The sequence below is a fragment of the Rhopalosiphum padi genome, chromosome 4 (assembly GCF_020882245.1).
Source record: "Rhopalosiphum padi isolate XX-2018 chromosome 4, ASM2088224v1, whole genome shotgun sequence".
In the NCBI taxonomy this organism is placed as follows: Eukaryota; Metazoa; Arthropoda; class Insecta; order Hemiptera; family Aphididae; genus Rhopalosiphum; species Rhopalosiphum padi.
The window spans coordinates 16,501,615-16,645,793 of record NC_083600.1 but is presented as its reverse complement, the minus strand read 5'-3'; the positions used below and the strand labels follow the sequence as shown (position 1 = coordinate 16,645,793).

The 144,179-nt window shown below is 29.4% G+C and overlaps 5 protein-coding genes across 9 annotated transcripts in view; 3 read left to right on the top strand and 2 right to left on the bottom strand.

Annotated features, from left to right (window-relative positions):
• The window catches only part of LOC132928514 (tyrosine kinase receptor Cad96Ca), a 26,531-nt gene extending 12,314 nt beyond the window's left edge, over positions 1 to 14,217 (top strand). The window contains exons 3-7 of the mRNA XM_060993236.1: positions 4,890 to 5,603; positions 6,500 to 6,749; positions 6,952 to 7,104; positions 7,691 to 7,869; positions 12,854 to 14,217. Of these exons, the coding sequence (XP_060849219.1) occupies positions 4,890 to 5,603; positions 6,500 to 6,749; positions 6,952 to 7,104; positions 7,691 to 7,869; positions 12,854 to 13,363 (1,806 nt within the window). The 3' untranslated portion in view covers positions 13,364 to 14,217. The remainder of the gene's footprint in view (positions 1 to 4,889; positions 5,604 to 6,499; positions 6,750 to 6,951; positions 7,105 to 7,690; positions 7,870 to 12,853) is intronic.
• A 13,941-nt stretch (positions 14,218 to 28,158) lies between these two features.
• On the top strand, positions 28,159 to 36,130 carry LOC132929034 (SH3 domain-containing kinase-binding protein 1). 4 transcript variants are annotated; one of them, XR_009662081.1, is made up of 12 exons: positions 28,160 to 28,985; positions 29,096 to 29,250; positions 29,329 to 29,365; positions 29,443 to 29,579; positions 31,688 to 31,802; positions 31,936 to 32,010; positions 32,619 to 32,806; positions 32,901 to 33,332; positions 33,411 to 33,678; positions 33,771 to 34,042; positions 34,110 to 34,311; positions 35,233 to 36,130. XR_009662081.1 is itself a non-coding variant. In XM_060994064.1 (12 exons), the coding sequence occupies exons 2-12, from the start codon at positions 28,982 to 28,984 to the stop codon at positions 34,248 to 34,250; spliced, it is 1,824 nt and encodes a 607-aa protein (XP_060850047.1). In that variant the 5' UTR covers positions 28,160 to 28,726; positions 28,799 to 28,981; the 3' UTR covers positions 34,251 to 36,130. The 4 variants fall into 4 exon arrangements, 3 of the variants coding, with proteins under 3 accessions (XP_060850048.1, XP_060850047.1, XP_060850046.1); XM_060994064.1 differs by having other exon boundaries at positions 28,160 to 28,726; positions 28,799 to 28,985; positions 34,110 to 36,130; XM_060994065.1 differs by having other exon boundaries at positions 28,159 to 28,985; positions 29,099 to 29,250; positions 34,110 to 36,130.
• A 13,989-nt stretch (positions 36,131 to 50,119) lies between these two features.
• LOC132931018 (uncharacterized) lies at positions 50,120 to 102,486 on the bottom strand. Of its 2 annotated transcripts, none has more exons than XM_060997198.1 (6): positions 101,777 to 102,485; positions 70,232 to 70,370; positions 65,701 to 67,104; positions 62,394 to 62,492; positions 61,486 to 62,301; positions 50,120 to 51,929 (listed from the first exon to the last, which is right to left on the bottom strand). In XM_060997198.1, exons 2-6 carry the CDS (start codon positions 70,340 to 70,342, stop codon positions 51,645 to 51,647), a joined length of 2,715 nt encoding a protein of 904 aa, XP_060853181.1. In that variant the 5' UTR covers positions 70,343 to 70,370; positions 101,777 to 102,485; the 3' UTR covers positions 50,120 to 51,644. The 2 variants fall into 2 exon arrangements, 1 of the variants encoding a protein (XP_060853181.1); XR_009662318.1 differs by having other exon boundaries at positions 51,787 to 51,929; positions 60,792 to 62,301; positions 101,777 to 102,486.
• Positions 102,487 to 115,810: 13,324 nt separating this feature from the next.
• Positions 115,811 to 120,697, bottom strand: LOC132930875 (translation initiation factor eIF-2B subunit gamma). The gene is made up of 8 exons (XM_060996973.1): positions 120,072 to 120,697; positions 119,122 to 119,276; positions 118,814 to 118,982; positions 118,192 to 118,387; positions 117,815 to 118,109; positions 117,527 to 117,753; positions 116,807 to 116,910; positions 115,811 to 115,956 (listed from the first exon to the last, which is right to left on the bottom strand). The coding sequence occupies exons 1-8, from the start codon at positions 120,229 to 120,231 to the stop codon at positions 115,904 to 115,906; spliced, it is 1,359 nt and encodes a 452-aa protein (XP_060852956.1). The 5' UTR covers positions 120,232 to 120,697; the 3' UTR covers positions 115,811 to 115,903.
• A 140-nt stretch (positions 120,698 to 120,837) lies between these two features.
• Positions 120,838 to 134,924, top strand: LOC132930874 (zinc finger SWIM domain-containing protein 8 homolog). Its single transcript, XM_060996972.1, has 22 exons — positions 120,838 to 121,612; positions 127,585 to 128,000; positions 128,146 to 128,319; positions 128,402 to 128,538; positions 128,619 to 128,814; positions 128,884 to 129,117; positions 129,182 to 129,436; positions 129,558 to 129,703; positions 129,771 to 129,919; positions 129,983 to 130,455; positions 130,539 to 130,709; positions 130,939 to 131,258; positions 131,338 to 131,540; positions 131,613 to 131,757; positions 131,822 to 132,308; positions 132,380 to 132,508; positions 132,573 to 132,896; positions 133,011 to 133,133; positions 133,208 to 133,391; positions 133,520 to 133,685; positions 133,789 to 133,938; positions 134,015 to 134,924. The coding sequence occupies exons 1-22, from the start codon at positions 121,459 to 121,461 to the stop codon at positions 134,073 to 134,075; spliced, it is 4,797 nt and encodes a 1,598-aa protein (XP_060852955.1). The 5' UTR covers positions 120,838 to 121,458; the 3' UTR covers positions 134,076 to 134,924.
• The last annotated feature ends 9,255 nt before the right edge of the window (positions 134,925 to 144,179 follow it).

Genomic DNA, 144,179 nt, shown 5'->3' with positions numbered 1-144,179 from the left:
ACCAACGTCAAAACAAACTTATCGCACCTATCTACTATTACGTGTACCCATATGACATATTGCGTGTACCCGGTACCGCAAATGTGCATATAGGAATTATAATAACGGCAAATTTATACATAATATTGTATTATAATGTACCAAACAAGCTACGTTGTTATTATACTCTGCGTATCGCGATTCGCGACTATTATTATTAACAATTCGACACGTCCAATCGCGGGTAGACAATTATATAGACGTATAACATAATATTATGTAGATAATAACTATTACTCATTTTTCGTAAGCTTATTGTGTACTAGAAAATTACGTATTTTATCATAGGAAGAAGGGGTATATCAATTTCAGATAAATAATAAAAATACAAATAATCATATGGCCGGAACACGTGCAATAATGGAAACACAACTGCGGTGATATAATAATAATAAGATCAGACGATGATAACAGTATAAAGATATACACAAATAATGAAACTAATTAAAAATCGTACGATGAAAAGACGCCGAAATAAGAAATGGAATTCAACAACAATAATAATTATACGTTAAGTTATATGCTATACATACTTAAATTTTTAGTCTGAGAGTAAAGGAAATAAAAAAACGTAAAAATTATACATTTATATAGTTATGTCTGAGCAACAAACTACAATAATCAAATTCTAATCGAAATATGTTAACGAAAACAATTTGTCTATAGTTATCGATACCTAACCAATAATAGAAAGAAAGTATATTATTATGATCGTGCTGGATGCAGTTCGAAAAATAATAATTTTGAACTACCTATGTTTTATATTAGATGAAATATGAAAATTATACAAGTATATATGGAATTTGTGGATTTCGATTTAGCCGTTTGTTCGAGAATCATATTATATTAGCAAAAAATTGATTACAATAGTATCTTTATTACAGAAAATACAAATTAAAAACTTAAAACTAAACAGTTAATAATATGATGGTGAAATATAGACTAAGCTGAGTTGAGACGACGTACAATTCTATGCAAATTGATTAAGACGATTGTGCTATAGGAGATTTGATGGTAAGACAATTTGAATATGAAATGACTATTAGTATTATACATTAAAAGTGATAAAAGGGGTATGCCAGGAGCATTCAGAGAGTAATCAAGAAGATGCATATAAATGAAAGAGAAATTGACTTAAATTCGACCAGAAGAAAAGGTACAACTTATGAGGGATTAAATTATGCTGAGGGCGTTAGATTTTTTTAATAAGAAAGTCATATCAATATCGATTATAAAAATATATTTACTCGTGTAATAGTTAATAACTAAAAATATTTTATATACTATACTTTATAATTGTAATATACAATTAGATTCCTATATTAAAATATATGATTATCAATTTCCTTATTTATGTAATTATTGTACCATTTAACCAATTTTCGAATTTATATTACCGTATGTTAATAATTATTATTTTAAGAGAAATCGACACATAATAGTAATAATATAACGTGTGTTTATAGTATTCCAATTTTCCGACGACATTTTCATCAAATTTACGATCAGAATACGCTACTTAACCAATAGGTCTTAGTTTTTGACTTACAATAATTTATGTCTAAACTAATCGAAAGGGTTCGTAATCGTCGTTTCGATACTCGACTATTACGTGTATATCAGTCTCAAACATGTACGACGTACCTATTTATAGTCCCACGTTAAATGTATTCATATTCACATAATAATGGTACCGAGTCTAACGTGCTATCATAATAGGAACCTACCTAAACATTCTTGATTTTATAACATGGATTATATTATATTATATTGATGAAACACAATGGACTATCCGCTATCAGATTGTCTTTTAGCCCGTACCGTTTCAACATAGACTGGCGAGAACGAAAAACGTTCAATATAAAAAAAACCCGTGATATAATGCAATATTTTACGGTACGCGCGATGTATACATAATAAATTATAATAACAATAGATCTGTTTTCCGGAGTACGACACTCGGTATATCGGTCTTTAGCAGTAAATATTGTAACTAAGTGATAATTTTTACTTGTCTTAGTGAAACTTTAATTTACTTATACCATAATATATAGAATATTATACATTTTTTTTTAGTTTGTGTAGTTTTCTATTTATTTAATAATATATGTAACCGATCACAAATTTCCCCTTTTCATCGTTGATGACATTTGATTCTGTTTTATTTCCACGATTTCTCGGTCCTCAAATTCAATACATGCTGCGTAAAGATGTAATAATATGTTTAATTCTACAAAGTTTGGATTTTCTTTTTAAAAAATTCAAATAATTTAATTGTTTCATCAACTTTAAAAAAAAAAAATATTTGTGATCCAAATAACTATCTTGGCCAATCTTTGTTTTTTTTATTATTATTAAAAATCAATTATAAATTACTACACATATATGTATTACAATTTTTTCTTATCGATTACCTACCTTCTTTAATCATAAGACTTGTAATTTGTAAAAATAGAGTTAATATTATTATTTAAAATAGTGATATATTATGTTATACTAAAGTTTGTGATTATAAAATACTTAAAGCCCATTTAGTAGATAGCAATGCTAATTGAAATATATAATTTAGATTATTTAGACAATATTTATTTAGATAATATTATACCTACAAAAAATATATATATAAATAAATAAAACAAAAAGTATACTGCAGATAACATTACCAGATTACCTTAACTAATGTATTATAAAGACAAATACAAACAACGAATGTATCAACGTATACCCATTTCACTAATGAATAAAGTGATGCAATATAAAAAAGCTTAATAATCTATATGTTCAAAATGTCCATCTTTTTACAATTGTTTATTTCAAGATAATAATTTTATATTTATTTAACTATAAAAGTTTAGTAAAAAATAAATGTTGATCAAAAGAGATATCTTTGTACTTCATTTTAGCGATATTTAAACAATTAATGTTCTTAATTTTTTCTGAATCATTTACTTCATAATAATTATTGATACTTACTATTACCTACATAATTTCAACTATTTTATAAACAGATTTTATGGACAATTAATTATGTAGCTTAGAGGTTTTGGTTTTTGTGGTGTATATCCTTCTAAATTACGTTTATTGAGATAAGTTCTGATAATTTTATCGTTTAGTTTATGTAAAAGTTTAATAATCTTTTAAATGGACTTAAGAGTATAAGATACTTTTGATATTGATTAATATTTTTCTTTGTTGTATTATCTCATAGTATTACAATAATGTAGACAATAATTTCATCAAATGCCATATCATCTTTATGTATATTAAAAGGCATAAAGAAAGTATTGTAAACATTTATTAGTAGTTTTCTTGAACTCATGAATCAACAAATTTTTTTTAGTTCACTTTCTGACCTGATTATTTGGATCTCGCTAAATGACATTTTGGAAAATTATCATAGTTATTTCTAAATAATAATTAAAACCTTAACCATTAAAAATTACAAACTATAACTCTAGCAATAATTTATAGTTTTTTACATGTGGTGTGCCAACGCCAACACCTCTATTAAATATGTTTATTTTAATTTATTTTACCCATTAATATAGTAATTGTTATACATATTAGTATTTGTATTGGTATTTGCTAACTCAGTTCTTAAAATATCTGTTTAGTTCTGTCGTAACTCATACTCGTACATTATATTTAAATACATATTATATAATAATTAATATATTTCTATTTAAATTTAAATTTAATTAATTAATAAATTATTATTATTATAAACATAAAATATTAGCAACTTAAATATAATTCGTCCATTATAGACTTATAATCTACATTCTACATAATAGACCTAAATCATATAATCATTTCCCGTGTCGAATCAAATAACTGTTATCGTATGTTTTCCTTCCTATCGAAGACCAATTATTAAAAAATATATCTATCGTCTCGTTCGTTTTTCAGGACACTGTGTTCCGTTGATTAAATAACGAATTTATTCGTCATAAAACGGCGTTGCGAAGTAAACTGAAGTACGTCCTAATTAGCATCCTTAATTAGTTAATTATTAACTAGGTTATTAACGCACAAGACTTGAATAATTTACTATGATTTAACATAACCCCAAAATAACTTGGTATATGTGTACGTTATAGTATAATAATAGTAGGTACCATATAATATAATATATGATAACCTATACTTATACGAAAGCCAAAAGTGGAACACAGTGTTTCTCTGCGGCGTGTATACCTATAATGTATAATATGTAACTACGCATTATTGTTACAACAAGTGTGCCTGTTATTTTCGTTATTGTATTGATGTATAAATTAGTGTTTTACTGCAACTATGGTCTTCAACTACGTGTTTTGATTTTGTGATCGAAAAGTTAAAAAATAATTTCATTATTAGCGTATTCAGGCCTTTTTGGTTGCCCCGAGTTTACGATAGCCTTATGATAGCCTAGTAATATAATAATAATAATATTTAATCAAACTACAAATAACTATCTATTCTAAACCCGTGTTGAGGACATAGCGAAAAAATTCCTTGCTAAACGGATAATCAAAATAGGTGTATAATGTTTGATTGATCGAGGTTTAAAGTTACCTATAACGATGGTATATTTAATGTGAACAACCACGTATATAATAATTAACTAAAATGCTTAAATGGTGAATTTTAAATTACACAAACAGTTATTGAAAATATAGTTTATCAAGCATAATAAATATCATATTTTAAGTAAAGACTTGTATTATAACAATTTATCTATATTATAGCTAACTATTATCATCGTAGGTTTTGATTTTGTAAATTTTAAATTTTAATGTACATATTATTTTGTTCAACTAAGATTCGTTCTTATTAATTAATAATTATATTCTTTTTTTTTTTTACAGGAAGGAAAAAATATTTACCTGTATGTGACAATCAACGATGGTCACTTGACATCCAAGACACAGGTATGGGCAAAAGTGGAAGGGCCTGGTGGTGGCGGTAGCAGGAATAAGTTAAATGGCGGAGGACTTCCACCAAACTTCTTGTCATCGCAGTTCCGACCACCACCCCCGCCATCGATCCCAATCAACGGGGCCGGCGGCAATTTTCAGGGCGTTGTGTTTACGCCCCCTAACAAACTTCCACCACCCGGACCGGCCAGGACGACGCCTCCCAGGCCACCGAACAAAGTTCCTACGGTGAAGCCAACGACAACCACAGTTATTGCCACGCAAAAGACAGTCACCGCTGATACACCCGTCGCCGAGGCCTCCACATCACCGACGACAGCCGGTAGCATAGTCAGCTCGACCGTGGTAACCGACCCAGATGTAAACCATATACCATCTATCTTCACCGCCACAGAGTCTGAGTCCAGCACCATTAATACCACGGCTGCTACTACCACCCTATCTGGCGAGACAAGAAACGTGACAGAAACAGCACTCACCCCTCCCACAGTGACCACCCAGCAACCAATTCAGAATAACTTAGTGTTGGCCTTAGTACCAATTGTGATTGCCACCGTATTCCTGACCACAGCCGGCGTTCTCGCTTGTTTGTTCCGAAAAAGGCTGTTTTCCTCCAAAGTCAAGTCTAAAAAAGTCAATTCAATCGTGAGTGTAATAATATAAGTAATGTGTACCTGCATGACGATATAATATTATTATTACGGCGCAATACTCGTTCAACATTCAGCCCAAAATAATTAAATCTAATTCTAAGTATACAATATAATATGACGCCCATATTAAGAGGACGTTATACCCGCATGTGTTGTTTCTATCTTACTAACGTACATCATAGCAAATTTATATTCAGCGGAACATATTTTGTGATGTTAGCTTTAATATTATAGTAAATTTACCTATTATCAAAGTTGAAGGTAAGAATATTATCTAGAAAATGTTACATGCTTTTATTGATATTTTCAACATGATCATTTTCTAGCTAATATTCTTACCATTAAATTTGATGATAGGTAAATTTACTCTAATATTAAAGCTAATATCATAAAATGTGTTCTGTTGAATGCAAATTTGCTATGATGTAGGTACAATAGTAAGACAAAAACAACACACGCGGGTATAACATCCTATTAAAATTACTAAATCATCGAATTTCAGTTTAATTTTCAAATTTATAAGATGCCTTTATATACCTTTATATTCATAACTGTTACCGTGCAGTAAAAAAAACTTAATTTTTTCGAATTTTGAAGGCTAAATACTATACTGCAAATTTCAAGTTGCGGCATTCTTCTCATTTAAATTTTTACAATAAGAAACTTGTGGGTATAACTCTTTTTAGATAAGACCTATTTAATTTATCCTAAAAGCTAACCAATAATAAGTCTAGTTTCAATTATTATGTAGGTATTATAAAAGGTATATATAATGTGTATATACTGTATAATATAAAGTTTGAAATAGTATCACGTTATCACTAATCATGACGTTGATATCTAATTATATAATATCATAAACTTATTTTCTTATACTTTTTCCCGCAGGGAAAAAAGAAGAGCTTTAGATCGGACGATCCGATGGTCATGCACCACTGGAGCGGACCACGGGCTTTCACCAGGTACGAGAGCTGGGGCTCGGATCCATCGACCCATGGGCAGTACACCGGTGGCAAGGAATCAGCGATCAAAGAAGTCGACCCGTGGGAGATACCCAGACACCACGTGCGGGTGTGCTCAATACTGGGCGAAGGAAGTTTTGGCCAAGTCTGGAAGTGCGAGGCGTACAACGTCATGGGTAAGAGATACGCGTTCGCCCGCGACTATTACGCGTTAAATGACAACCGTAAAATAATAATAATAATAATAATAATAATAATAGTTAATTATTATAAATATTTTTATCGACTACAACGATCATGATGATATCATCTCGACTGCGGTAAAAATGTTGAACACGACTAATATATATTACAATGCGTACGCATATATTGTTTTAGGGTTCAAGGGCAACATGGTGGTCGCCGTAAAGACGCTCAAGGACAACGCGGGCGAACGAGAACGACTCGACCTGGTACAGGAACTGCAAGTGATGAAATCGCTGGAGCCGCATCCACACGTCGTAAAACTTTTGGGATGTTGTTCAGAGAGAGGTACATATATTAAAATCTAATATGTTTTAGTAACAAAAAGCTAACAAATAAAAAAAGCTTTTCATAAAAAAAATCATATTATCATGATAATTTTCATCTTAATATTTATTGTATAAACAGTCTTTTGTAAAAATGTTTTTTAAAAATTAATAAGTTTAATAAGTTTTTTATAACATTATTTCCAAAAATTTAATGTGTAATGTATTGGAATAGGTACTGTTTCATAAATCTACAATATATTAATATTATTATTATTATATCATTGTATCGGATATCAGTAAAAAATAATCCATTCTAAAAAATAAAAGTTCAATATTACATGTGGCATGTCCTCAAACAATAAATTATTAGGTATTTGATAAAATTCGTCGATCCTCTTTCCCTTTTTCTCGTTTTTTTTTTTTTACCTACAGTCCTACACCCATATGGCCATAACGAAAAATGATGACATATTAACATATTTACATCTATATAATGTTTAATAGTAATAATAATATACGTACTCATAAAATGATGGTTCAACAATGATATTTTAAATTTAAAACGTATCTAAATTTTTAATTTTTTGGTTTTGTTTCCGCCGCAGATCCCTTGTTCGTCGTCATGGAGTACGCGAAATTGGGCAAACTCCAGAGCGTGTTGCGGAACTCTCGAGGCATAAACTACTACACGAATACTCATGGGCCGAGTTCGTTGACGTCGCACGAACTCATTATGTTCTGCTATCAGATCGCCAAAGGAATGGACTTCTTGTCGTCTAAAGGGGTACGTTGAACTTACTGCCTACATACCTATAATATTAGATATGTTATATTGTATATTATACAATGCATAGACGATTGCACACTGCAATGTTAACGAATACGTTTCGCGCTCCGTAAATTGTTATAATATTATTATGATGCTATTGTAATTGGTGCACGAAGCGTTCAGTTTGTAAGCGCGTAGGAAATCCAAAGACGATATAATTATAGTGTACTTACAGGAAATTGAAATTCCTACATAGGTCGCAAATCCGTAAATAATAATGTAGGTATTTACGTATATTTTGTATTGTTTTTAAGTATTATGAATCTTTTTAATGTTATGTCTAATACGCATATTATAAACGATCAAAAAAAAGTTGACTTTTTTTTTCAATGACAAATATTATTTTTAGGTTATTACTATTATTGAGTGTTTGTCAATGAATAAAATTCCGATAAAAATATATGACGTAGATACTGATTTTTATAGCTATTGTTTTTTTTTTATACATAGAACTGAATAATAATTTAATGCTTGATAATAATTATCCGACAAGTAAATAATTAATCATTTAAATAACAATAACGATAAACAGACAATATAAATGATTTAAAATATTTATTTTATTTTTGTATATTAATATTTAATTTTAATGAATAATAATAAATAATCATTAATAATTTTAGAACACAAGTTTTTATATTTTCGATTATTTTTTGCACAATCAAATTCATACATAGTTAAAATTTGTCTTAGTTCATTAAATATTCATCCCTAGTTAAATTAATAGTATAAAAGAATGATAATATATCTATTACCTATACTAACTTACCAAGACTAATAAAGTAATAACCATTAACTTCCGTAATTTCAATTTAATTATCATGTTGCAATGTCAATATAAACGAGTTTGGTAACTCAGGAAACGTTAAACGATTTTACATAATGTTAAAATGCTCAAAACACAAAACATATTTTACATACCTACAATCTTACAATATTAAATATGGTATTTCATACCAATATACTTACAAAAATATTAAATACCAACTTCATAAGTGTATTGTCAAGAATGCAATATTTACTATAACAACATTCTTGAGTTGCTAAACAAAATATGTGATACAGTGTGATGGAAAATAAAAAAAAATACCAAATAACCTTATAATTTGAGTACACTTTTTAAAAACTTTTTACTACAGAATAAACGACTAACAGATGTATTTTGTATTTATTATATATTTTTGTGGTATACAACTCTACCCATAGACAATTAATGATAATTGATTAATATTAATTATCATGTTATGGTTGAGTCAGCTGGTCGGTTTCACTAATTATCTGTTAAATTGTACGCGAATAATAATCTAGACTTTGGAACGGATCCTCCAATTTTTAACACATCATTTAAAAAAATATTAACTCGTTGATCGACAATTTCACATTCCAGAAAATTACATTAGAATTACATCGACAGTATAATACTCGTAAGTCATAATAAATAATAATAATAATATATTCCCAGGAACCGTGAGATAATAATTTAATAATTTGACCAAAAACTCAATTTTAGAATGAAATAAACATATGTGACCTTGAATGTAGGTACGCGTCGTATAATTATAAAAATAAAAATATATATATTTACGGTTTGCTTGTTCCATAGGAATAACGAGTAAATGCAATATTATCAAAGTGGCTCTCGACTCTGTTATAATCACTTTAATAATCTTTATATAATAATAAATGATGAATACAATTCTTAAAACAATTTTAAAATTATTCACTGAGATTCCAATATTTAACTATAATGAAAATGTATATTGTTCAACAAAAAGTTATGTTGTATTAAATTGCATTTTAATGATAATATTTTTTTTCTATTGGTATCTTCGCATACATTCGGGTAGGTAATCATTTCTTGTTTATGTTTTAGAGAAAATTATAAAGCAAAAATTAGTATTACATAATACAAAAATTCGTTCTGACTGCGATAGAAATAATGAATAAACGACAAACGTTAAATATATATGTATATTAAGTATTACTGTTATGCGGTATAGGCAGGTACATTTTAACTACAATTATTCCTATATACATCTATAATATACAGTAGGCTACAGATGGTAGATACAATACTATTACTGTAGTATGGAATGTCGATCATTGACCGTCGCTAATATTATTACTATTTTTGTGGTTTCGATTCAGATAGCGAAATATTTCTGAAAAACACGCCCGCGATTGTACAGTTTCGTTTTAGTGCGAAATCATTCGGGGGCACACGAGGGCAATAGCCGGTAAAATCGAACCATGCGGTGACGCGACTAATAACATTAAATTATTTCATTAAGGCGGATTCCCACTCGGTGGAACTCCAAAACACTGTGTATAACATTGTGTAAAAATAAAACTTCGATCCTACCCAAAATCAACGATGTATTAGTTAACCTACGACGATGATGTACGACAAAATCAATAAATCAAATAGGACTTTTTCCCGGATAAATAATAACTATAGGTTTACTAGTTGCCCTGTATACTGTCGTCCTAGACCCCACTACAACCATAACAACAACAATAATAACAAAATATTCAAAACACATTCGTACACAATTGTGTTTTGGCACGACGGGTATTGCGAGTATATTTTTTAATATTCGAATCGAGTTTAAACCAACTATCGCGATTAACGAAGTATCTGCATGAATCATGAACTGTACATCATGATATGTAATAGTATCGACACTCCACGATTCGTTGGTTTGTAAAGAAAAAAAAAATCAACCATTAATATAAGTGTACCGCAGAATCATGGAATATTGAATAACGTAAAATATGATCCCATATAAATCCAGCATTAAATCGCGATCTAAAACAATAAATCTATTATAATATATTAATATTTAACTACTGTAGTATTTTTTAAATAGTTACGCTTAAAGTTTTTTAGTTGTTTTTACGTACGTAACGTAACAGATCATAAGCACATAATAATAATATAATATTAGGTTTTGCGGTTTTGCCATTTGTATTTTTTCGATAAAAGGCTATTTTTTTTTATGAAAAACAACCACTTGTTAGTTTTTACACATCACTCGTTCGAGTAAGAATAATACGTCAACTCCATCATGCTGGGACCTATCGTAAGCGTTACACTAATTTTTCAAGCAACATAGTTACAAAAATAGTGTAGTATGTTCGTTTTAAAAAAACTAAACATGATAAATTTATATTATATAACATTTCAAATACGCAGTTTATATATTATTTAGTATAGCAACATGTACCTATTATACAAACACAATACCACACAACGAAAAACGACTCATGTGCGTGCGGTTCCGGCACAGTAGTAGGCGACAGACGAGGTGTGATAGACTGGTGTTAATGGGTGGGTAGCGGTGGATAGACGGACAAAAAAAGTTGTTGCAACGATTCGCGAAATCGTATTTTCCACGCGTTCAAAGACCCTGACGCGAATTTGTGTACGTGCACAATATATAATGCTCGACGACAACTTACATTAACGAGTGCTCGACTAACTGCAGTACTTATTATTTATTCATACAAACGATTACGCAGAATTTATAATAGCGCCTTATACAATAGTGCACTGAAATAAATTTTAAATGGTGGGGTAAAATATTTCCAAATATACGCCCACTATAAAAATAAATTATATCGTGACAAATGTCAAGTAAGAAAATTAACATACAATGTACACAATATACTTACTCATTGTAGTAATTTTAACTAGCAATGAAGTTTATAAATATAATGATTTTAATAGAAATAAAAAAATCGTTTTTTAAAATGTATAACAATTTGACTTGAATGAGTTGAAAAATATATTCCAGAATTGTATATAATATTTAGTTAGGTATAACAGCATCCCACGAAAATCGCTAGTCATATTGGTCTTCGATATATTATAATATTATATAAATACATTGTCACACGGGATATAGAGTTTAAATTTTCCCACTATTCCCAGTTTGATTTTCAAGCTTTTCGAAGACAATGGTTCCCATAAATTAAAAACATTACAACGATTTTGACTATGAGACTCATTCGTATAGTTCTCGAATGATTTATTCTAGTGTAAACCTAAAATACCTTTTATGATACACCCGAGAGTTTATTGAGTTTTCCATACAAACTTTGAAATTTATTAATATTAGTGATAGACTTTACGTTTTTTGATTCCTCCTGTAAAAACTTTTTGTCCCACAAAAAAATAATATTTTACATGGTTTTTGATTATTTCTTATAACAGGCGAACATAAAACAAGACAAACAGAATAAACACAACAGAACTAAAATTCCAGCAGTAGTGTATTTAGCTTATTTTTATACCCTTATAACATAGATGTCCACAATAAAATATAAATATAACGTGTTCCCTTTAAGGCTTTAAATTCCAGCATTCGCCAAACGCTAGATAAGTTTTGGCTACCTACACTATCAAATCATTTGCATGTTATAACGTCATATTATGAACATCTCGAATTATCCTGCGTTTTATTATAAGTAAATTTTAATAGTTTTAGACTTTACTCGGCACCGCGACCCACCTACGCCTGCACAGCTTAGAAGCGCCCGTATACCTGTTATCAGTGGTGGTTTTAATAGGGGAGATGAAGGCGCCTGTCCCCCATTTGAGATTCGATCAATGTTTTTTTTAGTAAAAATGTAGTCATTTATGGAAATCATTACCTGCAAATATTATTTAAAAGCGTTTCAAATAAATTACAACAAAAAAGAATAAAACGTGAGTAGTGTTGGATGGTATACGGAATGAGGATAATAAAAAAGTTGTAGTTTTTGCATATTTTTCGTTGCGGGGTACTAAATTCGTTTCCCGCTAATTGCATTTTTTTTCTAAACTACTGTTGCGTCACAATAATAATACATATACTCACGTATTATAAATTTATATAAGTATAGTGATAGTAGAGTACGTACGCATTAATGACACACGTATACACGTTGTTCGCAGATCATACACAGAGACCTGGCAGCCCGGAACATACTGGTGACGGAGGACCGAGCGTGCAAGATCTCCGACTTCGGATTCGCTCGGGACGTGGCCAGCAGCCGGGTGTACGAGCGCAAGTCCGAGGGCCGGCTACCCATCCGGTGGATGGCGCCCGAGTCGCTGTTCGACAACCTGTACTCGGCCAAGTCGGACGTCTGGTCGTTCGGCGTGCTAATGTGGGAGATCGTGACGCTCGGCTCGACGCCGTACCCGGGAGTGGCCGCCGCGGACGTCATGAAGCGCATCCGTGACGGTTACCGGTTGGACAAACCGCAACACTGCCGGCGCGAGGTGTACAACATCATGTTCTACTGCTGGGACAAGTGTACGGACGACCGGCCCGACTTCGCCGAGCTCATGGGACTGCTGGACAAGCTGCTGGTCGACGAGACCGACTACATACAGCTGGACAGGTTCCCGGACAACGCGTACTACAACATCACCACGTGCATAAGTGGCGAGCGCCTGTGACAAGTCTCCACCGCCGTCGCCCCCGACGCCACTTCCGCCCGGAAGACGAACCGGCAGCGACGACGATGTGATTCCGTTCGACCGTGTCGTTTCCGTTAGTTATAATATTATATTATCACTTGTCTATAAGTATTACGCATGTCACACGTCTAAAAAAAATTAATAATATTAAAAAACGTTTGCAATAGGTAGGTATACGGCACGATAGAAATATTTATTACGAATTGTCGACATCCGGCCCACTCGGTATATATTTATAATGCAACAATAAAACTGCGTGAGATCTCGCTTTATACGCGAGTGTATCAGTTGTATAATATTATTATTGTATGTTTTTTTTTATTTTTCATTGTCTATAAAAAAATATTATTAGCGCTTATTGTATATACATATATATTAAGAATTTAAAAACTTTGTCGACGTCGTTTGTTTAGTTTACGCGATGTACCGTCCCTTCTCATATTGCTCATTTTATAGCACAAAAACGATGTTTGGATAGATTGAAACGAATGCCTATTTTATCATCAAACACGAATATACAATGAATATTTGTATTTCGTGGTTTTTTTAAAAAAGAAAGAGAAAATCGCTAGTCTTTTTTTTTAATTTTCGTGCTTACTATTGCGACTATACGTAATACCTTATTATTCATATATATTTATGTCATGTTTTTCAAACAGTATTTAATATATATATAATATATGTATTATTCTACGAATGTTATACTATTCCGTGCGAATAGTACAATCATGTATGTTATTGTTATAGTATTATACTGATATAGTACCAAAAATATATTTATGCATAATATTGTATCCATAAATTATAATATAATATAGTTGCAAGTACTCGAATTTATGTTTTTTTTTTTTTTTAATGATTATTAATTATTATATTGTTATTTTTATTTTATACTGGGTTATTGACTTTGCGTTTCCGATGACTGACAATAGTATACCAATAAGATTAGTGAAATCGAATCAACTAAATTAAGTCAAGTGTTACTATATCTACAAATATTTTTACCAATCAAATGGTATATACAGTACCAAACACGAATTGTTTCTGTTATGTAATAGAAACACATATACACAAAAACGTAATATAGTGTCAACGTGTCTTTGAAAAAATTCCGTATTTCCGTTCGTTTCTTCCCGTCAATTGTATTCCTACTCTCAAATAATGAGTATACTATTTGGTCCCGTTTGATATTTTAGTATAAAAAATAAAAAACATTAACATTCTGTGCGTGACTTTTTTTCATAATAAATTAATCGTGTGTAACTTAAAACTCGTGACGCCATTTTAAATTTTAAATTTAAAGTAAAACAACAAAAAAAACACAACGTAATATTATCGTAATAGACAAGTTATGACAAGGTTGTTTTTGTATTATTGGTATAGATAATTAAACTCAGACAAATATTAAACACTAAAATGTTTATTAAATTAAAAAGACCGGACACACAAGAATACATTCTTTCAGGACATACCTCGAAAGATATTATACGTGTAACGTGTTATTATTATAGCTACACCATCATAATATATTTATAAATTACCTATTTACGTACTACCTCCTATACTTGTAGTCATGTTTACGTTCATGTTCACGAAGGGTCTAGTCGATATCATCTGCGAAAGGTAGTTGTACACTATGAAACAACACACATAGGTGTCTATCCAAAACTAGGTAATTAAAAAAAGATAACTATACATCACTATAGATTGTCTAAAATTGGTACCTACTGCTTCAGCTCACTTCACTTAGACATAGTTACATACGAGTCCGCGATAACTACAGAATAAATTGACAACCATTTTATTTGATGATGAAAATATGTTTTCTTATATAATATGATTGATTAAACATTAAACCATAGACGTGCGCACAAGCATATTATACTGCATGCTGCTGCTAAACTTTTTTCAAGGTTACCACGGCCGTTAAATATTAATTAATTGTATAAATTGTATCTCTACAAAGTTATATTTTCACAAATTATATGCATTATAATAATAAAAAAAAAAACAATATTTGATTTTAAAATCACAGTTACCTATAAAATAAAAATCCAATAATATATTTATTGGGAACTATGATTTTGAATTGATATTAATAAAATAGAAAAATCGAGAAATAAATTTGCGTTTCTGAAAATTTCATCTTATTCAATACAATTTTAATACGATTTTAACTATGATACCTAAAATAGAAAATGTAAAATTATGGGCTAAATTTCATGGTAAATCTAGAAAACGAGTCGAATTATCCTAATATACTGCCCCTAAAATCGGAGTCTATACACATGCCTATGGATTAAACTCGAAATTATTAGATCACACCAACGTAATTTATTAATATTTTGTTTTACATAACAACACTGTTGTAATTCTAGGTACCTACGTCCTACATATACTAATATTTAAGCTTAAGTCAACAAAAAATTATACGCTTTATACAACTAATTATTTATGTTGTTATTCATGAATTATAAATGATTTGTCCGCAAACATGGAGATGAAATTTTATCATAAATGAATACATATTATTATATTCTGAAATATTATGCATATTTTATATTATAGTTTTCCTCGGTTTAAACGAAGTTACTGTTAAGTTTAAGGATAACATAATATTATTAATTTATAAGTATATATGAACTGAGTAGGCACTACTGTAAAAATACTTTATACTTGATTGTCAGTTTCAACAGCAATGCATTATGTACCTATTGTACCTATATATGTATTATTTGTAAATTTGTAATATTGTTACATGTATTAGTGCTTATAATTATTATATAATCCAATATGAGCTCAAATCAAAATAATAATATCAGTAAAACGTGAGAATCAGGAATAACACCCAAATTATCTAGTTTAATTAACAGTCTTAGATTTCGCACGCTAAGGGTTGGCTCTCCCGGGATTCCTAATAATACTTTATAATTTTAAGTTAAAATGGTATACCTATAAAAATATTAAATGTGAAACCCTTCCCAATATTGTAATATAGTATACAACTATTACCTTTTAGGTAATAAGGTATTAATTTTTAACTGGATATTTTAATAGATAAACAATTAATTTAATATAATACATTAAAATATAGGGTTTTATATCTTATGTATTTTTTTTAATTAAGAAATTTTAAAAATTGAACAACTTATGAGTAGCTTTGTATTACATTTTCAAGCATTTTTAGTTTCTACCCAGTAAATAATATTTAATAAGTAATTTATAAAAAAATAAACACAAAAATAGTCGAAATATTTAAAAAAAATTATTGTAAATAAAGAACTATAGTATACACATTTTGTGAAAATGTCAAATATTTATGGTAATTCGTTGTCGAGTTATATCAAAAAAATAAAATCGATTTTGTCAAAAATTAGATTTGTGTAAAATTCACATTTTTTCTTCATTTTTTGTTTGTTTTTCCTGATTATAAAAAAAAGTACTAAGAATTTTTAAGTTTGACCTTTCCAAGTTGAAAATAGATACAATATTTTATCCAAAAACACCACCATTTTTGAAAATTAAAGTATTTTATTGAAAAATTGTCGTGTACTTATACAAAAAAACAACATCATAACAAAATAACAATAGGTAATAATAACTTATAAATCTTATTAATAAATTAGTTTCTTATACAATTAAATAAAATAAAGTTTTTCTCAATAAAAAAAAACATGCCTGTGGTGGCAAGAACTGTTTTACGTATTAAAAAAAAACACACCGCGCACATATCCTATATAAGCTTAGAACCATTAGAAACTTTGCTCCTCATGATGCCATATTACATGATTTCATAATGAATATAATATAAGTACTATTTCAAATTCTAATTATACTTCAAAAAAAATAGTCGTTCATAAATATATAAATAAAATACTGCTTCTATTGATATCTCAAACATTATTAAAAAATATATACTTTTTTCAATATATTCACTTAGCTTCACTTTTTATTTGTGTTTCCGAACGAAAATAGTAACTAGTCTAGTAAGACTAGATACCTATCAGAAATCACTCTCAAAGTTAACAATTAAAGCATTTTTTCAAATAATTATTGTATATACCGAATACACTATAATTATAGAAAAAAAAAAACACACACACACCTTATTGTAAAATCAATACATTCATCACTTTAGTTAGAATTTGAAATTGTTGAGAATATTAATTATTTTCTATAATAGGAGTGTAATGAAAAAACGTGTTTTAGCCATTTAATGTAATTTTTATTAGATAGGGAAAGAATTTCACATGAATTTAAAAACTAAATTTCAATAAATAACAAAATGGCGTGTTAAATGTTCGTAAAAAAAAATGTCGAAAAAGGTTATATTGGTATATCGAAATATGCAGGTGACACTAGTTATTAGCCATAATCATGTATTTTTCATTTTACGGTCATTTTCCGGAATAAGAATGACTGTAATTGTAATTGTGTATTTTAAAACTAAGCTGGCATTATTCTATTCTGTGCTGGCATGTTCACAGATATGATATATTATGCAATATATTCATACAATAAATATCGAAAATTTTTATTTATATGTGTTGGAAAAACATATTACTAGCAGCTTTATGTAATTTTGATTTGTCGGAGAAAGGTGTTATTTACACAATATTACATTAATAATGAAATATATATAATATAATATAATACCTACACATATATGCTCATTGTCTTCTTGAAGAATAAAAAAAAAAAATATGCACCTATATATGAATCAATGAATGTTTATTTATTAATATATAATTTTACAACCTAGGTATATCATGAAATTTATGATAACTCACATCATGCATGGACGCATGGTTAAAAACTTAAAAATATTTTACGTATTTTCCAAAAAACATAGAAAAATATTAATAATTCCTTTTCTGCTACACAACGAGTTTAAGTAGCAAATGGTACGATCGCAGCACAATTGTTTAATCGTGTGATTCTTTTTTGAACGTTTAAATAAGAAGGTGAATAATTATACAGTAAATAATGATAAACTATAATAGTCCCCCTAAATATAACACGAGTATCCAGTGTTTTTGTGTCTTGCATCTATAACCACGTACCTATTTATTAATTTTGAGAACTATTCAAGAAACGCTGAAAATCACGGCCGTCGTCATCATCATTATTCACCATCGTTTTCGACATATCCAAAATATGTACGAACATCGCGATGGCCAATGACCGTTTCCGACGTACTATGTATACTCGTTTCAGCTATTACTACTCGCACGAAACTACTGCCGGATCGATTGTACCTCACCGCCATCAGCCACCGCCGAAGGTATGTGGGAGTGTGGGAGAGCCTTTGGATCTAACTGAATATTGATAAGAACCAACTGAAACTTCATCATCGTCGATATTATTATTTGTATTGATATAGAATCGTTTATACTATAAATTATGGTACCTAAATCGAATGCGATAGGTATATATAATATACTCAATACCTTATTAATACCATTAGCCACTACGTACCTACCTACCACCGCCAGATGTTATCATTGAACAATATTGCCTCATAATATTATACTTATATACCCTTATGGTCTGATCTGGTCCAACATACCTAAATTATACTACTAAAAAAGAATAATTACTAATAGTATTGTAGTATTATAAAATGTACGTTTTAATATTTTTCCGTACAACCATCAAACAATTTAAAATTAATTATTTAATAATAATATTAGTTTGAAGTTTTAAATTATTCAAAGGGAATTAGAATAAAATTATTTATAGACCTTCTACAGTTGATCAAGGTATTCAATATTATTTATATTTAATTAACATTGCGTTTTACTATTAAAATAAAAATTTAAAACTACATTGTTAATTGGGCAACCCCACTCATATTAAATATTGAATTTTGGAATTAAAATGTATATTTAAATCACTATTTACAACTATACAATTATGTACAAATCACTCTGTAGCTTGTTATTAGTTATAATATGACTATAAACGTGTACCATATATTTATTTATCATAAAATATTTTGTCGAGAAAAGTGTCGATGACTCTTTACGCAATAGTTGCATTATTTTTCACTTCAATAAAATATACATCGTACTGCTATTAGATCTGCAGCTTAATGTTACGGTCATAATTTGTATGTAAGTACAATAATCATGTATACGTATCAAAGCGTCGAATGACTTTCATGCTTACAAGTTATAGTACAAAATATATTATACACAATATACATTCTGTTTATATTTTATAATAATATATAATACGTACACGCGTTCTTTGTATAAAACGCTACTCGGCAAATCCTAAAAAACATAATATTATACGATATGATTAATTTGTGCAGTTTACTCGGTATACTACTTCGGCTGTAAACGACTCGAGGATATATACCCCGAGCGAATGATTTCGAAAATCCTTGTTTGAATCACATCAGGACTCGCCTAAGGAATACATAATAAGTATATTATTCACTTTCTTTCTTCCATTTCTTTGTATATGATTATTTTTATGTATAAATATACTGTGTATATTTCACATTGCAGGTATGCCATGTTATCATAGTCTTAATCAAAAAAATCATCGCGATTTGCGAAGAAAATTAACTTATAGGGAAATAATGGGTATTAAGCATAGTAAAATTACAAATTACATCAGCTCGAATATTTTGTCGAATTAAAAACGTCTGTAGATACCTTTGAATTATATACTTTTAGTAGATTGTGCAAAAAAATAATTGAAACGTTTAATAATACATCAGATTGTGGTCATACATTGTATTGTTTAATGTATAAATACTAAATAATATATGTTAGACATTTAAGTGTGAAATTTGTAGCACATATACATAACCATTTGACAATTTCAAAAATTGATATACCTAGAAGTATTGATATACGTAGATGTTATGAAATAGGATTTTTATATCGTGATATTTTTTGCTGAAGTAGGTGTCTACGAAATTAAAACGCACTGCCGTATAAATATAGCTATCGATTCCGCTTAAAATTTTCGAAAAACGTGCCAACTCTCAAAACAATAAATCGGAATTCATGATTTTATTGGCGTTTATTTTTGTTTGGATTTTTTTTTTTAAGACGTCGATTATGGAAAACTTATTTCTATATGCCTATACAGTTGCTGTTGCTGCTGCTAATTCCGACCGCACGCGTGCAGTTTGCAGTATAAATAATGTACAAAGTGCAAATGTACAACGGTACCTACGATAATGATAATAATAACATGTAATTCAAATTCCGTACGTATAATAATACAATCGATCGTGGTCTCGGTTGTAAAACGAGCAAATTAATCTCGAATAGATCTTTCGACTCGACGACAAATGACTCGGCTCTCTCGCGGACCGCCACGACAACGACGACAACGACGAGACTCGTTTCGCTCGGTGCACCGTATTCGGCGTGCCACCACTGCCACCGCGTTTTTATTGCCTAGAAATCCGGTGAAAAACCACGTTTTCATATTATATCGTGTATTAATGCAACCTACGCGTAATTTATGCAAAACGGCTGAAATCCGTCACGGCGTAGTCATATAATTTGTAAAATAATATAATAATAAAAAAAACTTTCGACCGGTTGGCTGGGCGTGCGTGAACCACTATCGTAGTTTGCACTGCGCGCGCAGGTTATTCGGATGCCGGATAACCAAACCTAACGCAAATTCTTACGGATGATTCATCCGTCGTATAGGTATGCAGCGTATTTGCGTTTTCTTTATACACACATTTTATAATTATGCGATATCGATGATTATTACACATAATATACCTAATATACGCGCAAATCACTGCAGCAAGGCTTGGCTTGGCACGCCAGACAAATAATTTCTGCAGTTCGTAATCGACTGTCGAGTTAAAAAAAATGGAATAGATAAATTTGTTAATAATTGAATTATTTTATAGAGTATAATACAGAATGGTCATTCCATCCCAAAACACCGATATGCATTAACCTATAACAACTTAACTCATTTAACAGTTAATAAAGAATTAAACTTATATTATGAAATATAAACTATATAGTAATAATAGGTATACGAATATAATTATAATATAATGACGTATTGGTCGTGCGTACTATCAAAATGTCCTTTTCTATACTAATTCTCTAAAATTAAATGTACCAATCACGTATAGTATTGTATATACATGCCAGATTTCTTAATCAAATATTTATTTTAGCCTAATTAGATTTAAAAAAAAAATGTAATTAGTAAAATAATTATTAAAACCTTAGTTATGTTCAATTGGAAATAATAGATTTTAAAAGTATTACCCTTCCTTTAGAAATATTAAAATATATTGTACTAAAGTTAAAGTCAACTCAACTTTCAAATTTATTGCAAATCGTTAAAATAAATTATATATTTATTATGGCTAACAGTCTAGACTCTAGAGTCTAGAGTGTACATAATATAGGACTTGGGAGGAAAATATGAGTTATTCAATGTTGAATGTGATCGACAATCGATACATAAATAATAATAAATGAATAATAATATAATATATAATATTATATACTTATTACAGTTCACCGATTTCGTGTAGGTACATGACATAATACATACAATCAGCTTTGTGTTTACATCTGTATGATAATCATAATAATAAAGATTATCGAGATCGACGCAGCCAGTTGATTTAAATCGCGACAGACAAACATCAGGACGCAATATAGGAAGCAGCGGCAGCTGTAAATCAAACCGCACGACTTATAAATCGTGAACTGTAATTCTCGCGAAAATATATATTGGATATTAATTATGTAATCATTTTACACGGCGTGGCTATTAAACTTATAACTTATAAGTATTGCAACGTAAAACATTATAGCTCCACTATGTATTACGGATAGTAATAATACCCGTGTATGTATATTATAGACTACCTACATAAATTGGTTTATATACAAAATAAATATTATAATTTATAATTATTACTAATTTATTATAATTGTGTTTATTATTTTTTGACCTGCATTTTAACTATCATAATAATATACACTACACATTGGTGTTTATAAACTCATCGTAAATGTGACGATCTTTCATAAAAAAAAATAAATAATAATAATTAAGTATACAAAAGCTCGGTTTTTATTTTATAGAATAGCGAGCTAAATTAATTTTATTATTATAAATTACATCATAATCGTATATACATGACCATTACTATAGAGTTTGGATATTTATGACTTGACATGTTTTTTTAATAAAATCAAAATTCGATTCCTGAAGTTTAGATTTTAGATCTGCATATATTTATTTTGCATAGATTTACATATTTGACATTATTGAACGTATATATTGTTATATATATATATACATAAATTGTTATAATTATAGTTTCTAGATTTAGAATAGCATATTTCTAATTTTCTATATTTTAAATATTTATGAGAACGCGATTAAGATAATATTAATATTATTATCGTTATTTTTGTTTACAGGTATGATATTATACAACGCGTAAAATCATTTTTGCGAATATATATTTAAAACCCAGCAGATCTTAGCCACGAGTATATAGGTACTATGATTAAATGTTTTTTAGTTACGCAATACATTTTTCACATTTTAATATATTGTATATCTCCTTTATTAAGAAAATTTAATATATCCAATTACAATGCATTATTTTGAATTTGAAATAATATTTACATTTTTTTTACATAGATTTGTTGAAAAATAATCAATAATCATTAATATATTAATAGTATTTAATAATATTATAGTATTCATTAATAGTATTTAATAAATTTAAAAATAAAAATTGGATTAATATAATTAATATTTTAAAATGCATATTTTAATGAAGTATTATAGTCATAAAATCTGAATTCTGTAATTGTTACAATTACATTTTGGTTAACTTGAAAAATATTTATAAGTAGGTATACCTATGTAATATACATTTTTTTCAGATGAAATTATTAGAAGATAAACATGAAAAACAGTGAGTTGCTTTTTGTGTAATATATGATTTGTATAAAATAAATGAAAAAACAAGAAACTTATAATAATACGTTTTGGGTACAGCGTTACTAAATTTAAGAAGACTCATCGTTGAAGGGCTATTGCAAATTTATATTACAACAACTTGAGTATGATGTCAATAATAAGGTTTCTTTCTTCGATAAGATTGATAGTTTTATTTTCTCAGCACATATATTTATTGTTATATTTTTGTATAGACACATTTTTCTTGCAACCAGCATTTTTTTTTTTTTAAAAAAGGCTTATAACGGTTTAAAATTTGTTGGTTATATAATACGAAACGGATATAGTTCCTCGAGTTTCAAATTTGCACAAATAAAGGTTGTGAATAAAATTCTAAACTTATAAAGCTGATGTTAACCTACATTCTACACCTACACATTTAGTATACATTCAAGTTTTTTTAATAATAGAAGACAATTTTTAATATTTTCACTTTTTTAATAGTAGGTACAATAGTACATAAATTTCCGAAAAATTTATTTTTATACGTAAGTACACTTTATATTTATTATTTAATAGTTACTAGCAATATTTGTATATTCATGGCTCATAAAAGTATTTATTTTATAAAATGTTGAAGACAACAAGAAAAAAAAAGTCTAGTATTTTTAAGTAGCTCTACAATTTCTGGAGAATCCAAATATGCTAAATAATATTTCTTATTTAGATTCGCTAGGTATGTGCTGATTCTGATTTCTGGTAAATATAGCAATTTAATTAGCAACCATTCAAACTTTCGAACATTACATAAATATTTAATTATTTTTTCAATATTCTATTATATGTATAGATCCAAGACATAGATTAACACATTTATAACTCATAAGATTTTTATATACTCGTAAATCATTAATCTAATATTTAAAAAAAAAATATTTTGATAATATAAATCAAAAACAATATGTTTAACATGTTATAAATTCGTTAAATTTTAATTTTAAAAAATAAAATCTTACCGGTTTCATAGTCTGATAATAGCTAGGTTAACATTATAAAAAGTCGCACTAAATATACAACAGCACCTAACTTAACCTAAATATATTATTTGTGTATAGAAGTAAAATATAAAATTTATTTTAAACCATCACGTATTGTGACGTACATGCAGTATGAGTTATATTATTTAGTAATTACTAATTAGTATGAAAGGATTTTCTTTCGACATTTTTTTCCGCTATTGTTAACAAACGGTCAAGGTTAATTCAATTGACCTAATGTGCACACAGATAGGCAAAGTGACAATAGAACGTTTACAAACAACATAATTATAATAAATTCAAAATATTAATAAATCACCGAAATAGTCAACACAATTATTTGAATGATCAATATTATACGGTAAGGTGACATACATAAAATAACATAAATTTAACACATGGCGTATAGATATTATTAAAGTAGATTATTTACATTATAAGCATTCCATAAATTTTGCATTTATAGATTAAAGTTATAAGTATATGATAAATTGTATATTTAAATAAAAACAGTTTCATAAATTTGCCAAAACCTTTTTCTTATAAATTTAAAAATACACCACGGGAAAAAGATATTTACTATTTAATATATATTATTATTTATACGAACGCCTCCAAATGTGAATAAAGGTTGGAATTTCAATAATTAAAAAAAAAATAAGTATAATTGATAAACTCACAAATCAAAAACAAAAGCCGCTGCCATCACAACCCTAGACCAAGTCGAAATTATGCTTAAAATACTGCAATGTATTTACCAACTTTCGAAGTACCATTCGCAGCATACAAAATAATTAAAATTTCAACGAATCCATAACAATAATAATTAACAAAATACAAAAATTAAAATCCATGAATATTAATAATAATACCCTAGTTTAGATAATAAACACTGTTATATCAGAAAAATTCAAAGAAACTGGCCGACAAACAACAAGTCAACAACCCTACATAACCCGTAATTTCAATTTCAAATATCAACAAAAATATAATTTTAAACGTAAAAAATAATATTGAAAATCACTTAACAAATCCAATATCAAAACTAAATATAGTATACCATGGTACATTGGTACCTTATACCGAAACATCTGGAAAAATAAGAACGATAATCAATAGATTGGGAATCGAATATATACTCGTACATTTACTTAATGACAAACAAAGAGCCGACAACTTGCTCTTCGTGTTGAGTAACAATAACAGTCAAACACATTTTCACAAGCTGCCAAGTTATCATCATATAAAGAACCAATACTAAAATGCAACATTCACTTAAACCTATATATGAAGATATCTCGAACGACCTCATTCCCTTCCTCAAAGATACCGGACTGGATAAAAAAAAATGTAATAATTACAATGAAACAATCTACTTAAAAACTCTATTATATTATTTATTTAAACATATATAGTATATAAAATTTAATTGAGTATATTTATGTCCTTAATTGCTGAAGTTGTAGATGATCAATAAAAAAAAAGTAATATGTGTATGACTGTATGAGTATTGAGTATGTAATATTATGTATTGTGTAATGTATACCACGATATAAATACCACATCACGCAAGTAGACACACACTTAATATTATATAGTCATCATAATATATTAAAATAGGCATTCATATATTATGATAATATTATATTATAGGTAGGACAGGTAAGTACATATTTTATATGTTTATTTTAATTTTTTACAATGGACGAGCCATTTCTGCAATGAACAAGGTAATATTATAATAGTATTACTTATATTGCTATTTCTTTTGCTGCTGCTGCTGATGATGATAATGATGATAATGTAGTCATATTTGAAAGCCGGAAAAAAAACCGTGAAAATCCTCTAGTTTATTAACACTATATATTCATTTTATGATATTAAAAATAATTTATATATAATAATATCTTATTGTTTGTAAGTGACTATATTTTTATTATTTAGTAAGTCTTGCAAGTGTTTTCCACGAATACAATATAAATTATTGTATTCTCCCAAACATAATTATTTTGGTTTTATATATTTTAAAATTTATATTATATCTAAAAAATATTAATATATAAGAAGTATTAGGCGATAATTTTAGGTTTACGATTTTTCTTCTCTAAATTACATTAAAAAACAAAAAAAAATTGATTTGATCGAATAAAACTGGTATTCCATAAATACTTCATTTTGTTCGCTTATCCATCGATAATTTATTCCAATTACTTAAAATTTTATATTTTCCTATTAATTTCTTAATGATGGTGAGATTACTTCTTAGTTCCAATATATTATGTGTACATTGTACAACGTACGTATCAATTAATACATTCTTAAAGAGAGTAGATGTACATATACAAAATATTACAGAATGCAGTATACCTAGCTATGAAAAATAATTGAACTATATTGATAAAAAGTACAAGTAGTACAACGTTTCATAGAGTTGGACTGTTTAGAATGATGATAATAATATATTATAACTCACGTTACGTTTCTATATACCCAACACTGTAGCAGGACTCTATAATATATAGGTATACGCACGATTTACTGCATAGGTATACCTATATTATATAGGTATTATACATAATATAGACAACATAGTACGTCCTATGAAGCAGTTCTCGTATTCCAAGAAACGTGCAGCAGTAACCTATATAAAAATACACCGGGCCGTCAACGGCACGCAAGAGACGGAACGTTCAAATTTTTTTCTCCCCTGTCGGGCCTGCGCAGTCATTCGAACGAATTACACATTTACACCACATATTTATAATGTATATATATACATTACACAATGATGCGCATGTAATTGTTATAATAGGTATACCTTCACACACACCCATTATAATTTATAATAGTATTTACGTAGAAAAAAGGGGTTGTCATATGACATAATAACAAATGCGCATATTATATTGCGCTTAAATAATAAAAAAGAATGGAAGAAGCTCTTATATAACTCGATTTGAGAGCCTAACCTATATAGGTAAATATACCTATATCATAAGGAAATATAAAATAATAATAATATATATAATATGTACTCATATATAAGGAGGTACAATATATCGACAAACGTCTTAAACATCACCCGGAATAGTGTAAATAAATTATGATATTGGAGTTGTTGATAAGTATAATAACAGGTAAGTACGTCCTAAACGTACTTCGATGGACACAAAATATAATAATAATACGAAACCGTACGGACGTGTCGATACTCAATAGTCTTGCACTTGTGGTGAAAAACGTAAGTAGGTGCGTTTCAATTTTATCAATTTATATTCATTTAGGTTAATAATATACATTTTGTAAATATGTACAAACATGTCAATTGTGTAGCGCAATATTGGGCCATTATGTAGTATTCCGTCTTTACGAACTTGAGTGATAAAAATCTAAGCAATAGGTAACGCATTTTAACTTTTTTGCGGTATCTAATGTGAACGAACGGAATACTGGAAAAAACAGCTGAAATATAAACCGAATATTATACACTATATACGTATACGGGGATCACCTGTTCGGCAGGAGACGCGTGAGCAGCAGGTTGGAGCCGATACACGACGTTTATTTATATATAGTATAATATTATTATATTATTTTTTTAGTCAAGACACGCGGCGGCGGCTTTACCGTTATCACGGAGAAAACGCGTTGCCATCGGTGTTGGTGGGGGTGAGGGGGCGGGGAAAATTTGCGTCCTTGATGTGGCTACACGTCGCCGCCGCCGCCGCAACAACAGCAGCTCCAGCGAGCGCAGAAGACGGGTGGATGGTCGGTGGGCGGGTGGTCCGCGTAAAATGGGAGTCGCGCGCGCCAGTCATTCGGTCGTCGTCGTCGGTCGTCAACGACTCTAAACAGAAAAAAGAAAGAAGTCAAGTCTTTATCATTATTCATTAATAATATTATCGTGGTTACGTCTTCAACGTGGACACGTCACTTCGTCACTCGTTCCTCGCTCGGTGCGCGAACATTATATTTTATTTATTATTACTAAATAACAATAATAATATTAACTAATTGCGCTTGGCCGTTCGACGGAAACGAGTGAAACGATTTTTAAAACCCTAATTACTGACCGCGACGATAAAGAGCGATTTGTCGATAAATTAAAAAACCCCGTGCGCAGTTTTGCATCGTGAATTCGATCGGCCAATGCCGTCGAGTGTCGATCGCCGTCGTCGTCGACTTCGCGGGAAAGTCGTATCGCCGGCGATTGCGCGTGGCGGTGCCGATAACGGGCGGTGATATAAACGCGCACGCACCTTGTACGATTGCAACGACGGTGGCGGTTGTCGGTCGGTCGGACTGCGGCGACGACGGAAAGGCGAAAATCTCAGAGTTATCACTACGATAACAATATAATATATATATATAAGTAATAAAATAAACAAACGTAATAATAATAATAATATTTACGGATTATATTATTATGATCTCATCGCCGTAGCAAGACGTACCCATCGAATTGTAAAAACACCGCACCGCAAGCACCTTCCAAGAACGCACGTAGGTAGTCTTTCGCGTGCTCGTTCGTTCGGTCGACGTCATGACGTGCCATCGTCACCGCCACCGATGCGATAGATGAAAAACGCCATCGGCCGTTGCGTTTTACAGCAGCCGACGATCAAACATGGGTGAGTGATGTTGACATTTTATTTGCTTGTTTCTATGTTGCGTCAGTTGTTTATTTTTCGTCTGACGATTATTACTGCGTTATGTTTACCCGTTTGTTTCGTGTGCATAGAAGCCGTGGTCCAATTCGATTACGCTGCACGTGAACCCGATGAATTGACGTTGAAGAAGGGAGACGTCATCACCGATGTCAAACCCATGCCCGATGGTTGGATGGAAGGACACAAGGATGGAAAAAAAGGAATGTTCCCCGACAACTACGTTAAGGTGGGTACTATAAAACTATTCATTGATTATAACCCAGAACCTTGCTCAAACTAACTGTGCTGTTACTGTACATTACAGATCGTTCATACTTCAGCCGGCGTTGTTTTGAGAAAAAGTGAGTGATTTCATTTACCTATAAAAGTTATTGATTTTATTATATGATTTTTTTTATAATACATATCTTACTTTTAGAAAATGCAAGAAAGTGTAAGGTGTTGTTTAGTTACAAACCAGCAAACAGAGATGAACTGGAGTTGAACATAGACGATGTAATTGAAGTTCTTGGCGAAGTAGAGGAAGGTTGGTGGAAAGGAGAGCTTAGGAATGAAGTGAGTACTGATTTAATTACATCATTATATTCTTACACTCAAGTATTTTATCTTTATTCAAACTTGGAATACTTGTTGACCTCATTATCTCATTTTATTTTTCTTAAAAATCTGCTAAAAACCATTATCTAACTCAGCGGTTCCTAAACTGTGCTCTGCAGAGCTCTTGGTGCTCAGCAATGGCTTATTAAGGGCTCTGTTTGTAATACCACAATAAATGTACACAGAACCCAGATAGATAACAATTAATGTTAAATATTTCTTAGGGGATTCCACAGCAAATTTCTACTTATAAATGTAAAAGGCTCCAAGGCTAAGAAAGTTTGGGAACCGCTAATCTAGCTTAAAAAAATAGCATTTTTTAAGTTGATATTAAAATTTAATGAGTGATATTATGTTTTTGGTGTTGTTAAAAATTGGTCATCAGCAACATATTTAATTTGTCAATCATTATACCTATAATTTGATATTAATTGTATTAGATGTAATTGTGTAAATAAATAATGTACATCGTACTATTGAAGTTTGAATACTATAAGGTTTAACAAGTGTTAATTGTTTTTAAACTAATAATTTACTGTATCAAACTATCAAATATTATGTAATCTTTTATCTTTAAAAAATTATACAGATATTAAATTTCCAATTTGTCTTTTTAATGATATTAAATTATTAAATATTAAAATTTTCAATTTACGCCCAATATAATATTTACTATTATAAGGATTCAAATTTCATAACAATTACAGCTGCTAGATATTATTTGATAAATAACTTATTTAACTTTTTGAATTTGTTAGTGACTAAATAACATGTATTCTATACATAGTTCTATACACCAAATTAATTTAATTCACATTAATTACATGTGAATAAATGAATAAATTGTTTCTTATTGTCTTGATAAATTAGTTTGGCAGAGTAATGGTACATTCTTTTCATTTAAAATTATTGATTAAGTTAGTCAATTTTTATTGAATTGTTTTAATTACTAATTATTACTTTCTTCCTAAAATATTAATATTGCTAGAATACTTTTTGATTACTAATAATATTATCAAAGTTTTTAGTAAATAAAAATTTATCTAGTACAATAAATAAAATGGTTTTATTTTTATTGCATAAATACATCTGTGTTTGTCAAGAATTAATAAATAAGTGACAAATACCGAATGATTAATATTTAGATAAATGATTATTTAGAAGGTGACACTGACATTTATATTCTTACTTTATTATGCTTTAATGGCTGTAGATAATAAGTATTATCTTTTTATATTTACCACAATTATTAAAATATATTCCCTAATAAACTAGTGTGAATAGTGAATATTATCTCTAAAAAGGATTCTTAAACATAGATTATCAAGAAAACAACTATATACCTTAATATTAAATTTGTTAAACATTAATTATATTAAACTTGCCAGCTTATTAAATACTAGAAAAGAAAAATTAATTATTACATTTATGTAACAGCTTTAATTTATAAATACCCAAAATATTTTAATATTATTTGATTGTAATTTAAATTTGAAAATTGAAAAATAATTTTTTTTATCTATCCACATTTTGGCCATTTTGGTTTTACTTTTTAATATATAATATATAAAAATATTTAAGTTCCAATCTATGAGCAATGTTTTGTGTGCAGTAAATAAATATACATATATATATTTTAAATATGTATTATCATAATTTTTAATAGTTTCTCTTATGTTACTTATTTGTTTAAAAGAAACATAAATAAACAATTCAAATGTTTATGTGTGCATATTTTAGTTAAAGCATCTTTTTATGTTTGTGAAACTAAACATTTTTACTAGATTAAAATATTATTATGCCCATATAAAGTGCCTGACCCAATTAAAGAATCTAGTTGTTATTTATAATTATTTGTGTGTGAAAGTCTAGGAAAGATATTCTTCAGACATAATTTAAACAGTTTTGTATTTTGAAATCTTTAATAATTTCTTTTAGACTTAAGAAAAATAATTGTATTATTATCTAACTCTTATTCAAATATATATAATTATATATTATTCATTATTCTAATATATCATAAATATTAAATGGATGTATAAAATTATAAATTATTTTAAATTTAGATTGGTGTATTTCCATCTAACTATGTTACTGAAATATCAGACACTAAAAGTATCAGTAGAAGTGACTCCAAAACTTCTACTGGATCCCTTAAGAAAGAAGAAAACGTTAAGAAAGGTAATTTTCATTATTTTTAATTATATAACCTATAAAAATATTAACAACTTAAATTTAAACTTTAAATTATTATTCAATCATAAAAAAATTATGGAAACAAAATTTACATTTTAATATAATTATTTTTATTTAGAAAAATCTGTTGTGGAACCAATCAAAATTGCTGATAATATAGAATCCAATGCTCCAGTTCTACCTCCAAAACCAGGTATGCTAATTCTACAATGCTAAATATAATAATTAAATATAACAATTTTATTTTAATATATGTAACATATCAGTTAAATACACATATAGTTATATACTCTATAACATATTGAATTTAATAAATCATTATTTTACACCCACACAAATTGATAAAAAGACATTAATGCAATACTGATTATTAATCACTTGAAAGATAAAGCATATTTCAATAAGTCAAGTTTTAATTACATTATTTTAGTGATGTATCAAACTTCAGTTATTCTTGTCATTAACAACTTTATTGATTTAAGTCCATTATTTATTAAATTGTGCATTTAATATTACTCGAGAATGTCCATAAATTATGAAATCTATCAAACAGAGATTGTCTCACTTATTTCATTGTAAGTGTTTTAAATATTTTAAATCCTATATGCCCATTTGTTGACATTATATTTTCAGTATTGAAAATATATTTAATCTAATCACGAATCAATTAATTTTAAAACACCAATTTTGTTAAGGTTAATACTCTCAATTCAATGTAAACATACTGCTAATTGCCATTCTTAATTAACGACAATTACCCATTCTTATATTAATATTTTATCATTGGTTGAATTTATACAGCTAAAGAAGTTTGTGTTGCACTTTTCCCCTATGAAGCTGTCAATAGTGATGAACTATCACTAGCTGAAGGCGATATAGTTACTATTTTATCACGTGAAGTAGAAGACAAAGGCTGGTGGAAAGGAGAGCTCAAAGGGAAAATTGGTGTATTCCCTGATAATTTTGTTCAAATAATGAATCCAGATGAGGTATATATTATTTTTACTAATGTTATTAATTTACCTATAGCTTACTTACCATAATCACATGTTTTTTTTTTTTTTTTTACTTTTGTTGATTCAGTTGGCAACTAAATCGGAAAAAACTGCCAGTAGTCCACGTAGCGGTACAACGGCTTCACTGCGCAAAGTTTTTCAGAGTCAAATGGAAAATAAATCTTTGGGACCAGTGGTGAGCAAAAAACCAGCTCTGCCACCACCACCACCTACGACCAAAAAACCACCCACTGCCAAAAGCTCTTCCACGTCTTCCTTGTCAAAAACTATTAGTGGTATTAAATCCATGTTGAATTCTGAACAAAATTCTACGGATAAAATGAAACATATAACATCTGAAATTGGTGATTCTAAACAATACGGTTCTATAGCTGTAAAACGTTCAGAGTCTGTGGGTTCTATGAAGAAATCGTCTGATTCACCAGATGGATCAAGTATGAGTAGATCAATATACCATGTTACACCAGAATCGTCCCCTACATCATTAGTATTTACAAATGTATGTATATATTTAAAATATACTAAGTTTCCATATTATTCACTGATCTATTGTATAATAAATATTTTTTTTTCTTAGCATGATAATAGTTCTCCTGAGCCCAAGAGTCCTGATTTTGATCAAATAGAAAGAACTGCCATGCTTAGTCACCCAACAGCATCTCGAGCTAAAGCACCTAGAAGGAGACCACCATCTGCAGCATTTAATGTATCCAGTGAGGATGATCCTTCATTGGATTCTCCACCTATAAACGGAATACCGGGAGTAGATAAAGAAAAAGCCCCATGGGTTCAAGAGTTGAAGATGAATCAAGCAAAGAAATCATCAATTGCTAATTCTGTGATAGGTATGTTTTTTTATAAGTAATTATTATACATTGAACATTTAAATATTGATTGAAAAAAAAAACTAATTTTTTATTCAATGTTTGTAAATTAGGTGGTGGTAGAACACGAGTGATGATCAATCCGTCTACAACTACTATAACATCAGAGAGTTCAGAAACCACAACAGTTACATCCAGATCAGGATTGACTTCAGTAGGCTTGGGCGGTGTTGTTTTTAAACCTCCTGGTTACGTGCCACCTCTTACCACACCCGAACCGGTAACAGTTAGCACACCAACCAGTCCTGTTGCGTCTTTATCAACTGATTTTAATCTGTCAACGCCATCAGTAGAAGGAAATCTAATAGCAGTGTTAAATGAAAAAGTAATTATTGAATTGGCAAATAATTTTTTTTTATTTTATAATAAATTGTTTAACATTTGGTAATTAGGTCAAACAATTGGAGTCCACTGTTCAACTGCAGAACAGTTTACTCGATAAGTTGTCAACAAAGTTGGAAGTGGAGATAGAAAAGCGTACGGAGATGGAGAAGGAAATGAAAAAAATCATGGAACTCGTAACAAGAGTATGATTTGGACAACAGTATTTCCATATAAATTAATAGTTATAATAATGAAAAAATAATCAAACAAGTACTTAAGACCATTACCAATTTGTTATTTATAATTTATTTATTTTACGTATAGCCATGCATTGAATATCATGATTATGTTAACTGTATGTACATTTTTAATCAATTAGTATTGATAATTGAAATTTATTCCAAGAGTCAATGCCAGAACTAATCTTGATACCTGTGTTCTGTCTTATCGTAAAAAATTAGTATTAGTTATTAATTATTATCTTATGTGTATACCTATACACATTAAACACATGTCCCTTGCACACAATTTATTTATTTTTTATTCTTCTAGTCTTTAGAGTCAAATTGTTCATCATCTTCATTAGTTTTTTAATTAAGTATTATTATTGTATTTTAATCATTCCTTGAATTTTAGTTCATTTTGAACACTAAATGTGATAAATAGTTGCATTTCTGACAGTTAATAGTTAATTCAGTTTTCACACTATATTTCTTATACTACTAAATAAAAAAAAAAACTTTAAAACAAAATTCTAAATCATTGGATAATCAATTTATTTTGTGTTCTATTATAATATCTTAAAATAAGCACATAAAGATAAGTTAAATTTTCAACTGTACTAGTGGCATCCAAGTTTATTTCCTAAATCAGAGGTTCCTAACCTTTTTTGACTGACGGCATCCTTAATCATTTTCTAAAAATCCTGAGGCACCCTATGCCCTATGGCCTATAGATTAAAAATATATTTCAAATAATTTTGCGGCACTCTATGGTGCTACAACACCCTGGTTGGGAATCTCTGTACTAAATCAATTGAAGTGATTTTTATACCTACTTTTTTAACATTCCTTAGGATTACACGTTATTATTCATTATAACAAAATAAAAAAATGTACTTACCCAGAATTGTTCTTATTAATAGTATTCAATTAGTGTATTCTGTTAAGTTTCGTTATGTATATTTTTTAGACTGCCAGGAATGTGGTATCTATGGTGTTTGAAAATCAATGTATGGAAAAATTAATGTTGTTAATCGGATATTCAGTTGTAATTTTATAAAGAGGCTTACAAACCAATATTCATATATACACATTCTATTATAATATAAATTATATTTTTATATATTTATTAATTTATTCCCTAGTCCAATTTTTATACTGCTAAATGTTTAATGTTCTAAAAAATTGATTTTTTTATTTTACACGTAAATTATTCAGTCGTGGCTAAACCATTTTCTACCATTATTATTTTAGACTATAATTTTATATTTTATATAAATTGTATTAATTTTAATAGTTTTTATTTTATACTAATTTATTTTTAGAAAATATTTAGTTTAATTCTTGTTCAACGAATCGTGTACATAAAATGTATTTGATTGTATGTTTTTAAGAAAAATTATGTGCTTAAAAAATAGGCAAATGACTGATTTTGCACACAATATGCTCTACACAACATAACGTCATGTTCTACGAAATTAAACATATTATCCCCCCCCCGCCGCCCAATGATTAACGCTCCAACGACCAGTAATATTTATTTAGTTAATTTTTTAATGTATACCTATATTTTCATAAATAAAATCTTATAATAGTGATTATTCAAATAAATAAAATCTATGAATATTTTGTTAACATTATTTTTCCAAAATGTGGAAAATATGTAGTATCTGTTTAAGCTAATAACAATGTTATATAATTGTATACCATTGATTATTATAAATATTTTTATCATAAAAAAATGTTTAATTATCATTATTCAAATATTATTATTATTATTATTACTAATTATTGTAAGTTGTCCAACGGTGTCATATATATTTTATAAATTGTTAATTTTTATTTCCAATAAAAGTATTAAAAATATATTTGTATGTAATTATATTATGGCTATTATAATATAAACACCATATTATGGATTCTTTTTTTTATCTATAATCACTAAACGTATTATGGTTAACAAGCAAAAATAAGATTAAAAAAAAAAAAAAATGTTTTTACTTATAGCCTTATAGGCTACTTATTTTATATTTAGTGAATTATAATGGATTAGAAAAAGTGGTGCTAATTATAAATTATGTTTTTAATTATCGCAAATAGTAAAGGCCATCAGGTATTCTATCTACACAATATATTCTAAAAAAGTATACTAAGCATCTTAAAAACAAGTTAGGTTATTATAATTATATTTAAAAGAGCTTAAGAACCAATCTCAATGTATTGATAATTAAAATTAAAGTAGCATAAATGAGAATCATCAAATTTGTTAACTCAAATTCTAAAATGATTGTATCTTTTACTAAATTTATGATGATTTACCAAAAAAAATGCCATTTAACTAGAAAATAAGTTTAATTTAAAAATATAAATCCTTCTGCAACTTCAACCCATGTGTTTTGATACTAATATAAGTTTTAATAATAATAATGTAAATTTTTTAATGATCGGGCATTTTTTGAAGTGAAATGTGAATGCCCTACATATTTCGTAAAAATAAATAATAAATAATTGAATATTATAACTACCTATTTTATTGTACTAGCTAATATAGATAGATCTTTAATCGTGATAATAAGTAACCATATTATATTGTCTACATTACTACATTGTATATCTTGTGTACACTCTTTTTATATCACCTATGCGTCCTACCACTCGTGCCTGCAAGCTACAATAATAATATGTTGGGTACATGATAATAATACGAGTTACCTCTTACCTATTCTAACGTACGATATTGTACAGGCACCTACACTTAGAAAACTTTAAAGTGGGTATGTATATAATGTAAATAATAAATTTTTTTTCTTTAATGTCATATTATAGTTATCGCGCATCTATACACAATTTTTATTCCGTCCATCGATTTAACGGGATTTCGGTGATAATAAATTGGTAAACGTCAATAAACCATATAAACCGGTTCGTATAATCGTATATATAATAGGTATGAAATGTATACACGTATACAATGAGTAATATAAATATTATATTGTAATGTGCTAAATATACCTATTTAACAGAAATTGTGATGATATCATTTAACATTATATTTTGCTGGTCTTTCTGCGAGTAATGGGTATCGGGTATTTGGACGGGTAGGTAGTACCTAATTTTAAAAGAATTAAACGCGTGGGTCTATATACCCGTATGGAGTATTGCGTAGGTACATATTATAGACTCATATGTAGAATCAACATTGTAGATATCCATTACCCGGCGTTTGATTATGGTAAGCGGAGGGAGGACGCTGGTGGACTGAGTATCTGGACCAAATGTTCAGATATGAGCTTATATACCGTAGGTAACTCCTAATTTTTTCTTCAAATTAAGCCGCATTGCACGGTATAGGTACCTACTTTATTTAGAATTTTTTTACGAAATGTACCTATATATTATTATTATCAAAATAAACATTTAAAATAGAATATTATAATCACCAGTTGAATTGAAATATTTAAAGCTATGCAGGTACCACGGTTATCTACGGTAGGTTAGGTATAGTCTATACCAGGGATGGGCAACTGAAAGTTATTAGAGTGCCAATTTTTAGAAAATTAAAATTTAGCGGGCCAGAGTATAGAGAGCAAAAAATAGGTCATTCAAAATATGCATTTTAATTTAGCATAGACGTAGCATAAAGTATAGACGATTGACTTTGAAATTGTATGATGTAAATTTGAAAATGTAGCACGGGCCACCAGTTGCCCACCCCTGGTCCATACCATATTACCATGTATGTAGACAACCGTGGTAATTACCTTTTTTATTATTGATTCGTATTTTTGAAAATACCTGCAATACTACCTCATTTGTTTGCAAAAATCTACCACACGCGGTCGTTTATGGTTTAAACTTTGAGTGCTTACAATCAGTTTTAATATGTTAGAGCCACCATTCGAAGATGTGTATTGGAAAGGCTATGGCCCGTGTATAGGTGCAAAGTTCACCGCGGTTATACAGCAGGTATTATACATGTGTGCGTATTAATTAGTCATAAATTATAATAATATAACAATTATCGTACTTAATGATATCATGATTTAAAAATTACACAGAAAGGGCTCACGCGTTCGCCGCAATGCTATAGCAGCGCACAAATAATACAAATTTTAATGACGTAAGTATATATAATGATACGAATGTGGCATAATTTACATGCATAACACGCGTATATACATAGGTATTATATGTGATAAATAATTTCGAGACTAATATATATGCATATTAAATGTTATATTATTATACGGTCATTTGCTAGTTTTAAAATATTGTATTATATACTTATATAGATCATATAATATATACTTACAGGCTATAGCGTACCTAGTACCTACCAACGTATTTAAATATAATTACTGTCGATCGGTCCGTGACTAGGTAGTCTCTATGTATACTCATTCCAGCAACGAAGGCTGTAATATATTATTTTGTTTATATACTAAAAGCAGACGAAAAAAAAAATTCACGGAATCCTATAATTTGTTTTGTTTTTTTCGGACCATAATATAGTATATGCAATATAACCACGTTATACATAAGTATGTATATATCTAATATATAAATTAACGCCGTGCGCGACTCCCGACAGTGCGTTCCCAATAAGATAATGTATAATATATTATATATAGGTATAGTTTAACTACCCGGAACGGTCCTGCAAGTCGAGGTCGTAATAATTTTCATATTTTAATTATTGCGGTCTGCGTCGTAAACATTTGAAACGTACCTACCATAGGTACGGTCTACACATAAATATAATATATCTAGGCGAGCATACAATGTACTATGTAGGTAGGTACGTAAAATACGTGCATCGTTCTGTTTCTATAATCTTATTGTCAGAGATGTGTATAACGCAATACGCATAGATCGGGTATATTGGGCTTTAGCTATACGGGCCTTATGCCTATTATAGTAAAATAGATATATATTGTACATAAGGTATAGGTATAAAGTCTATGACAGTATATGACTATTATTATTGTTATTATTATATAGATAGTCAATAATCAATAAGGCCTGCACACTGCCCACTACCCTACGCGGTTCTCAAACTTTTTCTTTCTTTCTTTTTTTTTTACTCAAAAAGGTTACAATCAAGTCACATTATCAAGATACATAATTTCAAATATATTACTCAATCTAAGTAAACAGATAAAAATAAAATATTTACAGGGCATGAAGGACGTATATAGAAGGAGAGTGTAATTTGTCACACCTCTTTAGAACATAATTTTTTTTTATCTTTGCTCGCACTAATAGCACAAGAGTTACTCCTGAAGAGTACTTAACGCACATGTTATTTTATATTTATATAATATGATTTCTTTGTTCAAAATGTTTTATCGCACTAATCAGGTTATGGAACAATCACGTATAAATCGGCGATGAGTGTTGTAATGCATTGCTAAAAGGGATAATATGTTTTAACTCTAAGTTGAGGCGGATTAGGGGTACTTTAAAATAAACTATTTTATAATGTATCCATGTAAATTTGACGACAGTTTATTATTGGAATTTGGAGGCTATTTTATGAAAGGACGTGTTCTTTATGTTCCAAAGAGTGTCAGTGATAATTCTTAATGTGATAGATAGGAATTTGGAATGCTCGGAGAGAAAATCGTACCTATTATATATGTACATTGTACATAAATATCTGCTAGAGACTAAGAGCAAATTGATTAATACATTCTTGATATTCCGATCGTACAATCAAAATGTACACTATTTGAGATATACGTTTAAGTATGTTTTTTTTATCTAAGATTTTTATGCATTATTGCCGAATAACTATAAATTGTCGAATAAATAAAGTTATTTGTTAATAAGAATAAATATTCCAGTTAAATTAAAATAAAATATTATGTTACTCATACAGTCAGCGACTCGGCAATTTAATTGACAATTATTGAAAACAAATTCTGTCAAAAAATAAAATGCTATTACAACATTCCGTTCCACTATTATAGTCTACCGTACTATTCGTACTGGCGTACTGCATCCTTTGAGTACTGCAGTTAACCTAATAATTTCAGTTTTAAGAAAAAATAAGAGATTTGCACCAAATTATGTACGAATTAACATTAATTAAATAATGAACGTTTTAAAGTTACGTTAAATAACAGAAAAAATGATTGATATAATATATCTGCAGTGTGCAGTGAATACCTAAAGGTTCAATGCAATGTATAAAGGTGATTAATAAGACAATAGGTAGCAAAAGTTAAGTTCCGACCGGAAATTAAAAACCTAACCCGTTCCAGCATCGTTATTCGTTTCGTATTAAAATAAAAGTGTATATTATAATGTTATTTTAAATAGATTGTTTAGCTATTATATTGCAGATGTATTATATTAATATATTATGTAATTATGTTAGGTTTGTGGTAGTTAAATGACTTATATTATGTTTGTTGGATTTCGTGAACGTAACTTATCTATGTCACAGAAGAAAAACCACTAAAACTGACTTCGCAGTTCACTGTGACTGATTACATCTTTAAATGGTTTTGGTAAACATTATGACAGTATTCACAAAGGAAGGTATAAAGTTCAAAGTTTTCATGAAAATAAAAACGTAAGCATATAATATAGGTAATAAGTATACAACACAAAAATCGTCTATATCGTGCAAGTATATAATAAATCTGGTGTACATAAAATAAAAGGGGCAAATAAATGGGAGGAGACTTGACAAATGTCTACAATCATTTAAAATAATAACAAAGGCTTACAACACGCCTCTATAAATAGGTAGTAGGTACCCACTACCCGATAAGTATAGACATGGCTTGTTATGTGTTCGCGCCATATAAAGTTTATATTCGTCGAAAGCGATTATGTTTATACAGAGCGATTCACCTATTAATTATTTAACAACGACTTCTAATTTTTTATTTAATAACAAATTTATTCAAATTATGACATTTGGAATTTTTAAATACACTTGCTTAAAGACCAGAATATATTTTAAAATTATTGAGATTGTTTTTATTATTAAAGAAGTGTTATGTAGTGAAACAAACTTATTCATCCTCCTCCACCTTTTACTGTAAATTATTTAGTGTATACTGTATATTTTTTTTGTGAAAATGTTGATGTTTACCTAGTTCAGAATTCAAATAAATAGTTTATAAGTTATTACAATTTTTAAACTAGGTATTAAAGTTCTTTAAAAATGGTTATTATACAAAAATATAAATTGATATAATATCAAATCTCATGCCTATTATACTTGAACCTTTTTACAAATTTTAATTGTTGATAAATCATTAATTAATAATAGGTACTTGCTACAATTTTTAAATGACTATATAGCCATAGATTCATAGGAATTTAGCATCTATTCACTATTGTCCCTGATTTTTCAAAACTCATTATCATTGAATTATTATACACAAAATGAAATAACTCAAAAGCTATTAGTTCGAACTTTGATTCAATTACTTCTACAACATTTTTAAATGTTGAAATAATCCACTAAATAATCTACAGACAAAAATCGTTTGTATCTTCACACTATAAATTCGCTCACTATATTACACTCACACTAGGACATTCCTTATAGGTAATAAAAAAAAAAACCACAAAATCTGAAAATATAGTCTTTATTATGCATTATTTAAAAATTCAAAAATCAGATTTTAAATTATTGCATTATTTAAAAACAAGATTAGGATGAGCAATGAGTAGGGACGTATGCAGAAAAAAGTTTTGGGGGGTGTTTTTGAAAATCAGTTATTGAAAAGTATAGTTTTTTTTTTAATAAATATACAAAAAAAATTCATGAAAATTAGGTACTTACAATACTTCTTTTAAATATAACCATTGATATAACAAAATATTAACATTAAAATTGAATAAGTAAATAACCATAAAAAAACCCAAATATTTCGGGAGGTGTTTGAATACCCGAAACACTCCGCTGTGTATACGTGCCTGGTAATGAGCATACTTGGCGAATCACGCTGTATAACAAAATATCACGCATGATGCATGAAAGTAAAAAAAAAAAAAAATACGATATACATTTGTTTATAGAACTAAACTCACATGCATTATAATATTGTAAATATAATATAGTATATTATAATACATAGGGTGATTCGCCAAGCCTATTTATCCCCTGTTGTATTATTATCCATAAATAACGTATTTTTTTTTAAATTTAGGCTTCTACTTAAAAAGTAAAGTAGAAAGGATAGTTCTAATTTGAAAAAATATTTTCTACTATTTGTCCATTTATAATAAGACATACTTGAACTTTAAGTTATTTGGAAAAAAAACGTTCTTATGTATTATACTTCAAAAATCCAAGAGTCAGAATTCGAATAAACTCATAATTAAAGGAATAATGGGGATGAGCATGCTTGGTGAATTACACTGTACACAATTATTATCTTCATACCGATTAGCTGAACTTTAAAACGTATAAAATAGTTCTACACGTATAAAAATAATAAATTATGTGCGATTTAGATTGATAATATTCCGTACACACTTAAATAAATTATATTGTTAATTATAATTAATAACCTTGTATAAACTAGAAATTAAATTTTTTAGTATCTCCAAAACGAAAAAGTTAAACAAAGCAAAGCCCCATCAGTCCTCATAAATATAATTATAAATATACGCGCGGAAATAAATTATCTGATATGATAGTACTATTATATTGGCATATTATTTATACATAATATTATGTAGGAACGTGTTTGTAATTATACATACCTAAAAGTTTTTGACCTCTATTATTTATGAAAGCATAAATATTCATTTTGATACCATCCCTATAGTATCTAAATAAATAAAATATCTTACTAAACCATGTTTTCTATAATGTTACCCACGGTTAACTTAGTGACGTTGCGCATTACTTACTATAGGGTTGAAAGTTTAATGTTTTCGACTCTCGTAGTCGTCACCTGTGTTAAAAATGACAGGTAGATTATCGATATATCGGAAAGTTATTTATTTTACATCTTGATATCTAAAATTATTATTAACTATTGCTATTGCTACATAGTTATTAGTTATATCGTAATACGCGTTTATATTAAGTCGACCGGAAATATTTGCAGCAGGAAGCGTGCTCCGCGCTTATTACCAGTTTTCGGTACGAAGGACGGACACGACAACAATAATATGCATATATAGGTAAGTATACTATAATATAAATAGGTATGGATATTTACCATAACACAATGTCGCCACGTTCGTCCGGTGCGTGTTTATCGGATTCGACGAAAATTTTTAAGCCAATTTGACGCGTTTATAGGTTTTGCGTGCACCTCGAAAGCTAAAACAACGACAGCCGACAGGGGCCTCCCGGAAAAATGTCTTACACACAACAACGAATTCATTGTAAAGTGTGAATTTAAAAAATGTATATTGCACATGATTTGTACATTATACAATATTATTCTCACGTGTATAATATATATAATATTAGAATAGTATAACTGCAGTAACTATAAAGTTAGCCATGATTATTGTGGGAAATATTTTTTTCTCATTAAATCATTATGTTATTATAATTTATACGTTCTACACAATTTAAAACAAAATAATCTGAATAATCAAACATTTAATCAATACAAATTATAGTCTACGACATTTAACGCATAGTATAAATAATTCTATCCTTGAATTGGAAAAAAACCTATCTCGTTATGGTAAAATTTAGTTTTAACTTAAAAACAAAAAATAATATATAGTTAGTTTGTGTTTATTTTATGTAAGTAACTATGATAAAATCGTATCCATATAATTTATACCAGTATACAAATTATAACTACAATATAATTATATAAAAATACTAGTTAACGTAATACTGATTATTACAAAAACTGTTACAATGTTTGAAAATATTATTTTTCGTCATTTCAGGTCATTATAAAATAATTATTTTTTAAATTTTTCACTTGTTTTACTAAAATTTGACAACATGCCTTTTTATTCCTCGTCGCAAAACAAAATATTTATTGAAGTAGGTACTTCAACATATAAAAATTGAATTTATCGAACATTTTATGTATACCCTAAAAAATGTTGATCCATTACTCCGCTCATAAAAACTTTAATACTTATAAGCTATATTTAATGAACTATAGATACTGATTTAAGATTTGATTTTTTTTTTAGATCAAAATACTCCGAATAATATATTCTACTTCAGAATATTATGATGACCATTTAAGAATATGCAACTTTAGCTGTCGCGTTGTTGGACAACAGAGAGTTTGATTATAAGTGGCCAGTAGGTATGTTCATTAAGTATTGGCACCGGTAAAGTATGTTAGAATGCCAAGAGTTATATAACATCAAAACTTTGCTAGTAAATTGTTGGATTCAAGAAGGAATGTTGTAGGTTTTACTATAGGATTTTGGCTGTCTCCTCCAGAATATCATAGTACCTACAACTATTTTTCGATATTCTAATTTATTTTATTTTGCTTTTTATTATACTTATGAAATTCGTATATTTATTACTTCGTATTTTTGCATGAACCGCGTTTGCATCAATATTTAGAAGTATAATTCGTTTACTTATTGTGTTAAATGTTAAAACTTAATGTAATTAAGAGCTAAAATTGTTGAAGCGAGTAGGTCTGACCTTGATCGTATAGGTATTCGCATAATAATATTAAAAACGTCATTGATAAATTTTTCATTCAAAAAAGGATAATGCATTTATTTTTAGTACTTTACTCTTTAGCATTAACAATATAAAACATAATATAACTATACGTAAATGTTTTTGACTATTTAATAGTTTGAAAAGGCGTGCCTACCGTTCAACACAATACATACCATTACTATATTACATAATAATAAGCCAGCTGTTTAACCCACCCGACCTTGTGCGGGTAAAAATGAACAAATATCAAATACGGTGCTATATCGGTGTATCTCGGTTTTGGTGATCCGCCATTAAAAAAGCCTTGTATGATTAGATATAAGTGATATAACGGTCGGTATAATATTATATTCTTGAACACGGTACAAGCTAAACATACCTACTCTAAATGCATTCTCCTGATATCTTTAAAAACACGTGTTCTCTACCAATATCTGTGACATTTTCGTCAAAACCAGCCGAGTTAGTAGTTTTTTAGTATAAAATAAGGTGCTATCGTGCAGACAATTTGTTTTCCCGCAAACCCATACGTAAATATATAGACAAAATCATTTTCGATTTTCGAGTCTAAAAGAAATTCAAGCGTGTGCCACCCTACGAAGCTATATATATATTATAAACACGATTGAAATACAACAACAGCATCATCTTTCGTAGATCATATGTGATCCCTCTCCTAGACACATAATAATAATAATAATAATAATAGTTTATTCAATAGAATAAAACGGGCCAAGGCCCAATAGTACAGATAGTAAAGTTTGAATACAAATACAAAAGAAATGCAATATTACATAAAATAAAATCTTATAAGTATATGAAGTTTACAAAAATCTAAAAAGGAAAAATAGTATTAAATAGATAGGCAAACCCAGCATTACGTATTCACATTGTTCATGTGAGCATTTATTATCTCCTTTAAGGAAGAGAAGAAAAAGTCAACTCTCGTCGAAAGTTTATTGCATAGAGCCATAGCCCTAGGAATAGGTGAGTTTTTCAAATAGTTTGTGCTATATACTGGAATATAAAACAAAGATGTGGAACGGTTATTGTAGGCTGGAATAGTAAAGGGGATGCATTTTAAAAGATCAGGATCATCGGTGATACCATTAATTAACTTATATATAAAAGATATATCTGCTATTTCACGTCTGGAGGATAAGGCTGGAATGTTAAGAAAAGATCTGATTTGTGTATAATCATGATTATCAATGGTCAAATTAAATTTAAAGGCTACGAATTTTAAAAACCTATTTTGAACGCGTTCAATGAAGTCGATATCGGTTTTGGTGTATGGATTCCAGATAGGAGCCCCGTATTCAAGAATAGACCTGACTAATGCACAATACAGGAGTTTGAATGATCTAACGTTTTTGAATTCAGATGAATGCCGCTTAATAAATCCTAGAACTTTTAACGATTTTTTTACAACACTCTCAATATGATCACGGAAATTTAAATTAGTGGTTAAAGTTACTCCTAAGTCTGTAATTGAAGAGACTGATCTAAGCTGAACATCATTTATAGAGTATGTATAGGTTATATGCCTACGGGATCTGTAAAAACACATTGAATAACATTTATCAGTATTGAGACACATTCCCCAATTACGACACCATATAGATAATATATTTAATTCATCTTGTAGAACTAGGCAATCCTCAAACGAAGAAATACGAGTAAATATTTTTAAATCGTCCGCAAAAAACAGAATTTGGCATTTTTTAAGAACAAGTGATAGTCCGTTTATAAATAAATTGAATAGAATGGGCGATAAGTGACCTCCTTGGGGAGTACCAGATGGGACCGGGACCGTCTCTGAGTAGAAGCCATGCACTTGGGTGAACTGAGATCTGTTTGTGAGATAAGATTTAAACCAGGATAACAATGGATGACTAAACCCTAATTTATCCAATATAATAATCAATAATTCATGATCGACACGGTCAAAAGCTTTCGCAAAATCGGTATAAATTACGTCAACTTGACAATTATCATTAAAAGCGTTGAGTATGAAATTTTGCAGCGATAAATTACAAGTTAAGGTGGACCTCCCCGGTCTAAAACCATGCTGGCTTTTGTCTAAAATGTTATTAATTGGCTTGATCATTTGAACTAGAACCAATTTTTCTAACAATTTACCAATTTGTACTAGACCAGAGATGGGGCGATAATTTTTGACGTTAGATTTATCGCCTTTCTTGAAAACTGGGGTGATAGAGCTTGTTTTCCAGATGGATGGAAATACTCCTTCCTCAAGTGATTTGTTATATAAGATAAATATGGGATAAGCTATAGAATTTGCTAAGTTTGCCAAGAAGTAACCAGAAACACCATCTGGGCCGGGAGACCTACATTTTATAAGTGCCCGTAGACCATCAGATACCTCATTAAGAGAGATACTACATTTATTGGGGATGATGTGATCAAATTGATAAGTAGAGGCGAAAATGTAAGGTTCATCAGGTGAATGGACGGGTGAAGTGTTATATACAGAGGAGAAATAATCTAAGAATAAATTAGCAATAGCCGCACCATTATTAGCAATAGTATCACCTAAGAATACAGAATTGGGTATACCATGAGACTTAGTATTAAAGTTAACCCAGTTCCAAAAATATTTCGGGTTACTTATAATTTCACTTTCTGATCGGTTTATAAAATCATGAAAAACAATTTTAGACTGCGATTTATATTGAGCACGCAACAAGGAGAATTTTTCATAATTTGATTTACTTTTATTTTTGATATAATTTGAATGAGCTTTATTTTTCTTCCAAACAAGGGTTTTGAGTTCTTTGTTAAACCAGTAAGGGAAATTATGGGAGGTGCTTATGGTTTTTTGAGGGACAAAAGAGTGTAAAGCTTCTAAAAGTGCGTGTTGGAATACGAGCGCCGCTGCCTCAGTATTGAGGTGTTTAAAAGTTTTCAACCAATTAAAAGAATTAAAAAACAGGTTCGCATTAATATAATCACCTTTCACATAATTGTAGATTGTTCTGTCGTTGTTAAGAATAGGCTGAGAGATAGGTAAACGAACATTAATTTGAATTGGAGGGTGGCATGGGTCAATAGGGACAAACGGGTCGTCGTAAAGATTTATGGAGCTCTCTGGGAGATTAGAAAACACCAAATCTAGAATATTTCCATGAGCATTAATGATAGAATTAAACTGGTATAAATTTAACACAGAACAACTCTCAATAAGAGAACTTCCTACTTGGGAAGAAAGGAAGTTGACACACTTAAGCCCGTGCTTATCACTTTCCCAGGATAGGGAGGGAATATTATAATCACCACAAATGATAAACTTACAATTCGGAAAAGAAGACTCAATAGACTCTAAGACTGAAAGGTGATTTAAGTATAACTGTAAATCACTATTAGGTGGAAAGTATACGGCACAAAAAATAATCAAAAGATCACCAACTATAACTTTGACAAAAACTTGTTCAACGTTTAAAGTATCAATATTAACATGTTGGATCCGCGGGACTGCGTGCGGCCTCGATGAGCTGCGGTGGTCCCCGCGGGTTTACAGATTTACACGGTCGGGCCGAAGGACGATTAAGACTTATTTATAATTATAGCAGAGTGCAGTAACGTTTTACACAGCTATATTTATATGCATATAATATATAGTATATGATATTGTAATGGTATGTGTACACTTGGGATAAACGACGTCGTAATAATGTTGTGTTATAATAATTAGGTCCGCGGCCGACACGAATCTAATCGTTAGGTCGTATTAACATTATAATAATATTATTACACATCACGCGGTTCTTCTACAGCTGTTGTTATCACCAAAGCCGTCCCGGACGGCCGTGGCCCCTCGCACCTCGAGTCATCGCGGCGGCGACGTGAACATACCTGCTATGTACCCAGCTCATCGACGAATTGTATGCATATATATGTATTTTTTTGAATATAATATAATCAGACGCACTCGCGTGGTATATTGTGCAGCGCACACGTATATATTATAATATTATAATCATTACGTTTTTTTTTCGCGTTTTTCGATCGCTCGCCGCCCGCAAATGATATTTAATAATATTATCGTAAACGTTTTATCGCGATCCGTGACCTATACGTACATAATAATATGTGCACACATATCTATACATTGCACATACCTGCTACAGCACCTATAGCCACACCGCTGCAGGGAGTGTCCTACTGCAATCACCGCGTGTGCAGTGCAATATAATAATAATAACGCATTATAAAACATTATAATAGTATAATATACGTAATATTTCGATTGCGCGCGCGGTTGACCTTTGGCGAATCAATCATCACGCCGCTGCCGCCGCCGTCGCGACCGGACACAACGCGCGGCGGCCTCGGATTTTATTTATTTTTTTTTAATTTCGTGCCAGGACACCACCGTCGCCGAATCGTGCGGGCACGGCGTTGCTGCAGTTCGCAGTGCGTATAATATATATATATATATATAAACACAATATAATACAATAATAATAGGTTCCCTTGGACCGAATACAAATTCGCCAGTTCTAAAAACAAACATAATATCCCAATCACAGTATACTGTACAATACTTAGCCCGCGCGCGACGTCTATATTATATAGAATTACAACAAAAAAACGCGTGCCACCGGGTCACACGAACCCATAAACGTTTGACGAATCAATAATATCAATAATATACACGTATATTATATAGCTTGAGCTGATAATGGTCCTCCTTACTTAAACACGATTTAATAGCCCGCGTGATTGATCTATAAAATCGATACATTTTTTATGCCTGTGTAAGTCAGCTGTTTTTAGTTCAGCCCACCTCTATGACCCAACGCACTAGTTTTTTCGGGTGTTCACCGACGGTGGCTTGGTCCGTACAGATTCCACTCCCACACCCTGCAGCTGGACTGCAAACATGGTATATAGGTATAGTGACTCCAGTGTGACGGACGGTGCGAGTCGGATTTTATTCGATTTTCATCAGGATTTCACTAGAAAATGCATTTTTCTCCGACAAATATCGACCGTTGACCATAAAATACGTAGTCAGTTCAATATAAATATATATACTATGTAGTCACGACCGTGGCGAGACGCGAATCTTATATACACAATATAATATGTAACACATATATTACACAGTTATACACAATATTATACTATCATATATACGTTATGGAATTATTATAAACAACACGATGGAGGAAAATAAAACTACACAATATTGACTAAGATCACGAGTTTATTGTACAGTTCTTTTAAAAACATACACATATAATATCAGCTGTTTTATAACACACATGTGTATTTACTTTTTTTCACACAAAAATATTATATCTATAATAACACTACATAAAAAAAGAAAAGAAAAAATACATATACAACATAAATAACATATATATATATAGGTACAATAACAATAATAATTATAATATTAGATATAAATTTCTTTTTAAAAATAAATATTTTTTATGTGGTTATACAAAATTACGCAATAATAATAATAATAATAATTTATGATTTAATGTTTTTTTAAATAATAATAATAAATGTGACACTTATATATACATTATATAAGTATTATATCATCAGTGAGCTTTGTTTTTATTCATTAAACCTAAGTATATAATAACATTTTGTATTGGAGAAAAAGGGTGGTAGGGTGGACTAAGGATGATGGTTATATTGCACAGTGAATGGGAGATAATAAACGATCCCATTACCGTGGATTTATGCGTTGTATTTTTATTTTCAATGCGTGTAAACAATAAAATAGAACACTGTTTTCCGCGTAAAGTTTGCAATGAAAACAAACCCACGGGTCTAAAAACAAATGTATTAGAAAATGTATAATCAATTCTCGATGGCGCGGGGTGAGAGGATCGACTAACGAGAAAAACGACGGGGTTGGAATTTAGATTATACAATTACTACGCAATAATCAGTCTAAATTTATAACATAAATATGATTTATGGAAAACAATAATATAAATAAAAATAATATGCAATATGTTAATGTCTGGAATGTCGAGACTCGGACGGAAAAAAATACTTACATTTTATTCCGATTACATAATACTCGTAATATTATATATGGGTAGGTACTGCAGTAAACACGCGTATTGTATAATAATATGTATTACACTTCAATTTCTCCAACCGTAATAGAGCACCACAAAACTAATTAAACAAAAAATAATAATATAACAAAAAGTATGACGATATAGTATAATATTATATAGACGTATAATCTCATATTAATATATAGATAAATTATCGTGTAACGATGGCAAACGAATGATTTATTGTCAAAACATTGATTTGAAACATAAAAACACTAAAAAAAAATTATACATATATAGATATATAGATATATTATACTCGTTATGATAATATGGTGTACATATATGCGCGTGTGCTATGGCAATAATCATCGTCAAGTCCAAAATATCGTATCAGGATGTGGAGTAGTATAATAGGTATATAATATACAATAGATGATGTGACGAGGACGCGAAAAGGATTGAATTTTGTGATGTTTTCGATGGTGTCAATGATGATGATATGTGTGTTGTATTACATATGAGGGTGACGATGTAAATTTTATATATGCGGTAGACGAAAGTAAAAAAAAAAAAAAAATGCCAAAATACAATATTTTTTTTTCTATTTCGTCGTCGTATAGGCAAAATATCTAAGTGTTTTGTGTATAATAATAATTATATTATTGTGACGAAAACCGTCATTGGTCAAGTGGCTGTCAACGATGAGTCTGGTTGCGACAGATCAATGGAATCGCATTCGGGCGGAGGCGGTCTAGAGCTGCAGGCGCTCGTGGCCAGACTACTTTCAATGCTGTCGAAGAAAAACTCGTCGTCCTCCCCGTCGTCCAAGTCGCGAGATCGGACGGCCATGGAGTCTGGCGGCTCTTGTACTTCATCGACGGCTGGCAGGACAGGCTTTTTGCAGGCTTCCATCAAGCCACGACTCTGCCGTACGAGGTTACGGCGCCGGAAGAGTTTCTTGGCAGCGGGCTGTGTGCAAAAATTGAGAAACAATACGTAAAAATCGAGGACCGCAATCATAAAATCGTTATATTATGGGTTATATATTATAACATTATTATATATTATATACATGCGAGTAAAGCGTATGTTAGATTTTTGATGAGAAAAAAAATTAAAACCGAAAGTAAGACCAATAATCGCCATATAAACGTAATAGGATGGTAGTAGGGAGTGCACGTTAAAATAAAGACTATTAATTACTCTCAAGTCTCAACATATATAAGTCTTAAAAATGAGTGCCGGTTAAGCTCTACCGATTTAAAAATATACACTAATTATAGGTACCTACATAATATGTACATCATTTTATTATATAATAACATGCGCAATACAAAAAATATTATTATAGGAATAGGTACAGATGAGTCACCTGCAGGCCGCCACTACAATGAAGTCATTGGCGAGCGTATAATAGCGATCAGCTTTGGTATAGGCGTAAACACTCTTGCAATTGACCCTCCCTCCCCTGCTGGGCCCCTCGTATAGAATATACAAAAATATTATACACGAATACACATGGCGGAAGTCTTTGCACGCGATCGTTACCATGTTGCAATTTTTTTTTGAATTACATATAAATTATATGATAGTATAATGTATGTTAAAATCTCGTTATTACACTAAAATACTAGCTGCTACTGTACAGTCTGTCATGATTTAAAGATTTTTTTTTCTTAAAATTGTTTGTTTTTTGGTTACGTAACGCATAAAAACCTGACACCAGCGAGTATGATCAGTCGTACTATTATTATTTAAGTACGTATTTAGACATTTAGTTATGCAACTATATATATTTTGTATGCTAAGTTTAGCCGGTCTCGGCTAAAAAAATTATGTTGTATTAAACAGGCAAGTGCACGTTGTATATTATTTTGAAGTTAATAAACGGTCGGTAAATTTTACGTACAACCATCTTATTCGTAATAATTATACAATTAAACCATGTTACTGTACGTGTATTAGAATTAAATTATTATGAGCAATAAGATTGTACGTATACTGCATTACGCGTAATCGATTGCGACGGGCGCTAGCGCGAGAGAGAGCAACTACGCGATTTTCTTTTTCGACGGTTTTATATTATGTTACGTTTCGTGGAGAGATTTTGTTTATTCTGTCGTTAAATCATTTTTACTCGATCACGTGTGAATGTGCGTGTGTGCACGCGAGCGAATGCTTTTGATTGGAAAAAATACCAAAATCGTACCAGTATATATGATATCACTTTACATTATTATATACTTCTGTAATATTACGTTATATATTACAAGACAGTATACATAACACGGTCGAAAAAATACGAAGTAAGTTTTTGGCCGGCGAATCGTGATCGTCGAGGGAAATCTTATACTACAGAAACATCATTCTATGCGTGCGCCCTGTGTGTCATAAGTGCTTGGCAGATATTTATTTCTTCACGCGGTATACACGGTACATGCACGTTGGGGCCGATTTATCCGCGAAAAAGAAAACGACGTCTGGGAAACGAATCCCGCGGAGCCAACGGTGCACGCACTGCAAAAAAATATAACATTAAACGCACACACAACGGTTAATAACGCGTAGAGACGGAATATAATATTATATGTATATTTGTCTTTTTAAACTGTCAACTGGGAAACTCGAAAACACTGGAACTCGCTATATCTGTATACATTATACGTCTATACATATACACTTATTATGAGCGTATCTCGTAACGGCGTTTTGTCCCCTCGCTCGTCCATCCACCATCTAATAAATACTGCATAAATAGCGCAAGTATATTATTTATTACATTCATCTGCAGGTTAGGTTATATCTAAATATACCAACCCGCTTTGCACACCCATTATGTGAAGTATAAGGTATAACGCACACACGAATAGAGAAATCGATAATTCAACTCTGCCGTCTCGCGAGTAAAGTGGTGCGAATAAGATGAGAATTTTTATTTTCTCGTGTTAAGTTAACGGTAGGTACTCGACATGTTTTTATCAGACCGACCTTTAAAAACGTTTTCAAAAATATTACGATAAGAATAAAATGTTAAACACACATCAGCTGAATGTATGATATTACTACGCATATGTGGTGCACCGTCGCACGTCGTTGAATAAGATATGAATGAGGAGATTAGCAACGCGACATACAAACACCTATGCGGAAATCGACTAACGTCTCAAAGGAAACAAATTAATTTTTTTCCGGCTGGTTCCGGCGAATTAAATGTGGATGCGCATACGCGCATATATAATAACTAATAAGCACACTGAAGCATCGCGTTCATATGTATTAGGTATCGCGTTCATATGTATTAAGCACACGCCGAGCCGCACACGCGCGATGTTTTAGACGGCTATAGATTATTTTGATAAACGTTTTACGCTGTACTGCACATATTACACGTTTTATTTCTATGTAAGGTGAATGTATTTACGCGTACATAGGGTGTGTGTTTCCTCGTCATGCTGTTCACCCTGTTCGAAATTATTATCGAAACGTTAATGCAACAGATTTGTAAAAAATTAGAAAATGTATGTATTTTCCTGATAGTCATGATAATTACTTTTAACGATAAAAACTTGAAAGTTATACAAACTTGGATATATTAACATATTATCAACACGCGAATTAAGAGAAGAATTAAATATAATGTTCAGAGAAATAAAAAAAATAGAAAAAATGTTCGATTAACAATAACACATGATTTTTTTTTAGGCAAACCAAAATAATACTTAACAATTACCGGTACAAGTATAAATCGTTAACGGGGTCAAGCACGACAATGTACCCTGTACATAAGTTTGGTTAGGTTACCTACGCGTTTACGAGCAGCATTATATTGTTGTACGTACCTACACACAAGTGCAGACCTGCACAGGAAGACACGGTCGGCTAAACGCGCGCGGTTGTTATTATAAATTGGTGTCGCAATCCGAAAGCGACAGCGACGGCATATATATATATAATATATACTCTATAATACATGCGAGTTTCCTATATAAATTATAATATTTACAGCTTACAGTCCGTATAACCTGTTGACGTGTGTACCCGAGTACCTATATTATATTATCATTATATCATTTATATACACGTCGTCATTATTGACCGTCCAGTGGATGCAAGTGAGGTGGATTTTCCGGAGTTTTATTTGTTACGATGGATGGTTTGTTATATTGTAAATAAATACAATCATATTTCATACCAACTAAAAAATTCTCTCCTCTTCCTCACAATATAAAAAAGAAAAATCACGACGAGTTTATTATTTACAACTAATTTATTATTAGATATATATTTATTACCGCATCTAGGATACGGTCCTGTCGCCGAGCGCGATGACCTCAGCAACGACGTTTGGCAATCGGCTAATATGATTAACGATTTCTCTCCTGCAAATTTTTAACGACATTTTACCACGTGTATGCATAACACCTCCTTCCCCGTCACTATACTACTCGCGTCATACTATAGTATATATATATATATACCTTTATAACAATTCAAAACATGCGCTTATACAACCACTGCAAAAACAATGTCATTCGATTATATTCCGTCGAATTTTTTTAACGGATTCGATTTATTCCGCGGTAATTATAAATACATAACCCTATCGCATGGCATGTACGTCGCGAAATTGCGAGTAGGCATACTATTGTACAGAGTGTTTCGAACTTACACATATAGGCTTATGCACACCTACGTAAACATTCTGTATACTATAACTTAGTCGTCACGCGAATTCAAAATCAAACAAGATCTTGCAGCAATTTACAGGGTGCGTTAAATATATCTATAAATATGACAAACATGAAAGATACAGCCACGATGCGCGCACGACATAAAATAACACGCATGCAGTACATAAGCAACGTATGAGTAGTGAGTACCTATGCCAAAATAATATTATATAATATATCACGTCTATCGGTCCTATATAGGTTTAGAATGTTTATATTATAGTAGGTATATACGTTTGGGAAATCTGTGACGGACCGAGTGTGAAACGCCTAGAAAAAACCGACCGCTTTGTAGTTGGTATTATTAGTATTATTATTTATAATTGAACGACGCCATTGATCAGACGAAACTGTTTACGGTACGTGCTGTGGTGATATATATATATTAATGAACCAACAAAAAAAATAATAAAAAATCGGAAGAAGATTACGTGTTATACCATGTATATACGCGTACGCCAAGTAGGTTAACACAAGCCGCAGAAAAAAAACGGATACGTTTTCTTTTGCGGTCCTCAATGCATCTCGCTATAATATTATACACAATATACTATGGCAAATTAAAATATTAATAATATAATTTATTATACTTATGGGTGAACCAATTATAATATTTATATTATACTTATGGGTGAACCAATTATAATATTTAACACTGTTCTCGAAATAATCATATTTTACATTAATATAATAAAATATACCGAATAATATCATATTACAATACCCGAAATCTAATAGTTGTGTAAGGGGTATACAAGTCGTATATATTTATAAATATTACGATCTTTAGGTACGTAATATAAATAATAATTGAAAATGTATTAAAAAATTTTAATACGCTTATAATATGTATACTAACATTATATATTACATAAAATTTTATATATACTACGATAAATCTTTTCATTTTTTCCGAAGATGAAGTAGAAAATTTAGTAGAAAATCACTAGAAAGATACATTGCGATTTCCTCAAAAACTTTAGTATATTACTAATACCTATAGTATATTACATATGTATATATAAAAAAAAAGATTTTTTCAATCAAAAAGCAATGAAACAAGTAATAATTGTTTCTTCTGTATATACACCTAGCTATACAACACCATAATATGTTGATGTATATAGTTGTATAGATAAGCGATAAACTATCATAAATGACATTATATGTTCCGAACGCAGGAAAATTTCATTTATCTCGTCGGAATAGAAAATTCCTATGTATACAAGCGATTACCGTTTATTCGCGTAATTGTTTGTGGCTTAAAACATTATGAACACTGACAACCGTGACTTTCTACGCGAATTAAAAAAATATCAGAATATAATATATAGTATATAAATATATACAAACAATACATTATAGACACCAGTGGAATTGCAATTTTATATCAAGAAAACATACACACACACATACACAAATTATATATATAGGTATGTATATAAATATTATATATTAATCTGCAACTATGTATTTGTCCAAAATTAACGGATTTAACGTTTCGACTTTCGTTTTTTGTATATTATAATCTTACTATAGTGAATAATAATAGAAAAAAAACATTAATCGAACGCGATAACTGAGTATGAACGAGCGAGAGTTTATAATATAAATAATATACGATTTAGGTACAAGCCACCATTATTATTATTGCAATTTAATAATACATCATTGTGGTACACAGCATAGGTATGTCGTATATGGTATATAAAGTATAGATGAACGGCTAATCTGTTAATATATTTTTATAAAAAAAAATGTACTACGCGCGATGCGGGCCGATGGACGAGCGGAACGTGCGCTATTGTAATGTGCATAGCAATCAGGAAGTGACAATTTCCGGTCGTATACGGACGGGCTACTATTCCTCCGACCTTATATATTTAGGTAAAAAAAACTGAGAGGAATCGAAACGCGAATAATATTATCGATGACCTGCCGGTTTTCGGACAACGACGCGACGCAATTAGCAACGATTTCAATTTATTCCGCACAGACACTGTGTGATTCGTCAGTCTAGACAAAAATGTTGTGGGTATTAATGGTATATATTATAATATAATGTAACGGAGCATCGCGTCACAAAAATGCATAACAAGTATTCCGAAACGATTTCGCGAAGAAATTGTGTTATATTATTATCATATACCCGAGAAGCTGCAACAGTATAATAATAATAATATACTAATATAATAAGAAATCTCTTTCGCGCCGAATGAACAAAAAGTATTTATTTTCATCGTTAATAACATTGTACATTATACATATATATGTAATAACCAACTGATGACGACACGTATATAGTAACATAATGTACCTACAACAACTGCAACAATCGATGCGAAAACGTATTTTCTCTCAGACCATATAATATAATAATATATATGTCTTTGGCGCGCGTACCTATTTGTTGATTACAATCGTTACTACTACTAGGTACAAATAATACGAATATACAGTACGCGATCACATATTATATACAGGATGTGCGGTGTAACTGGCCGCACTAATTATTCGGTCAGTCATTACCTATATGATTTCGAAAAGTGAAAATGTTTTTCTGCGGTTTGAAGTAATTTATTACTTGGAACGCTACATTTTTACAAAATAAAATCAAGTATTTTGATATTTTCTAATTATTTATTAATATTATTTTATTTATTTAATAGGTAACATTATTCTATATTTATTTCTAAACTTTTTTTTTTTTATGTTTATATTACCAATGTTATCAAATAAGTATTTACTTTTAAGCAGAGAGGATTAAAGTATAATGAGGATACTTCCCCGCGAGTTTTTGGTGGACTACTTCGCTGATCTCTAAACTTTATTTGGAATATCGAAGTGTTTTAAAAAAGTAGAAATATATTAATAATTAAAATTACAGACGGAAAACAGAATTTTTTTTTTTCAATCACACAAATCATAGAGAATTAGTGCGCTATACCGCCGCTATCATTCCTAATAACTATACTATCTGTATAATACTGCGTGATGCTATGCGTACCGCAGTCTGTACATCATATTATAGTGTTGGGATTTTCGACTATATAAAGGTCAGTCAGTGCACAGCCGGAAATCGAACGGAAGTAGAAAGTATGGAGCTATTATATATATTATATATACCTACATAAAGGTACTAAACACCGGACAACAATAAATTGCGCGGACGGACGGATATTGTCGAAAACCGACGCCGAATACAATTATTAATGTACAAAGATGACGAACTGCAATTTAAACTCCACGAGCGAGTTTGTATCGAATTGTTTTTCGTTTTTCTGATAATTGCAAATCAATTTCATCAATTTCGAGACATATACAGCGCGTTTTAAAAAAACGGCGGCGGCATCGTTTGTACACTATATAATATAAATAATAAATATAATATTAATAAAATTTTCCTTCGGCGGCGGCAGCAGCGCGTGTTCGAGTCGAAACGGGTGATGTCAGTATAATATATATATATATATTATATATATACACACATACACGCGCGATATAGTATATAATATTATGTTATTGTCGTTGTCATCATCGTCACGCAGGAACACGCAGGAAGTGATGGAGAGCAAGGGAGGGAAACGAATCGTTTTGTGTGAAAAGATTTAAATTAAAAATTAATGCTGCAGACGTTGCGGTTTGCATCTATACACATCGTAAGTACGACGGAAAATTGTTATAAGCGTTGGGCACGCGTGGACGCAGAGACTATACATATACGAGCATTACATAGGTGTACAAACTGCTGCAGTGGGTACCGTTTTTGTCCTTGATTTCGAGTTGGGAAAAAAATAATAAAGAACCAAATGAAAAAAAGAACAAACAAATTATTGTAATAATTATACGGCTGCAGCGCGCGGGGAGATGAGACGGTGGTGGACGACGACGACTATGGGCCTTGAATCTCTCGATTACTGCTCTCTCTTACTGTCTCACTCGTGTCCGTATATAAACTACACGCATGCGCGAGTATATTGTACATGCACACGATATATATATCCTTTGTATATTATTTTATATAGTTATATTACTAAACCAGACGCTAAAAAGAATTAACGGACCGTGGCGCATCGAAATATCGTTATATTATTATTTTTATTGTCCATCATATACGTATTATACAACGCGGTTTTCATTATTATAATCGGACCGGCACGCGGAAAAAAAAATCCCATTAAAAGTTCGAAAAATACGTGACGATCGCCATCGACCTCGCGACGAACAACGGATTTATATTACGGCGGACGGACGGCGACCGCGGTAGATGATCCTGCACAGCAGCCGCCGACACCGCCGTCGTTTTCCAGATTTACACGATTTCAAGGCAAATCGAAAATCGGTTATTTGGCAACGATATATACCTACCTATCATTTATATTAGATCGTGCGGATCGAACAAGTGCAGCGCGATGTATACGCGTATATACATCGCTGTTTGAGGGGACAGGAACCTAACCAATTTTTGCTCAAAAATACACCTCCTTATTCGATTATAATATTGTGGTCATATTTAATAGCGCACTCAAATTTGGATTCAGTATGACAATTGCCACGTTTCGACTTTCGCGTGACTATGTGAAAAATTAACAATTCGAACGATCCTAAAATTATCAATACATAGATTGAATTTTGAATTCGAATGATCAGTAATCCATATAATTATAGTAACTAATGGCGATACAATGAGATTCTATTACCCAATAATTGTTTAAAAAAAGTATTTTGCCACGTCTGTTTACGTGCACGTAACATGAACGTACACATGTGTGCGATATTACGCATAAGTAAGTTTAAGCGACCATAGAAGAACAAGTATACATCACAGAACAATAAGATTATAACGATCAGTAATAAAATGCCTAAATATTGCCTAAGTATATCCATAACACGCGTGTAAGTAGGAAATTTTAAAATAATAACGTGTTACACACAGGGGGATATTATGCGTGAGTGGAGACCTAAACATCATGCAATAAGCCACAACTCTACAAAATAACATGTAAATAAAAAAAGGGCAAGAAGACGGTTATATTTGAAACTTAGTAAAAAAAAAAAAAAAAACAAAAAAAAAAGACAAAAAAAAAATTATCAGACTTACGGGTTTCGGCCGACTTGAGTCGTCGAGTGTGAATGTGTGTGGTAATCGCGGGGACACGTTATGCGTATATATGCATGAATATGTACTATAATATGTATATTTGTTTTACTGCGTAATGTCCAAAGAAGCAACCAAGCACACGTCGAAAAGCTAATCCTTTTTCGTATATTATATTATATAACAGATTTTTTGGTGACTGCGATGTGTGATCGGTGATCGGAACAGCGTGGTGCGACAATATAATATATACGGTATGTATCTATATATATCTATATATATACAAGGTAAAACACGTACGCACGTAAACGTGTAAGAATACCATATGTATATATATATATATGTATGTATATAACGATGATATAATATATTCGTCGACTTCGCAGTGGGTTCTGCACACACACACACACAAACACACACATCATATTATATATACATACACTATTTTGACATAAATTGGCGCGTGCGTGTGTGTATGCGTGTGTGTGCGCCTAAATAGTATACGATGTATGTGTATGTGTATGTATTTGAAAACGTGCGCATGCGCACACGTCGTGGAATCGGACGAGTCGTGGGCATATATTATGATATTATAATATAATATATATACGGCCGAGCGTGTGTGTTTAAAAGCCTTCCGTTAGGATTTCCGCATCCAATTGTTAAATATGTTGGCGATTCTCTTGGTCGGCCGTACCTTGTTGGTATCGTCGGCCGCCGGCTGTTGCAGTTGCTGCAGCTGATGACCTGCGGTCACCGCCGCCGACGCGGTCCTGTTGAAGTCTTTGGCCGCGCCGCCAGCCGCCGCGCTGGTGCGTTGGTGCGCGTGATTGTTTTGCGATCTGGCTCGCGTCAGCGACGCTCCGCCGCCGGCCGAATCTCTTCGGGATCTGTGCTGTTGCAAGTGGTGATTCTGCGACGATTCGGATTTGCTACCGCGCTGTTTGACGCCGCTGCCTACGCCACTGCCGATGGACGAACCGCCGTTGCTCTTGTTGTTGATGGACTCCCAGTTGCGGGGCAACGATTGGTCCGACTTGCACTTGGTCCACGACTGACATTGTTGCGCGTCACCGCCGCGGTACGACGACGTCGGCCTGGGCTGCACCGGGCACGACGACGGCTTGACCACCGGTATCTTGCTGGGCTGATGCTGCGCGCCGTGTCTGCCGCCGCTGCGAGTCTGATGAGCCGACTCGGTGCTGCTGCTGCCGCCGTTTTCGTCCTGGCTGTGATTGAGGTGGTGATGGTGGTGGTGGTGTTGTTGCAGGTGGTTGTTGTTCGCGTGCGGTGTGGAGACCATCGCTGACGGCGTTCCTGGCAGTGCAATCTGAGGTAGAATCGGATTCGATGGAACCAGGTCCAGCCACTGGTTGTTTGTAGCGGCGGTGGATGCGGTGCCGGCCGATTGCGATCCCGCGACGACAGGACCGTGTTGCTGCTGTTCCTGGTGCAACTGCAACAACCTCACCCGGGCCATAGTCCCTTCCAGCTCGATGCGCTTCTCCTCCAGCTAAAACAAACAAGCATGACGTCATCGTTAGAATATATACAGTCAACCCCTCCACCAAAACGCAACTAGCGTCATCGCGGTATGGCACTCACTTGGAATTTCAGTTCTTCGTTGTCCTCTTTGCTCTTGTTCAGTTCGTTGGAAACGTTGCTCTTCGAAATGTTCAACATCTCCATCTGACGGACGAGATTCTGAAAGACAAAACAAGTTAACAATATTTTCAAGTTTCCCACATTGCCTAGTAAAGTACAATATATTATACAATATATGCCATGTGAAGCTTATCGAGTTATTAAAGACTGTAGTGAGGTTTGAATTCCCTAAGTTAAATTGTATAGATTTTTAAATCAAGTGACATTATAGTATACATAACATAATATGATATTTGATACATACTAGGGTAATATTAATAACCATTAGTAGTAATTCTATAATAGTTAAATACGTTTTCGAAAACCAATAGATTTGTGTGATTAGCGCGTGTGTGTCATACTTAAATGCAATCGTATGTTTTATTCGTACCTATTAAATATTATTGTATACAAGTATACAATGTTTAAATACGTATATAGACGCGTATCGCGAAACCCATCATGGTCAATGTCATCGAAACCCCATAAATCTAATACGCGTCGACCGAACACACAACAATATAGTCATATGTTCATATCATAAAACCCGAACTAGATTAGGTATAGTTATATATATTGTTATAGTGTTTTTCCCTCTCATTCATTTGCGTCAAACGTTGCGAGTCCCGCTTTAATCTCGTCGAAGGGCGTTGGCCACTTTTCATTCTCCGTACTATATACAGATACACAAAGATTTATTATAACGTTAATTCGTCAATATTGCGAAAGTGTATACACACACACATACACACACACGCACGCACTCACAAGTACAAGCTGAGGTCAGTTAATTATCGTCGGGCCAGCGACTCTACGAATGCTCGATACTAGTAGTTACTACTGCATCACCACCGCGGTGTCCCAGATGACCAAGACTGTGTTTCTAATTGGCTCGGTTTCCGAATACCCGGTGGCTGGTACAATAGTATATGACGTATTATATATAATGTGCTTAATGCTTGATAGCCAGGTAGGTAACGCTCTATACTATATTTTACGGTTAGGATTTTCGTTCTGCGTTCAGGAATCACGGTTACATAACCATATACCAATTGTATGCCTATTTTACCTACGAGACCTAAAGCTTATTGTTTTTTGAACAAAAACGTATTCGAATTCAGAAATCATCTGCAATCGCTGTACGCGTAAAACGGCGTTTATAAAAACAACATCGGCCGTTGTACGAATTCACTACGGTAATAATAATCTATTATGCAGGAATAATAATATTGTCGTCGTCACCGCCACGGGATAATTAATTATTATCGGCTCTACGCAGCGATTTATTACTATTGCATTTCGATGACAAAGTATATATACATATAAATCATGTGTTGTAGAGATAAATAAACGTCGTATCCTTGAAAAGTGCATAATCATATTTGTATGCGTGTTTAAAGATGAAATATTAAAACAGCAATACGGTCCGCCTACCGAAAAATTAAAAGTCGAAACAATGAAGACCTTTACTATACACACTACAATAATAGGTTTGGTGTAATAAATTGAAAACGCGTGGGTTTACGCATCACTCGCAGTGCACGTATATGGTCAACTTGTGACGAACTTGAAACTTCAATGTAAATATATGTCAATGTGGGTTCAGAAACAAAATTTGTATAGTGTATAATAATAATAATAACGACAATAATACGAACGTACGTTACACTACAAAAGGGGTTCTACAAACCGGTGGGCGGTCGATTAATATTGCCGAACCGTCTTTCTAATTTTGAATGTAGTTTTTAAATTTTTTTTAATCAGACACCCCCATATGTCTATCACTCTATCACAATCACTAGAAATTATATTATATTATGTTTATAGGCGTCGTAACATCACTTCAATCATTTATCTTCTATTTATAACACTTAACTGCGCCCGCAATTATTGCACTCTAACGACATTCAACGCGTATTTATCGAAAGTGTTTAATGCGGGTTTGGGAGCGTGTCCAGAAAAAGTCTGCAGCAATTAAAATAAATAATCATAAATCATCTTTAACTCTTTAATAAAGTGTTACTTTATTGAAGCAAACTGATAGATATACTAATGTAAAAGCAATGAAATATAAATTATATACGACTCGTTATTGCCTATTGGAATAAAATATAATATGACGTACGGTAGGATAAGAGAAAAATTTCAACATATTTTCTTATTGACCGCAAATCTTATAGTGAAAACTGAAAATCCATATCACGTACCATTATGGCAATATCCTCTAAAGAAAATTGTATCAGCTCGTTGAGGGAGAACACGCCGCAATATTTGAGTTACATTATGGTCAGAGCAAAACACGTGATTTAAATGTAAACATAATTTCGGATAGGTTATCTACATACTTAAATCCCTCATAACACTCGCTCATATAAATTACGTTTTGATCTTATTCTAGATTTCTCTATAACCTACAGATTATCCGTGGTTTCCAAATTGAACTACGTGTTCGCAAATAGAAAACTTTTAGCATGCCTCTTTACCGCAAAGAAAGTATCTAAATAAATATTTGTTGTAAATTGAAAGAGTATATGTTTATTACTACACAAGGAAATTCGTATTAGAGATAATGTATATATATATATAATACATTATTCATAGGAAGAACGAGAGCATACTTACAAAGTTTGTCAACTGGAACCATTTGAAAACGTTCATTAGTATTATGATAACATAATATATGTATTGTTCTCTTTTAGCTGTATCATTTTGTAAGGGGAAAAACAGATTTACGAGTCGTATATTCTGGACATACTAGAAGGTGCGAAAGTAAAAAATAAACCTAAGATGACGAGTGATGACTCATCAGAAACAGTAATAATATTATAAGTGAGCGATGTGAAAAGAAAAAACACACAAAAACAATGTAAACCCGAAGTGTAATGCACGAAGGTGGTTAAAAAAGACTTCTAGACTATTCCACGGAATATCAAAATTAAGAATATTTATTGTACCTATTTTTTGCATTATTATCGATATTCCGACTTGACGGAGTTTTTCGTAATAGAACGGCATCAGTGCCGGGATTTATGTAACAAAACATCGAGGTGCAACAACTGTTATTTACATGTCAAATGATGCATTAATTATATTTATTTTGAGTATTTAATAAAAATAAAAATTAATTAAAAAAAAATATATTTCTATATTAGGTGTGGGTAATTATTTAAAAAAACTTTTTTTCTGACTTTTACTACTACCATATCACTAATAATTTCGATAAATATTAATTTTTGTTTTATAAATGATCTGTAGTATTATAACTCACCTTATTCTCATAGGATACGGTGATGAGGTGGCGCTGGAGTTCGATTGGATTGAACGTTTTGAGTATGGCGGCCAGCGTTCGTTTGGGCAACGGCGTGCTGAATCCCGGTGCAGGGGGTTTCCCAATCCTGTCGCCAGGACTGCTGACGACGCCGTCCAGGGCACCCAATCGCTTGGCGAACGTGGGTGACCCAATTTCCAACGCCGGCGACTGAGCGCGGCCCTCGAGGTTCCGAGATATAGGGTCGGATGGTCGGACCAGCAGGACCCTCCTGGACCGGTGACGGTCCCGATCCCGGTCGTCGTCGTCGTCAATGATGGCGGACGACGAAGACAACGACGCACAGGACGCGGACGACGAACCGTCGTGGAGTTTGCCGCACTGCAGTTCGATGGACGACAGGTTGCAGGCCGAATGTTGGCTGGGCGTGTAGAACGCGTCGCGGCCGGCCGACGACGAGCTGGGCCCCGTCGACGATTCGGGCTGAACCGGAGCGAAGCCGCCGCCGTTATGACTAGATGACGATTTTCTCGCCGCGATCGTCGCAGCAGCTATGGCCGCGGCAGCCGATGGCGACTTTCCACCGCACAGCCGTTCTTCGAGCTCTCTGTTCTCGCACACGACGGCCTTGAGTTCGGCGAGCAGCCGGTGGATCTGCGCCGCGTTCGACAGGCTCTCCGCTTCCATTTCCGTGACCCGGTCGAGCAGCGCGTCCCGTTCGCGTTTCACGTTCGCCACGTGCACCCGGAACACGTCGTAATCGGCGCCGCTGCAGCAGGTGCGTAGGTCGTCTCCGTCGCGCGGTCCCGGCTGCAGGTCGTCCAGGCTACGGCACGGCCGCAACCGTAACCGGCGTTGGCGTCGCCGCAGCCGCTCGTCGTCCACCAGCAATCGGTTCTGCAGCGACTCCACCTCCAGCTTGAGCTTGGTGCCCTTGTCCTGGATCATCTCCAGTAGGCTCCACAACTCGTCCTCGTCGTCGTCCTTACCGCAGTTCTTGGTGGTCATCGTAGTCCGCGAACTGGTCGAGCTGCTGTCTTTGCTCTCCGTGCAGAAGCCGCTGTCCTGCACGGTGCCCACCGACGAAGCGGCCGCCGGTTCGCCGCTTTTCGGGCCCTTCCCGTGACTGTTGCTCCGGCTCCGCGGTGCCGTCCCAGTCGCGGCCACCAGTCCGACGCCACCGGATCCACCACCCCCGCTGCTGCCGGCGATCCATCCCGACGATGGGCCCTGCAACTTCCGGCGGACCCGCACCCCGGGCTCCCAGCGGCTCTCCCCGGAACCGACGCCCTGTGACCCCGAGCTCGGCTCCGGGCTGGACGCCTGCTTGTGACGCAGGTGCGGGAACGTGTCCATGACCAGGTCCCTAAACTCCAACAGCGCGCCGACCTCATTCTGTAATTCCTAAAACATTCCAAACGATACATGCGTCAGCTGATAAATACATAAATACATATTATATGTATTATATTATTATAATAATATAGTCGGTTATACTTTATTAGAGGCTGCGAGAATGAACTTATTATATTATTATAGCCAAGCGATAAATACTGTTAAAACGTGTTAGAGCAGGCTATAAAACATGGGTATATACGGTGTAATATATGCGGTATATATTATTAGTTCAACGAGTATAATTTTTACATTTTTCAACAATAAACTGCACAGTTTAAATTATTATTATATACGTCCCACATTTGTTTCTTCGTAATACATATATAAACATATGCGCACGTCGTACGCGGCAAATCGTTTGCGATATCTTACACTGAACAAAACCATAGTTGGTCTTGAGATTCGGTCAAAAATAATAATTATTCGTTATTATAGTACGCATAATGTACTTCTATTCCAAAACACATCAAACGAATAGGTTTTATTTATTCAATTGGTGGGATTCAAACCGTAAACATATTATACCTCCGAACCATATTTAGAATTATAGACAAATGTCGAATCGCGTGTACCATATCTGCAGATAAATTTTTTTATTATGATTAAAAACCAAATTAAAAATGATTCCATTAAGCATATAAAAACGCACTATAATACCTACATTGTGTTTCTCTATCGATTACACATTCATACGCAAAACATACGAGTTCTCACGTGCAATCCAATCTACAAAGAAACATTTTTTTAGGTGTAAGGGCGTAACGTTTGCTAATCATTTGGACACAACATATAACTTAAAACGAAAATATTGTATTATTATTTAGTATTTAAAATAAATATTTGTAATTGACACTCGAACAAATTATCCTAGATATTAACGAGGAAATTATAATTGTGCATTTAAAATAAATGCCAAACCCACCATTATGTGATTGTACATTTTAACTCATTAAAAATAATAGTTACTAACCAATAGTCATAACAATAATACCTATAATTATTTACGAAAAATAATAATAAATCGTTCACGAAGCCATTGAATTAAAACTTATTAATAGTAATAATACATTTCAAGGTCCATTAAAATTAAAAGAACAATACAATTTTAAAATATAACTCTCACTATGACTGTTATAAGTGACCACATAATGAAAAAAATAGAAAACCTTGCAGATAAAATAATGAAACATAAAATTGCCCGATTTTTTTAATGAATAAAATCTTAATAATATATTTTTATTATATAATCATAGTTATTTTATGAACCCACACCTCTGTGGTATCATAAATATACCTATTACCTAAGTACATGTAAAAACACAGTATATACTGTAGATGCATTTAGGTAAAGAAATAAGTACATTAATATGTTAAAGTGAAAAAAAAAACAAACGACATAAAATATATTTTGTAATTTATTGAAGAATAATTCAAATAATTTGATATTATGTAGTTTAGTAGTTCAATTAATAATGTATTAATTACTATATAAAATTACAATTCATAGACAAATTTGAACGATATAATACGTTCATTTTTCAACACTGGGAAATAATATATTTATATACGTATATTCTATATAGCTAAGTGCAAAATATTTATTTTACTCGCAATATAATTTTTTACAAAAATGGAATAATGATAAACGTAATAAAAATTGCATTGTTAAATATTATCTTAACAATATGCGACGTAATACTTTGTCTTGCAAACATTATTAAAAAAAAAAAAAAACTTGGTCTTGATGAATTTTTATATATTATAGACAAAGTTAAATTAATTTAAAAAGCCATTACTATTTAGCTTTTTAACCACGAAAAATTACTATATTTGGCCTATTTTTGTACAAAAAAAAATATATAAAACAAATAGGTACCTGCAATTATTTTTTATGACTATTTTGTTTTATCTATATATTTTATTGTAAGAACACAAATTAAAAATAACTTGCAAAAGAAATTGAAAATTTTAACTTGCTGTAATCCCTGTATGCCCGTATACGTACATCATAGATTTTACTTTCGAAACACGAAATTCATTTATGATCATGACGATTTTGGCTTTAATCAACAGGAAATCGAAAGCTAAAACTTTTGTTTTACCTCATTTGTCGAAAATATGCAAACCGGTTGAATGGGTCATGTATGCAAGTCACGTGTTAGATTACCATAGCCAAATAAAAATAATAATCGTAGGTACGATAAGGTAATTTTTAATTTAAAATATTATAGCCCAAGGAAATAAATTTCAATAATTTTTCCCTAACAGCAAGTAATTTATATGAAAGTGGAATTGTAAATAAACCACGTATAATAATAATAAGTTTTCCGATTCACTTTCGACTTTTCTAGTAACTAATATTTATTTTATACATTTTAAAACACAATTTAATAGCATATAAGTACACCAAAACAATATTTTCAATCAGGATGTTTTAAAAAATATAATTAAAGTATTTTTTATTTAAATTTAAAGAATCTCCGATTACATTATAACAACCTATTATTATTATATATATAAATATTATTGTTAATTATCAATATTCAAAGGAACGTATGGTAAGAAGACATTACAATTATTCTTTTACTGATTCAACTTAATAGTTAATATGAATTGTTATCAAAATACTAAGTTAATCAAATACGTAGAAAAACACGGTGATGTTGCAATCTTTTTAATTTTTAATATCAAAAGCATTCTCAGATTTTTACTATTACTATAAAAGATTAAATTAATATTATATAGTTCACATTAACATAATAAAATAAAATAATTCAAAATTACGAAACTGCCTTTCCATTAGAAAGAATTATTTACGACATTTTTAGTATTTTAAATTATCTTGCATTATATAATATAAGCAACATATCTACTGAAATTAAACTAACCTTTAGTAATTGGGAATAGTATAATATAATTAATATTAACAACAAATTTAGAAATACTCTAATAGTATTAGGTTCTTTATAATTAATTATTGTTTTATACACCGACATACCTATAGGGGTACGTGAATATTTACAGTTATATAAGCAACTATAACGAGATGATAATTATCGATTTCAAAACACGTCTTGTGTAACACATTAGTTGGTAAAAAACAAAAAAAGATTGAAATAATGTTTACACCGACCTGTAGAGCGAGGATAGACTTTGCCTGTTCGTTGATAAGGTATTGAAAAGGCACAGCTTGTGCCGCCGTTCTGTTATTGTGTTGGATGAGCTCGTCGCCACGGCAGTCCATCCCACGGGGGCTCGAGGCCCCTCAAAGTCTGTAAACAAAAAATCAAACATCTTTAGTTCATCCTAACAGAAACTTTATTAAGATACATAAGCAAACGTAAACTGTATTTTCGAAAAACATTATTCGTTATTACGTACATTACGTACATAAGAAATACACGTTAACGGTCCAAAACCGATTCGACAAAAACTCGTTTGCACAGAGTAGCATGTAATATACTATTTTAAGTACATAACGACGTAACATAATGCAATACATAAATCCTATTTTATCGAATCGCTCGATTCCGGTTATCGTACTAATCACATATATTACCTATATTGCCATTAAAATTCGCAAAAGAAATAACAATATATTCAAGGCGATCCTCCGTGGGTTTTGAGCGAGATTTCAAATATTGTACACAATTTTTTTTCGTACACGTCCACTTGACACATACTCACATAGTCGCATTACAAACATACAAACTACACGTATATACGTCAATATAGTATTATTTTAGATTTCAGTACAAATCAGTGCTGGTCCACCGAACGCAGTAACATACACAACGAATATATTATTATAATATAAGCATAATACTTTCCTGTTATTTTAAAATAAATATACAATATGTGTGCATTACACGTTATGGACCGTTCAACAACAGTCCTGCATTTTGAACACAACTGTTTTCTGTATTTCACGCATTATTAGCTGCTGTCGTCCGCATGTACGAATAATATAATATAATATTATGTTCTTTTACGCGCACCGAGACCAATCGTCCGTGGACATTATTTTTTAGCTTGTCGTCCGGAGTCACGGCGTGACCCCTCTCTCGAACGTAAGGACGTGGAGAACCTCTCGCACTCTGTATAAGGATATAAATAATGAAAAAATAAAATTTCGAAAAAAATCACAAATCATTTTAGTATATACAATATATACTTCACCGAGAAAATATAATATAACTGTGCATGTACGGACGAACACAAACGATATCATTTGTATTGTATCCGGTACACACGAAAAATTATTTCGAGTCATCGGAACCTGTGGTCAATTTCCAGCTCACAGAAACCGCTAGTCGATCACACGCTAGCGCACACATACGGACGCACGCACATACCGCCAACGACCTGATTTCGTGCGATATCGTAGAATATACTATTATATAGTTTTATAGATGGAATAGGTATAATACAGGTATACCCATCGACGGCCGCTTAGCGCGTACGAAAGGCGTCGTCGTCTCATCGATCGATCATTTATCGCTAAAATAAAAAAAAATGTTCGTGTGTACCAGACAGTTTTCTATACGATGACCTTCTGCAGTTCTGCGCAAAATAAAAAATACTATATTTAATTAACTGGTTTCGTAACGCTGCTGCTACTGATCTGCACCCACTCTCTTCGGATTTATAAATAAAACGAACGAAATCGAACCAGTCTGAAAACCCCGAAATAATGGCACACTGCGGCCGTGAAAGTCGTATGTTACGCTGTGGTAACCTATAAATGAATACCATCGCCGTTATGTTATATGTATATCGAAGAGTCAGAAACGTATCTATAGTCGTACACGCAGTCGAATTTTTTATAATACTACATTATATATCTATCAGTTATTGTAGCGCGTCTATCTGGTAGAATTTTAATCTTAATCGAAAGAGTATTCCATAATAGGAAAAAAAATTAAACGAAAAATAGTAGAATAATAATAATAAACTTAATTTTTAACTAATTAGACCATGTGAACCGACGATTAACGTCATGTCCGCGCACGCTTTATATAACGTACCTATTACTCGTACACTAATTACCACGTCGTCGAGATGGCCTAGATCAAGATTTTTAAACACACAATAGCCAGCCGTACACGTATATACACATATATTATACGAACATATAATATATATATATATATATATACTATAAAGTATTAAAAGTGAACGTCTCTCAAAAATACGGAACAAATGTAGAAAAAACATCATTATTGTTCACGGACTCTGTCCGATCTAGATTAAGCAACTCGGAAAACATGGAAATTCTAACAAATATAGTAATAATTAATAACATTAATGACCGTTTGCGCGCAACAGGATTATGGGTAGGTACACTAGGTAGACAACACAAGATATTGGACAATAATGCTGCATGTAACACCAATGTGAATATTATTGAAATAACAACAAATGCCGAAATGCTACGTGTTAGATAATCACTCTGTAATAAATGATAAATTATAATAAAATGTATATTACGCTTACGCGTGAGTATAATATGCATAAATATATGCGTGACGCATTTAATCGTTATCGAAATGAACGCGTGTTTTAATACGATTTACGATTTATACAAATGAACATTGCTGAATTGCAACACCCAAATAGGCGGTTAGGTGTATGGTATTCTACAAATGTAATATATTATGCGCAAGTTGATGAGATGTGCGTTCTTTGTTGGGCGATAGAAAATAAATAGATCGGTTAAAAAAAATCAATGTCAAATAATGACAATAAATGTTAATATAAATCTCTATAGAATAATAATGGTGAAAACTACAGTGCAGACTGCAGTTTATAGTCGACATTATATTATAATATTAAGTACAATTAAAGTTTATAAGGGTTTATAGTACGTTAATTATTATTACCGATAATGCACCTACATCTGCGGGGTAGATAGTAGCCGCAGACAATATATTCTGGTCATTTCCGTTGTTTTTGTTATTGGTAAGTGTACGTGGTGATTGAAAATATGATAACAACACCCAGGATACAAATCGTTAAAATTACAAAAATCTATATTGTACAAGTATATCCATCATCACGTATTTATATGATATCATATAAAATATTAAGCGATAAATAATATGCATTTTTGAAGAAATAATAGTAAACACGAAAGCAAATTATTGCGTGTTACAACAAAATTGTTTAAATTACATCGATGAGATTCAGAGATAACATTTTATAGCCCTTCAAAACCTAGAACTATATGCAATAAAAAATAAAAATGATGAAAATAAATGTATACAAAAACCAATTGACAAGACGAGCCATCTACATAACACAGATAATAAATAATTTCGAGAATTAAAAAGAAAAACTATAAAAATAAAGCAGATAGTCAACTGAAAAACAGGATATAGAATACTAATGGATACATTTAAAATAGATAAAAAGATTATACGAATGATTCAATGGCAAATGTTCGATTAATAAATGAAAAAAATTGTTATTACTTATAAGTTAGGTATAACTTGTTGGATATTAATACTTATTATTAACAAATAAATCAAATAAATAAGATAAAATCAAATTTTAAATTTCACTCTTATTTGTACCTATAACAAAACAATTTTACTTACATTATGTTTCTATTAATTTCATAAAAATATGCGAATGATAATGAATTAATTTACTGAACCAAACAGTTTGTGGTCTAGTGGTTATTATATTAATTAAATGGAGAAAAATAATTAAAGTAAAACGATTAAAAACATCGTTTGAAACGAAGCGATTCACCCGCCCACTACTATTCTACGGTATATAATTTAAATATAAATATACTTAAAAAATATATTAAATATACTACAATCGTAAACAACAAAATAAAATATTATTATCACCAAAAGCAACCGATTTAAGAATAGTCATCGGCCATCGTCGTCTGTATAATATAAATATATAATATGCGCACATCGAGAGCATTTCCGTTTATTAACGGAAAGTAGGACACGCTGGCACAGTCTTTTTTTCAGTCTTCGTTCTCGTGTAATAAAATTAATATTTATCATACTATAATTTATTTTATCTGTTATAATACAGGTAGTGAACAGATTATTAATTATGCTGTGGTGTGACTATCGAATATCTATCCACCGATAGATCACGACTACCCCTACTGAGTCAACAGGATTAACATAGATACTTTAGTGAAATTATACACTTAAATAGTAGTCTCAACGTTATTGGTAAAATATATCTTAGTCCGTTTCAGCAGACTAAGCTGAAAATCATTTAAGAAATTGTAGAAATATGATTCTTATTCTATATATGTTGTAGACCATCCTTGATCCCTGTCTTGCAAATATGTATTATGTACTCGTTATTGGTGAATACATGGCAAATTATTCATCTTCTCCACAAATGAGTTTTACAAATTGTAATCTTGTTTATAATTTTCAAAAAAATGAATAAATAAACAGATTTAATACATTTTCATTCTTTAAAACTTATTATATGATATCATAATAATAATACAGTCCGACTCTTCTTTCTGATCCTTCCTCAATCAAAATCGTGTCAATATAGGTAGATATACACATTTTGTATACATATAGATTTGCAGAATGACGAAATTATACTTATGTCTAACAATGGAGAAAATTTAAAAGAAACGTAATGTAAAAGAAATGGAAGAGGTATTTTTCATAATGTCATCTATATTTATATCCAATTAGTAAGTATAATAAAAAAAGATTTGGTTATTTTAGATTTGTGTCATAAAAATCTAAAAAGGAGCGCAGGGGAAAATTACCGTGGAGACGGTCGTATATTAATGTTAATGGTAGTCGACAAACAAAGGAATTTTTTTTACATAATAATCTTATAAGATTTTATCATACTTCGTCCGCAGATTTCTAGGCGTTAAAAACGGTAACGCCGCGCCGTGACGTCGCTGCAACGCGCATGAGCCAAGGACACTGGAAGGAAGACGATGACAGCCAGACAGCCTTATGTCACATATTCGTCATTTACTTATTATTTTCAACCCGTTGTTTACAAACTTAGGCCAGCTGCCAAACGTAAGACAAACGGACCTAGTATAATTTTAAAAAATCGAGTATGTTGATTATGATGAAGACAGTAACAACAGGCGATACAAATGTAGTAGGAAGAGTACATTATTCTTATATTTACAATATCACGTATTAGTTAGTTTCTGAATAAGGGAAGAAGGACGAATAATTAAATAAACCCTTTTAAACCTATTTTTAAACAGTAAATACCTCTATGACCCATAATTTCACAGCAGTGTTAAAAACAACTATAAGGACTAAGCCACTAAAGAGGCATTTCTTGTAGCCGCTCTTTAAGTATATCTCTATTTAACACTGACTTGACAAAGGTTATAAGTGTTATAAGGAGGTTACGTTATCCGACTATTTTTAAAAGCTATGCGTAATATAAAATCGAAATAATTGTAAGTTATTTCATAATACTATATCATAGTCTTAATGTCAACCTTAGCGAAATGTAACTTAATATCTATTTCCATGATATGACATCTGAGAATTATTTAAATCAGTAGGTAATATTGAAATACCGTATTACAACGTAATTTAAACTCAACTCATATTACATAAATATCTTAATTTAAGGACACTTTTATGAATCATATAATACTAGTATATCTATTTTTATTTTATTTGTCACCAGTGTATTTAATTATTAATATTTTAAAATAAAATTCATTAATGTATATATTTTATCATACTATTATATATATATATCGTGAAAGTTATTAATCCTACCAAATATTTGAATTACTTAATATCTTACTTTATAATAAATTGATTGTTAGTTTTAAAATATTACACGTTCTTAACAATGGGCCAAGTTTGGTCTATATTCAAGTTATTGATTTACACTTGAGTTATGACACATTCAAATTAATAAAACGTTATCTTTGTATTATAATCATACATAAAATGCTTAAAATATTTAAACAAGATATCCCTATACAAACCAACGTGTCAAACACGTATACTTTTTTTAATACTAACACATTTTTTTTTATAATTATGTCACTTCGATAATTACAAATATTCAAAGCATATTTAAAATGAATTCAATAAATATTTAACTGATATATTATAAGCTAGGTACTAATATACATAAACAATATATTAAACTACCTATTAAAAAATATTAATTTTTCTTATAAGTATAATATTATGATAAATCTGTTTTAAAATACCCGAAAGCAGTATATAATATGTATTCTATAGCTAAATCGATGTGCAATATAAACATTCTTTTAAACAGGTTTAACACATGAATTGTGTGACCGGGTTAACGAAATGCATACATGGCATATATATACAATAATATTACATGCTTGTATAAGTTACGTTATGATTTTTTTATATACATAATATATAGTATATAGCTACATATTTAATATTTAGTCAACACATAAGATTTTTTTTTACAAGTAGAAATATTTTTATTCTATACATCTATATTCAAGATATATTGTGTGCGTGTGTGTACAGGACTACAATCTACGTTACTAGAAAATAGCATTATTTTTACAATATCGTTAAACACGATTTGTAGTAAATAGAAATGTGTATAACATATCTATTTTAAGGGAGATTCGCCGTGTGTGACATCGAACGTTAATAGTAAATTCAATGGATACTTGGCAGCGGCATTTGTCTGTTATTTATTTTTCCACTGTATTGTTATACCTATCTCTACAACCAATTTATCATACCTATCATAATTTTATCATACCTACCATTTGACAATAAATTACTTTAATAACCGGAAAACTCGAAATATTATTAAAAAGTCGAATTCAATTTCGTGTACACCGTACACGCACGTTCGTTTATAGAATAGTACTTAAATATATTATATTATTTATATATTAGTAATAAACTGGAAAATAATTTAATTGCTGTATTGTACAAGGACATACATTTCATCTAACGGCATCTTTGCGCGTATACGCAACGCGTTTTGTACATACTATAGAATACTACTAGTATTAACAACGGATGTATGTGCGCGTATATTATACACTTTATATTTATATATATATACACATTTATAATTATATATATATCAGGTGTTAAATACGTATATAAAATATAGGAGAGTACCTATGATAATGATAACTGCGCAAGACCAAAACAGTTTACCTAAAATATTTGATCGAGAATTAAAAACATCATGTGCACGGGTTTTAAAATTCGTTCGTAAAGATAATGCATAGGAAACTCAATTCTACGTGAATAGAAAGCGAATGAAATACTGCAGACTGCAACAGCGGCGATTATATTTTAATTATCAGCGATCTACAATAATAAACTTCGGTAGGTGAATTGTCTACTTTTTTTTATCTGTTTCCTACACGCCAGTTTGCTTTTTCAGTGGCATAAAGGCCACTGGCATATCTTATTAAATATAATATAATATATGCGTGTACCGAATGTAACATCATTACGCGCATATTATACAGTTTTTTTACAGTAATTTTTCTTCCTTTTCGGATCAGCAAATAACTATATGCGCGATGCATACGATGATTCCCGGACGACCGCGAAGTCAGAGAAAGTTATATACACGTATCTATATGTTATTATATGGTATTTTAAAGGAAAAAAAAAATAAAAATGAAAGTCGATATATTAATATAGCCGGATATCATGATGGTCATTTATGTGGATTCATACGGCAGGTATGGTATAGGCGCATATAAAATTGTATCCGCACGCATTGGCATTGGTGACCTTTAAAACAATAGAATGTCAAAATATCCAAAACGAGCTAAATTTGTATGTGAAAGAAGATTTACAAAAAAAACTATTGAGGTTTAGAAAAAAAAAATGTATGATGAAATATCGAGATAAGCCCATTTTTCCCCATCGTCTTATTATATATAAATATTCTCATTTCAGCTTATTTTACCAAATAGTGTTATATAGATTGTTGAATTTCCAAATAAAAATTATAAAAAAAAATCTTATTATAAATACGTAAAATATACGTGCAGCAATTTCTAGTGAATTGTGATTTTAAAAATGGTATCAGCTTTAGATGAACAGTGTGATTTATTGCAGTGATAAATGATAATTAATGTATCGATGTACAATAAGAGGGAGGGGTATACCATTAATGGAAGTAGGTGTACAAATATTAAGAAGTACTTTGGAAATACACATGGTTATTGGAAGTTGATATAGAAAAACTTTACTAGTGGTTAGAGTCCCCCTTAAAAATATAACAAGTATGTTAAAATTTTTCTGAATTATCTGTGTGAGGCATTAGGGCTTTAATTATCCATATTTAATTTAAAATTCATATTACTATTATAATGTTTACATAATTACATTACAATATAAAAGAGTTTTTATCTATGTACTATATATGTAATAGTTATCATTATGATTATAATTGCAAAATCAAATCTCGAATATTCAATCAATTAAAATCGGGACGCAAAATAGCTGAAAAAAAAGAGTAATAAAAAATAGGGAATCCGTTCATCGAAAAACGCGTAACTGTATATACCATCGAGGTGCTACCTACGTTTATATTATAAAACGACTACAGTTATTACGAGGTATTTTTTATTACGACTCGGTCTGTATAATGTAATATAATATTAAACAGATTTTATTCGACAACCATACGACAGCAGAAAACCGTAATACAATTTAACATAATAAAGGACCAATTTTTAGGATTCCGGACAATCCGACAATATTAATATAGCATGTGCAACGAGAAATTATAATAAATGACCTACCCAACCCCCATTATTATCGCTCAAACCACGTTACAAACGTAAGTACAACGTATAACCGCCAACAATAATTTGTACCTATAGATATACCAAACATTACCAACGCCCTTCCGCTGTTGCCTCGTCACCAACTACAACAGTGCTGTAGCAGAATCGATAATGTCCCGACTCCCGACACGTTCCGTTGACGTTAAAAATACGGAACCCACATTATAAATAATTACATAAGGAACGTGAAACTAAACAAAAAAAAATCTGAAACGAAAATACACGGGTGCGCACTAGATGAGATTATCTTATACGTATATAATATTAATATAGCCGCCTACAAGTATACATTGTTTATGTCCGTAACAGATGACGGATCGAACAGATTTCAGTCAACGGCGTTGTAAGCTAAACAGACTATCTTCGACCGATAACATAGCAGTAGATACAAATATATAATAGCTATAATAATATATACCTATGGTTGGCCGTGTAAAAACGAGTGAAAGCTTCGGGTTGTCACGGTTTTGAGTTGAATAAAAAAATAGCCTACCGATTAAGCGGTTATATATAGCGCAACCACTATATGCTATTGGGTTGTTGCCCCGTTCAGATGTGAAGTCACGGTTATCAAAAACTCGTCGGCGAGTAATTCGGAAGGCACACCGCGCGCGTTTTGAAAATTCAATAGAAACACATAATGCTCTACCTATCCAATAATATTGCGTAATAAGTATTTTAACAATATTTTCGTCAGTCCACACACACGATGACGCGTGGCCTCGGCGCAGCTGCAACCGTCTATAGACTACAGTGGCTATATACACATGTATATGTTTATGCGAGAGTGTGCGTGTGCATTTGCATTATCCATTTTACAATAGGTGAAAAATAATAATAAAACCTACGTGATGGTAATATTATGTGGAACCTATTGCAATAGAAGTTGATTATAATTATTTTTTCAGTTTTACATTTCCTGTACGAATTTATTTAAAGGCTATACACACACACACAACCATAACGTAATAATCGGCATAAACTTATTGGATAGCTGACAACCGTGACGGGACGGACAGCCCGCTATACATTAATACATTACAATAACAATACACGGTTTATACAATTTAAAGCCTGTATTCTTATTTCTTAATGAGTATATAATTTTTTTTTTAATTTTTAAAATGAAAATTCAACTTTTTGTTATTTTTTACTATTCCAGCGAGATAAAGATAATTTTGAATCAAGGAAATTCGAACGTTCGTGACAGTGTCACACTAATAACGCCGATCCAACGTCAACCGCCGGTGCCTGGTACCAACAATTGGGTTTATTACGTCATTGCAGCGTTGCTAGTCAAACTTATTCCCTTGTGTATACGTCTGAATATACAATGTTTCGACAACCTGACTATTAAAGTTTTAAATTTAACAATGATAATTTAATATAAATATTATAATACAGAATACATCTACTTAACCCACTTACTTACTTTTCCGTGTAAAATTATTTTTAGTAAAACATACGAACAAATATACGGATTATATAATGTCTCGTAATATATAATTAAAATCTTTGGTATCAGTAGTGTATAATTTTAGTACCAGTCAAATAACAATTTCACCGATATAAAATATTAACAACACTGCTCAAACAGAAAGATAAAATTTAAAAAAACACTTATGAGTAATGTATATAATATGTATAAATATTAAGTATATACGTTAATTGTGTATATTAAACATTGTTGCAATAATTTATATAAGCTATGTGGTAATGTGTATTACTGTATTGGTTTCTATACCTGGTCAAACGTTAAAAGTTAAAACCACAAAGTACTAAATGTTACATAATTAATAATCCTATTATTATAAAGACTGTTTAAAATGCTTATCATATACAATGGATAAATTATCTTTAATACTTAAAAAAATGTCAACAGCGCGCGCGTTATAATTTATATATGGTAGACTACTAGACTGTTTTAACATTTGAGCTTTTCTCGTTCATATGAATTCTTCTGCGATGATCTACTCATTACTATATTATAACTATGAATTACTGCAAGGTCTGTGTATATTACGTTTAGTATATATTCAATAGAAACCAGCATTCAGCAGGACCTATCACCTATATATAATTATGCGACCACTGAAAATGTAGTTACACACTCATTACGCGATATGTCGAAATATTTCGTCAAACCACCGTGGTTGTACTGTATATATATATACATATATCCGTATAGATGTTAGTATATTACATAGATATACGTATAGTAGCTACCTATACCCAGCTGTTGTCAAACCTATATAGACGTTAAGTATAAGTTTGTCGGCTGTAACTGCGAATACGGGACAGTATACCAGAATATAGTATATACATATAGTAGTACCCACATTAATATTATAATATACTGTATTGAAATCACACTGTAATTTTATCTTGCCAACCACGGCGTACGCCACAATGTAATAATAATATATTAATATGTAATGTAATATGTTTAACGAGATTCCGCCATCGCGAAAAAACAGGCTCGTGGAGCACGGGCGCCACCTCGGTCACGATCGTACATTCGTACTGAGCGGGTACTTCGTCTACATTCGACGAGCCGCCGTCAAAAAAAGCACAACATGCCGGGACAAGATTTTATTTTTCAAACGAAACGACTTGTGAGTGTTTTCGTGGTCTCGGCATAACCGGTTCTACCGGCTGGTTGTTCGCGGATGTAATAATATAATAAGTAATAAGTAATAACTAATACATTTAATGTATTTAAGAAAAATTATGCCGAGAATCATATATGTACACACCTACGTAAATAACCACCTGCGTACAGTTGTTTCCATTGCCGGTATATCACGGGTTTACGCTAATACGAAGACAAAAAATTGATCCGATGCGTGAAAAAATTAGAGTACAAAACACAGTGACACACTCAAAAAAGAAGACGTGAAACGCTCTCCATCGAATAAGTTGTCGCGGCAAATAAGAACCGTATACCACGTACAACTTTTACTCGTACGCATAATGAATTTCACTATTGACTGTCCGAAATAAGACCAAAAAATGCGATCTAACGGGATGGACAAATAGTATGTTACAGTTTCCGATTTTTTCGACACTCTATAAACGCATAGACAAAACTATGTATTTTATTAATACTGTATAGTTGTGGGTAGAACCGCAACCGCTCAGTGGTGATGCCAATGAGAGCGTGTTATTGAGAAAAACATTTTCGTCTCCCTCCGCAGGTCGCACGTTGTCTGCAAACTTGTCGACTTTCTATGGCGATGGTCTTGGAATGGAAATGCTGAAAAACCTCTATATACATATAGGATCAGAATGCTACGTCAAAATAACATTTAAAAAAACGATAATTATAAATATATAGCTATAGCTGCTTAATATAATATTATGTATTATTATTTCGCAAGAAGAATACACGGTATTATAGTAGACATAAAATACAATAAACTGTATGTATATTGACTGCAGTTATAATACATAAAAGATTAAGTAAGAAGTATAAGTTCGTATTTTTTTAGCGCGCCATGGTAGTCCAAAAACACCTGTTCTTTTATGGACGCGACTGCTACTGCGATCAACTGATCAAGCGTCCATAACCGATATTCCAAATATAAGTGCGGATTGAAATAAAATTTAAATCAAGATAAAATTCAAATCCGATTATGACCGAAAAATAATTAAACGTAAACTTTCTTGTTTTAAATATATACTTAATATTTTGTTTATGAATTCAATTATACAAATTTGTATATTGGGATATCAATTTACATACTTCGCATGTATTCAAGAAACAATATATATTATAATTACCGCCGGACATTTGTTATAAGTAATTTAATACATTAAATTAATTTATAAGACAAGACAATGTGCTTCTTGGTAAATCCTCTATAGATGGAATTATATAAAGGAGACGATACGATTTTAATTTATAATTTGAATACATCTACACAATATATATTTAAATAATATCATTCATGTTTTTATTTATCTTGGAAACAGTTATACTCTATCTATAAACTTCTTTAGTAAAATATGCATAGTTCTGGTATTTTATAAGTACACGCACTATAATTAGTAATTACTACTTTTAGAACTATTGAATATAAAGAATTTTCCCACAGAAAATTTAGAACGCAGCTTTATAATATTTCAATACCAAATTGAAAACATTTTTTAAATACTTCATATACATTCAATACATAGCGGAAACACATGGACTTGGTAAATTTCAATTTAACTCAAATAAACTTCAATTATACTTATTTCATATAGAAACTACACATTAATTGATAACAAATAAATATTGTATGTTAACATCATGAGATAATGTAACATATGTGTTTTAAACGACAGTGAACGAGTATGGTTCCCATCGGTAGCTCAACAATGCAATAACTAAATAACGTTTTATTGCAAGATACTAAATTGCATTCAAAATTATTTTATATTTCTACTATTATACATTTATAGCGTTCAACAATGTATATTCGTAGGTATACACAAAAAATAAAATACAATTTTTTACAGTTATTAGATATTAGTTATTATTTCATACTGACCACTCGCTTCGCTCGATCAAACGTCACACGGTCAATTTTATATAGTTCAACTAACCGATTTTCTTATGCTTATTGATACTAAAAATCTACTATATTAATAAAAAAAAACCAAATTCAAATCGCTTGGGTTATTATACAATATAAATTAAGTATTATGGTAACATTAAATTAAAATAAAACGTGTGTATTAATTGATACCACATTACCACCTATTGTTAAACTTTAGATAAACTTTAAGATATTATTATGTGAATATAAAGAGATAATATTATATAGTCAATATATTGACTTATTTGAGACTGTTAAAATGTGGTTGTTGAAGTAACTAGAGGTAAATACCTAACCCATTTATAATATTTAATGATAAGCATTTTAGTTATTATTAAACTGCTTAAAATTTAACAAAATATATAATACCATGGATTATAAATAGTACTATTTAGCATTGTTTTACAGCCATTATTTAATTGTAAGTATTCACATATTATATTATATGTACCTATAATAATATTATATTATGCATTTACACTCCATAAACTTAAAACATAAACGTACGTTTCTACATGCATTGTATTGACGTACAATATTTTTACTATTACAATAGAAAAAATAAAAATGATAGGTAAGTATTAAATTATCATATGTAACCATGGAAGTATTTTTTAATACGTTTATTATTATAACAAAAAAAGATAATAACGTTGAAAGTAAGTGCTGTAGAGGAAAACTTTGAATATTATATAGTGAGAGATAACCTAAGAAACATTATATAATATAATACGTATTTATTTTATTCTATTTAGACAAATGATTTTCCCAATTACAGTAAAACAATATCTAACGAAAAAATAAGAGTACTAAGGTTATTAAAATAATTTAAATGAGAAATATTCGATTTATATCACGTTTAAATCAACATATTTAGTAACATATTATATAGTGATAGGTATTACACGTGACTTAAAATAAGAAACTCAGTTATTAAACTTGTATGTGATTAAAATAAAGTTTAAAAGTTAAATCCTTAATTATTTATTACATGGAGTTTTAAATGTACATATATATAATTTCTATTTAGAGAAATACATACACGATCCTATAACGAACAGTCGCAAATCGATACATAGTTATTATTATATAGTTAAAACTAATTGTATGCCCTATTGCCCTATAAAAATGCATTACGCCCAAAATTTTAAGTTTATAAGTTTTAACTTATAAAAAAATTTACTAAAAATTAAAAACCATAAATTAAAAAAAAAAATAATATTTACTATTTAGTAGGCATACCGAACAAATACCGTCAACAAGATATGAAACAGATTTGTACCAAAACAAACATCCCATAGAAAAAAATACAATTGCATTAAAATTCAACCCTAAGTAGTTACTATAATTACCCATTATTTGTTTTGAAAATCATATAATTATTTTTTTTGTAACTTTTCCACTGGTGTGGTATCTATATATAAAATACTTCACTTTTCTATAGACAAGTGTGCCGCGTGCGTCTTCTTTAATACCATTGTTTTAAAACGTGTCACATCCCACTTGCCTCCTGCCACGTACATACGTATTTTATTCTCTGAAAACCTTCATGGTTATGCTTTTTTTTAACTTCTTAATTTAATTTTTTATAAAATATTTATTCTCTTGCTCACAATCGAATGCGTCTATGGTCTATAGTCTATACTATCTATTCGTCTACAACAAAAAAACCGCCTCCGCCAACTGTATTGTATGCTATATGAGATGTATATAATAAATTATATTCAGTAGCTTCAATAAATATACGCTTCATCAGAGAACAAGGTTATAATCTTGTCGGCACAGATGACACAAGTCCCACAGTAATCTCCACATTAACCAATACATATTACATACCTACTTTATTTTATAGTATATCTAACCGGACAATAATCCGCTAAATAAATCACTTGCAATTTATTTCGTTGTTACACACGTGTGTATGCTTGCTATTTGCGAAGGTAGTTTTCGCTAAAACAATAAGCGTGATAATAATCCTACTACTAGAATCAGCAACAGGCACGTGTAGGTATAGATTAAATAAAATAGACGGTATGAGGTACCTAACTTTGTTGAAATCCTTAATTTCAATAATCACAAGACCTTTACTAGTACTACGTCAATATTGTGTAAGTTATCAAAAACGACTTAAAATTACATTATACCTACACTGTTCTTATATTATGCTATGTTATTATATCAAATACTAAATACATATATATATATATATATTTTTGATTCGTTGTTATATTCATAACTATAGTTAATAAATAATAAGTCATTTTAAAGTACCTACATGATAGTTTTGACATGATAGTTTTATATAAACTAAGTAGATACCTATAATAGTGGTAGTACCAATGCAAGTTTTTAATAACTGTTATTGAAAAATAAGGTATTACCGTTATAGTTTAATGGAAAACATCTATAATATAATTATACTATGTAAATAACAAAATTTCATATTTTTATATATTTAAAACTATTAAAATGTTTATATTATTTAATTACTTTTTATATAGTTAAAATATAATACAATACATTTAAAGATATTTTATAAGACATATTTACCTGTAAAATCAACTCATTATTTGATAATTAAATGAAATGTCTATTATTTATTTTATTTTTAACAAAATATAAAGGTACTTATTTATAGTCATATTATATTTTTCCATAAGATCATGTCTAGATATATTTTCCCAATAAGGTCAACGCATGAAAACGGAAAGTATGGCAATCCGCTCCATAAACATTATGGTTTTAAAATAATTTGAAGTTCCAATTTGTGTATCTTATAAATGTATAAATAATAATTAAATATAATGCAAACAACACATATGTATACATTCAATTCAATCCTATTAACTTTAAAGCCTATTCTAAAGTAAAAAATGTACTAAAAATGTTCTAACATTTATATAACCACGTAAAAAAAAATATAAGTTTTTTAGTTATTGTAATAAATAATAATGCATTTTAATTTCTCAAACAGTCAATTTCACTACACAAGAAAAAATGAACATACTATATGTTTAACAATGTGATTACTACCAAATTGCATAACATTGGTTATTACACATGGGTATATAATCTAGTTAATAATAATAACATAACTTTTTAAGGATACCCGAATACCGTGATTTTAATTTCGACTTCAACATAGTAATGATAATAACAATCAACATCTATAATGACATTAAATAAATATGTTATAATTTGTTTTATTTATTTTACAGACAAAACAATTGCGTAATTTATTACATAACCAAATTCATGTTCTTCCTTAGGTCAGGTTTTAAATAAATCATAAAAATCTTTGATAACGTCTAAATTATACAATTATCAAAATTTGATTCACCGACTTCCTTAACATAAAAAATATAGGTAAGTATATATTTATATCAAGATATATGTAGTATAAATCTTAAATGGAAGAAACTACTTTGCTTTTTTCATTTTCTTCCTTAGTTAACTCATCCATATGAATAATATATTAATGGTATCTATACTCAACTTAACGATCTATAAACCCAACACACATATATCTTAAAAGAATCCTATACAACAAAAAACCAATGAGTGCATATACATTTTTAAATAAATTATAATTAAATAGGACCACTAACATTATGTTAACGTACTTTTAGTTATACATTGAATTACAATTTATATATTTAGTTTACCAACTATGTATTTACTTTTAATTATAAAATATTAATACCTACTAAATTGTAAAAACAAAAATTTATTTATTTATAACTTCTTTAGGTATCAAGCATTAGTTTATAATTTGCGATGATGTAAAATACATTATTAGATTTTTAACTTTCAGTTATGTTTGTTATTTTGTAGAAAATAACAAATGACTCATAATATTTGATAGTAATAAAAGGTATGCAATTATAAAGTAATATGTTTTCTTGATGCGAATTTCAAAATTAAAAAGTTTTATTATTTTTATAACATTATAGTACCTACCTATATCACATATTTATTATTATAATACTTAAAAAACATTTAATATTATACTGCTAAAATAAAATCAATACAAATTTTAAATTATGTACTACATTAAAAAAAAGTGTAATGATAGTTTTATACTCTTGTACAATATATAATTTTATATACAGTGTATAATAACCATGTACAATAATAATACACACAATCTCACATCATTAAAAATATAAAATTTATATATATAATAAAGTACAAATAAATTCACAAAAAAGAAAGACAAATAAATATACAATATAAATAAATTTTTATCAGTGAATTTGAATGAAAATTTGTCCAGAAACAATCGTAGGATATCTACACATAATATTAGTCTGCACAAGTACCTACTATGCTTGTATAGTTTACATACATTATGTTAAATAATATATAAGGTATTTTATATTTTAATATTATACTATCAATATATTGTTATTATACATTTATACGTGTATATATACAATAACAGAGTAAAGTGATATTCTTCGTCGCTGCAGTGTGCCTATATTTAGTATTTATATGTACATAATATAGTTGTGCTCTACATATTTATCACGCGAACGTTATACATATATACTTAATATAAAATGGGCTGGAGGCAGGGTAAGGGAAAATATATGATGCAACTCCTTTGGACAAAATGCATCTAATCACGTATAACACATATAATAATAATATTATCACCCGGAGATCATAATATTATTTTGTTTCAGGCAGCAATAGCGACCACACGCGCGTTTAACTGATATGCATTATGTATTAGAGTGGCGGCAGCTTGTGTAGTGTATGATGTCTATTGTCGGTGTACACAATATAAGCGGGCGAAAAAAACACATTTTTTTTGAACGGTGAAAAAACTGTATAATATGATTGAATCCGTATATGCTTGTTACATGAAAACCATTGGAAAAATATGATCATGGTGTTTTGGGTGAATATAAGGACTGACCGTGGTAAAAGATCATTTGTCACGGTTGCTTGGATCCAACTGACATCAAACAGTATAGGATGATGGTACATATAATATACAGTAAGTATACACACATACGCGCGATCTTATACATATACACTATATACTTACACTACACACATGCATACACACTATACAGGCCGTTAACCTCGTTCCATGTTCGAACACATATGTTATAACTGACCAGAAGTTTACATAATAGTATATTATTGTTATATATATATACAAGGATTTTAATTGAAATACACATAATAATGTGCTGGAAAAATAATGAACAATCATTTTTTTTCATATAATATTATGTTGTCAGCTTTTACTGTATGGTATAAGTGATTGTGTTATTTTTGTACATACCTATAGAATATTGTAATATTATAATTTATAATCCATGTCCTATGATACGAGAAAATTAAATTAAATTTATATAAAATAATAAACTATTATATAATAGTATATGGTCCAAGCATGTGGCCACTACCCTATAGAGATATTTTACGTCAAATTTATGCGGTAAATAATATAAGCGAAGATACAACAATAGACGATGAACACACGAATTTGACATAGATTTTTTTATAACAGCTAGACAACATGTTTAAATGCAAATAAATTGCACGACGAATAATGACCAACAAGTGGGTGAGACAGCTAGGACTTCAAACGGATAGCATACGAAGTATATCCTTTCTCTTAAGATAGGTATATGATATAATAATATAATACATTTATCATACATTTTAAATTCATATCAAAATTTTTAATATTATGAATAATTTTTGAGTACCTAAATAATATACGTAATTTTAGTTAAAAGAAATTATTACAATTTGAATTTATTTTACATAATTGACTGTTAAGTCTACAAAGACCACAATACTCAATATATTATTATATTCACTCAAAAAATATTTATTAAGTAAATAAACCTACTATAGTATAATCATAGAAGTAAACTTTGAAATACTGATTTACCTATAATAATATGTATTGTCTTATATGTATAAAAATAATATAAATTATATTATTTATTATATTACAATGATATATTATCTATTGAATTGGATTTTAAACTTTTTCAAACAAACTTGAATAGACATATGCAGTACAGGTACAGGTAGTATCGATGATACAATGAATACTGGTAGGGATTTATTGATGACATATTTTTTTTTATATTGTAGTAGAAAGCATGTAATTCGCTAGGATGAATGCTTTGGTCGCATTGTTCTGATACCTATCTAACGGAACCGTGTCGTTATATTGCTTTTGTTATAACATTTTTTATACAATTCCTAATCGCGATTGTTATCATGTCGTATATAGGTACATATTATGTGATATGATAATATGTTACATGATGATAATTATTTAAAAAAATATTTAATTATATTCAACGGCAATAGTGTTAACGCAATTTAGTGAATAATTAGAATAGTCTGCGACTTAAGGATACTACCTACATAGTTACCTACTGTAGATTTTTACAGTGATAAATTACAAAATATTATTAGTGGTTTAATAAAAAAAAAAATTAAATCCCATTGGATATCTACATATAGGTATAAATCCAATAAATATAGATCTAATAAATAATCCTAATTTAACAAATAGGTTCTTTCAGTGTAGATTTGTTATGTATTAAAACATAAAATTGACACATAACGGTATATATTTTGGTATACTGTTTTCTAAATATAAAGAAAAACAATTCAATTACATCTCTTGTGAACTGGAATTATAATATTTTTTTACTTCTATACACACATCTATACAAGGGATTGTAATTAATGAGATGTACCAAATGCCAGCTGGTCTCCGATGTCTAAAAATGTTCTCAGCACAGCTGCACATATTTAAGTTCAATTGTACCAAAAACAAGTAGACCATTTATGTAAAGAAAGTATTAAACGTGTTAGATTAGATAAAATATATACATAGTAAAGAGTAAAAAATAATGAAAAAATATAAACAGATGAGGTTATTGCCATCATTGTATGACATCGAATTCGTTGTGCATGTTGAAATTTTGTTTTACGATAGAACACATGATGTCATTGACCACGTGTATTTGAAGAACACCGTATCAAAAACCGTGGAAACTATTTGATATTGTGCGGGCAAATAGTTACAAATGTATTGAAAAAACAGTAAATATTGCAAACAAAGCATGCTAGTGCTAGTATAACAAAATGTTATTTTTTCAATCTGGCCCTTGCTGAGAAGGTGCACATTCTATGATAGCCTAGGGCGCACATTTCTTAAGCTTTGTTTACGCCTCCCAATTGGTGATTTAAACATTGTATATACTTAAGTATTATTGCCACTTACCAGAGAAGCAATCAAATTTTTGAACAAAGCAAGGTCATTTAACTGATTGGAAGTGACCATATATTATAACAGTATTAACATCCTAAATCCCTAAATATGAACAAATTTAATTTAATTCTATATTTATGTTATACTAACTATTGTAGAACTGGACACTGAAGTAGATATAAAAAAAAAATCTGTAAATTATAAACCTACCTAAATATATATAATTTAATTATTATAGACACGTTTAGCGTGGAAAAATCTTACCCAAATTATAAATTTTAATAAATAAAAATATGTCAATTATATATTAGTACAAAACTATCTTAGATAAAATCAATAGAAAAGTGGAAATAATATAAAATAAAAAAGTCCGATGAATGATTATTATTAATCTATTAATAGATAGAGAAAAAAATCAATATATTAAATGCAAAATATGGTACAAGAAGTTTGGGTTCAAACTTTTTAGTAATTAGAAAACATCAAAATATAAGTCATAAACTATAATGGTATAAAATTAACGTTATTTTACTATTAATATCATTATAAGACATCTTTATACTTTGAACTAAAACTATTTTTGTATAATTTAGTTCAAAGATATTTCTTTTAAAAGAAAATCTTTTCATAAATGTTTAATTATATTTATACTGAATTTGAAATAGTCGATACTTAAGTAAGTATTAATTTATCCATCTTTTAGCGATTTCTAATATAATTTCAATTGATTTGTACAGACCTAAATACATTTGTTATTTAAAATAATTCTTGATGAAGAGTAACTTCACTAGATGTCAAAATGAGGAAAAAATACCAAATGAAGACGCAAAATACGGAGAAAGTATTCGATATTGGACGCTCGATGCACTATTTTGTAGTGTTGTGACCAATGTTCACTGTTCCGTAATATCAATTCTAATTGATCGAATGTTAAATAAATTATTAGGTAATCTAATGAACTATTAACAAAATATCTGTCTGTATAATGACTACAATATAGTGAGTATATTATATTATTACTATTATATTTTATTTTTATAGTAGGTTGTAGGTATAAGTTACATTATAGGTACATTATAATTATAATTTATATTTTATAATAAATAATAATATATAACAAAAATTACGGGATATTGTTAACAACCAATCCCAACACTGTCTGAGTATGTATTTATTTAATATACAAGTATTTTCATGTTTAAGACTTCTCTATGGTTGTTCTTTAATAAATAGACTTACTTACTCTGCATTTTCAATTGTTAAAAACTTGTTATATGATTCACTCTGTATATGTGATATGCCTATTTTTATATCTGTATATACAGAGTGATTATTTTATTGAACACTCATTGTTTCAAAATCTATTTAAATTTTTGAAAAAAAATTAGTGTACATAATTTCCAGTCGAAATAAAACAACATTTTTTTAATATTTATTATTGCTATAAAATTTTAATTTTTTACTTTTTTAAATGACAACATACATTTTTAAATTCATGTTTTAAAGCAGAATATTTATCAGTATATTTCGATACATAAAAAACGAAAATGAGTTAAGATGAGTCATAATTATTTAAAATTTAGGTAAGCAGAGTAGTAATAAACCAACATTTTGAGAATTTTTCCTTGTACCTACCATTCCACTCCTCTAGCTGTAATAAATACATATATAACTCATAAACTAGTAGTCCAAATTTCGATTTTTATATGAAAATACTCCAAAAAATATTTCGTTTTAGGATATGAAATTAAAAATTTACATTGTCATTCAAAAAATTTTTATTTTATTTTGTCTGGAAATTATGTTAAAGAAAATGTTTTCAAAATCGTTAAATTGATTTCAATTAATGAGTGTTTTTCAACAAAAGAATCACTCATCAGTATACATTACATTAAATAAGTGGCTTTACAGTATATATGTACATTTTTTACTTATATCATATTTTATACGGTCTAATATACTATTGTAGGATGAATAACCGTTAAGGAGACCATAAAGTAATATTAGTATTACAATAGTATTAACGGACAATTAGATTGCTTGTAACCAAACACAAGAGAGCACGACTAATTTGATACTTATCGCGTTGGTAAAACTTTTTAAAGAGCAGCACAAACACTAATTCGTATCTATTGATAAGAATCAGTTTAGTTAAGAACGTATAGAAGTAAAAAAATATAAAAATCTACATGATAATTATTCATTTATTTTGCTATATTATTTAGTTCATTCTCAAAGTAGATATATCATATATACATTACACCTACTTTATTTTACATAAATTATATTGTGTTTAGGAAATTCAAAATGTCAATATAGAAGTAATTATCTTGGTACATACTTCTTAAGGCCGAAATTATAATCAGAAGAGAAGTTGCGTCCTAATACAAAATGTTAAGGACAATTTATAAGAAATTTGAGTCCTGCCGTACTTTTTTGGGGCAACTGTAAGCTCTCCCAATTTTATTGAACTGTAAAACCTAACCTTCATTTTTGAAGGAAAATATCCACCGTTAAAGTATCTACTTCCCTATTACTACATTTATTAATTACTTTCACTGCGGTTAATCTTTGCAATTTCTGATAAACTGTGGTCCTAACACCAGAAGATGGCTATCTAAATTTTACACTGACATCCAACAATCCGGTACGCTGCCACCAGAATTTAGAAAATCTAGAATAATTGCTATCATCAAACCCGGGAAACCAAACGATCGCCCAGAAAACTACCGACCAATAGCACTACTCAGCGTATGCTATAAACTACTGGAGAGAATAATCTACAATCGAATAAGCCCAATTATACTAAATACCATTCCGGTGGAACAAGCCGGGTTCAGGCCGGGCCGAAGCTGTTCCGATCAAGTCCTCGCATTGACCACTTATATTGAGGCTGGCTTTCAAAACCGCCTAAAAACTGCAGCGGTATTTATCGACCTAACAGCTGCTTACGATACCGTTTGGAGACACGGCCTGCTGTACAAACTTCTTCAAACTATTTGCTGCCGAAATACCGTCCAGCTAATCAACACTATGCTTACTAATAGATCATTTAAAGTTCACATGAATGATAAAACTAGCAACTTTAGAACATTAAATAACGGCCTAGCGCAAGGCTCGGTATTAGCACCTCTATTATTTAATGTCTATATAGCCGACCTCCCATTGACTCACTCCATTAAATTCGCATACGCTGATGACCTAGCTATTGTAACTCAACACAAAGACCTCAATGAAACAGAAAGGATACTCACAGACGATCTCATCACTCTAGGTAATTACTTCCATGCCTGGAGACTAAAACCTAACACCAGCAAAACAGAAGCGTCCTGTTTCCACCTCAACAATAAACTTGCTAGCGCTCAACTAGACATAACTTTCAACGGAGACGCTCTAAACCACAATTGCCACCCCAAATACCTTGGAATAACACTAGATCGCACACTCTCCTTCAAAACTCATCTCGAAAACACTGCCGCCAAACTTAACTCCAGAAATAATATTATACATAAACTCTGCGGTACATCTTGGGGTGCTTCGGCTCACACTCTGCGATGCTCGGCTCTTGGTTTGGTCTACCCAGTAGCTGAATACTGCGCATCCGTCTGGCTAAATAGCGCTCATGTGGCAAAAGTAGACACCCAACTAAACACTACCATGAGATTAATATCTGGCACAATAAAATCGACACCTACTCACTGGCTCCCAACATTAACAGCAATTGCCCCCCCACCACTTCGCAGAGCGAGCGCCTTAGTTAAAGATCTCTCAAAAATAAGTCTCAATCATGAACTGCCCATTAATAATTTTATTGACGACGCGACCAAAACACGATTGAAGTCTAGAAAACCGACACCAAAAACAGCTAAGGACCTAACCGATGCAAACTTCGACATGATGACGCAATGGGAACAAACGTGGGCAGCCGTGGCAGAGAACGACAACATCCTATGTAACATATCACCAGGACATATACCCACAGGATTTGACCTACAGCGAAATCTATGGTGCACACTTAATAGAATACGAACCTCACACGGTAGATGTGCAGATTCCTTGCACAAATGGGGCATGAGAGACTCACCAAAATGTGATTGTGGAGCAGAGAAGCAGACCATCTATCACATAGCATTTGTATGTCCTATCCACGCCTACCAAGGTCCCAGAATCGACTGCCTCACAACCCCTCCAAAATTTATTAAATGGCTGGAGGAACTAGAACTAGATCTCTAACACCTTATCGTTACCTTATTAATATTACTCATATTTTCTCTTTTTTTACTTGTTTATTTTCATTTTATTCATCTTTTATATTATATTAATTAATTAAATTTACTGTACGTTACCATATTATAATTCTAATGCATGTAACCACAAACCATACGCTAAATAAAATCTTTGCAAAAATGTTGTTTTATTTCGACTGAAAATGATGTAAAAAATATATTTTTAAAAACGTTACTAGATGCCTAAGGTAAACGCAATTCGAAATTAAATATCAAATAAAATATTTACATTAATGATTACTAATCATAGCGTTATCGTGTTATTAATGTAATTCTATTAAAAAGTATTAAAAATATAAAAATTGTTAGTTGATCACAAATTATTAAATTGTTGGAAATGAAATAAACATTCATAAATATTATGAATGCCAATTTTAAAAGTTTAAATAAATTATATCGATTTAAAATATTCCTAAACAATGTTTTTTGTTTTATTTATCTATATAGATAGAAAAACAATTAATATTACTCTTTATTTTATACATATAAAATTCAAATACAGCTTAATAAATATGTAGAAATGAGCATGCATAATGCATATAGGACATGGGTAAATGTACCAAATGAATATACGGTTGGATACTTGGGTAAACTCATTAAACATACGCCAATAACGGAATTATCTACTCGGCTATTTGTATACTAAATAACAAATTTATGAAAATTTCCTATACACAAATAGTGTGATGTCGAAATTAAATCTGTCATTTTCAAAACGTAGAACATTCAGAAATACAAGTGTGAGTATAAATACTATAAAATTGTACATATAATGGTAAAACCAAAATATTCTAGTGTATAGTCTGTAGTGTTAAAGTAGTTTAAGCGATTATAATAAACAGACAATGAAATTAAAATGGTAACGAAAATATTTTATTTAAGTAATAAATCTATTAGTATTAAATTTAATAAATTTATTTTCGGCAATATATTTTGAAAGATTCCATTTGAGTGTAACAAATTATAAGTTATAACATAACTTCATAACATTCAGCCAATTTAGATCAAGAATTATTTATAAGCTATATATGAATATATGTAACTCACATGATCTAGTAAAGCCTACAATATAACGTATAAACAAAAAGTAGTCAAATTTAAATCTATTTTTTGTCTTTAAAAGTACATCAAGCAATATAATTACAATAACAAGGAAAAATTACCTAAATATTTGAAGTTTTAAATTAAATATACAATCGCATGTATGTTCATTTTTGAACATCTCTTTCCAAGCGAAATAATATTCTAAAAAAGACCAAACCAAAAAATATAGAAGTATAACATTATAAATCATTTAGCAATTCTCAATTTATTTATACATAAAATATAAAAATGAAACATTAATGACTTTTTAAGATTTTAAAATGATAGTATAAACCAAAAACTGAGACAAATTTAAACTGTAATATTTTACATGCTCAACCTCACTTTAAAATTTAAAAAACCACACATAGGTAGATGAAAAATTGATAAATAATAATCATAATACAATGTATGTAATATTCATACAAAAGCATTTTATTATCAAAATTATAATCAATATTTTATTAGTAGGTCACACAAAAGACCAACACAATTAGCGATGTAGAACATAATAATAAACACTTATGGATGATTCAGAAGACACTGGTCTATGAGTTTAATAGTTTTTAGTGTTTGATAATGAAAAATATATTTGTTTAATAAAAGATGAATATTTTATTTTGATTATACCTGCATATATTGTAAGTCAAAAACTTAAAATGAATAATATAGATCTAAACGCGTATTGTACACCTGTACTCTAAACTTCTAATATTAATCACAACCAAGGATCTTTGATTAATTAAAAAATATATTATGATACAATAGTTTAAACATTTATGACAACGTTTATTGAATCTTTTCGTCCCAATAATATTTTGAGTCCATGGCGCAAAATACCTATTATTACCTATTAATATTATGTCGAGATTATGTTCACTGAACAATTAGTAATTTTGTACATATAGCACTATACTTCAACTTACACTTCAATTATTATAAAACCATTCTATAAAATTATTTTATAATTTTTAAAGAATAAGTTAGATGTAAGTAAAACAATATTGTACCTAATAATGTTCAATTGTTAAAACTATTATTAACGAACGGCCTCAAAAATTAATGCACTTGTCACTTATATATAAATAACTAAAGAAAAATAAAATTAGACATAGCTTAATAAAAGTAAGACTATGGTAGTATTATGACACCAAAGGTCAAGGTCGACCTTTTTTAAAGTCTAGAACGATTTGGCATCAGCTTGTTCAACAAAGAGAAATATATATATATATAGAAAATAATCGAGCAAACTAAATTTCTACTTATTGTTCATATATCCAACCAAAATGATCATTCAGATAAATACGTTACAGCTGATTAACCTAATCAATATAATTATTTTATAATATTAATAAATTATACACATTAAGATAAATATGGATATAAATATTTATACATTTTTGGCTTACAAGTTGTATTACTATTACAACATAATGTATAAAAAATGTATAAATAAAAGGATAGCGACCCTTTCGAGTAACGAATTCCAGATGTTATAGAAATAACTCATAAAAGATTTTAATCGTGAAATAGTTCTCAAGGGTTAATTCAGTACATAGTTACTCTCTGCGGTACAGACAATTGATATTAACATGAAACGCTTCTGCTTTTCATCGAATTTCGTATAACATTTCAAAGAACAATCAGGTAAACACTAAAAACAAGAGTGTGTGTGCATTCTATCGACTGGAAATCATAAAACTTTCATGACTTCCGTTTTAATAGTCCAGCATATGCTCTTGAAGTGAAACACACTAAAACTAATGGGTATAATATACATGTATTGTTACATCAAGAAGAAATTTGCATATTTGAAATATACATAAACAATTTAACATAAAATAAAATAATTTAAGTAAGTATTATATTAAGTTAATGCCATACGTTAATCAAATTTATACATATATTATGTTACACATATCTAACAACTTAGGCGTGATTCTACTATACAACTATTTACAATTATTATAAAATTAATAGACTTCAAGATATTTTTTTTTAACTGAAATAATATTATTTATCCATCGTGTCTATTCACAAAATACATATTTTTCCGTTTTTTTTTCATTCCACACAAGTGTAAGGACATAAGTACTTGATGTGATCATTGCAAAAATGCTATCATTAAATCATAAGTTGTATACTTACCTACTAGCAGTACTAGCTATTATATTTGATACAGTATAAATATACAATGTATCAACGAGAACCAGCACGTTGTAAAAAAACTAATAGAGCATTACATAGTCGGTGCTGGACAAGGCGGCAATTCTAGTTAAACAACCCGTATGGTGGTAGTGGTAATAATCGCATGAGGCGGCCGTATTCATTTAAATACAATTGTAATCACGATTTGATGAGTCACACACAAGTGCGACCGGAAACCGATTACATTATTATAACTTATAAGCATGACCTTCATAGGCTCGTAACAGAGAAGTCAACTTTTTTAGTTTAGATATAATATTATATAATATTTTTGACCATTTCAAAAAGGCGGCAATTTTCAAATCTGAAATTATACACAATGTGCTTATGTCATATACGATGTAGGTATCAGGCACCCATACAACACTGAGCAAGTCAGATAACATATAATAGTCATAAATACACATGTGATAAATTCTGATACGCAAAACAAATAAATTATAATAATAATAAAAAAAAAAACATTTTCCATCGAATAACTAAACAATCTCGTAAATGTAAATAAATGTAATATCAAGACTAAAGCCAGCAAAAATTTCAGGGGTGGGTCTGAACCCTAACCACCCTCCCTGGCTACGTCCGTGTGTAATATACAACATATTGTAGATAGTTCGGACTCAATGTCCAGTTAGTGTGTCTTTAATGTTTTATATAATATTATTATTAGGCAAAATACACGTGAGGAAACCGAAATAAACCGTTGTAATTTATCGTCTTACTACACTACACACCTATATATACATTATACATGGCTAGATGGACCGACTAATTCATTTTTGAAACAATGTATTTTTATTGGTTTTGAGAAGTAATAACAATTGGATTTTTACAAGGCATCAAGAATGAAACACACGAGAAAAAACTAAACAAAACGTGACCATATTATAATACGGTTGTGATACCGTTAAAATTATGTTTATTTTCTACGATATGAACAGACCACAACTAAGAGTCCAATATCCAAAACCTACTTATCGTATTGCAAATATCAAATTTATGCCACGATACAACATACAAATAATAATATTACCATATATATATATACATTTCATATAAGCTATTAGTATAATCCGTTTTTTATATAAATATATTATATTTATTTTAATACCAGTAATTATCAGACAAATATAATTTTAAAAGAGCACACGTACAGTTAACAAATATCGGTTATATATTATCCATATAATCGTATACACCTACTTATTAGTTATCACTATGATAAAACCAAATTATCTATAGCTATATATTATTCTAGTAATAATTTTCAATGAGTAATGCCAATCAATTAGAACTTTGAAGGGCGAACTTATACAAGTACATATGTCAATAACAAGAATTGACAATACAACTGTGAAATATGAGACAAATATTTTTTTTTTATAATTATACTCTAAGCTGAGTCTAAGCCCTAAGGTCAAAACATGATAAATGAAAGATTCTAAAAAATAGTTATTATAAATAATTTGTTGTAGTACCTAACGGTTTTCAGAATTTTTCTCAAAAAAAATGTATTAATTTGTATTTCCTTTACTTAATTAATTAACACAATCTGTTCAAATTTGATTATCTTACCATACCTAAGCATAAGTGATATTTACGGAAAAATTTTTAATAGTTATACAAATATATAATTGTAAATATTATTTTTATAATATAAAAAAAACATCAACATAATATTGAAAATAACATTATTTTAAGATACTACTGACGACAACATCATTATTGATAAAACGTCAACAAATTTATTAAAATTAAATTTAAAAAAAAAGAGCGAAAAACACACGTAATAGGTAGCTATTGTTTAAATGTTTTCATTACACCTAGTACCTGCCTATGTAACTCTTTACCTATTTATTTTTATAAGACTTCTGTACAATATTTACGCACTTCAGTACTTATATTATTTTAACCGTTTAGTTAATATTAATTTCATTTAAAATATCGTTGCACTATTTTAAACCATACATTAAATATAAACAGTAACACCTATTAATTTTAATTTACTTTATTTAAATATTGATTTTTAATTGTTATTTTTTTACTGAGACAAAAAAAAAGTGAAGGTTAATTTAGATCAAACAATCAATAATTATATCTTGAATTTTAAAATAAATATTATATAGGTACTTTGAATTAATTTTTACCGAGATTTTTACACACAGCGAAAAAAATATAATTTAATACTAAATAGTAAATATATACATATAGAGTAACAATATAAAAATTAAATATATAATAAATATGTAAATTATTATTAAAAAGGTTTCGTAAATGCAAAGGGTTTGCTATGGAAAAATTATTAGAGTAGCCCGTATTTCTTTGAATACACTATAAAAAAAAATAATCATAAATACCCCTATGATATAATATATTATTATTTCTTAAAAAAAAAACTCAAACATAATATACGTAAATGTTGGTTTTCCAACACATATAACATAGAATAATTTAACTGTAATAAGACTAACAAGTAACAAGGGCGTCAAAGGGTTATATTTCACTCATTTCACTCAATGCATCAAAAACAGAAGTGTAATTGTTTTACGTCAACAAATAATAATAATATGATATGTATATATTATGATTTATATAATTTAATAATATAATACTATATTCATGTTTTCTTCGCTATCCTAGCTATAGAAACTAGCGATTTTAAGTAAAAACCTAATAATCACGAAGTGTTGTTAATTAAATAGTGCAATTAGTGTTGACACAATATCTTTTAACAACGATATTAAAACATAAAAATCTGTAAAAATCACACGTTTTCTTGAAAAAAAATAGTATACAGTATACACATTATATATCCAAATACTGAATATTATCAATTATCACAAATATATATATCCTTGGCCTAGTTATCTGCAATAGCTCCAAATATTTTTTCTACTATTATTATTAAAAACTACAACCATTCGTTTTGTTCAAATATTACGCCCAATGTAAAACGACGGTGGAGGTATGGTTAGTATGAAAAGCACGATATATGATAATGCAACAACAATACAAATAATAACAATAATAGATAGGTACGGACTACACACACACACATAGCTTTCACAAAACGGCGGTGAAGAATAAAATAACATTATTATTTATTAGACAATTCGAGAGACTCAAACTATAATCGGTCTTCAATCATGCCTATGTCAAGCCAGAAAAAACGGCTAATAATGCGTATATACAACCGACTACTGTCTATAACACCTACAACAGTCAGCTAAGATTCTGAACAACTATTATAAGTACCATTAGGTCTTCAATATTAGTTTCCTTATCGTCGTCTGTACTTTACATTACAAACTTTTATGTCCCGCAGAAAAACCCACGGAAAAGACAAATCATTCCGAAAATAAATTAACAACTCGATGACTTTATAAGGGTAAGGCGCAGTCTGGGTAAATGAAAATATGATAACGAATTAAATTTTTACCTTATTCGCACCAGTCGCGTTGTCGGTGCTGTCCGATGCGTTTGCAGTGTCATTTGCGAAAACCGATAGATACACCTTATTTATTTATGAGTGCCACCGCTGTGATTTCCACTTAAATTGCACTTCTAAAGCTAATAGGCAGCGAGTTGTCATATTTACTTTTGGGAAATATATTGAAATTTATTCATACGCACGAATTAAATTTATTATACTATATAAGTATGTTACCACCGGTCGAACGATCAAAATTTGCACACACTTAACACGTATCGTTTCACCTCGTCACAATAATAATAACAACAACAATAATAAAACATAACGATAATAACAAAAAGAAATTGAGCAACTACCGACGACGGCGGATTTCGACACTATATCACGGGCACTGAACTCGCGAATTTATATTAATTTACCATTTTCACCAATCGGCAAACACTCAAGAGCACTCGACACAGACGGTCGCGATCGTTTTCGGACGATTACGATGTAATAATATGAGTGAAGAACGACTAACGTAAATTAAACGGACCACACGCGCTGTAGTTTACGTCGGTTTTATCTTTCAATTTTTATTTCACGATACCCGCGACGAGACGGTCGAACTTTGCACTACCATATCGTTCTGATAACAATATCGCTTTTGATTAATGTACACTACGGACGGACCACGCACACGCACGCAACGTTCACGGGCACTATACTGCTGAGGAACAGGCTGTGGCAGTGACTGTTAGGCGAGTGGTGGGGACCGTGCAGTTCCAGTGTCAACACGACACGGTCGAACAAAATGTCTCGGACCAACAAACGCGCATAGTTGGCAACGCTGCAACCTCACGGCGGTGAATACGATAAGTCAATAAAAATATTACTTTCTTTGCAATTTGTGAATTTAAAATTCAGAAGGAAAATTACACTAATTACAGGTATCAAGGTTTCTATAAAACTATAAAAAGTATAATAACTTGTTGAGCTGTCAAAAGTCCAAAGCCTTCTGCAAAAGTCAAAAACACCTATTTATGTAAACTTAAAAAAGTTAAAAATATACATAAACTGAAGTTTTTTGATTGTTCTTAATCAATTTAACAGGTCTTATTGTAAATATTAATTACCTATTAATGTTTTAATTAATAATATTCCATTGAAATATATTTATTATTATTATTATAAAGCATTATAGAGACAGTATGAAAATACAAAATGTAATGTTAATAGTATTCTTTTAAATTCTGAGTAAAACTAACAATGATGAATGTATTGGTTTTACAATGGCCAATAGGTATTGTTTTTTAAAAAAAGTGTATGGATTTTAGAGCAATAGTTCTTCAATTTTCTACAAGGTCGTATTTTCAGGATTCGATATGAATCTAAATCTAATTGGTACTCAGAGGATCAATAGAAAACAAAATTCAAAAAAATTGCTCAATATCAGTTTTATTATACTGTAATCAAAAATATAAAAAATATTCAACCTTCATAGACAAAACTTGAAATTTTAATACAAGATTCTATACCTATACTATAGCTAGTTCTTATTAAAATTAAGTTTTTGATAAAATTAATTTTGTTTTTCTAACGTTAACTCAAAAATGAAAGAGTATAGATAGGTACTATATACTTCAATACTTGAAATGTTCAAATAAGTTTATATATTTCATTTACTAAAATGATCTCCTTATTACAAAAATTTAACACGTAGCCCAAACGCCCAAACTCTCTATAAATGTTTCCACTCAAATCTATACAACCACTGCAATCCGGAAAACGGTCACTTTGTAGTTTGTACAATCTATTATTTAAACTACTTAACGTGGACACATTGTACGGTCGGGTAAAAATGTTTATTTCAGAACGCAGACACTTTGTACTATCATATTCATATACAACAGGGATGGGCAACTGAAAGTTATTAGAGGGCCAATTTTCAGAAAATTCTAATTTAGCGGGCCAGAGTATAGAGAGCAAAAGAAAAGGTCATTCAAAGTATACATTTTAATTTAGCATAGACGTAGCATAGAGTATAGACGTTTGACTTTGAAATTGTATATGATGTAATTTGAAAATGTAACGTGAGTCAGATAAAAATGGTTCGCGGGTCACCATGCAGTTGCCCACCCATGATATACATTATAAAAAATATATTATTCTAAATATAAGTTATATACCTAAGTAGTAAATATATATAATGTCAATAAATAAAATGTAAAAAATAAATAAAAAGTCAATATTACTATCATTAAAAAGTATAGAATATTAACAAGTCAAAATAATCAGATTTTTAATTTATTATTACTACATTATCAAAAATTATGCTAAAAAGTAAATTAAAAATGTGTACAATATAAACTTAAATAAATAATAACATCGAAAAAAAAATCGTTAAAAATTACATGTCGTGTATAGCAATAAAGAGAATATAAAAATTCTAAATTTATTATTTCTCTTTTTTTGATGCTAGTTTATTATTGTCACCAAAATTGGATTTTTGTCTCTCATAAATTCTTTATGGGAGTTGCGATTCGAACAGATGCTATAATGACTTGTTTATATTTTATCTATACTTTATGTATATAAGTTGTTTGCGTTTCGCACTTTTAATGCTCGACCGTACAAAGTATTGAAAGTGACCCTTCAATCTTCTTATCTCAAATTTATCTATATTCAACATTCCATGGAATATTGTCCCAGATGACCTCAGAAGACATTTAAAACGCAAATGGTGCCGATTCCTTCTAAATTATTAAGAACCCTTGGGCCTCGAAACTAATGACTAATCATGACTACTAGTACTACCACTCAATCACTGGATGGGTCTTCGCTCAGTTCTATAGTCACTATTCCCCCATTCATCAATAATTATGCCTATTGTAAAGATTATAATATGTTTACAATCAATGACGAGGTAACTAGATATATTCGACCCTAACAGCAAAGCTAGTTTCCAGGTTTTTTTTATATTAAATTTATAAATAATAATCGTTAAAAAATAGACTGTTGACTTTTTACAATAGTTTTGAAAAAAATCTATTGTGTTGATTAATTTAAATAAAAATAATAAAAAAATATTATTAACTTACTAATAATAATAATATTATACTTTATACTGTAGTACTATAGACTTTTATATCTTCTAGTATATATTATAATACCAGTATTTTAACTGTGGCATAGGTATTTTGTTATAGTTTATTCGTATATCTAGTATCTACAATTTGCTCTAATTATACCAACAGTGATTAATATGATATTATAATTAATATACGCTTAAATTGGTATCTCGAAGTAAAATTTATTCATTTGGAAATTCTGATGTTGAATTTACAGTTTATAAATGAATTTGTTATTTACTTTTATAAGTTTATAACATAATTTATAATTTTGTATCATAGAAGGTTAATCAACTTAATCGTATATAAATTTATAATAATATGTTATATAAAATATTTTACAAAACCTTTATTTTAAAAACAAAAAGTTTTATAAAATATTTCATAGGTATTTTATTATATCTGAAACAAACTATGCAACATAATTTTGTGTCATATAATATGACACATTGACACATTGCCTATGCAACGCGCTGTCTTGTGTAATAATAACGTACCTAGTCAATTGCATTTCTGGCCTTCTGGGTAATCAAAAAATATAGCTATGTTTGCTGTATAGGTATCATTTTTCAATTTTTGTAATATATTAGAATTAGACTATAGTTTATATTATAAAAATAAGTGGCCAATATGGATGATGGACGATGGTTTATAAATCTTTTGCCAATAATTATTTGTTGATATTTACAGTAGTTAGAAAATACCTTTGAAGGTAGTCAGAAGTGGCGTTTTACCATATTATATTATATATACCAATATACCATATTATATATACCTACAAGCATATACATTTTTTACATTTTGTTATGATAAATTATCAGTGATCGCTATATCTAAAGAACCATCTTTATATTATAAAACTAATATTATTTTTAAAAGTGTAAAATAAATACATACATATAAATATATAATATTTGTACATCGTTAACTATGTACTTTCTGCAAGTAGGTTAGAGTATTATATACCAGTACCTGTTGGTACCTATTCTACATAAAGTATACTTATACATTAATTTTTATGTTTAATTTATTAACAATTATAATTTATCATGGTGTACACATTCGACCACTTTATATTATTTGTATAATTACCATAATTACCAATTACCTACCTAAAATCGAAATGTTAAACGTATCTATAGCAAAAAAAACAAATTAATATAAAAGTATAAAGTATATGAATATATGACAATATGACATGATACTCCATCAATACAAAATTGGCCAATGTAAACACGATAATGTTTATATAAATTGTTCTATTTATAGAAGTATATATTTATTACAAATACATGGTACAATACTACGTTAAGGGCAAAATGCAGAATGCTTACGATTTAGTATGTTATATACTTATACATATACCTAATGGATTTCCAACTATTGTCAGATATAAATTTATAATAATATATATTAATATAGGTAAGTACTACATATAACTAATAAGAGTTATTAATTATATTATTTTTGTAACTTAGCAGACTTCCATTTAGGTTTTTAATGCTATTGTCGCATGTCAAATTATAGTAATGTACTGTGTCTATAATGGGTTTATTAAGAAATGCACTTAAACAGATAATTTTTTTATTTTTATAATATTCTACTTATGTCAACATTTGTTGATGGCCATTGGCCATTGACCATGATTACATACAATGATCGAAACATTTATTTTTGTAGTAATAGGTAACTAATAGTTATTATTTAGTATTTATTAATCCATTTAATTTACACTAGATATTGATGTATTATTATAATTATATATGTTATAATATAGTATACTTGGATAATAATATAATATAATAGGTAAATTAATAGAGTAAAATATAAATTACAGTTCTGGTCTTCTGGATCAAATAATATAAAGCAATGAAAGTAAATTAACAATAATAGATAAATTGTATTATATATATGGCTATGATATTTTATAAACAATTTACTTGAATTTACAAATCAAGTCTTACACTCCTACAGTCCTACAAACCCTACATAAATACATACCTATGACTTATAACATGTGTCTATTTACTCAGTTACCTACTCAATTCCTTGTAAATATGATGTAAGAAATGGCAATGTTGTATAAAAGTGCTAGTGCACCTTACACTCAGGGCTTATAAAGTGACTCGAAGAAACAGAAAAAGGTATTTAAATACTGTAATAGTGTAATTTGGGTGGGCCCATTTTCCTCCAAAAACGAGATTTTCTCTATTGTCCATTTTCCAACTTGGCGGGTGGCTAAAAAGAGAATGAATATAATAAAAAGGTACGTACATCGATAAAGATGCACCAATCAATAAGTAAAATAATAATAAAAAATTAGATAATTATAAGTGTTTGGTAATAACGCAACTAGACAATAATATGTAAAATATAATATAAAAGATATAAAATATAAAATATAATAAAATCACTACAGTATATAATAATATATTTTTTTATAATTAGGTATAAGACATTTCAGCTACAAATGAATACCTACCTGTTTAAAGAAAATAAAAATTAGACATACCTAGTATGAATAATTATTTTACTTTTTGTAATTACATACCTAGAAATTAAGCGACTAGAATTTAATCAACACATACGCGCAAAATGTGATCCTATACTATCCTAGCCATACTCTATCTTTATAATACGAAATGCAACACTGGCTAAAATATTGGAGGAAAATAGCATAATTTTAGTCAAAAATAATGTGGAGGAAGATGGAAACCAACCCTTTTTTTTGAGGAAAATGGATAGTGGAGGAAAACGGTATCTTGTTTTTGGAGGTAAATGGCTACGGCCGTAATCTCTATAGGTACCTAATATGTTGAACATTCTATATAAACATAAATAATTGTGACTATTACTTAATTTTTTTTAACTAAATAATACAATACCCATTAATCATAATCAATAAACATATATGATATATTGCATAAAATATATATAATATATAAATTTGAATAGAATTAATAATAACAATAGATAATAAAGTTGGTTATAAACAATAATATTATGTAGTTACAATAATAGATAAAGGTGGAAAGGGAAAGGAGTACCGAGTAAGGTCAAGTTAGGTTGAGTTTGTTAGTGAAAATTGGTCTATTGGCGCACAGTCACACAACCAATGTAGGTATCTATTAAGTATTATTTAAATTTTCAGCATTACATTTATAATTTATGAACGCTTCAACTTAACCTTTGAATTTGGTTTGAGGAAGCTCTAAAACTATGTATTTCACTGTTTGTTCGGCTCCGCAAGAGCAGGCAGTCGGAGAATCCTCATTTGTGCAGTAAGTAATTTCATTTTCCCTGGTAATTTTGGTTCCTGTCTATAGAGTGTTGTCCAAATTTATCAGAGTAACTTGAAACCAAGATGTTTTATGTTTAGATAGCTGTTTTTTTCCCAATGCTTTTTCCCGCAGTTTGTGAAGAATACTAGGTTTGTAGCTCCATCGCATTACTTACATAAATATTTTAATTTTATTAAGTACATTGTTATAGATGAGAATTTTTGTGTTCATTCTTCATTAGTACTTTTAATCTTTAAATATTAATATCCTATATTTTTATTAATTTATTTGATAAGTAAATTAATCCAAAATTTAAACTGTATAATGATTAGACAACAAATTGTTTAATTTGAAGTAGATATACTTCTAATAGTCATAATAGTATATTGTATAGGTATATTTATATATTAAAAAAAAAAAAATATTTAATGCAAAAAAAAAACAATTTATATTAGGCTTTCCAATTAACATTACACCTATTATAGTTTTTTATACCTACAAAATATACAATAATAAAAAGTATATTATAAATTATAATTAATAATCAAACATTTAATCTATGTTCAATATAGTAAAATATAGATAATGAGATTTATTTGAATACGCATTTTACTCAATAATATATTTTTAAACTGAACAATATTTATTAAAATAATATTATAAGATGACACGATGACGGTCGGTCGTGGAGAAAATTGCCGGCGCAGGTAGGTAACCATTTTCCTAAAACAAAAAATATCTGGGTTATCTGCTCCGCTCATGGGTAAGTGTCATGAACTTTATACAAACATGCTCTAAGTATTAAAACATAGATATTTTTGTATAAACTTTAAAATAAACTTAATAATTAATATAGTTACGTCATATTCATTATTATAATTTATTTAATATGGTAAATGAAGTACTTTAAAAGTATAATAACGAGTTCACGCATGGAAACAAATGTTTTCATGACTGTACTTAAGTTGTATGTAGACATGTAGTATTTATGAAAAATTACCTGAGTAGCTATTTATTTTTATTTTTAAGTATATATTAGAGTTGAAAGGACAAATTCATTAGTCTTATTTTCTACAATATCTCAAGGTTTCAATTACTTATGTATACCTAGTTATTATTATGTGTAAATACGTATTTTTTAGTTTAACAATGTTAAACAATTATATTACATTATTATATCTATAAGTATATAATATGTGTACAAGTGTATATTATGCATATTATGTACCTATACAATATTATGCGTACCTATATACTGAACCTATTGAATATTTGATAAAAATTAAACACGGATAATTCACCAGATTATATGAATAAGTATCCCCATTTTTATTCTTTAGTTAATAATTAATTCGAATTTTGGAGTTTGGAATTTATAATTTGTAAATATACTAAAATATGATAGATATATTATTTTATTTTACATAAATGTAATGTGATATACAATCTAATTTTTGAAAATGAGAAAACCCATTTTACTGTTAACTTTTAAGCAGATGACTTTTTTTTAATGTGTTGTAGGTTTATAGTACCTAATTGATATTATAAATCAAAATTTCAATGAATTGTTTTCAAATTATCAAATTTTTGTATTATCCTACCCACTTAGGATAACAATAGACCGAAAAAGTAGTATAAATTCAAATACCTATATTATATAGTTAGAAGGCAGAGAATATAAGGCTATGACGAATTAAAAATTAAATTAGTATATTATAACTTTAAAAAATTAATTTAAAATACTGAATACTGAGTATAGAGTAACTAGATTAAGATATTTCATATACAAAAATAAATTGTAATATATTATTATTATTTAATAAGTGATATACTGATATGTATAATAATTATTAATGGGTCGAAGATACTTCGGCGCGAGTAATGTTGGCGAGGCTTATTATTTAGTTATAGGTATTGGATATTTTTTTTACTTATCTATTACTATTATCAAAGAGATATCGAATACTCCTCTAGTTCTTAGGTTTTTAACTGGTAATCCATGGACTCATTGGACGTAGATGGTTACTCGGAAGTCCACGGGTAGCTGTGAGTTTTTTTTAAATAACCCAAAAATAAATTTATTGATTTTCTACAATTTTATACTTCAAAGGAATTCATAACTCAGAAAAGGTTAAGAACCTATGCTCTAGGTAAAGCAATTAAGATAAATCAATAGGCTCTATTTATGTATAATCCGACAGATTACCACGAGACACAACTTATACAAGTTGTTATTTTGTAACTGGTATTTAAAATGTCGTGTTCGTCCGAATAAAAAGTCTATATTTACTAACAAATCGTGGTTGTGAAATTTTCGTACAAGATAGTTTTATGCACATATTTGATCAATTTAATTTTAATCATACAAAACGATTTCTGAAGGTGTCGTACTCGTACTATCATGATAAAGGTATGTGTTATGTGTAAAACTCAAATATTTAAAACTCCGCGCCGAAATAAACTCGCGCTGAAACGGCCACGCCGAAACGCCCGTGCCGAAATGTCCCATTCTCTATAATAAGTGTAATAATGGTTTATGAAAAATAAATTATAATCTGCAGTTATTACTTTATTAGTTTATTACTTATTATTAATTATAGCCTTATAAGTAAGCTGTTGGAATATTATCCTTAGTATAGTTAGTACTTACATGAAGTTTCATGTTTAATAACAGAATCTATTTATAAGTAGTTTGAATTTTGATTTAAATTCTAATATAACAATACATTTTAGGAAAAATTGTATTTGCTTAAAAATTAATACACAATGGTAATTTTCATTTGAAAAAAAATTAATTAGTATCGCCATTTGTATTCTTCTTGAATGCTTAATTATATAATCCTAAATACAATTGAAATACAAGCAGGCTGGATTTAGAAATGTAGAGGCCTATCATTCGACATTTCGACCATTATAGTAATAGCTATTATTTTTCAATTCCACGTATGGTATATTAAAATGTATTGCAAAAAAAGTCTAATCAAAAGTTTGGTTAAAATAATTAATACAAATAACAATAAAAATATATAGTTTTATTTAATTATATTAATATTTTTCGAGATTTCGTTGTTGCACAGTTTTCAAGCATTTGAGATAAATCTAACTAAGTTTATCACAAGTTCCTAACTGCAGTCGGTTATACATTTTTATTTGTTGTCTCGCTTTTATACCAATGATTGTACATTTTTATTGAAAAATGATTAAATTAATATTAGTATTGTGTTTTGTTTTTGTATTTGGATGATTAGATGTAAAAAAAAAATCACTTTATGTGGAGGCCCTCATTTTGTGGTGCGTCGTGCGTGGCGGACTGGGGCTTTTTATGCCACAAAAATTTGGCTCAAAATATAAGCATATAGAAAAATAATAAAAATCAAACTTTAAATGAAGGCACTATAAAAGAATAAGATTACACGTATACGACGTAGTAAATTTTCGTTCACCAGTTTCAATAGTGTGCTTTTAGTTTTAATATTAGTGTAAATTGACCCATTATCAAACTTTTAGGTAAGTACATTATTTGTGTTCTCTCGTTGGCTTTTTACGATATTTTAATTTTTAAGTAAATTATGATCATTTTCAAATATTTAATAATTTCATACTCATAACTCACCTAAAAATTAAAATATCGTAAAAAGCCAACAAGAGAACACAGATAATATTCTTACCTAAAAGTTTGATAATAGGTCAATTCACTCTAATATTAAAACTAAAAGCACACTATTTAAGCTGGTGAACGAAAATTTACTATGTCGTATACGTGTGTAAGACGGAGACAACACATGCAGTTGATACGTCCTCTTAAGTCTTAACCCTAGATCTTATTAGTACATAGTACATTAGTACAAACATTTAATATATGTATTTGTTATTAAATAGATAATAACACTAACATAATATACTCATATTTATTTTAAATATAAGCAATACTGAGAGTATAAACCATTATAACGTTTTATTTTAAAAATGTGAATGAAACAAATTACTTTTATAATAAATAAGCAATATTGTGTGTTGATGTTTGGTTGTTTTCTAAAATTTCATAGTCTTAATTCTGTTATAAATTCTACTTTTACAATAATTAATAACACATATATATAAGGTCAAATTAAAAAAATACTATTGGTACCTACCTAGATGATACATATTGCATTAAACAGCGGATAGTTTTTATTAATTCTGCATAAAAATGTGTAACATATATATAATTTTAATGACTTGTGCCTTGTATCTACAACGCTCTAATTATCAAAATTAAATAAACTTAACTAGTTACCAGTAGTCTACATGTTTCGTGTACCTATTTAATATGTATATTATATACATTATATTATTTAATGATTTATGTTATAGATAGAGCGTTACGTTCAAAATGTAGACTTGCTAGCAGAGGCGAATTTCCCATTAAGCACTATAGGCAGCTGCCTAGTGCGGCAAAATGAGGCGGGGCCGGGGCGTCGAATTTTGTAGTGTTTTATTAAAAAACATCAAACTTATAAAAAAAATTGGAAAATTAATTATTTTATATTTACGAAAAATAATTAATAATTTTTTATTTTTTTATATTTTTGTATATCGTATATAGTATACAGTATACCTATCTAGGTATTTTGATTTATTTTAATTTATAGTCATAACTCATAAATATACTATGTATATAGAAAACAGTTTTTGATAATACTATATTTAACACGTTGGTAAGAAACAGCATAGCAATTCTGACAATACACTACTGTCTACTATTGTCTATATATTTAATATTTAGAGTAGGTATTTTGGAGGGAGTATTGTAACTTATTCATCACCTATTATAGGAGCAGTAAGTTGTTGGTGCCTATAGCCGTAAAAAAAGATAAATCCGCCTCTGCTTGCTAGTCCACATTTATAGCATAATCTGTCAATTTGATATCTTATACTCCGCAACGCCAGAGAAACGAAAGTTATGTCAATGAAGGATTCGGCAGACGCCTACATAAACGTAGGTTGATTGCCTATACACTATACAAGTGTGATCATAAGAAGATCTAGAGTTCACTAATTCTGGACCCAGCTAGGGCATCAACGCTGCCACCGCGCAAATTTGCAATCGGAAATCTTATTTATTCAGCTGGGCCATTTGGCATAATAGTTATCAGCTATATGAGCAACAGACCATCAGCATAGCAAGCCCGTATACAGGGAGGGTTTAGGGATTCACCCCTGCCCCCGAAATTATAATTAATTATTATGTATTTTAGTTTATGTATTTATTAAAAATATTAAATAGTATAGAGAACAAGAGAACGCTAGATATTCGTCTACCGAGTACCAACGAATTTTATTTAGTAATGGTGATATTATTGGCTTGATAGAACAATAAGCAGGAAACTTATTTCCCGAATTAGTAATTAATGGCATAATATGGAAAATAATAAGTGAAAAGTATGGTAAGTGAAAATAATGTAGGTATTAATGTATTATTTGGATATCATCAGGTTATAGCCGTTATAGGATAAAGTTTTTTTTTTTTATAAGTGCTGATATAACATTTACAAATGGGCAAAAAATTCTTGAAAACATATTACAAGGCTCTTAACGATTCATTTCCCAATAAAAAATGTATAGTACCTATATTTTTAGTTTTATAAGCTTTTAAAATTAGAATTTTGACAAAATTAATCAAAAATGTACAAATTTAATTAGTTTATACTTAGAAAATCATAAAAAATTTTCTATTTATACTTAAAATGTTCAAATGAAATACAAAGTTCGTTTGAAGTTCAAATTTTAAAAACATTGAATAGGTATTCACCCGTTACCCGTATACAATTTTTGATTTTTTGTGATAATTCGAAAACAAATTATCGTAGATAATATTTTGATACTTTTTGAGCTAAATAGGTATATGGAATTTCGTTTTTTTTTCTATTAATGTTAATAAAAAAAATATTTGATGGCTCAACATTTTTGAATATTTAATACAACATCTTAAATAAATTCTTCTTATATCTTAATTCTTAATATATAAAATTATTAGAAAAACAAAGGCACTTATACAAAATTTCGTATTTGAACGAAAAATAACGATGGTAATTACATATAAATCCAAAACCATTTTTCACGATGATATTAAGGGACATAACGTTTATTTACTTATATTGTTCTAAAATTATTATACAAAATGACAAAAATGTATGTGAATTAAAATATATAAACAATAAATTGTATAATAAATGTTTTTCTTTATGAACAAAAATTAAATTTTTGGTATACTTTTATCTAAGATTATTTTTTTACTCTTAATGTGTATCTCCGGGCGTAAAAGTACCTTTTTTTTATACCAAATCCCCCAAACTAGCTAGAGCAAAATGCTTCAGTTGCCCTCAACTAAATGTACCAGTACCAGTTAATGTACATACCTTTATTTTGGATTTTGAGATCAGAATGATGAATAACTTGATCTTTAAATAAGGTTTTTTAATTTTTGTGTTAAGACGTAGCCCGGTAACCTTTTTTGAGTCTGCGACCCCTTATAATGTCATTAAAATGTCTAATGACCCTTTGGTAATGTAAGCATTAAAAAGTGGTTACAAACTATTATACTATCATACTCATTATTATTATTGTATTTATTTGTGTATGAATTTAACAAAAAAAAAAAAAGGTTATATTATATTATAAATTTGAATATTTTTTAAATTTAATGTCTATTTTTCTGTTGTTGATTAGAAATTCTAAAGTGAAATGATTTTTTTTTATTGTTACATTTTACATGAATTGGCGACTCTAAAATATTTATTGGTGACCGCCTGGTTAAATTGTTGTGTTATCACATTTTAAAGTTATTATAAACTATATAGTATATCATATAACAATGCTTTTATCTTAAGTTTCAATGGTAGTTTCAGAAAGAAAATTGGATCTAGTTGATACTACGGTAAAAAACGGACTTGAACATTTCATAAAATATCTCAAAATATGTTGACCCTATTATGATATTTCAGATATTTGAAATTTTAATTTGTTTTAGATTATTTATTATATTATAACAGTAAATCACTGTTAACTAATAGAAAGAAGATAGTAGCCTTCAGTGGCGGATTTAGGGAGAGGAGGGGGTGTGCTTGGGAGCTGAACCACCCCCTATTAAAAATTACTAATAATTCACCAATTTAAAAAAGTATTATATGTTAAATTGTTTACAATTTTTATATTGCTTTATATATGTTTAAGTACCAAATTATTAATTTTTTTTTCCCAAACTGTACATAATAAGTACTTTAGGACTATTATTATTAATATAATAGCACCCACCATATAAAAAAACTAGATCTGCCACTGGTAGCTTTATTGTTTTAGCATTACTATAGACAAGTCTGAGTCAGTATTGTAACTGTTGTGAAACATTTGATTTTTTATTGATGTATTAAGATTATTTAAAATAATTAATATGACTTATTTGTGTATGAAAAAAATGTAATACTCTTTTGTAAATTTTGATTTAGCAGAATTCTGTAACACTGTCAAGTGTTAAGCACAATTTTATTAAAATTAAGAATAGTGTGATATAACTTATAAGTAAAATGTCAATATGATGACTATTTAATATTTATACATAATACTTTTATTTTTATTGCACATCCTAGAAAGTCAATAATAATAAATAAACATTATGTTTACAAAACATATTTATATTATACAGGAAAACATGTATATTATACAATATCATAAAATAAGCATTAAGAGAATTTACTCCATATATTTCATATTTCCATCAGTCTCTCCATAGCAGTGAGTACTTCATTATAATGCTTTCCTAAAACACAAAAATAATAATAAATTATTTTTAAAATTAAATGATTTTTTGGTTTAATAGTTCAATTTATATGAATTTAATCACAATTCATAAAATTTGAGTATGAATATCAAAGCACATACAGGCAAGAGTATTTTATTTTAATGAATTAAAACATTTAATAATAAGTATAATTAATATTAAGCACCTTCAAACAACTAATAAATAATTATGATATCATAGGCATTAGTAATTATTATCATTACTGTTTAAATGATATCTTTATCCAGAACAACCAGTTTAAAGTCTTTTGTAACCGGGAGTTTCCATTTTAACCTTTGACATCTTATCGGTCTTTTACTTTATAGTATAATAACTTGTATTTTACATATAAACACGCTTTATTTTTGCCTCAAGTGGCTAGCAAAAAAAGAATTTCTTTCTTTTAATGTAATTTACTATCACTATTATATTGGGTTTTTGATCTTTATCTGCCCAATATTTTTGGCCCTCCATTCTGTGTATTTACATCAATGCAATGGGTAAAAATTGACATCACAATGTTTCTTTAAAAAACTAAAGGGTTATTCTATTGTACATTATAAAGGATCCAAGTTGTGCATCAATGAATCACCACACACCAAAAAAGAGATCTAAACAGCTTCCTCTCTCCCGACTCATTTTAATTATGTTGTTACTTGGACAGCTATTAATACAGAGTTTTCTTCCATTAATTTTAAGACAGTAGGCATAATACACACCTTTATAAGGTTGATTAATTTTTTAGGGTTTTTCTCATATAGATAGAGTACAATTATTATAAATTATCATTATTTGTTAACTATTAGATATCTAACAAGTAAATAGTTACCTCCAGATGGGACCTTAAAATTACCGCTTATCAAACAGTCTTTAAGTTCACAGCCAGCACTGATTACAGCATCATGACATACTATACAATTGTGAAGTACACATCTGAAAATTCCAACATTTTTCATAATTTAATTGCATATTGTTTTACAATTGTAAAAGTTCTGGTTAATATATAATAAATATTATGTAATATGTATCCTCTATGCTTGTTTGACAAGAGGCAAAAACAAGGCTAACACTAATTTAATACAACAACTGCTCTTAGGTAATTTCCATTTAAATGATTATCAGAAACGAAAAAAGCTAACAACAAAAATATTGTCAAGCCTTAATCTGATAATACAAGATAAAATTTAATAACTTAATAAGACAGAGTATACTATCATGTGTAATATGATAATAATTTATAATATCAGCTCATTACGAGAAGTCATTATAGCAAATAATTTTAGTTTTTGTAGGGACTATAAAAAAAATTGTATTTTAATCTTTGAGGTTAACAGTAAAATAATTAATGTTAACATATTTTCAAGTAAATTATATGAAATTCTAATAAATAAATAGTATAAACACTCAACCATCAATTTGATCAACAACCAAACAACTGCAGTCTTGACGTTGATGGTGAGTCTAGTTTCTACTGTATAAAAAAACTACAGAACTATCTGCTATTATTAACTTTTGGGAACAATCTGACATTATTGAGAAATTAAATTACCTCTCTTCAATAGTAACACCATTCATTAAAATACAATCAGTTATTCTTGTTTTTGAATTAATTGTGCACCTTGAACCAATAGTACTACTTTTAATGGATGTTTTCTCCATTATTTTAGTATTAGGTCCAACAAAACAAGTTTCCTTGTCAAATTGATTTGATAAAATTTCAGCTTCGGGTGAAATTTTATCTTTTTCATCCCCTAAATTTATTTTTAACTTGTGAATCTACAAAAATAAATGAGAAATTTATGAACAATTAATAAAGTTATTTTTACTAATTACTTACAATTTTATTGATTCTACAATAATCATACAAAGTGTTTGCACGTATTCCAATATTTGAATCAATCACACAAGCATAACATTTAATTATCTCTTCAACGTTAGATATATTACCAAAACAAGACATTGAACGAATATTAGTTTCAATATCAGATTCTTTTGATATGTTGAATATATCAGGTTTTTCATCTTCTTCATCTTCAATACACTTTTCATTTGGTTCAATATTTTTACTATGTTTTGATAATTGTTTTTTCACCACAAATGGAAGTAGCTCTCCTTTAAGAGTTGAAATATTACTAAAATAAATAATTAACAATTGTAATTAGCAATTGCATTCACATAAGTGAAATAAATATAATAAATACAAATTTAACTTACATATCTTTAACGAGATAGTTAACTAGCCAACGTTTCATAATATACATATGGGAATCTAATAATTTTGAGCAAAGAGTCAAATTCGAACACTTATTTAGTAATGCACTACTAATTGGCATAGTTTCTTCATAATCTGAAGCGGAAGCCATTAATAAAAGTCTAGATGTTTTTGAATCATATCCAATAATATCCTTTTCTATAACATTTAAAATTAATTGTAAATTTAGAATATTAATTTGAAAAATAATAAAAATACAAATTAAACACCAATTAAATTGGTGTTTTATTGTTGTAATTTATTAATTTTTTGAAAATAAAAATTGTATAATTATTTTTATTATAATGTTTTTTTTTGATGTTATATCAATCTAATGGCTTGTTAATACTTAATTATAATAATTTAATTAAAGTTACACATTTCTTGAAATTGAAAAAATGTCTTTAATATGCACATCAAAATTTAATTATTTTGAAATAAAAAATTAAATTATAAGTTGACTACATGAAAATAAATAATGAGATATATATATATATATATAATACAATTTTGAAGAAATATAAAATTAAACAAAGATTAGTTAGAATAAAATAAAAAAAAATATATAATGAATTATGACTTTACCAAATTTATTCTTTGATTTAGGTCCAGGTACAGTAAAAACACATTGTTCATCCCGTAATGGTGAAAAATACAAAGACACTAATGATGCATTATTATTTCTGTAGATATTTAAAACTTGGTGTAAATCAATATCAGTTATTAAATCACAACTAAGAACGATTACATCAGTCTAAAAAATAAACAAATATATATTTAATATAGCAAATAATTATTAATTAATACATAATACCATTGATTATAAATAATACTATTTATAATCAATGATAATGCAAACATTTACTAATTTATTTATATTAATAATAAATTACTAAGATATTATCAGAGATATGTCGGAGAGAATCAGCTGTACCCCAATCTTCATCAGATGGAATCGGAACAAAACTCAAATTAATTTCAAAACCAAGTTGATCTACTTCTTCTTGTATATCACTAGCATAGTTATCTGCTACTATTATTTTTGTATCTAAAACATGATAACAAAACATGATATGACTCTTAATAATCTAAACAGATAGGTAGATAGACAATTTATATTGATTAAATCATATCTTAGGTATATTATTTTTATGACAGCTCAATACTTGAGAAAATAATATATCCAGTGTGTATGCATAATAATAATATAACTTCTAATAAATAAAAATTATTCTCATATAGTCATATTTACAAGACCTATAAATGTGTGTAAATAAACCTGTTGAATCACACTAAACAATGGTTAAATAAATTAGATTTAATTAAAAATAATAAATAATTTATTTACAATGTAAATTTGAGAACAAATGGTGTTTATCACATTCCTGAACTGCTGGGGCATAAGTAACAATCTTAAAATTCTTTAAAAAATGGTTTTAGGGAATTGCATGATGAGTAATTACAAGATTTTATTTACTTAACAACTTAAAGTATTGAGTTAATAGGTATATTATTATTATTCCTTATGTCAGGATTTAGCATTTTCTTTGAATACCTATAACTAGTAATTGAATAGCTTTAACTTTATATTAGTGCATACAATTACATACCAATATCAATTTATTTATTACAACTCAATTGATTATTATTTTAATAAAATATGTTATTATTATATTATTGCTCTTAAAGTTATAATGTGAAAGTAAATTTATAAAAATGTGGACATAGATACTCAGTTTACAATAATATTATGAGATTGTAAAATATTCTTTTTATAAACAGGTTTAGTCAACATGTAATGTATACACACAATAGCCTACAGGCTACAATACCATCTTCTCACCTCTGAACCCAGCGTTTTCGAGCAATTTGAGCGGATAGTATATCATTGGCTTGTTTCCGACTGGCAACAGACACTTTGGTTTTGTAGCAGTCATCTCGGGTATTCGAGATCCTTTTCCGGCGGCCATGACGACCGCTTGGAATTCCAACCAATTTTGCATAATGAATAGCAATCGGCTACTGTAAAAAAGAGGGTTCTATACAGTCGGAGGTTAGTCCCAGTTTAAACAATTCACTAATCGATGAAGATGAAGTTATAAAAGCCGCGCGATATGTCAAATGTCAATATCGAAACTCGCAAAACGCTAGCGAATCGAACTCGTCTGATCGTCGGCCCACCACCGAGAATGTATGATAAACTGATAATATACAACGCACACTGAGATGATAACTGTTATCAGCCGCAAAGGGAACGACGCACGGGGTAAATTATAGCGCTACGAGACGTGAGCGAAAAGAAGCAGTCAGCAGCTGACGACTGGAATATATATATACTTATCTATGACTGGCGTACTGGACAACGGTTCCGATCCACGATCCAGCCATCAGTCAGTCACCTCAGCAGCGGCCAGTGCGGCCACGGGACTGGAAAGTGGAAACGCGATTTGTGCGTTCTCCATACGGTCCAGCAAGCGTAGAACACAATTTATGTTCTACGGTATGGCGCGGGAAGAAATAACCGGGTGGCCGGCAACACTGCACACAATTGCACCTTTCGGGAACAATAGACTTGTAGTAGTGGTCTGACTAGGGAAGAGAGAAAGCCCTACCAAGTACCAGTTCCACCTCCGACCTCCATAGATATCCGATATCCATTATTTTTATTATTGTTTGGTATATAGTAGGTTTTTTGCCCCTTTGTACCTACTTATTACAACTCCTCTGACCGATAACAAAGGACAGCTAAAATACTAAATGGATCCCAAGCGTTCGTGATAATCGTCTTGTGCCGTCTAGGGACGCTCCGAACAGACAGCCAGCGGTCCGTCGCTCATCGTTCGTCGACGTCGTCATCGCCGCCGCCGCCGCCGCCACCACCACTGTCATGATTGTCGTCGCAGGGTGATCGGGGTCAAAAACCTCTAGTTCCAAGGGTTCAAGGTTGTTATCGTTCCTGACCGAGAAAAAGACTACGATGCGTTAGCCTGCATAGGCCTACTGCATAGTACATACACACACACATACACTCTTATAGTCTCATTCACTCACATCACACTCTCCCACAGTGCACAGCACTGTCTGCACCTAGGAAAGTCGAATCGGTGTGCATCCTTTTGTGTTTCTGAAAGCGCAGTACGCACTACCCATTCAAACTGGCGCATCCCGTATTGCCCAGACGTTCCGGCAACGTCCACCACGATGGGGGTCGACCACTGATTGACGATAATATGCTGGCTTTATGGCACGAAAACGACCGTTATTCATTTGAGGACTCTGACCGGTTTGAAGAAGATTCCCTGTGTACATGGAGCAGCGAACCTGAATCTGCATGCATAAACTGGAGAGGATGGAGGAAACCGACAGAACAGAACGCCGAAGACGGTTAGTACACACTTTAAAATTAATTATTTTGTATTTTAAATAGATATACTAGTTGGTCATTTATTTTATTATTGAAAAGGTTATTTGACTACCAGTTATCTTTATTGTGTATCTATTTATTTACTTATTTGATCAATATTCTGGTTTAGTTGAATTTGTATTGATTTATTTATGAGAAATTAGTTTAAAAAAAATTCCAATTGGTAGTTTCAATAAGTATATTAATAGAACCAAGTACTACAATTTAAATACCTTTAATTGCTTTGCAATCAATATTACAGTAAATTTACCTATTATCTAATTTTAAGGTAATAATGTTATCTGGTGAATTTTATAGATTTTTAGCAAGTTATGAACATTTTAAAATTCTTAGGAATTTATGGATTTTAAAATGTTAATAAATCACTTTTAAATAAAAATATAATAAAATAAACATACAGGATTCTCTAGGTAATGTTCTTATTTTTAAAGTTGATAATAAGTAAATCCACTGTAATGTTTAGTATAAATGAGTTAAATGTTAAATGAATTCTTCAACATGTTTATATGTGCCATATTATACATTTTTTTGATAAAACATTGTATATGAGTGTAGTGACCTCTTAATTGCTATAATATAAGCTCTGATATAAGCAATTTCTATATTGTGTTCAATGAGAAAACATGATACAGTGGAACTTATATCTGTGGTAGGGTGTCTTGTAGGGTCGTAGGAATGCTCTGAAGAACTGTTTTTTATGGTGCTGTAACATGTTTTCTCTCATAATGGTATAGTATGTATTCAAATGATATTTTTGTTATTTAAAACGATTAAATTTAAAAAATATAAATAGTATGGGCAGTTATGAAAAACTAATGTTTGTACTTTAAACTGTAGAAATAGAATTTAACCTATATCATAGTATAGATTGAAAGCCAATTTTACAAAAAAATTGCATAAGCTGGTTTTTATTTAATGTGATACAGTACAATCTGTAATCGCCTAACGTGCCATTTATATTATTTATGTTGTATGTATTACTCTATTTTTCTAGTATCTGTATATATCAATAATCTGGCATTATAGAAATATTATTGTTTACACAGAGCCTCCTCTGCTGTCGGCTAAACAGGAAAAAATAGTTTTTATTTGATATGTTGGTATTTAAGTCTGATATTAAATAATTTAATAATTATTTTATAATAGTTTTAGGTTTGATCCCAAAAAATTAGGGAGACCTCATTTATTTCTAATTTAGATTGCCCTCTTTTCATCAATATAGGTATTATAATTAATATCAGAATTAAGATAGGGACATTAGTTTTCAGAAAAATATTCTCTAAAAATTATAATTTAAAATTCCAAGTAAAATAATTATAAGTTACTATTTGAAAGTTTAACTATATTATTTATCATTAAATTTTAAAGTTTTCACTATAAAAATAAATAGGGTTCCAATATTTTATAACAGTGTTTATACCAGAGGTCGGCAAGTAATTTTTATTGGAGTCCTAAAGATTAAAATAATAAATCAATAAGGTCCAGTGAAAAAATCTTTTTCAAATCTTTATATATAATGAAGTAAGTACAATGTGTTGACAGGGTCCAAAGTTTTGCCTTCCGCTGTCCGCCAGTTACCGACCCCAGGTCTATACCTTTACTTTGTCTACCTTTTATACAATTTATTATATTATTATTAATTATTACATGTTGATGTAGTAAGTTTAAAGATATTGAACTTCCAAAGCTTTGGCTATTTAGCGAGTACTTAGTTTAATAAATGTTGTAATTATTTATTTGTAACTTAACTTTTATAATTATTTCATTTCCAAAAGTTATTCAAATTGTAAATTTTTCTAAAAAAATTTGTTGGAATATTAGGTAATTATAAAATATATAATAATATATTGGTACATGATAAATATTAAATAATGCATGAGATATTCAATAATTATTGTTAGAAAAGAAAAAATGTGTAATAGTTTTTATAGGTATATTTTATTTAGTACCTACCAATTAATGACTTAGTTACTGTTTTCTATGGTTCTAGTATACATAATGAGAATACTTGCAATTTAAATATGGTTTTTCAAGTTCTAGAGAATTAAAATCTTTTCTTGTATAATCTGTAGGTAGTTGAAAATATTGTACCTATTGGTCCTATTGATCTTTTAAAAATTCTAAACCACACATAAAAACCAACTAATTAGTTAATTTTTTTTAAATGATTAAAATAATATTAATATTAATAAAAAAAACAAATAATAACAAATAATATTTGTATTAATGAGATAAGTGAACTCTGATTTGCATTTGTGACCTAATTAATTTATGCAGTTATGAAATTTCTCAAATTAAGAAAATATTTTTTCTAAAACTTTTGGTTATTTTGTTTCTTAATTTATATTATTAATCTTATTATTTATTTATTAACTATTATCATTGATTATAAATTATAAAATCCTTATTTATAATCAATGGTTAAATGGAACATATAACTTATAAAATTATATTTTGGCCATTGTTTTGAATAGTGGATTTCAATCTTCTTAGGACCATGACCAAAATGTTCCCCCGAAAATCTATTGTGACCTACATGGTTTCACTTTCACTGGATCAATAAGTAGTCCTAAATAATCAAAATTTGTTTATTACTTTATACTATAAAGCTTATAGTTAATAATTAATATAATTTTACAAATGTATTTTTAATAATGAGGCGTATACAAAATGTGCCTTTGTTTCCCTGCTGTGGTTGATAACAGTACCTAATAATTTATATAGCTAATGTTTATACAGTTTACAATAACATAAATATCTTAGAATCTCTAAAGTTAAAAAAAATTCTAATAACCCATTAAAAATTGACTCGACCTATAGTTTGAGGAACACTGGTTTTGAAGACCTATCCTGAGTCCTGACTACTTACAAAATTGTCTTGTAATTTTAGACATTTTATTAATAAGAAACATTTTATTTTCATTTTTATTTTATGTGCAATTATTATAGATGATATAAATTCAGCATCTGGCTATTGATAATCTGGAGCACATATTTTTTCAAATTTGTAGTTCTTATAAATATAATGATACAAAATGAGTCAATCGATAATCACACATTTGTTTTATTTATTTATTCTATTATTTCTATTATAATTAGGTATAATTATAATAGAAATAAAAATGCCCAACACTGAGATAACATGTCCACATATATAAATGTTAAAAAATATAATTTAATATCTAAAATATTCAATAAAGTTTTAGTTGTATTATTTTATTACAGGTAGAACTAGATTTTATTATTAGATAGGTGCTCCAAATATATTCTATGAAAAATTTAGTGTTAAATTAGGGTCTTATTTATTTAGAATCTAAATTTTAGATAATATATTAAAATTTTTTTTTTGTTTTATTTTATTTCCTATGTAATTAATATTACTTTTTTTATTAAAAAAATCTCAAATTTTTTTTTTTTTAGAATATACTGAATTTTTTATTTAGAAGTCAGTTTTAAAAATATTACAATTTCACTGTCTTATTAATTAGTTTGTAAGGGAGAGGTGTCAAGGGTTATGGATTCATTGGCTATCAGACTATTCGCTAGTGGATATGTGTGATTGTTTCATATTTTATTGAATTTTGTGTAATAATTATTAGTTACGATAGAAATTGTTTCGATTTTTAAGTGTGAAATGTAAATATTAGTATTTACTACTTATTATACCTTGGTACTCCTGCTTGAATTTGGAACCGAGTTGATAAGAAATCGCCGTGAGGGACAAAACATATATGGTTTAGAAGGTTATATTGAATTAACAGTAGTAGAACTGGAAAGAACTTTGTTAATTTAAAGAGCAGGTTAGTGTGATATACGGTCAAAAGCTTGAAAAACGTGAAAGAATACATCCCGGAAATTATTTTTGTTTTCGAACAAGGAGGCTATTTTATCGGTAATTTGGTGAATCTGATGGATTGAGAGGTAGTTTGTTCAATTAGTCATCCAGTTAGTACTAGCATGGTAATTTATTGGTCTGAATGAGGAAGCTTCGTTTTTTTAATTCTTGGGTTTACGTATTAATTACAGATAAATTCCATGTCGAAGGGAAATAGGACTATGTTGGATACGCAGTATGAGTTATAAAAGTGTATGAAAAGCATGATTGATTTTTTTTCGGAAAGGTATTTCATTCGTTGTCACATCGTATCCAGGTGAAAATCTGGTAGGTAATCTTAAAGGTATTCGCTATAAAATAAATAACTGGAAATAATTGTACACCATTATGGTATAAAATGTACTAACAATTAAACTTTTCTCAACTTCCTATTATTATTAAAAGTTTATTTTTATCTTTTTTGAAACACCTTTTGCTCCTTGGCATTTTAATTACTTTATTGCGGCCCGCGTAACAAAAATATGTTTGTGGCCCATACCTAAAAGAATGAGATTATAGTTATTAGTTATTACTTATATTCCAATAATTGTAGTAAAATAGCAAAAATATGTGGGCATCCATAAAATAGTTATTATAAGAAGTAATAATGATTTTATCGTTACTAAACTCTCATTATATATTATTAATATTATTATAAATTTATAACATATATAATAATATAAAATATTAAATTATTTAAAATGATTGGAATATATTTTATCACTTATCACCCCAATATCTGAAATATATTATTAAATAGGAATCATTTTCGTATTAGAGTGTACGGCGTCCTGATAATTAAATGTATTCCAAACAATTCCAGAGGCAGAGGGACATATTATTTTCTCTCTCACCATTTCTCTAAATAGTTACCTGGTGGCTAGCCCCATTGCACATTGGCTATATCTGAACAGTAGAGCACAGTTGGTGGAGGGGATCAATACATATCGTACCTACATGGTGTGTGTACTTCTTTCATTTTTGTTAATATTTAATGAAAAATAACCTCGGCTGCGTCATCACCATTTCTAGGCCTAACTATAATATTACGAAATTCAAATTAATTTTATTTGCATTTCCTAATGTAAATAATAATAATGCCGCACTGCCTATCAATGCATTTTTTGAGTAGGGATAATACGTACTCTGCATACTCAAGTTTTTAATTTTTAACTTTGAGTTAGGTATTGAAAAATCGATAAATGTCTTGACGGCATAGGTTTGTTTAAATTATTAATACTTTCATTTTGAACGGGGACATTATTTTAATTACTTAGAAAATATAGTTACTAGCTGTTAAACAATGAAAATTATTTGATTGGTTTTGCCCACAATTCTTTATTTAAAATTTATAATAGTTGAAAATAGATCAGTTGGTATTTATTTAATTTTTGTAAATTAAAAGAATCGAGAACCTAATTATAATAACAATTAACAATTTAATCATAATTTTTAACTATACTAAAATAATAAATAATTATCCATTTTATTGTTTTTTTTTTTTAAATACGAGTGTCTAGTTGAGAACTAAAGTTTAGCCTTTATTTTAAAATTAGTTTTTCAGCAATCATGCGTGTTGTCTTGATTGTAATATTATAAACATACATCATACCCAATTTGTGTTTAGTAGAACCTTCGTATTTGTACATAGGTTATTTTTTTGATATTTGGATTTCTAAGTGAATTTATTTGGGCATTTTTAAATATATTAGGTACTCATATTAGCTTAAAAGTTAAAATATCGTAAAAAAATAGATATATAAACACAGATAATATTCATAATGCTCTTTACCTATTATATGTTTCAACACCCAGTTTATTTTCTCTATAATTATACTTCCACCATAATTGAAATCATGTTTCTGTAGCTTGAATATCATGTATAGTATATTATATATTATTTATCTATAGCTTTAGTTATTTTAAATAAAAGCATTTAATTCTTTCTTTTCTTAATCAATTAATTTAATTTTAATTAAGAATACAATTCCTGTTTTTAATTTTATTACTGATGAATGATGATCATTAATTATAAACATACTTATGTTTATTTTCCAGAGCCTAAAAAAGTAGTTAAAGCACTAGTTGAATTAGCTGCTCAATGTGTCGCTCTATTCATACCTTATGAACTTGTTGAACAAGAATTTCCACCTGTACCAGAAGAACTTCAGCTCCGCATCGCCTTTTGGAGCTTTCCTGATAGCGAAGATGACATTCGCTTGTATTCATGTCTGGCCAACTCAAACTCTGACGAATTTTTACGTGGTCAGAATTTGTACACATCAAATGCAGTTAAAGACTCTGTACAAATAGGATTTCATTTGAGTGCTAATGTTCATCATGGCGGCCGCAGTGTCTTCAATGTGGCAATTACATTTGACCGAAAGAAAATAACAACATGTAATTGCACTTGTGAACCTATGTCATATTGGTGTTCTCATGTTGTTGCTGTCTGTTTACATAGAATATATTGTGTAAGAATTTTTTTATTACTTTAAGCAAAAATAATATATCATATATATGGTATATTTTTTGAATATACTACCTGATGTAGTTAATTTCATCAATGTTTGTATATATATTTAAAATATTTATATTTTATTTATTTCTTGCATTTAGTCTGAACAAGTTTGTTTAAGAGCTCCTGTTAGTGAAAGCCTTTCCAGATTAGAACGAGATCAATTACAAAAATTTGCACAATATCTGATAAGTGAGTTACCTCAACAGATATTACCTGCTGCACAACGATTATTGGATTCACTGTTGTCTTCACAACCAACTGCTATTAATTCTGTAAGATTTATGATAGTTTAAAAAATAAACATTATACTAAATTTTAGATTTTTATTACCTACTGTTTATTATTGTATTTTAGACGAGTGGAGCACCAGATCCAACTGCAGGTGCATCTGTAAATGAACAAACAACATGGTTTTTAGATGAAAAAACATTGCACAACAATATTAAAAAAAGTTTGATCAAATTTTGTGTTCCTTCACCCTTAGTTATTAGGTAATATTAAACATTTTATATATACTTTTTTTCTCATTTTAATAAACTTCAGAATTAATTAATTTAAGTTTTATTTATAGTGACGTAAACATTTTATCACAATCTGTACCACCTGCTACTGCAGAATGGGCAAATCTATTGCGTCCGTTACGTGGTCGTGAACCTGAAGGCTTATGGAATTTACTATCAATTGTAAGAGAAATGTTTCGTAGAAATGATGAAAATGCTCTACATTTATTGGAAGTGCTAACAGAAGAAGCTATTGCATGTGATCAAGTAGGGATGAATATTGACTGTTATTATTATTTGTTTTTTTTCTAAACAATATTAAATTATTATTTATAGATTATGGTTTGGTGGTTTAACACAAGAGTTGCTTTACATGGCGGAGGAAGTGGAGGAACTAAGCATACTGGCCCCGCTGGTAATACCAACACAGCATCTCATGCTTGTGCTTTACTTTGTGACGAAATGGTAACTTTGTGGCGCTTGGCCGCTTTAAATCCAAGTATTTCGCCTGATCACAAGACTTCATTGAAAATTAAATTTAAAGATTGGCAAGAAAAAATATTCACAAGAGTATGTATTCAATTTATAAAATTTAACAATATTATTTAATACATTTATTTATTTAAAATTGTAGGTGATGAAACACAGAAATTTGTCTAACACAAAATCGCTAAATAATTTTCGCCAAGATACAGAAATTTTTGTGGGTTTTAAACCGGCTTGTGAAGCTTGTGATCTAGATTGGGGAGATTATCCATTAGCTGGAATTACTTATGGGACTAATTGCTGTTGTGATGATGGTACTTGTGTACACATTAAACGAACAGGAACTGCTACACATTTTATTGGAGACCATGTAAACTGGAATGAATGCAGTTCATCTGCAAGAGTAAGTTTGACAAAGAAAAATACACAAAATATATTTAATATTGATGTTCTTAAGAAGTTATTATTTTTAAACTACTTGCAACAATAAATATTACTTATTTGGAACTTCATAATTGTTTTAGGGAAATTCTACTCAAATATGTTTAGATGAATGTTTCTTGGATTTAAGAAATAATCGACATTTGCACTTTGGAAATAGAACACATCGATCTGAATATCGTAGTAGATCTAACATGCCTATGATTCGCAATCATTTGCCAAATAATGAGTATGTATATTGTATAATTTAAATAATACTAATTTTATGATATATATAAATAATTATAATACTATAGAAATAGGGCAATGACAAATGTTTATTGGGTACATATGCCAAGAAATATATCATTACCTCCACCTGATGATGAAAACGCAAGCAGTAATGTTACTAGTCCTGAGGAATTTTCAACTAATGAGTCTTTAAGTGCATCGGCGAGTTGTACAAGTAATTAATTTTATTTTATACTCTAAATTTCAAAATATATAATTTATTTTTGTTTAATTTTAGACTTTAATGCATCTACAAGTTCCTCATCCAGTACCCTACCTAGTACTCCTCACCAAATCAATAGTACATGTAACACGTCATCTGAAAGCCAGAGTAGTGATGAAGGCGACCGAACAGCTGCACAAAAGTCTACTTCTTCTCAGACTACCCCTCCACCAGATGTAGATGAATACAATTTCCTTTACTATTATGATCCAAAACATTTGGCATCAACATCATCAGACTCAGTTAAGAAAACATCTGATGATCAAATACCATCAACATCTAAAACATCTGCTGCACCTATTACTCCATTGGTTAAATTAGATGCAGAATGGGAAACAATGTTTGCAAGAGCAGAAGGGTTGTATGGTTATGGTCATACAAATGAAGCTTGTGTACTTTGTGTAAAACTTGTTGACCAGTTTTTAAAAAATCCACCTAATTTTATTATTGAAATACCACCATCTATGATAAAAGGAAAAAGAAAAAAAGTATGTACTCTAGATAATTAAAATTGATAGGAATATTTTCTCATTATCTTGATAAATTAATCTATTATTATTTTATATTTTAGATTAATCCAGTCAGTCATCATTTGTCTACATTGGCATCAGAAATTCTACAAAAATGTTATTTTTTGTGTTCCGTTTTAGCCGAAAGAAAAGAATATTATTTACAAGCATTTAAAATTGGTTTGTACGGATTGGAGATGCCAAGACTACCGGCTAGCACAAAACCTTTAGAAGTAAGATTTTTCATTAATAATAGGATTTAAATTTACTATTTTTTACTGATCTATTGTAATGTATGCTATATTGCTATACTGTTCTATTTGAAGTTTATCCATTTTTGTGCATGCATAGGCAGAATCCACTGTATTAAATAATATATGTACATTATAAATGCATATACCACAGTATATAATATGTAAAATGAACAAACAAAAAAAGCTGATGTAAAAAATGATTTTTTAGGTAAAAATGGCTCATCAAGAAGGAGAAATATTAAATCATTTAAAACGCATGTTGCCATTAGGTAAGGAACAAGTGAGCATTCTCCAAAATAGAGCAAAACTTTTGCGTGAAGGACAATACAAAACACGTGGTGAATCATTATTGCCATTAAATCTGGCTTCATTAATCTTTGAGTGCTTGGCAATGTGTCAGTCACCTATGCAAGATAAAATTGCTGACGAAACTTTAGGTTTTGAAGCATCTGTAGCTGCTCTTGGTATGAAAGCCAACATTAGTGAAGCGGATCATCCATTACTCTGTGAAGGAATTCGCAGACAAAGGTGTGTGCAAGTATTTTTAATTATTCTCATATATTATTGTTTTCAATTTTAACTAAATTAAATGAATATATTATTTTAGGGGTGATTTGGCAACAAACATATTAATCCGTTATAAAAATAATCCTACACGTTTGGCTCTTGCTATGGATAAACTATTAGATAGAGAAGTTCATCCGTTTTTACAGTCAGCAATGGATGCTTGTTGGTATCAAATAAGAGATCCTAGGAATTTACCATTAATTGCTATGAAGAATGTTGCAAACAGCAATATTCATAATCAACGTTAGTACATATTTATCCAAATCATTAGTCATAAAATGATCTATTAAAATGGTTTTTTGTTTGAATTTTTAGCATTACAGTGTTACAATCCAAATGTGACCAGTGTACCTGGAGAGTTAGATACAAACATAGCTGTTATGACATTAAATCCCATACCACCCCAAACATCTAGTAGTTGTAATATAGGATTGTCTTCTCATAGAAAAGACAATAACAGGTATACTATTAATTTATATTTTTTTGATAAATTAATATTGTTAATTTTAATAACTTTTTTTTAGGTATAAAAGTAGTAAACGTTTATATCCAAGTCAACCAAACCAAGCTTCCGAAGCAAATGCTCACTACTTATTTGAATTGGGTAAAACCATTCTGAGCAAAGTAGGTGGACCGATACAAACTACAGTATTTTCACAGCCTCCATTACCTACCCAACCACATCGTGCTCTACACATGTGTGCATTCCAATTGGCCTTATATTCTTTAGGACTACTCAACCGTGTTACACCAAACTGGCGAAGTCGTAATTATTCATCACAGGTTACATGGATTGCTGATCATGCAATGGAAGTAGGTGCACCAGCTACACTGTTCTTACTAGGTACATGGGATGGTCATTTGACTCCCACCGAAATAGCAAATATTGCTGATAGAATGTCTAGAAGCCACGAACGTAATACCGTTGAGGCAGCAGCACAATTAGCATTGTCATGTTTAAAACATTCAGTTGCTCTTAATCCAAATGAAATTACACGAGCTATAATACAGGTAACATATCATTTTATCATTACTAAGAGTTTCAGATTTTTAATACATGTTCATTGATTTTTGTTGTTTAGTGTAAAGAACAGTCTGATCACATGATGGAAATTGCTTGTTTGACTGTAGAAATGGCAGCCAAAGGGGGAGGAGTTTTTCCGGAAGTTTTATTTAGTGTAGCAAAACACTGGTTTGACTTATATATGAGGGTAAGTGTCTTTGATTTACTCGAATAAAAGTTTGTTTCAACTTATGTGTCTTTTATTCATGCAGAATTCCAATCCAGATGAGGACAATTACATGTTACAAGTTGATCCCAGAGAGGAATTCAAATGCCCTTATGTTTATCAAGCCAACTATTCAATGTCAGTTGACACATCCCAGCAACCACCACCTCCTCTTTATGCCCATCAGTTGATGGTGCCACCACAGACATCTCCAGCTCATCTGTACCAATTATCATACTTTCCTAACCAATCAATGCCTCAAAATTCACCACCACTCAATACCCAACAGCCCAATACAGTAATGTACTATCCATATCCATCTGCGCCTACATCAAACCAATACTCTCAGTACTATTCCCCATATATACAAGTAATTAAACAATTTTTCATGTAAAATTAATTAATGAACAAAAAAATATTTGTAAACAATACTTAAGGATTGACTTCTGTGTAAATTAAATAGTAAACTGTTTTTCTATTTAAGAGTCCTGTGCAGTATCAGAATGCAAATCCTCAAAGTCAACCTCAGCAAGGACCACCACAATATTTTGTTCAGCCAATCAATCAAAATAGTAATCAAATTAGAAGCCCACCGCAACAAGCACAAGTATACATTTAGTTAGATTTAAAAAAAGCACAACACAATCACTAAAATTGTTATAATTTAATTTATTCATGTAGGCAAACCATTGTCCACCACCAAATTTCAGACAAATTCATCATTTGACATCAGCATACCGTGTTGGGCTATTGGCTCTAGATACATTGGCTAGAAGAGTCCATGAACCTAATCAAGCAAAATACTCTAGAAATCCACCTTTCAGAGAAGATATACAATGGTTATTGCGTCTGTCGAAGAAACTAGGTATATATTACATTACAAATTAAATTATGACACATCATACAAAAAAACATATTGATGTTTTATTTATATATTATTTGTTATTTATTAAATATAATTTATATAATTATTATATTTCATTATTTTTTTAGGACCTAATTACACTCAACAGTTTTGTTTGGCTGTCACCAATAGTGTAGTGAATCCTTTCACACTACACGATGTTGCAATGGAGGCTGTTATGTACATGGGACATTTTAATCCCAATCCTACCATGTGCCCGACCTTGAGTCCCTTGGTAGAAAAGTGTCATTCTATGTACGTGTTATTATTACATCATTATTTATTTTGTATTAATATTGTTTATATTTGTTGTTTCAAACTGATTGGTTATTAACTATTTATTATTTATATAATATAGGTATATTCAATTGTTACATCAAAAGTTATATCAGTTGTCATCAGCAGATTACGAAGAGTATGTCGGAATACTCTACTCTGCTTATGGTGCATTTGCGATGACACCAGAAGGCGGTACCATGTTTAAAGACTGGTTGCAGTCTGTTAGAAGGTGAACAATATTTAAATTGATTTGGTACACAAACAAAATTTTACATTTAATTTCTAATTTTCTATTTCTCTTTTAGATCTAAATCATGTAAAAAAGAACTATGGACAATGATAACAAATATGCTACCCACTACATGACATTGGTGTTCTGAAGTAGTTATATTCTCCGAGGGCCACGTTTCGCCCTAAACAACGATAACATATAGCGATTTTAGATTTTTATTTTTCTTATTTTACTATTTTTAAACAATTATACACAGTTTAAACCAAATGAAAATCTCCTATGATTTTCTATATTCGTACTGCGTTGACCTAAACCTATAAAATAACAAATTTTTCAAATGTGTTAGTTAATTTTTTTAATTTTTTTTTTTTTTGTTCACCTAGCAAATTTTTGTGAATTATATTTATATATTATTATCATTAATATTGCGTTTACTCACATTTGTCTTTTTCTTACATTTTTTCTTTTATTTTTAATTATTATTATGTTGATTTTAATTTCTTATGTTTTATTTAACTGTGCGCGCATTAAGTCCGATACACTGTATAAGCATAAGCTAAATATTATAATAAGACTGTTTTTTTATGTACTCAACACGTTCAAGTATTATTAACATCTTAGACTAGCTTATGTTTAAGGCTTAAACTAAATTAAAAAAAAAAAAAAAAAACAAAGACTTACTTAGGTAATTTAATTTGCAAAGAAACGTTTTTGTTTGCCTTTCATTCCTCCCTTATTCAGGACTACTTACATAAATAATATATGAGATCTCTAGGCTATTTACACGACTGGTGGCAACACAAACGTAGCTAATTGTGTAATATATTTTCTGTGTTGCTATCGCCGTAGTTAATTTTGTCAAAAAAACATTCGCTCTTAATCTATTCAATCAATTTTTTAGTACTAGTGCATTTTATTAAAATAAATAATTATATTATTTTAGTATATATATATATAAATATATACATTTTTTTGCGTTTTAATTTTTGTCTATTTAATATAAACATTAATAGGTGTGTGTAACTTAAAATTAAAATGCTGGAATGAAATATTTTAGATAAAATATATGAACAAATATGATTTTTTACATAATTTGGTATAATAAAATTTGTATTTTTGTGCTTATTGTTAGGATAAAAATACTAAAGAATTTAGGTTACATAATTATTAATAATCAAATTTAGGGCCATGGTTTATTGTATTAGTTATATAAATTAAAGTATGATGTGTGCTCTCAATATTTATTACTAATATCATCATTTTGATTACGCTTTCAATTATTTGATTTTAAAACTTCTTTTATTTGAATTGTATTTAGAATGTAAGCAACATCCGATCGCTCACTCACCTGTGCTCACCTTAGTACTTAACTAATTACAAAATTTATAAACTAATGAATTATAGAGGGTATTAAGAATAAAGTATATTATATTTCTTCAAAATAAATTATAATCCCACCATGCAGTGTAATTTGATTAAAAATATTAAAACAAAAAATAAAAAAAATCATATTTATATATATATATATATATATACATTAAACTAAACTTCCCATAATATTTTTAAGAATTAATTGTAAACAATATATTATAATATATATAAAATCATTAGTTATTGAATGTTTTATTTTGTAAGATCAATCAATTTTAATTTTATTCTATTTTTTTTTTTTTTGTGATTTGTGGAATTATATCAAATGCATAATATTATAGTATGTGTTAATCATATATTTTTGATTTATATATATTATATTATATTATATATATATGAATATTAAAAAGAATAAATATATATATATAATTAATAAAAATAAATTTATATATTAGCCTTTCATCATAATATAGGCAAAAGTAATATTTAATATTGTTTTTTGTTATTTTTGACCTTATTGATTGGTTCTTGAATTTATTAATGTTTTGTAAATTTGATACTGTTCGTCTTAGCATATAGGTATCCATAGATATTAAATATTATTATATAAACTTTAAAATTTTCTGTAGATTTTAATTGGGTTTATGTATACTTAGAAAGCTAGAAATTTTATAGTTGAAAACATCATTGATATTAAATGCTATTTCATTAGTGGTTATTTAAATATTGAAAGCTAATTGTATAAAATTAATGAATCATACAAGTATAATATTTTCGAAGACTACAACACTGTGAAATTAATTTAAATCTGAAATCTTGCAATGTTTCATATTCATAGTATAATTTATTAAAATCTTAAGAATCTTCTATTTTTTACTCAAGTCCATACCAATAACATATTCATAGGTGAAGTATACACGAATATTGTAAAATTAATCTATGCTCTTCTATAAAACAGAGTGTCCTTCCCTGTCCTTCTTTTATTGAATAAATGTCGATGGTGTAAGTTATGTAAGTCATAAGTTATGACTCATAACGAGGGGGTGGTAATAGGACTCTCATTGAAAAGTTTGAAAGCACGGCGGTAGATTGCACTACTGTTACTATCCGCACAAATGGTCTTCACTCAACAGGGCGCTAAAACAAGTACACGTTACGATAAATTATAATACCTAGCTTATTATCTATTGCCTATTAAATATTAATTATTATTTTTAACTCGTCATGAGTTACCAATTTATTGATATAATAACCGGTGCGGTTTATCTTAGCACTCGACAATCGTTAAAATTTGAAGAAAAAAAACAATGGTCCAAACAATATTATATTGAGAAAAAAATAAAATCCTATTTTTCATCTTATTCTGTATTATTTTTTTTCAATATAATATAACTTTCCAACCACTGGTTTTTTTCAAATCATACTAGTAGTCCAGCGCTAAGATAAACTAAACTAGTTGCTGTTATTTGTTTGTAAGTACGAATTATGCAATATACCTATAGTTATAGTGACAGCGTCATCAAGTGACTATTTCTATTTTATTTAGTAGGTACAAGACTACAAAAGAGGACTATAAAATATCTGAATAAATGTCAGCCAAAATGTATTATGTGAATAGACACGTCACACGTATTTGATCCAGATATAAGTTACTTAGTACATCATAATAATTAAAACGAACCTGTTGGCTACAATTTTCTGGAAATATTTTAATTAATTTATATTCGACCCATTGAATGCCATTTATATATTATTTATAATCAATTTAATTTCAAATTAGTTATTAAAATGTGAAAACATACAATTTTACCTTCATATTTTGCTATATTTTTTTTTAAATAGAAGTTTTTGTCATTCAAAATTTGACGGATTTTAAAAATGTTTTTCTTTATTTTAAAAATAAATAACAACAAAATGGCAATTTTCAAAAAATATTGGAAAACAAAAAAAATGTTTAAGTGGTTTTTGACTTTTTTTATATTAGCTAATTCAGATAATTGTAAAATGTAGACTATTAGTTATATATTAATCATAAATTAATCATACATTACATATATCATTAACTTCCAATTAATTTACATGCTATAAAATAATATAAAATAATCTATACAAATTAAAAACATTTTTATAAATACATTTTTTTATTTCAAAAAATTACAAAATAAGGATATTATTATGTGTAGTTTTTAATTCATAATAGTATTCCAATTAATACCTATCGTAGAGCGGTAACCAATTGACTAGCATTTTATTTCTTAACACATATTATAGAACCTCAATATTTAAAATTCTACAAATAATTTTCTTTCTAATTCGTGGATTAAAAAATCAAGTGCACTAAATTCATGGGTACACCAATAACAGTAAACTACTCGATACCTTATGTACAGCAGAGTAATACTCACTTTGACTACCTTTTTTCCCCCAAATATTTTGAATTTTTAGGTAAGAAAACTCAAAAGTATGATCAAGATAGACATTTTTATCAAAAACCGATCTCAAAGTTTAAAATGTTAGCATTTTATTGACAAATAATCGTGTACAAAGTGTACATATTCACGATAAAAGAACACACACACACATCATTTTAAAATCGATACATTATTTATTGCTTTCTGTGGTATAATAATTGTGCAGTTGATCATTGTACGCACGTGTCCCCAGCCCCTCCACTTTGGAATTTTCAAATTTTTTTTTATTAAATAATTGGCAAGTAATTAGCTTGTATTTGCATGCTTTTCAATTAAGCGTGGTATCAAAAAATAGATGGTGGGCCGTAGAAACATGTGACACATATTAAAATCACTTATTTTCAATTTTTTTTCTAGCCCAATAATTAGCATGTATTTGCACGGTTGGTCCCGAAACTCAATCGCCATCCGTTGGTTTGCAAAATCCATTTTCCTAATTCGTGAGTGTCCTCAGCCCCCTCTCCCCACCACACGAAATACTTGCAATTGAAAAAGTGCTTGCATGTATATTTGCATAACTATGATGCGTACTTTATGGAATAAAAAGCCTAAATAATTAAAATAATCATTATTTTATAAAAAGTTCAAATTAATAAAAAATGTAATATTAATAATTTTGTATATATTCATAAAAAATATTCTTCATTGAATAAAAAAGCCTAAATAAATAGAAAATTCTTATTTCCATAAAAATATTCTTAATTTAAAAAAGTTGAAAAATGTTAATTTTACCCATGTGGGGGGCTGACGAGACGTGTTGCAGCCCTCCCCATGATTTTTTTATTTTTGAGGGGAAGGAGTATCGTGAGAATTTCGAAACTAGGCTTGTGAATTTACAAGGGGGAGGTTGGAAAAACGTACGTATTATAGTTATGAAAATATACATGCAAGCACTATGTGCTGGGCTAACCCTAAAATAAAACGACTTTTTATTTAGATAATACATTGAAATATGACGTTATTATTTATTAAGAGTATAATTAAATTTGCGTCATTAAATTCTAAACGAACACCTGCAACATTTTTTTGCTTAATATAACCACGTAATTGTTTACACAATACACATGTGTTAAAAAATATAGATTAGGTATCTAATCGATTGACTTACAAGTTTATCGCTAGAGCTCAAAATTATTCAACCTAAATCCATGAACGAAATTTCCAATAATTATCTCCACCTAAACCTGAGGTGGTAAACCTACAGCATGGGTGACGAAGGTGGAACGTTAAGCATTATAGGCAACCAAACTTAACACTGGTGCATTTTGTACGGGCGACAAAGTGCACAGATACAGATAGTTATAAATAAAATAATAAAATATTATAACCAGAAATAATATTATTATGTATATAATAAAAATATGTAATACTATATACTTTTAAATGCAAATTATATAATATTCAATATTATGTGGATCATAATTCATAGCCCACTTCCACGCTGCTCATGGCCCACATGTGGGCCAGGGCCCATGGGCTGGGAACCGTGGGGATATCTTATAAATTATAATATAATATTACCTACAGCAGAAGTCGTGGGGACGTAATAACTAAGAAGATATTAGTGATGGGTCGTAAAAAAAAAGTATCGATGAAAGACGGGGAACGCCACAAACAACCAGATGGGATTTTCAAAATTTTGAAAAATCCTAGGATTAGGGAAAGTTCTTTGCTGACGATTTAAACAGTCGATATCTCGAAATCTATATTTTAGATTTATTCTAACTCTTGGTGTAAAAATCTTTGCACAGTCCAATTCTAAAAGTATAGGGTGTATTGTATTAAGCTTTAAATGGCTCCAGACGAGTAGTGTCTCAAATACTGAATTGTGTCACTCAGTTTTTTTAGGGTTATACACAAGTTTGGTCTAACAAATATAAATAAAAATTATAAATAACTACACCAATGATTTAATATTATTATATCGGTCTAAAATGTAAATAAAACAATTTTTATAAATTCACATGGCGAAATTTGTCTATTACAATATTAAAGGTATGTAAAATAATATATAACAATACTAGCTGTCCCGACACGGCGTTGCCCGCGTATTAGTTGGTTTTTTGGCATTTTCGTAGGCCATGTATTAGTGTTATTATGTATGAGAAAATTTAAAAGTAATAGGTAAAGTATCTAAGTGTTGAAATTAAGCACAAACCAACATATATATTTTCTGAATTTACATTTTATTCATCTTATATTAAATTATTGTTTATAATCAGTGACCTACTTACAAAATATACTATATACATTAAAAACATACAAAAATAAATTAAATTATTAAAACTAAAAATTATCTAAGTACTACTTTGTGTACAACATTCCTGGTTAACCTGTCTTTCGCTAACACGAAGAGATTCTCTAAATGTGGCTGTGTGCCGTTCTCGCGCCGATCTTGTTCTCAATATATTTTGTCGTAGACGTTCATCACGCTGTTCTCGAGACTCTTGTCTGCGAATTTCTGCTGTTCTGATTTGTTGAGCTGCGTTTCTTGCTGCAATTTGTTCTTCCGATTCATGAGCTCTATTAGCATGCATACGTCGTGCATTTTTACTACACTGATTGTTAAGGTTAGATTTCCGCGGCATTATACTAAATTCAAAAAAAATTAAAGAATATTCAATACTGAACACTGCACAATAATAACACAATACAAAGTATTTATGGTCAGTGTGTAGGTAAAGTAAAATACGAAACCAATGTTTAAACCAATACATATCGGTCGGTCACGGGAAACCCCGAAATACACCATGCAATTATACAAATTTATTAAAAAGTTTAAAACTATCCTATCTTTTAAGTTGGCCCAAATTACACACGGTGTAAACAATTTCATCAAAATCGGTCCAGTAGTTTCGGAGATTATCGCGAACATACATCGTGACACGAAATTTTATATATACAGAATATATTTTATTTTACACAAATGATGAGAATTTCGTATAAAAATTCGTCATATTATTAAATTGAAATATCAGCATAACCTAAAAATAATAAATGTTATTTCATCTAATTAATATAAATAAAAAGTAAAAATAACTATATAAATAATTTCGATTATATTTCATATAGACGAAAACTTAAATAATACCGTTTTCATACATATTATACATATTTTATTCTTGTGTAAAATATTAATTTGAATTTATTAGCACGCAATTTAATGTGTACAACTTCATAAAACAGTTGGCACACAATTCGTGTACCACACTTTTATCATTAGAACATAACTAGTGTACGAGGAATTTCGTTGAGACATAACTTATAAACTGCACTTCCACGGGATGCCTTCATTGGGTGAATTCCCCCTTTTGTCAATCAAATCTCATCAAATTTACTTATTGTATAACATGTGAATACAGATTATAAATATATTATTCAATTTTCTTCCAATTAAAAAAAATAACAATTAAATTAACTATCAATACGAAATAGTATTATTTAAAAACTATATTAAGATAACCTTATTGTAATAATTATACAAATAATCAATTGTTAAAACTTTTTTAACGACCTAAAAACGATAAATTTGCTAAAACTATAGGTTAATATAACATTTATGCAATATAATATCAACAATTAGTAAGAAATAAAAAATAGTTGATGTCGTCATACGATATTTGTTGTTAAATATTTGTAAATTGTTTATTTATTTTGTATTGCATGGTGGGTATAAACTATAAAGGAATTGGTTACAAAAGAACTCGAGAATTACTTTTACTATCCATTAATTTTTTTAGCTTTTCACATAATTTATATTCGTTGTGAGTAGCAAATAATTAAAATGAATTTTTCTAAACATTTTTTTATAACTATTACAATTGCGGTTCTTGCAATTTTGGTTACTCCAATAATGTCTTTTACATTATATTTAGACGAATTTTATCGTAAGTCATATCTCTTGATATATAATATTTTTTTTTTATCATTATTATTATTGTTTTATTGATATTTGTACAAACTTAGCTTATATAAATTCTTGAATTTTAGGAATTGCAGGTCAAAATAATTATTTTGTAAAGCAGTATGCTGGTACGGTAAAATGTATTTATGTACCTATAATAATTAATAAGTATTATTTTTAAATTTATATTTTATTGGTATTCAAACGCTGTATTCTACAATGGTGTGTAGAATTGATTATAAATTATTTACAAACAGACCAATTAATGAAGTTTTACTATTGACACGAGAAATAAATAACTTATACCGATCATTACATTAAATATGTACATAACATTAAGAAATAGGAAACTATATTTCTTATAAATTATAATTATACAATTAATATTAAATCTGCCCTTCATACAATTTGTATGTACTCGGTAATATAGCTGTTGTTTATAATTAGGTTATTTCAAATTGTATAACATTCAACATTTGTTTGACACATCGAAATTTTACCTCGCTTTAATCAAGCAATACAAATTGTTATTTTAACATTGTTTTTTCTACATAGGTTTAGAATAAAATAAATATAATTGTTTATAATTTGAAAAGTTTATCCATATTAATCGGATAGTCGATAGATAGTTGAATTATTTATGTGAAAAAATGTATATCATAATTATTATACTACATAATATATTTTTATTTATTTTTTCAGCTGATTGTAAATGTAATATATATTTTAACTTATTATTAGTAAACATATGGTAACTTAAAATAGTCTTAATATTAAGAATTGAAATGTTTATATTATATTATATTGTGTATCCTTAAATGATGGTCAAGACTTCTGACCGATATCTTAATATCTTAAATGAAAGATTCAGAAAATAATAGTTCTCGGATTAATCGTGTTATTCATTGACGCTGTTTTCTATTTTGAAGTTAACTTTTCGTATTCATAAATGTTCATAGCTATTAGTAAAATATATCGAAATGTGTGTATAGTTTATAGATCACTGCTCTAATTACTTTATAACACATTTATTGTTTGAACTGAAAAATTAAAATATTTTTAACTAAATAATACAAACTAAATATCTACCAGTTAAATGCATAACGTACAAACACATACAATAATGAATGCTATTTTATATTCTGAGCAAAGAGATGGATCATGGATGCATTGATTTTACCGTGACTTTCCACGTCGCCGAAACCCAATTTGCCGAATCCCAATACGCTGACTATTTATTTACATGCTCCCAATTTGCCGACTTATTAAAAAATAAAAGTAAATACAAATTTGTATAAATGGTTGTTAATACATTGTCAGTAGGTATATTATATTAAATAAAAGTAGGCTATGATATATTATTACATACAGAGCACAGAGCTTAGGCACATATTCTTCGGAACAGTTTTTGTTTACTTCACCATTGTGTGTATAATCGTGCACTAATTCAACTTCTTGTACTTGACGCCATATAGATTGCCCAAAATGAAAGAGGCATCATTTTATTTCTGTGCTATATCCAAATAAATCTCTATTAGCAAAAATCATTCCTATTTCAAAATCAATTTGAAATATTTTTGGTTTAAAAGCTAAATCATTTCTCAAGGCAGCTTCTTTAATTATATTGAACATTCTCTTATAAGTATTATTGCTTTTATTCGGTAAAAGAGCATAAACGTAAATATAAATAAATATATGAATGTAATATATTATAATGTATAAAATATGAATATATAATAGGCATATATTTATATAATATGTTAAAATATATATTAATTTTTGAAATGATAACATACCATAACCATTGGTACCATAACACCCATTACAAAACAGTGTAATATGTATATTTGCATAAATAATTTGGGAGCTGATTCAAATGTACCATCCATTGTCGGCGTATCGGGAAAATTGAAACTTTATTAATAATTTGTCGGCGAACTAAGACGTCGGCAAATTAGACTGTCGGATAAAAGGGAATATTTTAAAACTGGTATATTTGTCGGCAAATTGAGTTGTCGGCGAATTGGGATTCGGTAAAATGGGTATGAACCGATTTTACAACGATGTGTTTTCTGTTTATACGCATGTGTTTCTTTAAACAATAAATAAGATTAGTCTATTTAATATTTTTGAAGCGTCATATTAATTATATTATTTATAATTTTTTTTTATTGATTAATATAATCAATTTTTCATGCTACTCGAGCATAGTTTTTTTTATAATTATTGATTTAAAATATTTAAACATTTAACAGTTATACTAGTAATAATGGCTGGAATTGTTAGTAAGTAATTAATAATTATAATTATGGGGTAGTAATATTTATTGTATTTATATCATTTTTTGAAGGAAATTAAACATAGTTGAGACTATTTGATACACACACATTTGTATATATATATATATATATATATACAAGGTGACTCTTTTATAATTTTACACTCATTATTTCAAAGAGTATCCATGTTTTTGAAAACATTTTTTTACATAG

Coding starts and splice junctions, on each gene's coding strand:
- LOC132929034 (XM_060994064.1), top strand. Junction 31,803..31,935: donor AGAAGAAAACGTTAAGAAAG/GTAATTTTCATT, acceptor ATTTTTATTTAG/AAAAATCTGTTGTGGAACCA. Junction 33,679..33,770: donor AATTGCTAATTCTGTGATAG/GTATGTTTTTTT, acceptor TTTGTAAATTAG/GTGGTGGTAGAACACGAGTG.
- LOC132931018 (XM_060997198.1), bottom strand. CDS start 70,342: ATGGACTGCCGTGGCGACGAGCTCATCCAACACAATAACAGAACGGCG. Junction 62,493..65,700: donor CCGTATCCTATGAGAATAAG/GTGAGTTATAAT, acceptor TTTGTCTTTCAG/AATCTCGTCCGTCAGATGGA. Junction 51,930..61,485: donor CGGCCGACGATACCAACAAG/GTACGGCCGACC, acceptor TTTTGCACACAG/CCCGCTGCCAAGAAACTCTT.
- LOC132930875 (XM_060996973.1), bottom strand. CDS start 120,231: ATGCAAAATTGGTTGGAATTCCAAGCGGTCGTCATGGCCGCCGGAAAA. Junction 118,983..119,121: donor ATATCTCTGATAATATCTTA/GTAATTTATTAT, acceptor TTTATTTTTTAG/ACTGATGTAATCGTTCTTAG. Junction 118,388..118,813: donor TAAATCAAAGAATAAATTTG/GTAAAGTCATAA, acceptor TAAATGTTATAG/AAAAGGATATTATTGGATAT.
- LOC132930874 (XM_060996972.1), top strand. CDS start 121,459: ATGCTGGCTTTATGGCACGAAAACGACCGTTATTCATTTGAGGACTCT. Junction 131,541..131,612: donor CAGCAATATTCATAATCAAC/GTTAGTACATAT, acceptor TTGAATTTTTAG/CATTACAGTGTTACAATCCA. Junction 133,686..133,788: donor GTAGAAAAGTGTCATTCTAT/GTACGTGTTATT, acceptor TATATAATATAG/GTATATTCAATTGTTACATC.